At 42.8% G+C, this 139,568-nt stretch overlaps 2 protein-coding genes across 2 annotated transcripts; one reads left to right on the forward strand and one right to left on the reverse strand.

The window, feature by feature from the left end:
* The first annotated feature begins 57,002 nt into the window (after positions 1–57,002).
* On the forward strand, positions 57,003–70,919 carry RIGI (RNA sensor RIG-I). Its single transcript, XM_086480043.1, is given in 14 exon segments — positions 57,003–57,107; positions 57,237–57,375; positions 59,254–59,376; positions 60,149–60,247; positions 61,228–61,372; positions 62,275–62,533; positions 64,333–64,495; positions 64,894–64,995; positions 67,112–67,269; positions 67,590–67,684; positions 67,686–67,723; positions 67,823–67,845; positions 68,649–68,795; positions 70,623–70,919. Coding segments are annotated over 14 exon segments (1,893 nt in total).
* Positions 70,920–74,504: 3,585 nt separating this feature from the next.
* Positions 74,505–113,775, reverse strand: ACO1 (aconitase 1). The gene is made up of 20 exons (XM_086478977.1): positions 113,679–113,775; positions 105,082–105,250; positions 101,926–102,063; positions 94,794–94,863; positions 94,502–94,685; positions 91,604–91,743; positions 90,406–90,577; positions 89,830–89,930; positions 88,672–88,788; positions 87,259–87,418; positions 83,860–83,995; positions 83,289–83,373; positions 82,873–83,029; positions 82,192–82,316; positions 81,323–81,427; positions 80,513–80,655; positions 78,102–78,249; positions 77,576–77,698; positions 76,366–76,551; positions 74,505–75,088 (listed from the first exon to the last, which is right to left on the reverse strand). Exons 1-20 carry the CDS (start codon positions 113,773–113,775, stop codon positions 74,975–74,977), a joined length of 2,670 nt encoding a protein of 889 aa, XP_086335103.1. The 3' UTR covers positions 74,505–74,974.
* Between the last annotated feature and the right edge of the window lie 25,793 nt (positions 113,776–139,568).

The raw sequence follows: 139,568 nt of genomic DNA on the forward strand, positions 1-139,568 counted from the left end.
ACCCCAAGTTCCCACTAATCTCATCTTTCCACAAAAAACATTTTAGCTATATTTCATATGTGGAAGATCACACATTGGTCTGTTTCTCCTCCTGCTGGCTATTAGTTAAATTACTACTAATACTGAGACATCACAGCAGAGGATTAAAACAGTTTCAAAGGAATAGAGGTCTGGTGGTTCAAAGTACAACTGAGAAGTACTGGAATACACCTCCAATGTAGATTTAACAACTTTTTCTTTGCACAAACGGTTAAGACAGAGAGAAAACGACCCAGAGCTTTCTGAACACTTTCTGAACAACTTACTTAAAAGGAAATAATAAAAATAACAATAACAATAACAACAACAACAACAATAATACTGCAGACAAAACACTCCTATCAGAGAATTGAAAGACATTTTGCAGAGTAGCCTTTGTTATTGCAGAAAGGAAAGAGCTTGTTGGTCACAGTAGTCAGGAGACACACTTTTTTATTTCCAGCTGAGCTGCATGTTTCCTGTGTGACCTTGCAACTCCCCTGTACCTCCGCTTCCCGTTTGTAATGTTGGATAATAAATATCTTGGTGAAGCAAGGCTGATACTCTGCTTCCAGAAGCTATTTGCAGCTCCTTGTTCAGGCAGTGCCAGAAAAGTCTGAAGTTTCCTTTAATGACTTGGATGGCTCTGGAGCTGAGGAGAAAGGGCAGGGGATCCTTGCTTGTGCTGTGCAAGAAGGAGCATGTCACTCTCTTTCACTGATGTTTGGGAGTCTGCTTTGGGAGGACTGTGGTCTTTCTGGCTCTCTGGAGTGGTAAAGAAACCCAGAGGTGGGAGAAGGTGTCAAAATTGTCTTCCAGAAGTGGGTGGTGAATGAAGGAAGCAGTCCCCAAGGCACTGAAACCGAAAATTACTGGGTCATTCCCAGACCAGGTTTCTTTTTTAGGCTCTTACCAGCAGACCCTTTTGCCTTTTCCTGGAGGCAGATAAGCATACTGCCTTTATGTCTTGTCCAGTCTGCTTCCCCTGAACTGCATTTTAAAGGATGTCTTGTTGTCCATACATATGATTTTTTTTGTTTATTTTGCTTAGGTATAAACAGCTCACATCTATGTGAAGGCAATGGAAAGCCATCCTCTCAACTTCTTCATCTCACCAGATGTTCTCCCAGCTTCTAACCGGTGCAATGCAGCAGAACTAGTGGAATTCCAGGGATTTCCCAGAAAAGTTTTTCTCAGTCTGAGCCCAGAAAACATCTCCTGCAGCAAGTTTGGCAATCTGTGGAACATGTATCAAAGGCAATACAGTGACAGATTCCAGGTGACACTCAACAGAGAAAAGATGTGGCCAGCATACAGCTGGAGCCAACTGGATGTATGAAAGGCAATGTGTCTCAGACTATTGGGATTTCCTTCCAGAGGACAGCATGTTGTGTGGAGGCTGGTGAGTGCACCCAGCATCCCACTGGGACATGGCTGGGGTGCTTCTTGTGCTCAGCAGTGTGGGGTACCCTGTGGAAGTCCTGAGGCTGAAGGATGGGCACAGCTACTGACTTCTTTAGGGAATGGTAGGGTCTCCTGGACACCTTGGAAGCCGAGGGTGATTCTCACAGTCGGTGCTGTCCCAAGAGAACAAAAGGTCATGGCATTGTAATTAAAACCTAACCCAGCATTCATGTCCACCACCCCTCTATTAGGGTCATGGTTTGTGTTCATGACTTTTTAGGAAGGGCAGGCTGAAAAACTGGGGGAAGATGCCCAGCTCATTTCACAGTGACTCTTAGCTGTTTTAAGCAAGCTGGCAAGGAGAGGATTTTTGGCATTAATTTAGGAGTACAGGAAACAGTTTAAGGAAGATGTAACCTGTAAGTTCCTGTGTTTTTTCCTGTTAAGTAAGGTTCATGTTTAGAAAACAATGAAGCTGAAGTTCTGCTTCACCTATTTTAAAATGTGTTCCTTCCAAAGCGAACAGATCACTTGTCCTGCCAGAGAACTTATCCATGAAACCTGGTGTCCTCCCCCTTTGCCATTCATCCCAGTGCTTCATCATGTCTGCTCTCTGTTGCTTGGACAGCAGTGTTTGTGGAGCCTACATCTTTCTGGAAAAATATGTAGCAAAGCTGAAAGCTGAAGTCTGTGTTGGGACCTCTGCTGCTCCGGGAGACACAATCTCCAAAGAGCTCACACTGACTGTGGAGTAAACTGAGGGTAAAATTTCTCACGAGGAGCATATGGTGCTTTCAGAACCGTGCTTTGGGGCATACCTCTTTCCCTGGTCCCATATGTCCAACCTGTCACGAAATGCTAGCTAAAACCGTTCTGGAAGTTGAGTGGTATTAAACAGTAGCTATGGTATAAATACACACAGCTGCCCATCACCTATGCAGTTATTAAAATGCAGATAGTGAGTTTAAGGGTAGGCAGCACTGGGCAGCACTTGAGTGGAAGGATTTTAGGTGTTTTTGAAAGGTTTCATCCCACAGGATGAACAAGCAAATGCCTGCTTGGGGCTCCAGCCTCTCTGGTATGTGAAACTTGCAAGCCAGTAGAGGTAAAGGGTTGGACTCCCAGCAAGCCTGGGTCAGCTTTTTCAGTAGATACATTTCGGTCAGTCCTGGGAGATAAACAGGAGCCCTTGGCAGATAGTCCACAGAAGGCAACAGCAGAACAGCCCACGCAGGAATACAATGGCAATACTGTTTCCCATAGACTGAAATAATGAATCACAGCTTCCCCTTGCTACTGTCATTCACATAACCTTTAAAATAATTTATAATTAGATTAGTTGCCCTTTGGATAGGTGCACATGGTTTTTTTTTTGAAGGGTTGCTAAGGCAACTGATGATTTCCTTATTTCATCCTGTGCAAGGGGAAATTTTACTTCCTAGTGAGCCTGAACTCGAGACTCAGCGAAAACAGATACTTGTTTATCAGGAGTTTCAGTGCTTCTACAGTTATCAAGCAGAGGACTCTCAACCTGCTTTATGGGGGGTTAATTGCATTATTTCATTTTAATGGTAAAAGAAGAGTTAGCATAACTCACATGAATTGTTTCACCTCAAAGATAAGGGAGTGGAGTTTTTAATTCAAATTTTTAAAAAGCTTTTGACAATTTCATACAAACTTTCACTCAGCCTGTTTGCTTTGCTACATTCTCTCCTGTAGCTAAAAATGCAGTTACTGCAGTGCATACAAAAAAGTGTAAGAGAAGTCTGTGTGGGATGGTAGTGTGCCCCTGCTTGACCTGGCCAGTTCTCTCTTTTGAAGAGCAGAAGCCGAAGTTTTATAAATCAAACAGCTGAGGGCAGAATTATTTCTAGATTTCCCCTCTCCTCTCCCGCTTACACAAACACAGAAGCTCGAGAACAGAGGGAAGCTACAACAGAAGCTAAGTTGCATTTCTCTTAGCTGTGGGAACCCTAATACACACCTTCAAAATAAACAATAAAAATCCCCAGTGCCCTTATCCTCTACCATTCTGTAGCACATGACAAAATGAAGGAAGTTCTCTGGCTTCTGGGGAAAAAAAAATTCAGCGTACTAGATTCAGTGACCAGCTGACTCCATAATCCCTCTGAGCCCCTGCATGCTGTTCAGCAGCAGCCCTCTCCACCCACAGCGTGCATACTGCGAGCAGCTTGCTCCCAGGCTGCCTGCTTGTGATGTAAGCAAATGGACCAAGAGGGGCGGCAACGCCTTGAGGAGGCCAGCAATGGGTAACAGCACCAAGTGCCAGATGGCCTTACACAGGGAATTCCCCTTCTCTTACCGAAACTCTCTTGTGCATCCTGCTTTAGCAAATTTATCCCCAACTGCTCCAGCTTGCACTCAGCAGTGGAATGCAGAAAGTCAGCCCCAGACTTCTCCCTGCTCCCCCTCCAGAGCCCATATTCGCGCAAGGCACCGGCTCTGCTGGCAGCACAGCTAAGAACTCCACTAGCCGCTGCTTTGTGATGTGTTCTTGTGCAGAGGTGTAAAAGAAATTTCTTCAGGAAATATTGGCTGGAGGTTTAAAAGTAATCTGTGATATGATGAGTTAGGGGACAAAGGTGAGTTCATGTTATTATTTAATCTGTCAGATAGTTCAATGCAATTCAAGGTTATTGTAATAAACAGAAATGTTTACCTAACCTTTCTCCATCTGATTCATCATGAACTGTATATATCCTCAGTGACACGGGAATGTATAACTATAACCAAGAAAGAAGCAGATAAGAGCTTTACAGTGTATATTTCTGGTTTTATATAAAACAGCACTTTAAAGGTAGTCATGTCCTGGGATGCAGATCTGTATGTATACTCCACTGACAGTGTGTTGCTCAGATGAGGTTTCACACAGCAACCAAACCCCACAGAAATTCTGCAAACTGTCATCCTGAGAGCTTCCACAGTTAACATTTTAATCTCTCTCTCCTCCCTGCTGTCTTGATAAGCATTTTCTGTAATACTTTTGAGTAAGTGAGACCAATATTGAGAACAAAATGGTTGATACCGTTCTTCCTATTTGACCACTATTTGAGTCACTATGGAGTAAAAGCCTGAGTTCTTCATCAAGAGTAAAGATTTGTGTCAGAAGGTGTCTCAAACTGCTTATGGAGTGTGAAAGTCTACACTGTGCCGGTTCTCAGGTCTAATTTTTTCAGTAAATTGATCTGATTGGTCGTTTTTGAGAAGAATAACTCTATATCAAAAAGATACCATACATTCCAACCAAGGCTTTTCATAAGGAAATGTTATCTATAAGAAAATTTGTCAAGTCAAAATTATTTAGTTTTCTTTTTAGTTGACCATGTAAAAAAACCCTAATTTTTATTTCTAAAAGAAATTTCATTTTAAAATCACTTAGAATCAAATCCATGGTCGATCATTCAGATGTTAAAGATTATTAAGAGTAAATCTATGGTCAAAATCAAAAACTCGTCATGACATTTGGAATTTCTAAATTTCCACTTTTTTTTTTTTTTCTTAATTTTTAACCTTTTGTCCTGACTATGTTTGGGACTTCGTATTCTATGTTGAAAACTATTTGGAGGCAGGAACTATTTCTCTCTTGAGATTTCAAAGGAGGTATGGACTCGATCAGTGCACACAGTAGCAGCAAAAAGCAACCAGAAGAGTGACTCAAAACGACTTGCAAATCCTGAGTTTCTTCCAAGACCTCAACCCTTTTCTTCTGGAGAGTTGCCTCTTTTTATATATATTAACGGCTGGTCAGGAGAACCAAAGCAATTAACTCTTGGGAAGACTGACTCTTGTCAAGTGCACAAGGAACTTTAAGATCTCTATGACCACTTAAAGACACTTGGTCTTATTCTGGCTTCTTCAAGAGTAGTGGCAGCACTCTTTAATTGGCAGAAATCACAGTGTCACCTCTTGGAGCATGGTCGGACTGTGGACAAGTTGTGTCTCCAAAAGCTAAGACCTTTGCTGGACAAGGGTAGGACTTGGGCTGTGTGCAGAGCACATGGGAAGGGGAGGTTGCTCCTGGAAGAAGTGTGATGTTCCCACATTGGCCCAGGTCACTGATTTGGTCTGCTGAAATGCATTGTCAGAGCATGTTTGCAGCAGTTGTTTCCAAGCGGGGAGAGTTATAAGAGGTAACAGTATGAGAAACCGTGGTTAAGCCCACATCTGCCAGTGGCGAAGTAGAAGTTACAACATTGCAAACTAAGAATCATTTCTCTATAGATGCATCTTTTAACTTAGAAAAAAGAATCCAGAAAATCCTTTTAGGAGTAAGTAACAGAAAAAGTTCTTTTTCAGAAATTTGGAGTCCACCTGGAGTACTTGGAGAAATAAATTGTTCAAACAACCTGAAATTTTCAAAAAGCTAATCTTTATGTGGGAATAACTTGGGATTTGAGGTTGCTGAAGTCAGTGAATTTCAGAGTGCCAAAGTGATGAGGCAATTTTTAAATGTGGAAATAACAAATTATAAAGGTGCAAAATAAAAGTAATACTGATTCTTGCACGGCACAACACCCCCTCTGTTTTTTAAAGAATGCTAAGTCTTTATCACCTCAGGTGCTTCATCTCTGAGAAATGATACAAAATTGATGACACTTAAGCATCAATGTTATGTGGGCCTGTACAACCACGGACTTTAAAGTGGATGTTCTCCTTCTTTAAAAACAAAGCAAAATAAAAGAAGTTAAGGACACAGCCATTTACACAGAATTCTACTGGCAGGTCAACACTGAGAAAGGAACTGAAGAGGCAGGATACTTCAGAAAATATAACTGAAGCATGGCATTACCATTGCCTTATGGCATGCGGAAAAAAGTGTATATAGAATACTACACATCTGTTTAATTTCTGCTGTCCTCTCTGATTTCAGTGCTGGTACACTACATAGCAGCAGTTCATCACGTCATAAAAATATACTGAAAAGTTACAAATTGGTGTCAGATTAAAACTTTGTTAATCATTTACCTGCAAAGAATAATTAACATTACAACTATACTATTTACAATACTTTGAAGTGTCCTAGGCACCTAAACACATTCTACTGGAATAAATTACACATAAAATATAGAATGTAAGCCACCTAAATCCAAATTTACATTGCACCCACAGTCCTTTATTATGGCTGTGGTCCTTTCACACAGAAAAAGGAGTTTCCTCTTCTAAGCATTTTCAAATAGCATCTTAAAGGTGTTAGGAATACCATAAGAGTGAAACTATACAGTTCATTTGAATAAACACTTGCTGTGTTCATTTTGTTGTTGACATGCTTTTGGTCAACTGGTTCTCATCCAATAAGGATATATTCATAATGCTGCCATCTCTACAAGGCAGGGACTACCTCTTACCAAGAATATGTAATGGTACCCAGAAAATATGTAGTAACACCAGGAGCAAAGGTAAGTTAATGTTAACCAGGACTGCTACAAGGTTTTGTAACACAAATAATAAGATTACCATGCAGACAGTGATTATGCATCCAGCCATGCACAATCTGAACTCTTGCCAGCTCTGTTTCATTTGTACCTTTACAAGCAAGCGCCTGTTCAAATCCTCTCCTACTTGCTTTTAAGACCTTCCATGAACCAGACATAAGCTATTCCTCAGCTCTTCTCAACATTCAAAATACCATTCTCACTCCAGCAACATCTGTTGCTCTAGACAAGATAGTCTTTCTGGCATGCTGCTATTTCTGCAGAAGACGCTTACTCACCACCCCCTTCCCTCGGCCAGCTAGTTATCATATTGCCTTTGGGTAGGAGGACAAGGATTTTCCAAACCACCTCAGCACACTTTTTGTCCTATAGATTTGCAACGCCTATGGTGTGAGTATGATGAAGCCTCTGGGCAGGTAACAGGGGGATTTCCACAGTAGCTGCCTTTGTACATGCTCTCAGTCATGAAGGGTGTGAATGTCCCACAAAACACCTGATTTGTTCAGATCTTAGTGAACTGGGGAGTGTAGGATAGTCCAGAGTCTTACTTCTGCTGCATTTCACCTGGCAGAGGGTAGAGGGGCTGAAGGGGAGCCTGTTTGTTCAAAAGGAGGATCTATGATGTGGTGCAGGGAACCTCATATATTTAAGTATTTGAGGTGAACATCACAGATAAAAAACTTTCTGACTTTATGTTTTGGTCTTGTCTACAGGTTTTTCAGCCTTAATCTCTGCAGCCAGGACCTTTCTTCTGCAGAGATTCAGGAATTTTCAGCAGAAATCTCTGGAGGGTAGAAGATGTGCGCTTTGCTGCTTGGTGGCACAAGTCTAGGTCAAGATATTGTTCGAGTGAAGAGTGACTGGTGGCTGACAGTGAGGCAGCAAACAGCATGTGGCTCTCTCATCTCTGGTTTTTGAGATCTCATCCCAGAGTCAGCAGCGGCATTTATGCACCAGTATCACATCAGAATGCGCTACCAAAGTCTGCCCTGACTTGATCTTGACCAAAGACTATTGTGTTTTGGAAGACAGTCTCTATGCATTTTCCTCAGCCATGTCTAGCTATTTATGCACTTTAGTTAGTGAAATAAATACAAAAGTAATAAGCATGTAATTAGTGGCCACAACGAATTTATCAGCCTTTATGGATTCATTATTTTCAAGTGGGTGGCCCCCTCTTTCAAAGGCACTAAACGCTTGCTGCTCCCATGTGTGTTGGTGGGACTGAGTACAATTTTGGCCATCGTTAATGAGAAATCTAATATCCATTACCACTGAACAAACTAATGAAGCCTTCCACTGTTAGGTAACACAGTCTGAAAAAACTTCTGAGCAATCTGAAGCTGAGCTATGTGAAGCTAAACAAGAGAGACATTTGCATACAGAAAATCTGCCTCCTGTTAACACTGATTCTTCAGCTATCAACACTGCAACTTTTGACTTTTAGTATCAATTGCAGTCTTTCTCCTGCTTGCATGTTTCATAATTTCTCCTTGGCTAATCTTAGCAGTGCTCCTCTAATCAGACATTGAAGTTAATTAGGAAATGGGATTAGAAAGGGTTCCTAACATGTAGGCATTCATAGAAGACAAAAATTACTCTGAAGCACTGACCACAAGGCTGTGGGTGGCTGCATCCGTTTGTATAATTATTGAGAGACAAATATCCGGAGGCTTCAGTGGAAAAAACCAGTCAGGAGGAGAGAGGAAGTTTAATGTATTTAAAAGATCTGCTAAATCCTCAAAAATTGTGAAGGAATGATCCTCTGAACAGGTAATAAAAGGGGAAATGAAAATAATTTGGGGATTTTTAGTGGTATCCTGTGATTAAGCTTATAAAACATTTATTTTTAGGTAATTTCACTATATATTTTTCTTTATTATATATAAAGAGGTTCTGGCTACCTCTGGGTTCAGAAATTTTGTCTTGCTAGGTCTGGATTTCCTTGATTCTGCCTCTGGGTGCACGAACTTTTAGGAAGGGCAGAAGCTGTAAGACATATTACAGAGCAATCACACTTTACACCTGGGTCCTGGTGTCTTGAATCCCGAGGAAACCCTTTCCCTATGTGTGTAGCTAAGGCATACAACATAAGTCATATGAATGGGCATAAACAGCCAAAGCACCTGTGTTCAGCTGTTCAGTTAAAAATATTTTCCCGTACCCTGTAAATAAAGAAACAATGTTTTCCAGTTCACCATTGAACATCAGCAAGGAGAACCCATGGGTCATTATTGCTAGTCCCACATTTTCGTGTAACACATGAAAATGACAAAGATTACACAAATGTGGAAACTTAAATATTTCATGACTGAATGACATAAATTAATGCTGGAGTGGCCTACAATTTGCATAATATGTGTCTTTTTTCGAAATTAATAAGGTATAATGGCATCTAACCAAAATGAGCACAGGTTTGAGTTGGAGAGTTGTTAAGTAATCTGAATTATTTATATTTATTCTTTATTAGCTGGATTAAAATAGCTCCACACAGTTGTGGAACCTGTCCGTCTGGCACTGCAGAACTGAATGGCAACAGACAACTCCAGGCCCAAACTCTTCCAATGTGTAAATGGATGCTGCCCAGCCTTATGGCTATACAGGTGATTTACTCCCTGGCGGGCTCCGAAGAAGTGGCACTCCTGGGGGCTGATGAAAGCCACGGGCTGAGCTCTTGTAGCCCAAAAAGCCAGAGAACAAATGGAAAATCAGGGTAAAGGATTCATCCAAAAATTATACAAGATTTTAACAGTATGTCCAAGGTTATTGATCATGAGTCATGTATGTAATACTTCTACTTTCTCAGACCTCATCTTAATGAGGAAGCTATATGGTACAAAACTGTGAAAGATGCTTGTGGATAAACAAGCAAGAGTGTCCTGCATCACAGAGATGATAGGTACATTGGGTGAGAAATAACAGAGTAACAGAGAAAAGCAGATAAATAACAGTGTTGGGAAAACTCTCAGAGCAGGAAGCCAGCAAAATTTTATAGTGGGGCTAGAGCTAATAGGACAGACTTGGAGAAAATTGTAAGCCTTATCTGGACTTAGCATTTGGAATGGCCATGGAGATTCAGAGAAAATCATATAGGAGGGATCTCCAGTATTCGAATTAAGACTTAAGGCCCCAACAAGGGAGAGGACAGAGGGCAGGTGACTAATCAAAAACAGAATAAAAGGAGCAATGGCTTGTACATTCTAAGCAGAATAAGCTGAAGATATTGTCTATGATATGGGAGGGGGTAAAGATAACAATGTTTGGGATGAATGTCAGGAACAAGCTGAAAAAGGAAACAAAGCTTAATCTTTCTGGAACAGAGTCTAAGTCAGAGGTGCTTATGGATAGAATCAACAGAATGCAGAACTGATTTTATTGCCCTAGGAGGAGGCAAAAGCACAGGGAGAAAAAAGAAGCTCTAAAGGACAAGTGCCAAAAATTGTACGATTGAAAGGTAAGCCTTTCATGCAAGTTAGGAAGGAGCAACCAGATGTACACAAAGAAAAGACTGAGTCATGGAAACCAAAGTAACCACTCCAAAACCAAAAATCTCTGGCAGGTAATGATTGATAATCAAAGGAAAAAATAAGTTGGAAAGCTCTCCACTCTGAAGTACATAAACAGTATTTAATTGTTGTGAGTAACAGGAAGAAAAATCCCAGGACTCTCTTTAAATCCAAACCAGATTGTAAATCCAAAACATAGGAAGAGGAAAAAAGCATGTACAATATTGTTTCCTAAAGCAGTAAAAACTAGACCCATGAGATACATTGAGTGCATCAAGGCATTTGTTTGAATGAATTGAATTTGAATAATGCATATTACACTTTCTGTTCAGTCTGAGAGCTAGCTAACTAGTTTTTGCTTGACCTTCCTCCCTGCTGTACTTGCTCTCTGGTCACACAGTGTGTCATTCACAGAAATTCTATATATTCCTGTCATGTCTGTACCTGCTTTTGACTACCTTTGTGTCTGTCTGTGTCTGTATTCAATTCTTAATTTCACCCAAGGAAAGCCAGTTGGCAGCAGACAGCCTGAATTCAGCTCAACACATGTATTTTTTGCCCCAAATACAGATGTTCAAGGTGACACACCCTTTGCATACTGGTACTAATGAACAGCTCTTCTGAGAAGCCACAGTGGTGGAAAGAGCATTGAATTTATTTCAGCAACTAGAAACAGACAGGTGTTTGATAAATTAGCTTTCATGCGTGTGGTTAGTCAGGGAAGTGGTTGTCATGGTTAATAGTTGTAATGACTGTCATTTACTCCAGCCTCTTAGACAGAAGCTTGAATTCTGGGGGTTGATTATAGACAAAACAACCTTGCAAATTCAACAAAGCTCAATTTACTAAAGCTCAGGTGCAGTGGAAAGTGGGTGCTGAGGGGAAGGGAGTGTCTGTGACTCTTGGCCATGTGGCAGCATGCCCATCATTGCACCAGCAATAGGTGCCTAGGGCATGGGAAACTACACCTGGAGGAACAGCTCCCACCACATCTCCTGTTCCTCTCCATGCTGGGAGGAGACATTCTAGTTTCAAAGCAGTAATGGAGATAGATGAGGGACTTGATTAGAAGATAATGTGGCAGCTTTTAACACAGGGTGAAAATACTGAGAGAGAAGAAGGAGAAATTAAGGCTAGTCAGAATGCTAGTGGTTGTGGAAGGCCTAGTGCACACTACGGTGAGCCAAGGATCAAACTGTGTAAAGTTTTTCTTTTAATATGTTTGTTTGTGTAAAAAAATGAAGTCCTTTCTCAGTGAGCCTATTCACTCTTAGCAACCTGTAAGTCTTGATTTGGTAGGGAAAGGGTACAGTTTAAGCTGAGTCACAGGCCAGCCATTGCTATGTCCTAGACATGGTCATGTTTAACGACATTCCTTGAAGGCATTCACCTTGTCTGATCACAACAGTAAGTGAGATGATGTAAAATATTGTGTAGTCCAGAATTTAATCAGTGGAGACCCTGATGCTGTTGTGCTGGTTTTATGCCGATCTAAGCAAATACTAAGCCTTGAGTTTTTTTATACCTGCATTTTCTACAGGGCACACACTGCTTCAGTGCAATTACCAAAAGGTAGTTACCAATCAATAACAATAAGATAGACATGCCATGAGAAGAACTCTCAGCACAAATTGTCAAGAAAGGCAGATGTTGATTTTTTTCTGGTAATCTCAGGGATAATACTTTTTCATATATTTTTCTGACGTGTCAAAACATCCAACATATTCCTAGGTCTATTGCTCTGACAGATGTGTGTTTGTAAAATCAGAAAAAGCCCATAAGAAGCTAGACCCATCTCTAAGGATGGACTATGTGACTTAACTGGGCTTTTTTTGCATTGCCCTCAGTTTCCTTTGTGCCTGAATTATGGAGGTTATTCTTTGAGTCTTATTATGAGAGACAAGGGGTAGACCTCCTAATTAATTTGTAATGCTTCTGAAACCACCTATCTTCTGAAATGCATGAGCTATTTCCTGAGATCACGGAAAGAATCTCCTAAAATTGCCCATGTCCCCATCTATTAATGGAAAATGTAGCCACAAGAAAACATTTACTTTGAAAACACCAATTACTAATATCTTCAGATATAGGCATAGAGTCAGATGCTCAGTCAAACCTTACAGTGACTGAATGTTTTTATCGATGTGTGGTTAATTTTAATTTAATGCTTTTTCTTGCATTATTTTCTGGTTCCACCAGAAGCAGAAGATTTGGAAAGTCAGTCATGCAACTGCTGTCTGAGTCTTGAGTTAACCTACTGTTGCAAAATTTATCTGAATCAATGATTTTGTCTGCCTAGAGGAAAACTTCACATCTAGGGGAGTTTCATTCACTGCCAACATCCAAATATTTGGATGGATGCAAAAATCATACAGGGAAAAAAAGAAGAGCCTCAAAAGATGCTTATAAGATAATTATGTGAAGGATGGTGCTTTTGTCACTTAGCAAAAATTGTTAATATTTAGCAATTCTTTGGATGTGTAGAGAGGTATATGATCTGATGACACTGAGCCTTATTTACGCATTTCAAGATTTCTCTTCTTCCTTTGAGCTGAAGAAACATTCATCTGAAGACTAACAATTTGCAGTGATACACAGGAGAGCGTCTTAAAAGTGGATCTCTAGGCTTGTTGCTTGTATCTACATAACTGTTCATGGAACTGCCTAGTGTATAATGCTTTGAAATTGCTTCAAGCACATGACAATACCAATGTGACTCATTCTCATAGATCTCTGCAGATACAGGAACCTTGAAAGAAGGAGGAGGAAGCACAGTCTGCAGACAGTGGAAAACACAAGAAAATGTATTGCCATTCACAAAAAAAAAAAGGCAGGAAAAGTAAGTAGTACGTTTGGCTACTTAGGTGTGTTGTAGGCTTAATGTTAAGATTTTTCAGGTGGAGGAAGTGTTTGGAGACTGGTCAGTACAACCTTTGGCAAGAAGAGTTGGCATTGAGCAGAACTGCAACGAATAGGACTTCTGTGGCAAATATTAAATCAGTAAGGTCAGTTCTGTCTTCATTAGGCTGGTGGGATTGGCCAACTGCGAAAAGAGGAACTTTTGCTACCTCTTGCCACCCACACACTTCCTCATCAGCTTTGAACTTCATAACACAGTCTGTAAAAGACTGCTGTCTTCCCTGGATCTTTGCTGAAAACAACAAGTACACTGTACCCACCACTAAGCTCTGCAAACCCCATGAAGATGTGCTTTGGTCCTGGAGTTGTCTTACCAAACCCCCTCTTCCTCACTGCTCCCTGGCAATGATTTTCTGTGGAGACTTGATGCCTGTCCTCTGTGCAGAAAGTAAACATATAAAACAAATCCTCTCACCTAAAAAAGCAGTTGAGGTGAATGTTCATTGGAAAAATACTCCATCCCTTTGGTGGCTGAGGTCCCTCTGTGCCATCAGGGATGTGGGGAAAGGAAAAGAGCCTCCTGAGACCAGAGGGAGCAGTGGGCTGAGCATGTGCTGGCATGAGATACCACATTGATCATCCGAAAATCGCTGTGAGGAACAGCAGCCTCTACTTCCAACACCATCTGTACCTTTGGTAGACATGGACCCTGTGGATCTCCCACCACACTAGCTTTGTCCAGCATATCATACCTACTCTTTCTGCCTGTAGGGCTACACGCAAGCTTCAGGAAAAATTTTCCTGGGCGATGACTCTTGCCATGCACGTTTTGCAGGATTTGCATGCGCAAACTCAGTTGACCTCTATCTAAAAGCTTTGGTCTTTGCTGGGTCTCACCATGAGCTGTCAGTCAGGAAAACACAATCAGACACGTGTAAGGAGCAGGAGAAGGAGGAAGGAGCCCAGGTCTCCTGTTTTGCTGACACGGGGAATCTGCGGGAAGACTTAGATATGACTGTGGTGTCTCTGAGTGTGCTGTGGAGTAGAAAAGGGAGCTCTGAAATAAGAAAGGTGAAAACCAAATAAAAAGTCCTATCAGCTATGCTGGAGTTAACAGACACATAGCACTGGGAGCAGTTCAGACTTCCCTGTTTAGACTGTGCCCCTTGTCTTTCTCGCTCACTCATGCAAAATGCTGGCAGATGTGAAAGACGGGCAAGACTGCTGGTCCTGTGGGGGTGAAAATAATAACTGTTGAGTTTTACTTGGGTTTCCCCAAGCTAGTTATGGATTCTCTGGGCAGCCCCCAGGCAAGGAAGACAAAGAGGATCTGATGGGGTCTTCACAGCACCGTGTCAGCACTTAGTGTTGAGAAAGCAGCAATGTGATGCTGGATGGCGTCTCTGCAAGGCTCCGGAGTGAGACTTAGGGGGAGTGGGGGTACAGGTTGAGCAGGCTGTGCACATAGTGATTTTCTTATGTGTTATTTACTATTAGTGGTTATGCCCTGTTTGCAACTGGCAGTGGGCAGCCAGCTGAGTGAGTTTTTCTGCCCTCATGAAATGGTGTTATTCTGCAAGCAGGCACCATAAGGCGTGTGAATCATATAATCTCAAATGCTTGGCATCCGCATGAGTCATTGTTTTGCTACCATGTTTTACAATTCCTTCCTGTTTTGCAGTGTCTGAGGCTTTGTTATCCTTGTGACCTGCCCACAGCACTTTGAAAACTAACTAAGGTGCAAATGTAGGAGTTGGTGGGTACAGTATTTTTTGTTTCCTGGGAAATCTCACAATTACAGTCTGTGTCAAAGGAGAACGAAATAGAAGAAGCCCTTTAAGTATCCTGCAGGAATGAATGCTTTGAAAGCACCTTTGGTTGACTCCTTTTTTTTTTTTTTTTTAGATTTTGAGGCATTTTTGATACTAAAATATTTTCTTCTGATATTACCTGCTTTAAGGTTTCTAATCATCTCCTAAATAAACATTGAAAATTTCCTGAAGTGAAAAATCAGATTTTCCTTTATTCAAATGTCACTAGCAAGTTTTGACACTACCAAAACACACTTTAAAAATCCTACCAATATGGGCCCTATTTTGAAATGTGATTTTGACAAAAAACATTATTTCTGTCAAAAGGATTAATCCAAAGATTTTGGGGCTAACTCTTGCTATACAGATGCATATACACAGACATGTGCAAACACAAAAACTTGTCAGAAACCAAAGATAAAATTTCATAACTGAATTTATAACTTTTGGGGGAGGTATTGAAATGCTTTTCCCATTTCATTACCATTCCTTTAAGCTTAAGTCTAATACATTTGACACTTCTGTCAATTACTTAGAAAAAAAATAAGTAAAATGGCCAGTATTTAAAGTTTTCGTAAGACAAATATTGGAGAATTGCTGAACTGTGAAGAGACTGCATTATGCATTTAGCAATCTTATTTAAACAAATATGTGCAACAGTGAATGTTAGCTCAGGGTGAGAACGTAGGCAACATTGTCTAAATGGGAACCAGTTACAAGATATTTGTGGGTGGTATGCAAGTTCCCCCTGTAATGCCAATGCCAAAATAGCTGAATAAATCTGTTCAGAAGTATTAAGTGGAAATGAAGCTTTGGTGTTTTGTTTTGTTTTTTACTTTTTCTGTGTGTGACGTTGATGCAACTTTTTCTGCAATACTAGTAAAGATGTTGGAAAAGTACAGAGAGTTCATGGAGGAGCCACAGGGATGAATAACAGCTTGAAAAACATGTCCCATACTATGAGACTCAAAAGAGCTGGTTTACCAAGGAGGGAGTTAGGAGATGATTTGATCACAGCCTGTCAGCACTCACATAGTAAACAAGCCTTTGACTCTTATCTCTTAAACGTGACAGATGAAAATATCACAGGAACCAGTGAACGACAACCAAAGAAAGGCAAATGAAGGTTAGAAATTAAGTGCAGATTTTCATCAGCGAGGCTAACTAATCATTGGAACAATGCATTAAGAAACGTGGCAGGGTCTTCAGCTGAAATTTTTAATTTGGAATTTTATTACTTAAAAGAAAAAAATCTGCTTTTGTCACATAAAAAATAATGCAGAGAAATTTGATGGTCTATGTTATTTAAGGGGCTAGCCCATATGACAGGAGTTATTCCCTTTGCCCTTGGGCTCTGGACATGCTTGGTCCTTCTTTACTGTCATCTTAATTTGATATGCTTTTCAAAATGAAGGTGTAGTGGATGGTGTTTGTGTTGCTTGGTTTTTTTCAGTGATATATTGTGTTCCATTAAGAAGTGAAGAGGTTGGCTTCAATGGTCTGGAAGGAAAAGTAGTGTAGGTTGCTATTGCCTAGGTAGGGACTAGACATCCAAGCATCAGAGGGTTGGAAAAAGGAATTTCCTAGAGAGTATTGGGAAGAACCTACTGCTACGCAAAAAGTCAATTAGTTGGTTGCAAGCAGCCGTGGACATGAGGGCCTGCCTGCAGAGACACTGGACAGGAAAAGAAATGCCTATAAACCTTTCTATTTCTAGACTGTCTGACCCAGTTGCTTAGAGCTTTCCAAATTAATAAAGTGAAATGTTCTTATTTTAGTTCCATTGAAACTAAACTTTTCTCACTTTAATTGAGTTTTTGGTCTTTTTTAAGGATCTAACTTTGGATGAGGGCCTAGACATATGGCCTTCAAGACTGGCTAAATTAAGATATCCTCACGGCTTATCTTTGTTTAATCCCCCTGCTCCTTCCAAAAGTACTAAAAACTTTTCTATCAGTTTTCTATAGTGTGGTGCTCATGTGACAGGTTAGAAAGTCTGGAATAGGTTCAGACACAAAATTTATTCATCTCTCTCTTTCTCACAGTAATTAGTGAGGACTATTTGTCGGTTTTGTCTACAAGATTATTTGGTGGGGAGCCCTCAGGGACTCCCATTCATGTCTGATCTCCATCTCCCTTAGTGGTGGTTCCCTAAGCTCATCACTCCTACTCTTGTCCTAGTCTCCGTTTAGACTTCTCTCAAGTAGATGACTTCACTTCTTTCAGTCTTTCCTTATCCTTCTAGCCCTCTGATCATCCTCATTCTTCTGTTCTGGATCGCCGGTTTTAATGTATGTAATTGTAGGTATATTTCACCTTTTTTAAGAGAGTGTGCCTGAAGTTCAGCACAAACATAATTTGAAGGTATTATCAGTGGAGCACAAGAAGTTTCTTCCTGGGTCTCTCAAGTTAGGTATCTGATCGTATGTCCCAGTGTGAGTTCTTTGCCTTTCTTGCTGCAATGTAAGATTTTGGCTTGTTTGATTTAGAAACCACCTTCTCCCAGATGCCCTGCAGGGCTACACTCTCCTACCATTTTCCACTCTGCATTTCAGCCATTTGATTGCCATTGTTTGTCTAGAATTTTGGACTTGTCATTACTAAAAATTGAACCCAGTGTCTGCAGACCTTTCCATTACTGTTTAAAAATTACGCTGAACTCTGACCCTGCTCTCCATCACATCTAACCTTGCAGCTCTTATCACACTGATGGTGCAATAAACGCATTCACTATTCCGTCATCTAAGTTGTTAACAAGAATATTGAATACCTGACTGGGACAGACCCCAGGAAAACTTACTCAATACATACATCCTGTTTGATATTTATGACATCATTGCTTGAAGTGTGCTTTTCTAAAATGCTTAGCAACCATCTTAGAACAGTGTAATCTAAACCATGTTCATTTAAGAGAATGTCATACAGGACTGTGTTTCAAAAGTCTTATCTAAACCCAGACCTCTAAAAAACTGAAATGCATAGCAGAGTACACCTAGCATGCTTTTTCTTTATTTCCATGACCTATTGTCCTATTATGTCACACACATACCCCCTTTTGCTTTGATATTAAGTTTTGATATTTACTTCAAATATCCAGAATGATGCAGATTTTGAACTACCAAATGGGACATAGAAACCAGGCAACTAACAGCTGGCCCTGCGACCATGGTTTTTCATTATAAGCAGGTTACGATTTTTATTTCTTAGGAAAACTTTCTTATAGGGAATACTTTGGATGGGAGCTTAACACAGAGTTAAAACTCCAATGTTCGAGTAATAATACTATGCATTTGGAAAATTATTTTCTTCAAGGCCCTTTATAGGTCTTATATAGTAATTGCACCAAAATATGCCTGGATCTACATGGATAAAGGAGAAAGAATATCCCATTATATATTCGAATGGGGTGGAAAGATTTAAAGGCAAGAATGGCGAGAGGAAAAACCCATTAAATCTTCAATGTATGATGTTCTGTGCTCCCTGAATTTGACGTTGACATCCTAGGAGAAGAATGACAAAAAGCTGTATCATTTGCTGCAAATGTAACTGATAGAAGGAGGGGAATAAGCACAGTAAATCTCTGTGGGAGTGACAAAAGCATAAACTGCTGGATGTACTCATTACCCCAGAGAAACTATTGTCATCTGCTTTCCACACACTGATAATAATGGGACTGTGAATTGGATCAACAAAGAAGATGGTTATCATCCTCCTAAAGTGTGAGACCTCCAGCCTCTTGTTCCCACTGTACCCTTGCAATGCTTGCTTTCTATCCACACAGTTTTTCTGTCAACCACCCAGAGCTTCCCAACAACTGTGTATCATCCTACCTCACAGAACACCAATCCCCCTTGCTTGGGATCCCTACTGCTCTGTCCCTATTAGGAAATTCTGCCTATATGAAGGGTGTAGACTGGGTGCTATAGCACCTACCTCTGTCCTCAGTAATGGAGCTGCAATCAGTAAGGGGTTGGCATCTGGGGTTTGGGGACTGCAGCATACACAAATTAACTTTGAATTACTGAAAGTAGTGCACTTGCAGCTACAGAGAACGCAATCCAGGTAGCAAAATTTGAGGTCTTCTACAAGCACACTGGAGTCTTGCTCCGCACTTCTAGGACTGCTGCAAATCTGCAGTGGTAAGAAAAACTTATCTACACAAAGTTATTAACTTATTATTATTATCGTCCTTTATTAACGATGCGCATCGTGCGCACCGGGGACATGGGATCCTTCCCAAAGATGTCCGCCTGCACATTGCAATCAACAAATATTTATATATTAAATCCATACATATTCAGTCTATACAATGCATATTCATTTTCATCCTCTTAATGATTGGTTCTTCTTTTCTTGCTTCTGATGCAAATTAGCGCGCAGCCTCTGTCGCAGTCTTCTATTGTTCTCTTTTGAGTAGGTGGTATAATTTGGGTGGGTGGTCTGTGAGTTGGAGATCTCGACCACTCCTCAAATTGACCATATTTGGTCAAGGAACGTGTCCTTGGCTGTAGGCTCTTGGCTCGTACGTGCTTTGGTCATGATTCAAAGATTATACACAGTGGATACCATCATAAATCCTGTCTTGAAGACATCTTGGACTACAACATACTGTCCTTGTTTCTAACCACTAGCAGTTCATTAGTTAATGAATATCTTAGGTCTGGAATTTTACAGGAGTATGCTAGCAGCACCGGCAATACAGATTTTATTTTATATTTGATCATTTATTTCATTTGAGACTTATTTTCCCCAAATAATCCTACTAATATCCACTAAGTAGAATTCTTGATACTTAAATCAAGATGTGAAAAATAGGGGGATTTCTAAGCAGTATTCTAAAATCCTAAATCTGATTATTTCTGCAACAGGACTAGCTCAGCAGCTCAGAGCTTTGCATGACTTTCATTCACACCTTTGCCTCAAGGCAGGCATTCACTCTTGTAAGCGACATCAATTAAATGTAGTTTAAGAAATTGAGAATACAGGTCTTTTGCTGGCCCCTGGTGTTTGTTGAATCTGAAGTTTACTGTTTTGCAAACCATTCACACTTATCTGCTCTGTTTTGCTTGAGCTTCTGCTGACTCATTTCCATCAAAATCCAAGTCATGGCCTGACAAACGACCCACGTTCAGTGACGCAGATACTTCTGGGATACTCAGCCTTTGCTTTGAGAAAGATGTGACTCAGCATTTCCCCTGCAGTGCTATTTAGGTGTTAAACAGCAGGTGAGCGTCATGGCATGTCTCCAGAGAAGCACTTTGGAAAAGGCCAAATGCCTTTACTAACAGCATCAGCATCAGACTGTACTTTCACTCCTGTATATATCTGCTTTCACCAGACCTTTTTTCTTTGAGGTTTCCCCATAAAGATTCCTATAGAATACAGAGTACTGAGCTCCACACTTCTACTTTGGAGAGAAGATGTTGCCGCAGCTGACGGATTATCTTTACAGTTCCAAGAAGAGAGAATTTCACTGAGCTTTTTAGTATACTTTTGATGTTAGACCAAGAGCTTGACCTGTTGGAAGCTTATTGTGATAAAGGTCTTATAAAGATGCAATAAATTACAGGTCCTGTCCAAAGAACACTGAGAATTTCAGCCCAGTCACCTTTTCTGCTGACAGTCAGTCAAGAGAGGTATCACATGATTGCATCGAAAAGTCAATATTGCACCTTTGTGTGCAAACAACATTTTCACAAGCATTTTGCTCTCAGCTGTGATTGTCAGAAGGGAAGTGTATGGCAAACAGGATACAATCAGGCAGTTCGTAAGATGGGCAAGACTGTCTCACCGGAAGGGTTACAGTGAGGTGAATTTCTCGTTGTTGCTAAAACTTTGTCCAAATATATTTATGTATGCTTAGTTTGGGGCTTTGGCAGGAAGCTTTAATGCAGAAACAGCATGCCCTTCCGTTCTCCGTGTGTTTGAAAGCTCTTTCGGTGTGAGTCATCAGAATCCTGTGGTTTGTGTATCCTGAGAGGAGAAAGGCTCTCTGTGATTATCAGACACCATGAAAAAGTAGTAGTTTGAAAAGAAAATTATAAGGAAGTTCATTATTTCATAGGAAATATCTGCTGATGGCTTTTTTTTCTTCTCCTGTAAGTTTACTGTTTTGTGTGGAGCTCCTGTGAATGTACACAGTCCCATGGTTTTCTGTGGTTTTGCTTCACAGACACATATCATTTTTCAGAAGTGCTGCTGGTGACTAGAAGGGGGCTCTCCTTATGAGCTGAAGAAAATAAGATTTAGAAAATAAGACTACTTGAAACAAGGGAGTAGTCCTGAACGGTTGTCCATGTGCTGAACTGATACGCAGACCTGTGCCACTGCATGAAACTGTTCAGTAGCTGTCAAGGGGCATGTCATCTCACAAGAGATGATGGGAAGATGTCCTCACTTTCTGTTAGTGCCCCAATAACACATAGGCAGGCTAAATAAAATGTGTTTCCCAAAAGCTATGCGGATTTCTTGTGGTGCTTTCTCAAAATTGTTCTCAGCAGTTGCCACTGATTTCTTTGTCTTTATACCCTCCTGAAATCAGGAAGCATTAAAGGTCCCGCCATTGTGTCAGACTGTTGTGATAGAACATGTAAACAAAATGGGCCAAACAGGATGCAGAATTAAAACTAAGGATTTTCAATCTCCTGTTATGTTCAGAGTGAAGCTGTGACTATATGAGATTTCCAACATTTTACAAAACTGTTTCACATATAAGATCAGGAGAACACTCTCACTGACATGTTCGGGCTGTATTTGCCTGAGGGGCCACTCATTGAGTGAACAGAAGTGCCCTTTGAGAAAACTTTTCTTCCTGGCAATGGGAAAAAAAAAAAAAAAGAGGAAAAAAGAGGCATAAAATAACTCCAAGGAACTAATTATCGCTGACTAGTTCAGCAAGCTTGTAAAGCTGAACAACACTTCGGAGAATTGTGGTATGTGAGTTTATTTAGAAAAATTAAACAGTCTTGTAACCTTCTCAATCATTCTCAACCCACAGAAGTAGACCTTCTAAAAATTTAGAGAAAATCCATAGTCTAGGAAGTGCCTGGAACAAGACTTTTGTAATATTTGAAGGTTTAGGCTGAACTTGTTCTTAATGATGCTTTTCCTGTGTTTAAAAGGATTCTTTACAGATAACAACCAACTTGCTGTTTCACTAGAGAATGTATGCATGCACATTTTTCTCCCCTCCCTACACCATTAACAAGATCTTTGTAAAGGAACTCACGACTGCTGCAGTGTTGCAATGGTATGGACCACACCACTGCTCTGTTGTGCCTTGTAAGCAACGCCTATACAGGTATTTGGAGCAACATAACCAAGTCCATGGCATTTAAGTTTGGAGCAAAGCTACATTGTGCTATAACTTTTAAGTAGGAGGCTCTTAGCGTATGAATAAGACCAATAGCCTACCCAGTGTAGTAAAGTGTGTTGTAGTTCGAAATAATAACTGTTTTTCTTTGTGTACTGTGCCTAACAAGAAGCTTATTCTCCACATGACCTTTATCTTGACAGCCACTTTATCAATAGCAATAAGAATGCACATCACTTCTAGAAAATATGATTAGAGATTCTACTGCTCTTAGAAAGAAGATAGGGTTATAAAAGCCTGACGAGTCTTCTTATGGTTGTAGGACATAAGTGAGGTCTCTCAAGTAAAGTAGAATATAATTTCTGTGAACTCCTGGGTGACATCCAAAGTCTTTGGTTAAACAGAATTACAATGAAGAAGAGAGTTGTAGCCAGAAAAGTACTAGTAATAGCAAAGTTAAGTACAGTTGCTGAAATTCTTCTCAGATGAGGTAAAAATGGCAGACTACTGTTTGATTTTCATTTGGTCAGTGTTTCATTTTAATTCTGAACCCAGCAATTTATGGAATATAAACTTAAAAGGTGGTTAATTTGGGAAAAGGCGAAAATTTATATGAAGCTTTAGCCAGGAGGATGGATTTGACCTCTGGATCTTGCATAATTCGGATTCTGTTACAGAGGACTGTACAGATTTCTACAGGATATTGATTAATTCTTAAATTTGATAGAGACTCTCCATAAAACTCCCAAGGCATACACAGAAAACCAGTCATATGCTGTGTGGAGAGTTTTCTTCAGTAATCTTAGGAACTGTAACTAAACACTTAATGTCACACACAGAGCCTGATGCACTTGAAATGTACAGCAACATTTGCAGTGGCTCAGTTGTTCATTGTTCTTCTGAAAAGATGTGGCTCACTTTTGCAGTCCTATAAACTATTTGGAAATACTGTGTCATTGCTAATCATCTCCATCACATGCATTTGTCAGGAATTTGACATGAAGTGGTTTGTAATCTATTTTACATTTTGGAGAATTTTGAAATTATAAGCAAAATGACAGCCCTAGAAAATGAAGGCCTTTGTTATGAGTGTAAAGGACTGTGATTGATCTTGTCATATTTTATTGCCATGTAATTTATTCTGAATCATAAAACACAGAGTTCCTTCCTATTTTGCACAAAGTATTTTTGTACATTCTCTTTACAATATTGAGTGAAATCAGGAGAAAAGTGCAACTGATCGTCACTACACACAATCTGTTTCATTGTAGGGAATTAAATAACAGAATGTCTTGGAAGAATTAGAAAACCTGTTTGTGTGCTGACTTGAGTGAGCAGACACGTTTGATTCAGGTTCAGTAATGGCTGGAGTCGTGATGTTTTATCACAACTGGCCTCCTTGTTGAGAGTCTCAAAGATTAGCAAGAACCACTCCACATCTGGTCCCTTCAAAACAGCTGACATACGATTGTGGGGTTCTTTTCTGTTCCCACCTCTACGAGACTGATATTTTTATGACTTCTTATTCCACCCAGAAATTATATCCATGGAGAACATACTTCTGTTCTGTAAGTTTTCTCCTAGTGGAAAACCTCACAAGGCAAGTTACAGACATCAAGTGTCTTGCTGAAATTGAGGAAATGAGATTTGATGGCGAGCTCTTTCCAATAAGACGTAGCAACCCACCATTTAGAGTTTTATTGTTAGCAGTTGAAAAGTGCCAGTTGATATAGAGCTTCCAGAGAAGTCTTTATAGATGTTTAGAAGGACAGTACATTTTTTTGGTACTTATAATATGCTTACTTTTGCGTACACCATTTCATGATCCCGTAACATACTAAGTCCCATTTCTTTTGGAGGATTTCCTTCACAGTGACATTCCTCCTACCAATGAAGGTGCTTTTCACAACATGCCTTGCAAATGGAAGGTGTTGCTTAAAAACCAAATTTTGTATGTTTTAAAAAATTAACAGCATGTAAGAATAAGAAAATCCCACTAGTTTTGAAAAAATCTCAACCAGAGCAGAAAATCTTCAGGGCATTTTTTTGTTTTGGTTTGGGTTTGGGTTTGTTGGTTTTTTCTTTTTTACCTGGCCATTCACTTCATTACCTTTGCTGGTAGCTCAGAATTCTGCTGGAATGTGGTTAGTGTCACCTTAGCACAATTTTTTTTTTTATTTAGATGGCTATTTTCTTTAATCTATTGGATTTTGGGGTATTAACAGTGACACTACACTTTGAACTCAACAGGATATAAAATAAAAAATAATCCATATAGTTTTTATAAGCATTAAAAGCGATACGCAGCAAGAATAGTGTTATCTAAGCAGGACACCATCCTCAGACATACCTGTCCTTCCATATTTTCTGAACTGGTGTTGCAGCTAAACTTCTGCTTGAAGCCTACTTTTATTTCATGAATTCAAAGAAGTAAAAAATGGTAAAGCTCTTTTTCTTTCTTTCAGAGCAACTTTCTCTGGCTTTTATGACTGCTAGCTCTGGATGTAGAAGATGCATTTAATTTCTGCATTTCTTACTGTTACCTGCTGCCTGGAGATGGTCTGATGTTCCTGTCAATAACTAAAGCAAAATTTCACTGGAAGATTTTTTCATAATTTGCTGATCTCTTTCTTATAACAATTCAGTTGCTGATCTCTTTCTTATAATAATTCAGTTTCATCCATAGAGTGATCTTTAATCTGTCTTTGGCCGTGGTCCTCTGAGTATCCCTCTTAAGCCCCCCTTGGATCTCTGTTAAATACAGATAGCCCTACTACAGTCAGGGCCATTAATACCTCTAACTTGGATTTGGATCATCTGTCCTCCTCATGACCTTCAAATCTTCTTTCTCTTCGCTGGACATACCAAATTCATGACTCCATGGATTCCTTCTCCTGCCTTTTCCCACACTTCCTCCTAGGTTTCTGACCAGTTCCCACAGCAGGAGATATCTCTCTCCTTCACCACATGAATTGTTTCTCCAGGCTCTTCTTCAGCCCTCCCAAAGCACCAGTCTTCCTCTGTAAAAAAACATCACCAACTTGTTCATTTGCTCGTTGGACAGAGTAAGAGCAGGACTTGCAGTTAAGTGCTGCATGAGACCTGCAGTCTCCAGGAAGATGAACGGCACCATGTACACTCTATAAGACCATGGAAAGGAAGCAAGGAAGTTCAGCAAGGTGCAAACTGAGTGTGAGTTGAGAAAGCAAGCCAGCACAACTATTGTGAAGTAAAGTAAACAGTTAAGTTCCCATTTTTACCCTGGGTGTCTGAGTGACAATCAGTTTGCTTTATGATTAAGAATGTTCTTTTCAGGTGTTTGAGAGAAGAATGTGAAATTCAGCAGTAGCAAGATGAATCAGAGTCTGTTGCGGTTAGTTTGTAAATTCCCACTGCATAGTGTAAGATCACAATACCCTGAGACCTGAATTCCTCCACATTGAGAAGGCCCAAAAATGACATCAAGGCAAGCTTATTTCTGCTCATACGAATGTAAATGCCTTGAAATTACGGATCAATTTCCTTGTAAAGAAGGAGGTGAAAGGTTATGTGAGAGAGCACATGGGTCACAGACACTCAAATATACAGTCAGGTGGCTATAAATGTGGATTATTGTGGGCTACTTGGTAAATGGCAGTAGATTTTTGTGGAAGATAAACCTTATGAATAACAAACATGAAAGGGATTTATAAAAAGGATTTGAATTGTATAAAGATGATACCCATTAGATCAGTCACTTGGCTTAAAAATACAGGGCATATGTCCTTTAAACGTATGCACTTTTAACACTAAAATAACATAGCATTTCTATTAATTCTGTGCTAAGTGGTGCAACAGATGACTGAATAAATTTTAGCAGGTTTAAAATCTTAGCACTAACTTAGGTGTTAGTGACCACTACCCCTAGAAGCTTGGAAAAGATAGATGACTTCTATGAAGGTAAGTTCAGACACAGAGACACTCAAGTGAAAAGAATAGAAAAGAAATAATTCATTAAAGACATTTTCAGGAGGGTAGTACAACAAATAAGTTTACCAAATACTGGAAAACTACTTGCAGTGTGTTAGATTAATAAGCCTTGAGTGTCTTTTCTTATGTCCATCTAAAAACGTATAATTTTATCTTTTTTTTTTGTTGTGTGCCAAGGCTCTGAGTTTTGCAGTATAAGAGGAAAGCCTGAGTTAAATGTTCAATAAAAATTAAACCTTAAAGATTCTTTATTCTCTTTGTCCTCAGCTTTTGCTGTTGATTCCACCTTTACAGTCTCTCATTTTCAATGACCAACACCCTCAGGAAAAGAAGGGAGACTTTGCCATTGGAAGATGATGCTAGGTCCAAAAGAATAATTTTGATAGCTGAAGTGAGAACTAGATGTCACTTACATAGTGTGTCCTGTCCTCTAACACCAAGGCTGCAAGTTTTTTGTATATTTTTACCTGAAAGTTATTAGGAACAGGAGTTGCATCTCTGAGCAGCCCAAGACCAACCCTAATGTGAAGGGAGCTGTTTTCCATGTATTTCACACCTCACTCAAGTCCAGACATGGGGCATGTCTGCTTTCCTGGGGGATCCTGATTCAGAGGCTGCTCTCAAAACACACTTGAACATGCGCCTTTGTACAAAAGGGCCTGCATGAGGACAGAGAGGGAAAGGGGAACAATGAGCGTGGCCTCCAGACAGACTAAGAAGGCATATCCTTCTTCCAAAAATTACTCTCCATTTTGTTCCAAATCTGCTTAATGTAGCATAAGAAAATGATAATTGCATCAGGACTGAGACACAGAGTAATTACTGTCCAGTTATGTGCTCTTTATTTTCCACTAGAACTGTTTTGAGGCAGTGTTTTCATTAACATGGTGGAGGCACTAGAAAAACAAGTTACTGCAATATTCCCCTGACTGAAATGTTGTGTCATCTGTCTTTGACCTGTGTTTGGTGTTGGTGAAGCTGAGAAAAACACACTGAACTTTTTTTCACCCATTACATTGGTTTTGCTATTGGCAGTATTTTCTGGCGCAAGTCCTCAAATAGCCACATAACAAATAGTCTTTTGTACGATGCCACACTTCGCTTTCTGATCTGTTCTTGTTTTCACGCCAGCTTGTCTGTAATATATAGGCCTTTTTATTGCTTTTATCAAATACTGTCTGCCTGGCAGCAGTATGAGGCAACAATATCCCCTCCCCTTACCTAGCAACATTTAACCTGCTCAGTAAGGGAAAAGACAATGTTTGCTTGAAACACAGATGCACGTGGCATGGCGGAGGCTCTGTGACACCTCTGCAGGATTCCAGTGGGAACCTGAAGTACATTCAGAACTCATGGTGCTTGAAGTCAGGGAGATGCAGCAAAATCAGTTATCATCTCTTCAGTATATGGATACTTCCATTTAGGTGTGACAAAAAAAATCAGTTGTAATTAGAAACGTCATTCCAGACTAGGGCTGGGTGATTAATTCACTTTCGTCATGCTGACTGAATGGGAGGAACTGCTATCTGAACAAGGAACAGAAATCAACTAAAGTCCGACCGAAGCAGAACTGCTTTCCGCAAAGCAAACAAAGATTTATTTGGGTTCTCCCTCAAACCAAACATTTTGCATATTCCTCACTAACATCTCTTCCTTATTACTAGATTATTTAATCCCATTCTTTTTTTTTTTTCTTCTTAAATTAGGTCCCATTTTAAAAAAAATGCATTTTCAAAACTAAAAGTCTTGTTTTGAAAAAGAGGAACAAATGTGGACTTTTTCCAACTGGAATACATGCTGAAAAGCATATTGTTGTGAAGTTTTAAAAATCTTCATATGCTTTTTTTTAAGATACATTTTGATAAATTTGCTCATGAATTGTGAACAGTTTTTCTCCCTGTGCTATTACTTTTTCCATCGAAGCGACAATTCGCTTGAATGTTTCATCTGGCTCTGTTCCAGCCACTTGCTTGCCGCATGCAAAGCTGAAAGCCACTTAAGCCTTATCTGCGGTTCCTTGTTTCTTGGATGTGGTGCAGAGCAAGAAAAGAGAAATAATATTACCTGAAGAGCCGTGTGTTAGTTATTACTAATTTCCTGCAAAAGGTTAGCCTAAGCTTATCCAACCACTCATACTCGTATACACTATTCCCAGCTCGATTATTAGTGTTCGTGCTACACAGTACTTTAGAAGATGCTCAGACAGTCTGTTGATCTTCAGGGAAACCCCTAGATTTCCTTTCCTATTATTCATGGGAATTTCCCAGTCTGCTGCAGAAAAACAAGGATCAAAGTGTTTTACATGCTGTCAGATGTCTCTAGCTTCTTCATCGCACTTAAAAGCTTAAGCAAGTGAGTGACTATAAATAGAATTATTGAAACAATAGAAGTGGGAGGAACATAAGCATGTTTTACCAATTTTTTTTTTTTTTTTTAAATAGCATTCATAAGACAGCTTAAGGCTTTAGTTTTTACTGTACAACTGGGACTGAGAACAGAAGGAAGTGAGTCCGTAGTTTTATAACCGTACTTTTTCTAGCAAGATAAGTAAGAGAGAGAGAATGAAGTTAGGGAGATGCCTTAAAACAAAATGAATTAGAGATAGGCCTGAGTGTGCTGTTTGAGATCTATCTGTGTAATCCGGCTGTTTAAGGGCAAAGTACTCAACAACACAGGTCTTTCAAGCCAAACTGAGGGCATTGGGCTAGAGTGTGGATTTGTGTCTGCTTTGTTACTTAAATACAGCAGGAGAACAGCCCAGTTTTGCAGTTTGCTCTGGGTTTCAGGAATCACAGGGCTCCCACCTATGCATCTGGAGTGCCTGGCCCTGCCTCCTATAGCTTACTGATCTTAAAAGAAATGACATGTTTATGCGTACAGGCATTTCCCTAAAACGTGATAGAAAAGAATGCTGTACCCAGAGAAGATATTTTCACATGTAGTGGGTAATTGCTAGTTTGTTGTCTAACAGCAACAATGTTGGAAATGCTGACTTTCAATCATTGCCAAAAGATAGTATATCTGTCTTAGATTTGTAAGAAAAAGAAATAGGCATAAACTTTGCCAGAGCATATCTCGCATACTATTAACCAGTCCATGACATCTCTGGATTTCAAATTGTTTACCTATTCAACAGACAGGTATTAGTTACAGTGAGAGTAAATGAATATTTAAATATTTAGAAAAATAAATGTATCAGCATTTTTACAATCCAGCAGGGGTGGGAACTCTTTCAGGCAAATTGTAGGTGTACAATTTATTTGCTCATACATTTAGAACAGAAGTGACATCATCATGAAAGGAGAAGTCCATTTCCCCAACAATGTTTGATGTAAGTGGAACGGGATCTCCAAAAGTAAACGTGTTTGTGGTATTATGCTGTTTTTACTCCCTGCTAACTTCAAACTTTGCCTTTTTTTAAATGAGTCTCATCATATTTTGGTATCAAGTTAAAAACAATAAGTCCTTCATGCATACATAACTGATCATAATAATTATCTTTCAATTTTTCAGCAGTATAAGGATGCCTGGAAAGGGACCCAAAACTCTTGGGGGAAAAATGTAATAATACATAATACTAATTCTTTTTTAATTTTGGCCTTTGGGGTTTTTTAATTCCCTGATCATGAGCATCTGGCTTTGCAGGATAGATTGAGAGCGATGGCCTGACACATGTCTGTCAACAAAGGACGTAAAACCATGGAGGGCATGAATTACTGTGTAGCTTTGAGCCTTTCTGTGTCCTTGTTCCAGACTGCTTGGGACAGAGATGTCTAAGAACTCAAACTACACAGCATGTTTCCAGCCTGTGGAGAGGTACTGGAATGAGCTACCCCAAGAGCCTCTACCCAGAAGTGCTGCAGGAGCAGGGGACTTACTGTTTTGGCTCATTTCCTTTCCCTTCATTCAGACCTTCAGAACTCTGTGCTAATAAAATAATGATGATGCAGGGCTGCCTCTCCATGGTAGCACCCTCTGAGGTTGCTTTGGTGGACAGCAGTGATATTGCCAGACTTGCTGTCTGCTGTGAGGGACTGGAGCTGGGAAAAAGACCTCTCTCTTGCTGTAATGGTAGTTACTCTGTGCACAAATGCCCACAGCTGCGAAATATGCATGCATTCAGATGTTGTTCTAATGCTTAGTCTTCAGAAATTATGGAAACAAAACTCTTTGTTTCTTTGCGTCTAAGTAATACAAATAAAGTGGAGAGAAAGCTCTTAAACTTAAACCAAAGTCTTCATCGAGACCAGTAAACACAAAGTTTAGCAAAGTAAAGCTGTCCAAGCTTGGCAGCTGCCTGATTTGTTAAAAGATGAGCACTAAAATTGTCACAGCATTGCACCTCGTTTCCTGGAAAGACGGGCTCCAGGATATGTCATTTATTGTCATCCAAGTTTTTTGCTTTACACTTTGACCTGATGAACTATATAATAACAGGTTCGGTACCTCTTCCTACCACCTTCCTACCTGTCCCACAGTGGTGAGACGAGGGTTTACCGGGTTAGGTCACACCGGGCGTTTTCCTAATGCCAACGCTAGATGGTGTTCCTAAACCTACCAGGAAAAACCGCTCAGCCTACACTTGGCTTGGAAATCTCAAAAACAGTTAAAAGAGTGGAGTGACATGACTTTGTATATGTGTGTGTGGGTGTGTGTCTGTATATTTTAATCCCCACACACTTTTTATGTGCTTAGTTAATGACGTGTAACAATTTTCTCTGTTAGTCCCTGCTAATAATTATTTTAAGCAGGCGCATGCTTTCCCTTTCCTGTTTTCCCCAAACACCCACACGGAACTGGAGAACAGTTGATTTGAAGACATGTTAATAATATTTCCAGAAGACAGGACAGATGTTAGCAGTTCTGGTCCCAATCAAGTGAGCACTTTCCTTGTAAGAGGCAGCTCTCCTAATGCAACTTGACTCCTTGAAATTCATGGCAGTGTTTGTGTGCATGTATCTTTGCCAGGCTGGCACCTGCATGTCCACAAATGTCTCTCTAATATAATGTTTTCTGCACACCATGCTGAATCTCATGGCAATACACACTTAAGTCTTGATTGTGCTTATGCCTGAGAAAAATATATATAGCTTCATTTGTGAGAGAAAAATCCACAGGCATGTTTGTGTCTGAAAAATTGTATATGGAGGATTTTTCACTCTGGTTTTATAGTGCTTAGGGTGTTGGGGTTTCTTCTGGTGTTCAGCAAGCAGCATGGATATTGCAGGAAGACATGCAGGTTGCAGTGCAGGTAGATGAGGAATATGGACTGAACTTGTACTCTTGCTGTATCTTTTCTGAAGGCGCAGCATCTTTTAAAGAGGAGCCAGTTTAGTCTTAAATGCCTGCAAAAATCCATCCTCTGTAACTCAAGGCACACACCTGGACCTGTAAAATCAACTGGCTGTTTTCCTTGTATAGACAATGAGCTGGAGAAGACAGGCATTTCTGGCAGGTGGTCCTGAGAAGTTTAACTCCTCTGAGTACAAGGGGGAGCCCCAGGTAGAAAAGTTTCCAATTTAGCTGGCATGAAGTAATTCAGTGGATGCATAAACTGAAGTGAAATGACTGCCACTCACCTGATTACTCACCACAGGAAGTATTTGTTATTGATGTTAGGCTTTACTGTCTGCTAGTACATTAGAACTGTAACTGATGTTGCCTTGTGTTCAAGTATTTAAATTTTTTTGCAAGATGTTGTACTTAGAGGTTTTCCTCAAGACTTGCTCTCTGCAAAAGGGACAGTGTGATATAATCTCTTTTCTTCCTATTTAGTTGATTTCTAGAAACAAAATGATCATTTCAAGTTTTCATGCTTGATTTGGAAGGCCTTTTAATATTTAAAATACAGGAGCTGGCAGCCAATGTACTGTGAGCGCTACATCGTCTCACATCTCTTTGCAGCCTGCTATGCCTCTAACACCTCTGCCAAATGGCCCCAAGCACCTCCTGCAACACCCTGCAAACCCTCATCCCAAGGCTGGATCAGCTCAGGATGGAGTTACAAGTCTGGCTGGTTCATCTGGTATCTCTATCTGCTGCCTCCATAGCCCTGAATGGAGTGGTGGGAAGAGATCGATAGAGGTTATAGCACAGACAGGTCCTGAGCAGTGGCTCGCTCTCTCCAGCACAATAGGTGGCACGTCTGCACTTTTCTTTAGCATCTTCATGGGCTTTTCTGTAGTTGTAGTCTTGTCAAATGCAAAGCTCCATCTGCTGACCACCCAGTGGTGGGGCTGGGTGACACCTCCGCATGAGAGGCGAGAGTTGTGCCTCCAGTGCCCATGAAACACAGCAGTCAGTGGACGGGTGTGTTTTGGTTCAGTTTTTGCCCCTGTGCACAGCTTGCACTGGCTGGCATGCTGAGGGATCCCTCTCCTGTTCCCTGCACCATGGCTGTGCTCACCTCTGCTGGGAGCTTGGCCGGGTGGTTAGCTTCCCGACTGCTCCTGGTCACAGTGTGTTTCAGAAGGTGAGCCACGCTGAAGCCAGGGACGGTGCCAGCTGATTTCCCTTCTGCTGCTCCTACAGCCTTGCTCTCTGTGCTCTGGAGTTAAATTCCACCCATGAGCACTACTTGAATGAGATAACTGTTCTGGACCTCAAGGGGAGATGAAGTAACTACTGTAAGAAGAGGCTAATGGGCTGTGCAGCTGCTCCCCCTGACAGCATTCACTGCTGGTGTAGCAACTACAGCTGGTTTATATCTGTAAGGTTAAGGACATGGTGAGCTTTAGGGTTAGATTTTTGGGAAGATAGAAGGTGTGAACCTGGGTGATTTATTTTAGTTTTAGAAGGCAGAAGCAGATCAAGGTTGGGAAAGCAACGTGATTTGATCATAACATACTCGGGATTAGAAGGTGTTGATGTCTTGTTGGAGGAGGTGACTATGCGAAGATGCTGGTACGGACTGTCGGCTGCCTTAGGGAAAGGGAATGTACGAAGGAAAGAGGAGAGCAGGGTCCACTTACATTTCCTACCAAAAAGCTGTTTCCTTATTGCTATCTCTTCCAATTGATTAGGCATTGTAGGGAAACTCTAGGGCTGGGATTACAGTCTGGGTTATTAAAGTGCTCTGAAAAGCAGAGGCAACCCTAATTCAGGACTGTTTCTAGTTAAGATCACTGAGCAATGGTCAGACCTGGGCTGAAATAGCTCACTATGGGTAATCTATTTCTCCTTTGAAAGGGAGGACCATGGGGAGATGCAAGAAAGGGCTGGAAGGTATCCTGGTGATGGTGGTGTGGTGTGGGGAGGGGACCCGTGTCCCTTTTATGGCTCTTAACATATCACCATGCTCCTTCCCTTCTAGAGTTAACAGGTTAGTTGGTGGGTTAAGCATAGGGCAGATTTAGGATTTAGGAATAGGAAAAACATGGAGATATGATAGTGTTTGCAAAGCTGGATCCAGATGATTGGCACCAAAGAAGGTCTTCAGGATATTCTCTGAGGTGGGCCAACTCAGCAGGCCCCCACTGATGCTTTTGTCAAAGCTGAATTTAAGCAAGCATTGGACACGGTTGAGAAAGGTCTGTGCTGTGGTCAAAAGCGGCAAGCAGCCCTATTTAATGCCTGTTCCCTAAAAGAGTTTGCTGGCTACTGTTTCTTTTTGCATTTGGTGGATACAGTTGGGCAAAACTCTTGCGCTTAGAATATGTTAAAGGAGAAAGTATGGAACTAGTGCAGGAGTGTGTCTTTGATGTTGCCAGGATGGTTTGAGGGGTGTTTCTGATCTGCTGTGGCCATTCTTTTGGAGGAAACTGAGTGCAAAACTCTTGCTGTTAGAGGGGTTTCACTGGGAAACAATTTGGAAGTTTCAGTGCTGCACACAATTTCTCTCTTTTTTTTACTTTTCTGCTTATTTCATGGGGCTTATAGACATTATTATGACAGTGGAAATTTAGCACTCTAATTCTAAGCATGTGCAGTAATCGCCTCATTAGGAGTACCACATGTGAAAGATGCATGCACTTGTGAGTCTGAGTTATTATACATTGCACTAAGTTTTTAAGAGGTCTTCAGAAAAGCATAGTAAAAAAATAAAACCAAATATAGTAGGACAAGTAAGGAAAATCATCATTAGGACAATTTTGTTGGACTTCTAGTTGTTTATGTTGTCATACAACATCAATCACCAAGTCTTTCCATTTTTTACTTTCATAAGTCACCAGACCACTTGCAGGTGTTATGTTTGTCATACTTTTGAATAGAGTGGTAGAATTTTATTATTATTTAATAGCGTTATTTAAGCATCAATATGTTGTGACTAGAATTGCTTGAAAAAAGTGGGAATAGTTTGAGTGCCATTTAATTTTTTTTTGGTCTGAATTTGAACCTTTTTTTTTGTTTTTTGGTTTTCACAATTTTGGGTTAACCACAGTAATAAAAAAGAAGAACACTCAATACACTAGTATTAAATTATCAAAGGAACTAAGAACCTATAAAATTTTGAGATGTATGATTGCGTTTTTAAGACCTATGTGTCAGAAGTCTGTTTTGAGATCTCAACATGTGCCCATCTGGTTCTGTATTAGCTGGCAAATCTGGACTTTGGCTCCTTGATCACTCAGCTTAGTTTGAAGAACACACTTCAAAATGGCTGTTTTCCTGGAGTTGCATGGGAATTGAGCTTTACACTGCTCTGAACTACAATGCACATTTTTCAGGCATGCTCTAATGGTTTGGTGTGCTGCCCACAAGCATAAACCGCTACTTGATCCAACCCTAACTCTAATAAAAAACATTTATCCCCATGTTACTTTATCACCTGATGTTGTGACATTTGAAGTGATTAGCTGATTACTCTGGGCTTTGTAATTTGTTCAGAAAAGCTTTTGCAATCACAAGCTGTGCCAAAAGGTTCAGATTTACTGTATTTCAACATTTTCTTCTAGCTGTATTTTCTCATAAGAGTAACAAACTGACTCCTTAATATCATTTCCCACTAAAAACTCAATGATGTACACTCAGCACATTAATAATTCTTTTTATTACAGAATTACAAAGCGAGGGGGTATTTTCCCATGTACAGTTATGTCTTTTTATGACTGAGCAAGAGCTCTGTGCAATGATGTCGTGGATTCAAAGTATTTATGCTGCCTGGAAAATTACTTTCAACATTTTTTAGGGTGGTTTCAAGCATTACATTTGAAGAAGACCCCTGCTTCAGTGCTGTGGGATACATACTCATCAGCAGTGTCAGTGTGAGTAACATTGTATCTTAAACATGAAAATTTTAGAAATATTTTGTTGTTTAATTCACGTTCCCAGTGGAGAGAAGTCCACCACCCACAGGCAGGTGCGTCCTCAGGGAGTGCCTTTGCCAAGTGGCACAGGTGTGCTCCTGGCCCTCATCCCTGGTGACACGTGGGCACGCAGTGCCTGCACTGTGGGAGCAGAATAGCGTGGGAACTGCTGCTTCTTGTTCCCTCCCAGGTCCTTCAGATATTCCATGCTCACAGCCAATTTCTTGGCCTGCTTTCTAGGGGGAAGGCCCTGGCCTAGTAGGTACATTAAAATCAGTTGTGTACAAGGCACTGAGACCAACAGATACCATTGGTTTCCTAGTTTCCATGTCCATAATCCATGACATATCACAGATTTCTGTCCAGCAGAACACTGTGAACATGAATTAAATGATTAGCTATTTCTGAAATGCACCAGCAAGCATCATTGTGTTATCAAGTACAATTCAATGTCGGCAAAAAGAAAATTCCACATGTTTTAATAGACTGGCACTCTGGTTTTCACAGGGAAGTTAGCCTTCGTGCTGTGGCATTTCTGTAAGCCACGTTTTAGTCACTGGGCAGTAGGATCGCATGTGGGAATTCAGGAAACCTGAGAATATACTGAGTACGCTCATTTAATGAGAACCATGCATTTGTGCTTACAGAGAGAAATTTTATCAGAGGATAACAACATGTGGTCTCAGAGCAGTACTCTGCAGTGCTGGTCCTTGCTGAGAGACCCTGGGACTGCTTCTTGGCTTGCGGCTTGGATTGCAGGTCGGGGGTGCATCCACTGGGGTCAGCAGCGTCACATCAGTGGAAACGTAGCCTGAGAGGATAGACAGAGGTTAAAGGACTTGTCAGACCCACGTGAGTCATCCTGTGCTTAGTCCACTGGCTCATTTGCGCTTTCCAGTGTGATTACCTTTACTGTGTTTTTAAGCACAGTATGCTGAGGCAAGAGTTCCTACTTCTGCAGAAATTCTTGGCTCTGAATAAATCACAAAACTTGATGACAGCTCTGGACATACTGAGTTTTTCTCCTTCCACTTTGGAAATAAAACCTCTTACCATCCTGTAATAAATATTGAAGGGAAAAGTTAGATAATCCAGATAATGGCTGAAGGAATAACCAGCCACATTTGATTAGCGTAGCACTCAGTTAAGTTCAGTTTCTGATTCAGGTCAGTTAATAAATGAGCACCTGCTTAACTGGATAAAGTGGCTACTGTTATTTCAAATAATATGATTAATTTTTATTTTCCCTAAGTGTGCTAATGGTTTCTGGCAGGTGTAGGACAATATTGTCCTTTCCCAGGACGGCTCCCCTCAGCACCTGAGTTTGCTGAAGTTTTGAATGTACCATGGGATGAAATGTATTGCATAGGTTGTTGTCGAAGTGGTTTCAACTAAATCAGAGAATGGAAAATGTAAGTGGGAAATTGTACGTGGATTAAAGGAAAAGGAATTAAGAAGACTTAGAAGGAGGATCTGAGGTCGCTTGGCTTGCTCAGCTTGGAGAAGAGAAGGCTGGTGGGTGCCCTCATCACAGCCTACAACTTCCTCAAGGGGGGCAGTGGAGGGTGTGTTATCTCCTCTCTTTGGTGACCAGCAACAGGACACGGGGAAATGGAATGAAGCTACATCAGGGGAAGTTCAGATTGAACATTAGGGAAAGGTTCTTCACCAAGAGGGTGATTGGTCACTGGAACAGGCTCCCCAGGGAAGTGGTCATGGCACCAGGCCTGTCAGAGTTCAAGGAGTGTCTGGATGTCACACGGTTTCGTTTTAGTCAGTACCGTGAGGAGAAGAGAGTTGGACATGGTGATTCTTATGGGTCCCTTCCAGCTTCAGATACTCTATGATTCTAAGAAACAAAAACCTCTTACCATAATCTGCAGATTAGAGTAAGTTTCCTGTAAAAGCTGGTAATATAAACAGATTTCTTTTTTTTACACCACTGTAAGAGGGAAACTGTATTCTGAGACCAAAATATGTATGTGCACACATATTGCACATAATGTAGTTGAACATAATGTAGTGAATTTCACAGTTTAGGGTGTAGTACTGAAATTGAAGGTCCAACGTGTTCTTGATCAGCTTTCTTCCAGTTTTGAATATTTTATGGTAGACTGAGGATGTTTGATCTCAGAAAAAAAAATGGTTTTTGACCTTCACATGGAAGTGAAAAATACTTTTTCCATTTGCATAATGAAGGAAGCTCACTACACTGACAGCTGCAATTTTCTGTTTCCAGCTTCTCATAACAGAAGCTGTACAATTTGTTCTTGCTGTATGTCAAAGCGTGTCCCTCCTGTAAGCCATTGCATTGTAATTACCCAGTTACTCTATTACCGGATATAAGTCAGAAAACAGATCAAGCATAGGGGTTTTCATGAACTCTGCAATCAAGACATTATTGATTTTAAAGTATTTATAAATTAAATATTTAGCAGACAAGGGTTGGATGGCATTTTTTAAATAGGGCTATATAAGAAAGCAATTATGCAGTTAATAACATAATTGCCAATATTCCTCTCTTTTTTGCCTTAGTAGCAATATAAGACATCCTGACTTTTCTAGAACCATTGGTGTTTGAGAAAGCATGTAGTATGCATGCTCAGTGTAAGTGATTTTCATTCATTCACACAAAGATGAACACAAAGAAGGGTCAACCAGGGATGGTTATGTTCATATACATAGACAAACTTACTGACATGAACAGGCTTATTGTGTGAAGTGTTGCTGCCCTTGAAAAGGGTGGCAGAGCTCCCACTGCCTTCTATAACAGCAGCTTTTACCCAGTGAATCCAACCGGATTATCGTGTGAACAACGGTTTGGAGAAAAAAAAACAGTGGCTGTACATGACTGTAGTGGTTGTAGCACTGCAGTACACCTGAAGTCTACGTTTGTTGGCTGAGCATCTGCCTTACCTGTGGTGTCTGTAGGAACTGAGTATCCGCATCAGTGCAGGTGGGCTTCAGTGTGGTGAAAAAACCTGAACTGCAAGAAACTTAGCCTAAATGCACCTATGTGGTAAGCAAGACTGTGTAGAAAGGACAGAGACTGAGAGCTGAAAATATGACAGCCGATATTTTAGGATTTACTGAACAAATTGAGTACGCCACAAGCCACAGGGTTCAGACTGCTCCTTTTTACATCTCTCTGACAGTCTGCACTTTAAGAGCAGATACATAACTTTCTAAATTTGTTTATGTCCTTAGATTGAAAATGTCTCACAATTTTTACTCTAATTCAAATTCTTATTGAAAAAGAAAGAAGGTTATAATATCAAAATATTACAGACAGTTCCTGCCATTGTGCTTTTCCTAGGTGGAAGCTGATAGAAGGGTAATTTCTTTTTTCAGCAGACACATCCAAAGACACCGACTGGTATGTAAGTCCCACTGTGTGAACATACATGTCTTTGAGAAATCAGTGATCAGAGCACCCTCTTTCTAAAGTGAATTGCAGCCAACCATTAGGTTAGCAGTGAATTCTGCCCAGTGTGTTGTTTGAAGCTTGGTTTTGTTGGTCATCTGCAAGTGAGGAGTTATAAATTTGTTTTTACACTTTTGCTCATGCCATGGGTAAAGTTCATTAAGTCTGTCTTGGATGATAATTTTGACTATTTCCTATTCATCACCTCATGCAGGAGGGAGCCTTTTTGGCCAATCAAGCCTATAAACTCTTTAATGCACATTAGTCAGCTGTATATAATTGCTTCTTGCTACCTATGGTACATGTGCTCACTGAATAATCTGAGGAATTCACATGACTATCCTAGAGACTGACTTTCTAGTATGAGCCTTCTAATGAAAAAGTGGACAATAAAATAATTAAGACAATGAAGATTTTGGGTCCTTCAGTTGCTGTCAGTCATAAATGCCTATTATTATTCTATTGCACCACTTTTCAGGATTTAAAAAAAAAATACATTGAACCAACAGCTCCTACAATATTTTCAAGGGGAAGACTGTGGAGTATCAAATGCCTGTTGAAAAACAGGACTGAAATATCATACGTGTTGGTTGACACAGAAGCTTTAGCAGCCTTGTGAAAAATCAATCTAGCCCCCAGGTGGACAGGGTTTTTCAGTGAGCGGCACTGAGCAGCACTGAACAGCACGACTGGCAGCACTCACCAGGTCTGTTCCTTAGATCACAAACATTAACGACAGGGATCAGCTCCTGTGCTCTTCCCTCTCATTTTTTCCATGTTAAAATCCTGGGTTTAGGTATAGTTTCTGTCTCAATGTATCAGGACGCAAAGTGCTTGAGATAAAAATATTGGAATGAAAAATGGTGTTAATTTCACAGAGGACTGCTGGAAGCATTAGAGGAGATTCAATTCTTCTTCAAATGACAGTACCTTGGAGAGTTTCCTGGAGCCAAGAATAAAAGATGGCAACATTTCTCTGTTACAAAGCTACTTAAGAACTGTGATGAATTCCTGACATAAGACAGACAAAGGTAATTTAAATAATCTTTACTTCCATTTCTCTTTCTTTGCTCTGACAAGTGTAAAAATAAGCTCTAGCATAATTTTATTTTCCTCTAGGAGCTTCGCGTGGTGCCTTCCCATGCCATCATGAATGACTACTATGTTCAGGGAACACATTTTTAAAGTGGAGAAAACAATTTTAAATCACAGACATCACGTTTTTCCCAGGAAACATAACACATTGTGCCAAATATCACTTTCAGAGGGCATTAGCTGCTCTTACAGGTTAACCCGAGGGGAGGCTCAATGGGATCAAATGGAGGAGTCACCAAGGAAGGAGAATGATGACGTTTGTCCAAATGCTGTTCTGGAGTCTTGTATTGCCAGAGACCTGTGAGGAGCCTGAAAGCGGAGGCTGCCAGAGAGTCATTAGATACCGTAGTGAAGCACCTAGCCCAGGCACTGCATGTTATTTTGAAGCACACCCATGCGTTCTGCAGTGAGGGCTTGCAGCCTTTTTAATGTATTTCATGTGTCCTCCATCAAAAACTTTACACTTTTCTCCTGCCACAATGGAATCTAACATCTGGTTTCACATGACATTAATTATCATTTAATGTTTACATTTAACTGATTTTTACTAATTAATTCTTCTTTGCTGCTAAGGACAGTCTGAATTTTTTCTTAAACAACGTAGTTTTGCAGATTTTAGGTATGTGACTTGAACAAACCTGCTTTACAGTGCAGGTTTTATGTATTAGCCCTAAACCCAGCCTGCTTTGCAGTGCAGCCTGCTCCAGGGAGGGAACATGCGCTGCAAAGGTGGAGCAGTGCTCCCTCCTCGGAGACAGGAGGGTGGAGTGGTGTTCTCCTTCAGAAACTTTAGTTGGGACGATTGATAAAGGGGGGCTTCAGCTGGAGCGGCTACCCAACCTTCCCTGTCCAAACGGACAAACCCTGCAGAAGAGGTATGGTTCTGGACTTGGGGAGGCCCACTCCCTTATCTATAGTGGACAGAACCCCCCTGGAACCCCCAAAATGTTGTATACAATGCCTGAGTCCTAATTAGCATGGAAAGTGAGAAGAGGAGGGGATAACACGAACAGGACGCACAAATATTAATGCAAAAGGACAATAAAAATGCCAATAATCAAGACACAGGTGTGCACCCACCACCGAAGAACCAACAATCAGACTGGAGCTTCCTTCCTTCCTTCCTTCCTTCCTTCCTTCCTTCCTTCCTTCCTTCCTTCCTTCCTTCCTTCCTTCCTTCCTGCCTGCCTGCCTGCCTGCCTGCCTGCCTGCCTGCCTGCCTGCCTGCCTTCCTTCCTTCCTTCCTTCCTTCCTGCCTGCCTGCCTGCCTGCCTGCCTGCCTGCCTGCCTGCCTTCCTGCCTTCCTTCCTTCCTTCCTGCCTTCCTGCCTTCCTGCCTTCCTGCCTTCCTTCCTTCCTTCCTTCCTTCCTTCCTTCCTTCCTTCCTTCCTTCCTTCCTTCCTTCCTTCCTTCCTTCCTTCCTTCCTTCCTTCCTTCCTTCCTTCCTGCCTTCCTGCCTTCCTGCCTTCCTTCCTGCCTTCCTTCCTTCCTGCCTTCCTGCCTTCCTGCCTTCCTGCCTTCCTTCCTGCCTTCCTTCCTTCCTGCCTTCCTGCCTTCCTTCCTGCCTTCCTTCCTTCCTTCCTTCCTTCCTTCCTTCCTGCCTTCCTTCCTTCCTTCCTTCCTTCCTGCCTTCCTTCCTTCCTTCCTTCCTTCCTTCCTTCCTTCCTTCCTTCCTTCCTTCCTTCCTTCCTGCCTTCCTTCCTTCCTTCCTTCCTTCCTTCCTTCCTTCCTTCCTTCCTTCCTTCCTTCCTTCCTTCCTTCCTTCCTGCCTTCCTTCCTTCCTTCCTTCCTTCCTTCCTTCCTTCCTTCCTGCCTTCCTTCCTTCCTTCCTTCCTTCCTTCCTTCCTTCCTGCCTTCCTTCCTTCCTGCCTTCCTTCCTTCCTTCCTTCCTTCCTTCCTTCCTTCCTTCCTTCCTTCCTTCCTTCCTTCCTTCCTGCCTTCCTTCCTTCCTTCCTTCCTTCCTTCCTTCCTTCCTGCCTTCCTTCCTTCCTGCCTTCCTTCCTTCCTGCCTTCCTTCCTTCCTTCCTTCCTTCCTTCCTTCCTTCCTTCCTTCCTTCCTTCCTGCCTTCCTTCCTTCCTTCCTTCCTTCCTTCCTGCCTTCCTTCCTTCCTTCCTTCCTTCCTTCCTTCCTTCCTTCCTTCCTTCCTTCCTTCCTGCCTTCCTTCCTTCCTTCCTTCCTTCCTTCCTGCCTTCCTTCCTTCCTGCCTTCCTTCCTTCCTGCCTTCCTTCCTTCCTTCCTTCCTTCCTTCCTGCCTTCCTTCCTTCCTTCCTGCCTTCCTTCCTTCCTTCCTTCCTTCCTTCCTGCCTTCCTTCCTTCCTTCCTTCCTTCCTTCCTTCCTTCCTTCCTTCCTGCCTTCCTGCCTTCCTTCCTGCCTTCCTTCCTTCCTTCCTTCCTTCCTTCCTTCCTTCCTTCCTTCCTTCCTTCCTTCCTTCCTTCCTGCCTTCCTTCCTTCCTGCCTTCCTTCCTTCCTGCCTTCCTTCCTTCCTGCCTTCCTTCCTTCCTGCCTTCCTTCCTTCCTGCCTTCCTTCCTTCCTTCCTTCCTTCCTTCCTGCCTTCCTTCCTTCCTTCCTTCCTTCCTTCCTGCCTTCCTTCCTTCCTTCCTGCCTTCCTTCCTTCCTTCCTTCCTTCCTGCCTTCCTTCCTTCCTTCCTTCCTTCCTTCCTTCCTTCCTTCCTTCCTTCCTTCCTTCCTGCCTTCCTGCCTTCCTTCCTGCCTTCCTTCCTTCCTTCCTTCCTTCCTTCCTTCCTGCCTTCCTTCCTGCCTTCCTTCCTTCCTTCCTTCCTTCCTTCCTGCCTTCCTTCCTTCCTGCCTTCCTTCCTTCCTGCCTTCCTTCCTTCCTGCCTTCCTTCCTTCCTGCCTTCCTTCCTTCCTGCCTTCCTTCCTTCCTGCCTTCCTTCCTTCCTTCCTTCCTTCCTTCCTTCCTTCCTTCCTTCCTTCCTTCCTTCCTTCCTTCCTTCCTGCCTTCCTTCCTTCCTTCCTGCCTTCCTTCCTGCCTTCCTGCCTTCCTTCCTGCCTTCCTGCCTTCCTTCCTGCCTTCCTTCCTTCCTGCCTTCCTTCCTTCCTGCCTTCCTTCCTTCCTGCCTTCCTTCCTGCCTTCCTTCCTTCCTGCCTTCCTTCCTTCCTGCCTTCCTTCCTTCCTTCCTTCCTTCCTTCCTTCCTTCCTTCCTTCCTTCCTTCCTTCCTTCCTTCCTTCCTTCCTTCCTTCCTTCCTTCCTTCCTTCCCTGCAGAGGAAAACACCTTTAAAAGGGAGAATACAAAAGATTTACCTACGCAAAACCCACCGAGTGGAACAGGATATTTGCCTATGCAACCATTATTAACTAACTCCTGAAAATGGGCAGTTTTAAAGTCCACCTTAGATTCATTCTGTAGAAATAAAGCTATGCTCAGAAAGCTGCTATTAACTTGACTTTTAGGTCCAGAACAAGTCTTGATCACCAGAGGGAGTTACAACATAACTTATTAGAATATTTCTTAGTTGAGTATACAGTCAATTCAAGTCTTCCACATAAAAACATGAGGGGCTTAACAGATCTAATTCATTTTGTATTGATATTCACAGTTAATGGTTCTTAACGACTCATCATACATAGTATTATGCACTCAAGACCACGGAAGAGCTCTTTTGGGTCGCAGTGCATAAGAAACACTTGCTCCTGTGTGCTTTACTTTTATCAGCATTAGCCAAGGATAGACTAAGCAGGAGTCTGTGCACGTTACCAACAGCCAAGGCCAGTGTGATGAATGGAGGATCCCCAAGGAGCGAGGCGGGGATGCATGTAAGAGCCATGCTGGGAAAAGGGCACTCCCCCGCAGGGACCTTGCCTGCTGCCAATCCCCTTGTCCCTCAGCTGCCTGCTCCTGTGTTTGGAGCCAGTCTAGTCCTTAAATACAGGCATCAGCCCACAAGCAGCCTTTTTGCAAAAGACTACTATGATGGAAAGAAGGCCTCTGAAATTCCTGACTTTTCTTATTAATTCACTCTTGACTTACAGAAGGGAAATGCAATTACCCATGGAAGACCTGCTGCCCCTTGCCCACCCTGTTGCAGCAATCGACATGCTGGTCTGGCTCACACTGCCTGGCGTCAGGTTTGTATGAGAAGCCATGCCGCCGAACACTTTTGCAAAGCTCCCTAGTGAACTTTACAGCTCAGAGGGGGGAAACAACTCTTTAGTCTCTCTCCAGAGGCAAATTGAGGTTTCCGTGTTTTGTGGCACAGGTCTCTAATCATAACCTGAAATGTCAAGTTTCAGCTGCCCTATATGAAGACAGGCAGTGAAACTATGGAAATTAGATCAGGCATACAAATTTAACACTGGTTTTAATGGTTACTTGTAAAATGTTTCAGATAGCAACTTGTGGTTGTCCCTGGCTTACACATGCATTCAACAGGACACTTTCTGAAAGCAGCTGGTCCTCAAATCTCTCTGTCTCAGGAAGGGAGCTGGGGAAGTAAGCAGAAGGAGGAGGACATATGAGCTACATGCCATCATCTCATCACCTTTTCACAAGCTGGCAGTATAGGTATCAAGCCATAGAGCAGGATTCACGGACAGGATATATTCCACCTACGGAAGCAGTAGCATTTGCCCATCTGTCACAAAATCGCTCTCCATGAGAGGTGCAGCACCCAGCTCTGTTCAGAGACCTAGCTGTTACTTCTGACCATGATCTCATGATGCCCCTTCAATAATTGTGCCCTATGGTATTAGAAAACAACCTCTCAAATATACTGATTAGTTAGTCCTGCTTGAGGTCTTCTCTCAGTAAAGCCCATAGGATTTAGAAGAACAGTATTTTCCTTATTTACTCTGAAATAACTCATCTGACCAATTTGCTGAATTAGAAACATTGTTTTTCTGAATAGACAATATAGAAACAGCAAGAAAACAGAAAGGCAATAATTTAGTAAAGGGTATCTCTGAAATAATGGAAATGAAGTTTTGAGTCCTGCAATAAAGACCATATTAGAGGTGAATGAGCAAAATACAAGAAGATCAGGTTACTTCTTTTGGACATGGATATATGAGAACATGTGGTCCTGTTCCTTGTTTGTCATGCTGGGGTATCATTTCATAGCAAGCGAATCACTGTTAGTTACAGGCATTAGTTACTGAAGCTAGTATTTGTACCCTGACAAATGCATCCACCTGATTACATGTGAAAGATGCATTTTTCAGAGCTCTAACTCCTCTTGGTCGACACAAAAGTCACACAACCCAATGCAAATGGCAAAAGACATCTGTAACGCTCATAAATTGTAATTTTGCTACTTGTTGTCTTTATAACCCCAGTGCACACTGATCACATATTAACACCAGCATTATGGTGTGTTGCGCTGTGGGAAAGGAAAGCAGGTCCAACAGTCTGTGAGGCGTGACATTTCTTCCCTTCATGGACTATCGGAAAATTTGGGCTGGCAGGGACAATGGGAGAACTCCAGTCCATCCACCTGCCCAGAGCAGGCTCTGCCATGAGGTCAGACCAGGTTGCTCAAGGCTTTACCATACCAGAGCTCAAAAAGCTACAAGGATGGAGGTGGCCCCAGGACTCGCTCTTGCTGTTTCCTGTCTCTGAAACTCTCCTCAATTCAGATTTTGTATCAGTTGCCACTGATAAAAGGGTTGTCTTCTGCTGACTACTGAGAGAGTTTGTATATGGCTAGGAAAAAAGAGACTGACTGTAAAGTTTACTGATTAGGCAACACATCTTTGAAAATCTAATAAGAACCTAAATGTCGACTAAACACATCACCATTCTATTACTACACAATGACATCACTGCAAGTACTACTGAGTCATAATTCTCTTCCTTGTTATTACTATTAGTATTCATACCCAGCTGTATTACTTTGAAGATAATTTATAGATCAACCACAGAAGCATTGTTTCTGCTTGCACTATTTCACTCCTTAAAAAAGTCTTTTTTAAGGCTGTTTGCAGCACATTGCAGGAACGTTCTTAAGCTAATACCTTTAATTCACTACATAGTAGTTTGGTTTTGGTGTGGAGGAAAAAAATTCCAGCGCCACACTGGACTGGTATGTAACCCACAAGCCCGCTATGCAAAAATGTCAATTTTGTCACATATATCTACTGAAGCAAAATTTAACCTGTGTGTCATAGCAGTAGCAGTTAAATATGGATATTCATTGTGGCAGACAGTCCTCTTACTGAAGACCCAGGGCCATGACACAGGGTAAATAGTCAAATTCCTTAGTGGATACATGAGAGAGGAAAGAAGGGTAATCGGGGAAAAAGTAGAAAAACGTGGCTGTGGCAGAGTGATGAAGAAACATCCAATGCTACTGCTGTCAAGGTGTGTGCTTATTGATGCACTTGGCACAGTTGTGCAACTAGCTATTTTATTAAGATTCTATTTTAAGGAAATGGTGAATCTATAGAGTACCAGTTCAGGCAGAAAAGACACTGCTCTTAAAAGCTCATTGCTGGTTGGGACTGCCAACTGTAGCAAGACTTTTAGTTGTGCTAAACCCAGTGACAAGCCAAGCACCTCAGTGTCAGCAAATGCTTGGCACTAATATTTTCACTCTGAGAAACTCAGCATCTTCACATTCATCATCAGAGTTGACACAAAAATGCTGTACCTAGATGTGGCCTGCAGAAATTACCTGCTTGTTACGATTTTCTTTCCCTTTGGAAAACCAGTAAAATGTGCATTTCTATTAAAGACCTTTTGCAATTGAAGATACAGTAAATAGATCTGAAAAGCATGTGGAGAAATTCTATAGACTGGCACGTGTATGAGTAATGACCAGTAGACATAACTACTTGCAGTGCCCAGTTCCAAACATAGAAAATTGTGTTCCTTTTTGAGGAAAAAAAAATCATTTTAAAGAAAAAGTAATAAGTCATTGTGTAGAAGTGTTATAGACACTTTATATCCTCTACAGAAAACCATTTCTTTCTTCCTTGGTGCCTACGGAGGTGCACCTTTCCATATGTCATTTTGTACCAGTGTTGAATTTAAAGTTCATATTGTCTTTGCCTTTGCTACTCTTCAGTTCAAAATAAAAATAAGTAGCAATTTATTTGCTAGATTTTGGTGGATTTGTACAAAAGTATTTAGGATATAAATAGTTGCTCATACAGCTTCAGAAATCCATGCCTTAGTGTGGTTGTATGAACCTCATATGTATATACTACAACAGAGACGAATTAATAATATCTAATGAACTTGTCAGAAAATGAGGAAAATCAGGAAATGCTGCATTTTCTCATTTTTTTGCTTTTGAGAGGAAGAAAGTGAAACATAACATTTTATACCAAGCTTTTTTTCCTCATCTTTTTAATAGGAAAAAGATATTTGCCATTCGTTTTTCAAAAGGCTTTAGCCATGTCTCAGGTCTCTGCAGTTTGGGGACCTAGGGAGATATGATCAAGTCCACAATCAGTTCTGCTATACGTTGTGATTACTTACACAGCCATTCAAGCCAACTCTCTCCACAGAACATGAAGTCACTTCTCCATATATATCAGGGATGATACTATTTTCTAACAATTAGCTTCTTGGTCACCAGAATGTGGAGAGCTGCTGATGCATAATTAGCAGTCTTGTACAATCTTAAATGTGAATAATGGTTTAGTCATTGCCACCATCCATCTGTAGCTGGGAGACTAAAAATCTAATTCCTAACGATAAGGATTCCTAAGAGGAAGCATGTTTACATTGGGTGGAGACTCCTGACAGCAGGGTGATTTTTGGGGGAGATTTTGGAAGGAAATTTTTAACACTGGACCTTAAAATTTGTTGCTGAAATTTCTTGGAAGAAAGGATGAGATGCTGAAATTTATGTTTTCTCTGTTCGTGGTGAATCTAAATACACGTACCCATTAACCAACGAGAAATCATAAATAGGATGACTGTTTAAAGAACTGGCTTTTTTTATGTGTGTGTGTATATATACATATATATATCTATATATCTCAAGCTATTTGATGAGAAATACCAAGACAACATTTATAAAACTTATCCTATACTTAGGATGTAAACTAAATAATATATATGAATACCCTATGTATCCTAATTTTTCAAAATTACCCTATACTGCAAACTCTACAGGTGCTGTAGTTGCTATCCAATACCTACTTGAGCTAAAGCTGAATATGTAGTTTGGCTTCTAAATCCTGGAAAAATTAAGCAGAGCTTTTGCTTGGTTTATAGATTTGCATTACCATTGTCACAGGCTGCTGAGTCCATCTATGGCCCCTTGGAATGAGCAACCATATTTCATTATGCATTAGCACTGCTGAACAGGTTACTTCTGTGAGGAGGCACAGTGCATTAGAGATAGTAAGTCTGTGAATTTCTATGCTGCTTGTGTGAGCACCTGTATGACCAGGGCAACTCCAGACACCTCAGTGCTCACCTCACTAACCTTCTCTCCTAAGGAATGGTGTTGGGAGACAAGAGTACTATAAAGTCTGAACTGTGTATAGTTTTTCACTTCATATATGATGCACACTTCAGCAGAAGATCACACAGTGTCAATCCTGCTAATATCTTCCTTCAGTGCCGCAGATCTCAAACACAAAAAAGAGCGAGATCTTTTTTGTTTTGACCCAGCTGTGAGGATAATCAGAAGGGGAATTGGCAGAAACAAAGGGAAGATAGATTTCAGTAGTAGTGATACAGCTTCTCAGAGTTTGCTCTGCATGAAGATTGAATCCTTCTTTGCTATTGTTTTTTACAAAATGAGGCACAGAACTTTTCCTGCAGTACAGTACTCTACCCTTCAAAATGCAGATGTTTTGAAAGAACCTAATAGAGTAAATTTGGTAGAGATTTTTGATCACGTTGTTACCTTCAGCTGTGATGAATAATTGTAATTTGTGTGTCACTGATGGTGAAACAAAAGACAAATCTATGGTGAAAAGAAATGCCTACAGCTTTGTTTTATTAGCAACAGAAGGACTATTTAGTTCGACTCTACTGATGCAATTCCACATTTGTAGAGAGAGCGCAAAGTTAATCCCAAAGTCTAAGTCACGTACACCATGTAGCTGCATGGTTGGACACATGAAATTCAGCATTGGGCGAAGTGGCAAGCACTGGGCAGGGGGCAACCGTCACTAGATCGGTATCTGGTGATATGTCAATTGCCCGGAGGAGTGTGAGATGGGGCGGAGGCCTCGTGGTCCCAGTCCCCCATTCTCTTTGCCCTGAACAAAAGGAGCCACTACCTCCCCCCATGCAGGTGTAAATTGACAGACTTTGTGGCATTAACATAAGCAATTAAATTGTTTATAGTTATTCCCACCTGAAGGTATACCAGGGTGATGTAATGTAAAAATTTGAGTATAAATATCACCCCAAAATTGGGACAGGATCAACTCAGAACCATACCAACGACTGGACGGATTGACGAACTCGCTCCTTCTCCATCCCCTCCACTTAGGACGCCGTGTGGGTAATATTATTTACCTCAGCTAACACTGAGAGATACACTTTTCCTCCCTGGGTATATTTCACATTTTCTCCTCAGGTGCATTTCTGTGCTTCCCAGAGTGTATCCTTGATTCTTGTTTGTCGTGACTTTACTGTGTCTTGTTCCACTGTATCCCTGTTACACAGGCTTGTCTATTTGCCAAGTGGCCGGGCCTACAGCAGGCAAGTTGTTATTGTTGGTGGTGTGTACATGTGCATATAGTGTGTGTTGCTGTTGTTCTATTGGTGACAAAACCTGTGTTATACCTGTAGCTTTTAATTTATCACCAGCAATCCAAAAGAACCTGCAAATGTCACTGTAAATAAACGATTACTGTTTGTCTCCCGATTTGCGCCTGTCGCATATTCAGTGCCGGTCACACAAGACCGGGTGGACTTCCCCGTTTTCACAACAATATTCCATTCTCTTACACCTAAGAGCACTTTTTGAACTTTGAAATAATTTGTTTGAGGAACACATTTTGTGGTGGTTTTCTATATTAAATTGACTTAATGACATTATAGGGCTTATTTTCACTGTACAAGTCAGACTTCTCGTGTCCATGAACTGTGGCTCTGGTTTGTCCACCTGGAAAAAGAAGCTACTCAACAACTGGAGTGCTGCAATGGATGGCTATAAGCTCTTCAGAAGGGACAGGCAAGGAAGGAGAAGCAGTGGTGCGGCTTTGTATGTCAGTGAGTGTTTCGATTATGTAAGGGTCAACGATTGTGATGACAAGGTTGAGTGCTTATGGGTAAGGATGAGATGGAAGGTCAACGAGGCAGGTATCCTGCTGGGAGTCTGTTATAGACCACCCAACCAGGATGGAGAGGCAGATGAAGCATTCTACAAGCAGCTTGCAGAAGTCTCATAATCACTAGCCCTTGTTCTCGTGGGGGACTTCAACTTACTGGACATCTGCTGGAAATACAACACAGCAGAGCGGAAACAGTCCAGGAGGTTCCTGGAGTGTGTGGAAGAGAACTTCCTGACACAGCTGGTATGGGAGCCAACCAGGGGAGGCGTCTCGCTCGACCTACTGTTTACAAACAGAGAAGGACTGGTGGGAGATGTGGTGGTTGGTGGCCATCTTGGGCTTATCGACCATGAAATAATAGTGTTCTTGATTCTTGGTGAAATAAGGAGGTGGCTCAGCAAAACCACTACCATGGACTTCCGGAGGGCAGACTTTGGCCTGCTCAGGATACTGGTCGAGAGAGTCCCTTGGGAAACAGTCCTGAAGGGCAAAGGGGTCCAGGAAGGATGGACATGCTTCAAGAAGGAAGTCTTAAAGCTGTAGGAGCAGGCTGTCACCGTGTGCCGTAAGACGAACTGGTGGGGAAGACAGCTGGCCTGGCTGAACAGGGAACTTTTGTTGGAACTCAGGAAAAAAAAAGGAGGGTTTACTACATTTGGAAGAAGGGGTAGGCAACTCAGGAAGAGAACAGGGATCTCATTAGGGTGTGCAGAGAGAAAATCAGAAAGGCAAAAGCCCAGCTAGAACTCAATCTGGCCACTGTCATAAGAGACAATAAAAAATGTTTTTACAAACACATTAACAACAAAAAGAGAGCCAAGGAGAATCTCCATCCTTTCTTGAATGCGGGGAACATTGACACCAAGGATGAGGAAAAGGCTGAGGTCCTTAATGCCTTCTTTGCCTCAGTCTTTAATAGTCACACCAGTTATCCTCAAGTTAATCAGCCCCCTGAGCTGTAAAACAGGTATGGAGAGCAAAATAAGCCCCCCATAATCCAGGTGAAAGCAGTTAATGACCTGCTACACCATCTGGACATTCACAAGTCTATGGGGCTGGATGGGATCCACCAAAAGTACTGAGGGATCTGGTGCAGGAGCTGGCCAAATCACTCTCCATCATTTATCAAAAGTCCTGGTTAACAGGGGAGGTCACAGATGACTGGAGGCTTGCCAATGTGACACCCATCTACAAGAAGGTCTGGAAGGAGGATCCAGGGAACTAGAGGCCTGTCAGCCTGACCTCGGTACCAGGGAAGATTGTGGAGCAGTTCATCTTGAGGGCACTCACATGGCATGTGTAGGACAACCAGGGACTCAGGCGCAGACAGCATGGGTTCACGAAAGGCAGGTCCTGCTTAAACAACCTCATCTCCTATGACAAGGTGACCCACCTAGTCGATGAGGGGAAGGCTGTGGATGTCATCTACCTGGACTTCAGTAAAGCTTTTGACACCACCTCCTACAGCATTCTCCTAGGAAAGCTGGCAGCTCAAGGCCTAGACAGATGCACTCTAAGCTCGGTTAAAAACTGGCTGGACAGCCAAGCACACAGAGTTGTAGTGAAAGGAGTTAAATCCAGCTGGTGACTGGTCATAAGTGGTATCCTCCAGGGATCAGTATTTGGACCAGTTTTGTTCGATATCTTTATCAATGATGTGGACGAAGGGATGAAGGTCACCCTCAGTAAGTTTGCAGACAAAACCAAGCTGTGTGGGAGTGTTGATCTTCTCAAGGGTAGGAAGGCTCTGCAGAGCGATCTGGACAGGCTGGATCGATAGGAGATTTTAACAAGGCCAAGTGCCAGGTCCTGCACTTGGGTCACAACAACCCCATGCAGCGCTACAGGCTTGGGGATGAGTGGCTGGAAAGCTGTCAAACAGAAAAGGACCTGGGGGTGCTGGTTGACAGCCAGCTGAACACGAGCCAGCAGCATGCCCAGGTGGCCAAGAAGGCCAACAGCATCCTGCCCTGTATCAGAAATAGTGTGGCCAGCAGGAGTAGGGAGGTGATCGTGCCCCTGTACTCAGCACTGGTGAGGCTTCACCCTGAATGCTGTGTTCAGTTTTGGGCCCCTCACTACAAGAAGGATGTTGAGGTGCTGGAGTGTGTTCAGAGAAGGGCAATGAAGATGGAGAAGGGTCTGGAGAACAGGTCTTATGAGGAGCAGCTGAGGGAACTGAGATTGTTTAACCTGGAGAAGAGGAGGCTGAGAGAAGCCTTGTTATTCTCTACAACTACCTGAAAGGAGGCTGTAGTGAGGTGGGAGTTGGTCTTTTCTCCCAAGAAACTAACAATGGGACAAGAAGAAACGGCCTCAAGTTGTGCCAGGGGAGGTTTAGATTGGATATTGGGAAAAATTTCTTTACTGAAAGAGTGGTTAGACATTGGAACAGGCTGCCCAGGGAAGTGGTGGAGTCACCATCCCTGGAGGTGTTCAAAAAACATGTAGATGTGGGACTTTGGGACATGGTTTGTGGGCATGGTGGTGGATTGATGGCTGGACTTGATGTTCTTAAAGGTCTTTTCCAACTTAATGGTTCTATGATTCTATCATAGAATCATGGTATCTGAAGAACAAAATTGTATCTTGGGTTGTTCTTTTTTTCTGTTTAATATTCCCACCTCAGTAAAGCTTCAATACATGTGACTGGGGGAGGTATTCTGAAGGTAATCCTGCCCAAAGGCTAAGCTTTTACATCTATTTTTATATATTTGTTCTTCTTCATAAAATCATTCCTTAACTCACTGTCCCTAAATTAGCTCTTTCCTTTATTGTTCATATTTTCCCTTGCCCCATTTTTGTAAATGAACCATGAAAGAACGTTTCTCTCCTTCCTCTCTTGCTTGTGTATGCCAGTGATTCAAACAGCAGGTTCTCCACCTTCTGCTATGACTACACGTTTGTTTAATTAAGCCTTGCAAGGAACAAGGAAGGGAGAGGTCTTTAGGACTAATTCATGCATAAAGGTTGAGGTTTATATAAGGTATATACCTTCTCAATGTAATAGATGGACTGTTTTCTAGACCTTTCATTCTGCTTATCCTGAAGAGAAATGGAATTGATCTGTAGAGCCATCAGTGCTAGTTTCAAATGCAGAAGCAGCTCCTTCCTCTCATTTTGCAATATTCTGGCAGTTAACCCTTGTTCAACCTAACTGAAGGATGCTTCTGCAGAGCTGTGGCCCATCTTTTCCCAGCAAAGCCAGTAACCAAATTCGATAACTGTGTCCATAAAGCACGAAGGATAATGACATGGCAAACAGCCTAGATGGCAGCTGTTCAACACAAGGATTCCCATGTTGTGTCATCTGCAGAGTTGCTCATCACTATAAAACCAAATCACAGTTTATGACAAAATTAGTGTAGAGGTAGGTTGGAGTCAGCTGTAAATCAGAGCCAGCTATAAATCAGTCAGCTACAAAGACCGAAATCTGCAAAAATATTAGGTCATATTCAGGTACCTAACTTCCAGTAGATTTCACCTGAAGACCTCTGAAACATGCAACAGGAATAAATTCATTGTCACCAATGGCTTTAAAGAGACCTGAACATTAAATGCGGAGCGTTTGTGCCACTGTAGTTGGCTAATGTCATATTATTCTTTGTTCTGCAACACCTGAATGCTTGCTAGATGGCTCTTTATTTTTTAAGTGTTATTATCTCTAATACAAGGAAATCAATAAATTCAACAAATTATACTCTGGAACATAGAATCATAGAACGGTTGGGTTGGAAGGGACCTTAAAGATTACCCCCCTCCCATGGGCAGGGACACCTTTCTTTTCAACTGAAGCATGGAGCAACCTTTTTGCAGTGGAAGGCTTGAGTATGCTTTAGGGATGAGGGGTGATCTTTTGAGAAAACTTTCTAAGACGATTCAGTAGATGTTTTTACTTAACTTTCAGATGTTTTAGGAACAACCAGGATTCAGAAACGTAGAAACATGTGCTCCATGGGCACCTGTGGCTGGGCTAAACACCATAGTGTACACCCCCCCCACCTCAAGCTTTGCAGGTCCATACATGGCCTTACACAGTCTACCCAGTAAATGTCATTGGCTTGATATTCCCTTTCCCCAACTTTTCCCCTCTGAAATAAACAACCTACCCCATTCATATTTTGCTCATTTATCCCCATCCTGCTGATTCAGCACCCTTATTTGCTGACTCCACACCCATGCTCAGCGACACCAGTAGATCAGTATTTCCCCTCTTTCAACATCTTTTGTCATTTGTCACCCTCAGGCTCCCCAATAGATTCCTTCCACACCTTTTCTCTGGTAGCTTCTGTCATTACTGCCTTACTACTCCAAGGGCAGCTCAGGGTTGGCCAAACACTTTTTCATCATCTGTTTGCCATGCCTGGTAGTTTCTTTCCTTGTGCTCCCATCTGTTTAACTGGGCGAAGTTAAGGCTTTGGGCCATGTTAAGGCTTTGGGCCCCAAGACCACCTGTGGTACTTTGCTCTTAGCCACGTGGACAATCGCTTGGCACTCTCCAGGTGGTGATCCTGGGGAAAACCTACAGCTGGCAACCTGCAAAAATCTAAAGCTGAGGACCACAGCCACAGGCTCTGCTCTTGACAGCAGCAGAAAAATGTGACTCATGGACCACAGCCACAGCATTCACCCCATCAGCTGCTGGACTGCACTCTAAAGCAGGATTTGGTAGGTCACCTGCGGATCCCTCCAAGCCCTGCAAGTGTCTCAGAGGGAAAACCCGACACTTTTCCTATGGCCTGGCCTAGAAAGATCTCCAAGAAACTGCTCAGCACCATGACTTGCAGCAGCATGAGCAGGTCAAGGCATTCCCAGGACCACGGCTTGTTCTCACACAACACAATGCAGCACCCTCCCAGCCGCTGCAACCCACCACTTGTGCTGCAGCACCCAGACATCGAGTGCAAGAGCAGCATAAAACAGTCACCGTGGACATGAGCATGAGAGGTTCAATGGGCTGCTGCCCAGCTCGCTGCACCACCGTCCTGCAAACATAGAGACAGACACAAGCCTGGGAGAGCTGCCTGCTCTCACCAGCTGCACCTGCAGACTGGTGGGACTGGTCCCCACTCTCTGCAGGACCCAACCTAGAGCCGTCCTGCTCAGTAGGTGCGATCCATTCCTCTTCACAGGTTCTTTTTTTCCCATGCCAGCTTTGTTTAAGAGCTGCATGTCAATCTGCAAGGCTGGAGAAAGAACTGGCAAGGAGCTTGTTTACCTCTTGCTCTCAGGCAAAGCACAGGACTAGGTTTCTTCATGACAGGATGTTTCCTACCCAGCTGCAATACTGATTTTGGAGTCCCTGAACACACTCTCTCTGTGCTAGATGGAGCTTAAGTGCTAAAATCATTTGTTGCTGGTAGAGCGAAAGCTGTAACAGGCACTTGTGAAGTCAGCTGCTGAGCAGGAAAGGCTCTCCTGTGTCTCTTACCGGCCCATCCGATGGCTGTGCTAGGAGCGGAGTGATTAGCCTGAAGGCTGGCACTTCCACCCTGTTACATACAAGGAAATTAAGCCCTAAGGGATCTTCTTACTTGGGCAAAAGTGATCCCTGAGAGGTCAAAGTAGGCTGTTTGCCACATTACGAGGCTGCAAATTAACCAACTTTGCTTATTTTATAGAGGTGAACAGTAGCAGTCAGTGTCCTTCCTTTCCACAATAAATAAGAAGCTGGAAAGTATAATGTCAAATAAAAAATCCAGATGCATTACCAGACCAACTTATTTATTTTGAACCATTTATGTGCTCTTGATGTGTGGATGTGGTGCTTGGGGTTATGGACAGAGTTAAGGGGTAGTGTGGCCTGGGCCTCTGCCTGGAAATACTGATTCTGCAGGTGGTTGGAGGGAGAAGAATAATGTTTGGGGTTCTGGAAGAGAAAGTTCAAGTTCTCGGTTCTGGAAATCTGGGCTCTCCTGGGAGGGCACAAGGCACAATCAAGGGGAAAAATTTAACTTATTTGAATACGAGATTTATGAAGCTGCAAACAGCTGGATGCATTCACTCTATACATTGATGTTTAGAGGGAGGTTTGCAAATGAACTTGTCATGTTTAGCAGCACTTCTAAACTGTGGATACGTTCTGCTCTGCAACCCTCTGCCCCTCTTCGTGAGCCTTACCCTTTGATGCTCTCTTCCGTGCCACAGGGCAGTCCGACAGACCTTCTCGTTTTGATGTTCCCAGCCTACACTAATGCTGGCACCTTAGGGGGCACTTGCTCAGTACTGGTCCTGCCTTGCTGTTGAAAATTATTTTTCAGTCTTTTAGAAACCAGGATACAGCCCATAGACACCCGTTCAGGGTTTTCTGGGGGCAAAGGGAAGAGGGGCTAGAGCGACAGTTTGATACCTATCGCCTCGCTGCGCCCTCCCTCAACCCTGCCAGCCGCAGGCGCCTGGCCGCCGGCTTTCCAGCCGTGTGCGGGCGCACACGCTTGCTCGGGCCGGTGGGTATTTTTTCCCCCCTCGTTTCGTTTTGCGGAGGGGCAGAGGCCGGCGGAAAGCAGCGCGGTGCCTCCGCCGGCGGCCGCTTTCTGTTTCCATCCTCCCTCTGGCCTGAAGTTTCGTTTTCCCGCCCGCTCCCTGCTGGTTCTCCCGCTGCCCGGGCAGGGGGCGGGCTGCGCGCCCCAGCCGCTGCGCACCGGAGCCGGGACCGGGACGGTGGCGGTGCCCAGGAGCGGCGCGAAGCCGGCCTCTCCATGGCGGGGGCGGAGAAGCGGAGCCTGCAGAGCTACAGGCGATACACCGAGAAGAGCCCAAACCCCGTCTACGTCCTGGGCACCACGACGGACTGGCTGCCCGACGGCGAGGGGCCGGCCGCACCTTGCTGCCCCCGCAGCCCCGCACCACGCTCCGCGGCTGCGGAGCTCCCCGCTCCCGGTCGGCGCGCCTGCTCCCCTCCCCCACTCTGTGCCTGCTTCGGGTTTTTGCTGGAGGGGAAGGGGAGAGTCCGCAAGGAGGAGGAGGAGGGGGAGGGGGTGACGGCGGCCGCCGCGCTGTCCCTGGGTGCCGCCTGGCAGCTGGAGGCGGAGGGCTGGCGCCGGGGCTGCCGGGGCTGCCGGTCGGCGGCAGGTCGGTTCCCCCCCCGCAAGCGCGGTTTCCCGCGCGTCTCCCTTTCGCTGCCGGAGCCGCGCCCGCGTTCAGCCGGGCAGAGCGGCCCGGTGCGCCCGGGACGCGGAGGGTCGCTCCGTTACCCTTGGGCTTCTGCAGTCGGGTCTGGTCACATCAGCGGGGAGGCGGTAGGAGAACGTAGGTTGGCGGAGGCTGGAAATAGAAGTCTCGGAAGGCACGAGGAAACTCCCGTGAAGCAGCTGGAATAGTTTTGGTTGTGGAGAAAGTCAATGAAAGATGAAGGGATGCAGAACAAAGCCTCGTTGACAGAAGACTCGTCTGCCTCAGGGCGTTTAGAGAAGAAATAAGACAGCCATTGTTCTCCCCAAGTATAATTAAAGTAAGCTAAATTCTCTGGAAGAAAAAGCTAAATGGGTTTCAGGAGGGGGTGTGTGTGTGTGTGTGTGTGTGTGTGTGTGTCGGTGGTTAACTGGTAGCGTGGGATAACTTCATTACAGGACCGAGTCTTAAATTAGGAACTGATTTTTAAAAATTATTCGGAGGTCTTAAAAGGCTTATGTTTCAAGAAGTAAGTAACCATTAATAGTTGGTTAAATGAGATGGTTGCTCCTCAGTAGCTAGACTACTTGATGTGTGAGGTCCTAATGCAGTTTCCTTTCCAAAATGTAAGAGAAGAGATTACGAAGGCGTAAAATTAACAGGATTTGTCAGTTTTCCTCTATACATGCAGATTCTATCACAGATTCTTATGAGTGATTTATTGGATATCTTGAACCCCAAAATCTCATGCTATAAGCCAGATTTGTTTTCATTTACTCCCTATTAACTACGGATAGTTACACTATCTCAGTGAGCAATTGCTAAAAATTTATCACTTGGATGTAGCCCAGTCTCCCCTTAAAGCAAATACCAGGTCCAGAGCAACTTTCTACTGGCCTATGACAGTCCTAATTTCTGAATTGTAAAAATATCTTCTTTGAAGATGTTGATGCTGTTCAGTTTGGTGTATCTTCAGCAGAAAACTGAAAAAGTTAACCTGCTGACTTGAAGCACTATCCCAAGTACTTATTCACTGGGCCTGAGGCTAGAATTTAGCATTACTTTTGTATTTGGCAGATGCAGAGGTAAGTGGTCGTCAGATTAAAGACATGGTGGTGGTAAGTATCCAGATCTCTCTCCTGCTTCTCCAAAAGAAAATATAAAGTTAGGCAAATTCCTTCTGTTTGCCCACAGTTCCTCTGGGACCCTGATCTGCTTTCTGCCACCTCTGAAGCCTACAAGGCAAATCATACTAGTCCTCTAAATATGATTCCCTGAAACTGTCTGTTCCAGGACAGTATTTTGAGCTGTTTGCTGACTGTCTAGGCTGCAGGTGTCTGCATTGCTTTCAATCAGGAACTGACTTGAATCCAATACGATAAGGATTTTTGAAAGAGCGGGGAGCCAAGGACAGGTAAAGGGCTAGTAAATCAAAGCAAAGGGGACCAAAGGTGTTTGTGAGTCTGAGTAGGGTCCTATGCTCTGGGAAATCCTGTGGAAGAGTATCACCGACTGCACAGATCCAAGGATTGTATGGATCAAAGAAAGGAGGTTGTTAATGGTTGCTTGCACGATGTGACATTGTGTAGCTCTTTTTCCTCTTTGCAAGTCTTAATGCTCTTCTAGCATAGGGTTTTTCACGTTACACATACAAGTGCTATAAAGGAAAATAGTCAATTTATAAAAATTGTTGTAGGTCACCTAGATTTTTTTGTCAGCTACAGGCCAAAATAATTTTAATTTCTCCAGCGTGGCCAAGCAAGTGCTTTTTCAGATTGCTCCTACCTGTTCTAGCTAGAGATTGAATTCACAGTAACAACTTGTTGCTTTTTCTGAAAGGTTGCACTGGACTGGCAGAAGCAATTGAAAACTGGGACTTCAGCAAACCGGAAAAGCTGGAGTTGCACAGACAGCTGTTGAAGAAGATAGAAGCAATAATGCTAGAATTTGCCATTTTCCTAGGCTCCTGAAGGATGCAGATGTGGTGTGCCACACAGGAGGGTACTGAGGAACTAGTACAAATCTCTGATTGGATTTAGCTGTCTTCTCTTTTAATGTTTAAAGGATCTCACACTGGGCATTGCACATGTTAGAGGTTGCCCCTCATTTACCACACTTCTTGTGAAAAGCTGTTCTGTCAGCACATTATCAAAAAGGTCTCCAAACACCAGACTGTTGATGATGCATCTCTTCTCTGACATAACTAATTCACCCATGACATGATACAAGTGAGTTTAGAGCTGAATGTGGCTGCAAAGGATCTGTACAGTCGATGTCACTTCTTGTACGGCAAATTTTGCTCCACTAGTGGTTCCTAGTCCCTATTCCGTAAGTGTAAACCCTCTGACAGGACCGCAGTTTAAGAGAGTATTAACTTCAAAAGTCTGTAAAGCAGAAGGCTAAAAGGAATTGTGTGCATATATTTGGGGGAAAATAAGCCTTTGTGTTTTCTTTCTGAGTTGAGAAAAGACCAGTTGAGGTAAGAGTTGTCAGCCAAGACCATGAAATTCGTTCATTTTAGGAAGCACAGTTGAGTGGTAGCAAAAGCATGCCATCAAACCTACACAGAATTCTTGTCTGGTGTGTATGTCTGTCAGAGAGTGCTCTGTGTAGACTGCAAGGACTCTACCTCTATCATTTTAGATAGAAACTGTATGGGGCACAATGTATCTTATGCATTTCTACTGCAACACTCTTCACAAAAATGTGTTCTCTCTTAGAATGGACCTGTCAGTCTTCACGGTTCATGAACTAAAGAAGGCTTGGAGCTACCAGACCGAACTTGCACAGCCTGATATCAATGGGAAAAACACATTGATATGTTCCCCCACAGGTAAGAAAACATCCATTTCCTAGAAAAATTCTCTTGGTGGAGAGGGCTATGAAGGATAAGGAACGGTAAAGGTTGAGTCAAACCTTTCCAGCTGTTTATTTGAAAGCAGTCTTCCTTGAAGGACTAGATCCAGATCTAACCTGAAATTAATGACCAAGGGCAGCACAGAGACTGAGCAAGACAGACATGTCTCTTGGCACTTCAGTGCTTGTATTCAGATTTTCATGTTCTGACCTCTGCTTTCTCACTCCCTGGTGCGGATTTTTGAGTTAAAATTGCTCACTGATCTTTGCAGATCTTTATGAAATTTGGCTTGCAAGTTGAAGTAAAAATAGGATGAGTTGCCCTGAGACTCCCCTGTCTTCTGTACTGCAATGCCTACATTAAAACAGCACAGGGAACTTCTGCAGTAGCTCAGGACTGAATTAAGAAGATTGAAGTTCCGCAGCAAAAGAGATATCAATCAGCTCTTTCTTTCTACCTGTGTTTTCCATGTTGCTGGTGTGATTCTCCCCTGGGCCCTGGAGAGGCAGGTGGGGTAGCAGAGGCAGGGACACAGAAGAGCTCTGGGTGGCTGCACGGTGAGTCTGAGCGCTCAAGGAAAAGAAATGTGAGAGGAGTAAGGCTGCGTGGGGAAGGATGGAAGCTGAAAGTGTCTGGTGCCTGTACTATAGTCTGCTTTGATGTGGGTGCACACACTAAGAGGAGAAATAGACTCAATGATTTCAAAGAACACAAAGAAAACTGTAAATGGATTTTCCTTTCCAGTGACTGCTACACAGTCTTTACAGAGTGAAATTGTGAGAAAGTGATGATTACCCACCTGAGTAAGCAGCAAGCATGTGTTCAAACCTGTCCCCAGAGAGTCTGGAAGCATAACAGCTCCCTTGTCAGCTCCCCGTTGTTACAGGGCATCCAGATGAGACAGGTTCCTGCTTATAATTACACTAGCGTTTACCTTTCACATTCTTCGTTTAAAGGATCTGGAAAAACTTTTGTGGCATTTCTGATTTGTGACCACCATTTCCAAAACATGCCCTCAGGATGAAAGGCAGAAGTTGTCTTTCTTGCAACCAAAGTGTATGAACAGAAAATGGTATTCAAGCAGCATTTTGAAAGAAGTGGGTAAGTGTAATTCTACCTGGTGGCTTCCTCCACAGAAAATAAACTGCCCTCTAGGTCAGCTGTGGCTAGGGCAAAATTTAATGGGTTTTACTGGTAACAAAAGTACTTGGCATTAACATAAGGATGATGCTTACTGGTAAGAATGGCCAGTTACCAAAGTCAACTTTGTTTGGAGAGTCTGAATTCTGCTTTTGGAGAGTTTAAGCACTGGTTGTGCAGCATCTATGGAAATGGCCAAAGTATACCCATGCTTGCCTCTGGAAAAGGGTGAAGTGTGTTCTCTCTTGAGACTTCTTTCTGTCCTGCTTCCAAAGATGAGGCAGTTCCAGGCAGCAGCAGTGGGATTCCTGTCACTGTTCCCAAATGGCAGTTTCTCTTTTCCAAATGGAAGGACCGAAACGTCTTTGTTTTTTCAGCCTCTAGTCAGAAAATGATAGTCCACCTCTCAGACAGGACTGAAAATTATGGGAGTACTGACAATCTGTAGTTCTGATTTTGAAGGAACTGATTATTCAACATCCACATACGAATCCTTACAGTTATGGGAAAATGAGGCTGCTGGACAGAAAACAGTTCCATGCTGCCAGATGTATACAGAAAAGGGATGAAGGGCAGGATCTCCAAACACAGCTTACATGTGAACCAACAGATCCAGCTTAAATGTACAAGTTCATCACCCCTCAAATCTAATATATTTTAGTTAATGGCAGCTGAAAATCCAGTTGTTTACTTTCAGCAGTTTTTTTCATAGCTCTGTGGGTCGAACTGCTGGCCCCAACAATTTCACATTTTGAACTTAGTCACTACTCTTCAGGCTTGCTGAAAAGTCCAGTCTTCTAGCTTTTTTTTTTCCCTGCAAGACATCCTTTTTCCCCACCATATCTTTTGCCTCTTCTGCCTAGATATTCTGTTCAAGGAATTAGTGGTGAAACAGTTGCAAATGTCTCTGTAGAAAAGGTTGTACAGTCCAGTGACATCATTGTGCTAACACCCCAGATTCTTGTGAATAGCATCAAGGAAGGGATCCTTTGCTGCCTCTCCATCTTCACTCTGATGATATTTGATGAGTGCCACAACACTACGGGTAACCACCCTTACAATGTGTTAGTGACCAAGTACCTGGAACAAAAATTTGACTCCTCTGCAAACCAGCTGCCTCAGGTAAGGCCCAGCCTGTCAGTGGTAGAAACATTGAAAAGTATTCTGCAGTGCAGTCAGCAAAGCCTGAATCTTGCCTTTTGTGTTAATCCAGTTCAAACTCCCATTTGACAATGGCTGCAAATTGAAGTGGTAGCATCTGGAACAATTTTTCTCTCTTCTCAGACACCTCCAGTCTGTTTTCCCATTTTACATTTTCCCTGCAGCTGCCAAGAAGGGCTGATCAAGCATGACAGAAACTGGAGTAGTTGAGAGCAAATAGGGTTGCTGGGCTAGGAAGAAAGCATGTGCCCCAGAACTTAGTAATCTCTTTGTCACCTCTCTATTGCTGTCTTCTGCAATAGTAAAATGGGGCACTGCCTCTGCTGGCAGGAGGTTTTGGTCCAGCTGAGAAGCCATCTCCACTGAATGAATGCAGAGGACAGTTCTGGGGGTGGATTTTCTGTTTCTGTGTATGATGAGCACTGACAAATACAGCTGGTTATGGATTTAAGTGGGTGGATAATTTATTTTCAGTTTGAGTACTCTAAGTACTCAAAGTCCAGTACTCTGGACTTCAGTAAAGCCTTTGACAGTCTCCTACAGCATTCTCCTAGGAAAGCTGGCGGCTCACACCCCAGACAGGTACACGCTAAACTGGGTTAAAAACTGGCTGGATGGCCGAGCACAGAGAGTTTTGGTGAATGGAGTTGGATCCAGCTGGCAGCCAGCCACAAGTGGTGTCCCCCAGCACTCAGTTTTGGGACTGGTCTTGTTTAACATCTTTATTGACAAGCTGGATGAGGGGATTGGGTGCTCCCTTAGTAAGTTTGCAGGTGACACTAAATTGGGTGGGAGTGTTAATCTGCTTGAGGGTAGGAAGGCTCTGCAGAGGGATCTGGACAGGCTGGACTGATGGGCTGAGGTCAGTTGTATGAAGTTTTACAAGGCCAAGTGCCGGGTCCTACACTTGGGTCACAACAACGCCATGCAGCACTACAGCTTGGGGAGGAGTGGCTGGAAAGCTGCTCAACTGAAAAGGACCTGGGGCTGCTGGTCGACAGCTGGCTGAACATGAGACAGCAGTGTGCCCAGGTGGCCAAGAAGGCCACCAGCATCCTGGCCTGTATCAGAAACTCACTACAAGAAGGACGTTGGGGTGCTGGAGCATGTCCAGAGAAGGGCAACGAAGCTGGTGAAGGGTCTAGAGCACAAGTCTTATGAGGAGCGGCTGAGGGAACTGGGGTTGTTTAGCCTGGAGAAGAGAAGGCTGAGGGGAGACCTTATTACTCTCTACAAGTACCTGAAAGGAGGCTGTAGTGAGGTAGGGGTTGGTCTGCTCTCCCAGGTAACAAGTGATAGGACAAAAGGAAATGGCCTCAAGTTGTGCCAGGGGAGGTTTAGATTGGACATTAGGAAAAATTTCTTTACTGAAAGAGTGGTTAGACATTGGAACAGGCTGTGCAGGGAAGTGGTGGAGTCACATCCCTGGAGATGTTCAAAAAATATGTTGATGTAGCACTTTGGGACAGGGTTTAGTGGGCATGGTGGTATTAGGTCAACGGTTGCACTTGATGATCTTAAGAGGTTTTTCCCAATCTAACAATTCTATGATTCTAAGCTTGACTGCCCTGGAGAGGGCATGAGTGGGGATAAGGTTTGGCTCTGAACATTTAGTCCTTGCACTCATGTTTACTTCATCTGCCTGTTTTGTTTCCTTGTTTTTGAAGACAGTGACAACTTTGCGATTGGTTACAGCATCTCCTGTTTTTTTTTCCATTTGTGACAAAGAAGCAACCACTGCTATTTATGTGCATGCTCAGATTGTAGGTTTAACTGCTTCTGTTGGAGTCGGTAACGCCAAGACCATCAAGGAAACGATAGAGCACATCTGTACCCTCTGCTGCTACCTTGGCATAGAGGCCATATCCACTGTCAGAGAGAACAAACAGGATCTGCAGAGATTCACAAACAAGCCAGAAACATGTAAGCACACTTCCTTTTTATTTTCCTGTGAGATTCAAAGCACCATAATTAAGGCAGCTATCCAATTGCCGCTTGGTCAGGTGAAGTTAAAAGCTTAAAACTAGGCTAGAGCTTTGCTTCCCACTGGCTTGAAAGGAGTTTAAGCATGCACTTTGTTGTTGCCCCACAGAAAGGCAGTGTCCATTCGGGCAAATTTTCTCTTCGCTGAGATCCACAATCTCTGTTTTTATTAATTGAAAATTGGGGGCTGTTTCTTTCTGTGCAACTGTAATGCTCATTAACAATAAACATCATTATGATTGCATAGACCACCACATGTAGCATTCTCCTAGACAAGAATTTGTTCTGTGCTGCTGTTTTACTTATTCAGGCCACTGATTTCCGTTTGTTGTCTCTAGATATCTGACAGGTTAAAATACGAGTTCAGAATCACTTTGCAGACATTATCTCAAGTCTGATGTCTGAGACAGAGGTGTTGATGAGGAAGATTTACTCAGTGGGTAAGATATTGTGATATGCCTGTAAAAGGGATACAGTTTTTGATTACATCACTGTGTTTCCTCATGGCTGCTAGAACAGTCACTCTTTTTCCATTTCCTTTCTCCTCCTTACTTTTTACTTGCCTTTAACCAGTGTTTCCTAAGTGAGAGATTATAGGTAGAAGAGTCAACTGTTTTCCTGTTATATGTGATTAGTTTGATAATCATAAATATTGTTTGGATTTCAGCCTGTGTTTCATGCAGCTAAGGATGGTGTGCTTTTGACACTATCAAATAATTTTGAATTTTTAAAGAATCTAAAAAAGAACTACCAAAGGGCTTGTTTTCAAAATGCGATGAACTGAATTTCCTTGATGAGAGATATCTATATGTTCTTATTTAAATATTTCTGCAAATACTTCATGCCTAAATCTGTCTCTGTTAAGGAAAACAAGAAGGGTCTCAGTTATGGTGTTACTCTGAATGTTGTAATTTCTTCCTTTCAGTGCAAGTTTACTTTCACTCTTGCTGTTCCGACACTGCTTTTCTTATTTTCTCTGGCCTTTCTGAGTTGTGCTTAGAGTTTTTGCTAGGCATGCCCTGACCACCTTTTCTGGTCAGCATTTTGTTCTCTTTATACCTCTGGGTACTCCTATTTCCACTGCATATCAGGTCTCCATTATTCCCCATTGAAAAGCATTTAAGGCAATTTTACAGAGGAATACCTGCGGAACGTGAACACCACCAGAGAGAGCATACAGCTGCCTAAGAAAGGAAGCACTTCTCTGTAGGGTTCCAGCCTCAGGAGCTGCAGTGGCATGAAAGGTTTGCAGAGAGGGAGATGTATGGCTGTGAGAAGAGAACAGGCCTCATGGACATGAGGCATAATTCTGCAGCCCTTCAGAAATCAATTGATCTTTTCTGCTTTTGCAGATGTCCTACGTGGTGTCCAGTAAGTGGCTGTTATCACAAATTTGAGAGCTACAGAGGCTACAAAGCAGAGACCCATGGATGGTTATGCTCAGAATCAACCTTGGTCCATCCAGCTCTGAGTTAAAGGATTTTGTCTATGCTTAGAATGGCATCCAGGGTGCCTTAAGCCTGTTTACCTTAGTTCTATACTTTCTAGATTTCCCACACACACACTTTCCAGATACTGGATAGTGAACTGTATTCTGGGGCAGGAAGGGAGAATTAAAAAGAATCATCAAAACAAAAAAAAACCCCGCACCTAACCAAAAAAATAAAACAACCAACAAACCAAACCCCAAGAAACCCTGACAAAGAACCAATACAGTGGGATTCAAAACATGTGCTAAATTAAGTAAACACTTCTGAAGCTTATTTTGGCATCACAGTTCCTCTTGCATGAATGCCATTGGCTTCCCTTCTGTGGACCCTCTGATTACTGAATTTTATGAAGCACTCAGAGTACATATGTGACAAACAGGTACTGACTGGTTCTGCCTCAAGAACAGGCCCTTGGACAACAAGCTTATAAGTACCATGGACTGTTTAGCAAATGAGTACTTAATTATTGAGTAGCTGGTAATTCAAGGAGCAAGGCACATGAGTTTCTTGAATACTGTAGCCTTCTTATAGGGTAAGTAAGCTCTCATTTTATTGCTAAAGACTTCAGATGTGTCTAAGTACACAGATCCCCAGTTGAATTGTACTGGGTTAATTTTAGCCTGACATCTGGGTATAAGTTGAAACACAAGGAGTGAAGAAGACAGAGCCAGACTCTTCTCAGATGGTTCCAAAAGGCAGGACAAGAGGCAGTGGGCACAAACAGAAACACTTAAAACAACAGCAAGAACTTCTTTGCTGTGAGGGTGGTCAAACACTGGAACAGGTTGCCTACAGGAGCTGTGGAGTCTCCATCCTTGGAAGTACTCAAAATCCATTTGAACACGATCCTAAGCAATGGGCTCTACGTGGCCCTGCTTTGAGCAGAGAGTGGGGCTAAAGACCTCCACATGTGCCTTCCAGCCTCAGTGATTCTGTGATTGTATCATACAGTGTTCTTCTGCATAGGCTTTTTAACATTCATGGAAAATGTGTTAGCTTCTAGCTAACTGTTCTGGTTATCTGTTAGTCAAGATGAACAAATGTTTGTTTCCTCCTTCTCTACTAGCAACTATCTCCCAAATCAACAAGAATGATTTTGGAACACAGAAATATGAACAATGGATAGTTACCACTCAGAAGAAATGCAGACTGTTGCAACTGGCAGATAAGGATAAGGAAAGCAGCATTTGTAGAGACCTTTTCATTTGCACTGAACACCTGCAGGTTAAGTGAATATCCTCTTTCCTTCCATACAGAGGTGGAGCCATCCTGTTCCTTCTGATATGGGTATGTTCACCTAGGAGCAGGTTTTGAACCTAATAGTTTTATTTGACACAGGCTAAAGCATGGCGTTTAAGACTTGTGTCTAAAGATACTCACTAAGAACACTATAGTGCAGAGGAGACTTTGTAATGCTTGTATTGTCATGCAAACGGAAGAACAACCCAAGTTTGTAATACTTAATCTGGATAAATAAAATTTGCATTCATCCCCTGTTCCACAGAAAATAAGGCTTAAATGTGTATGTCTCTCTTTCTGAACAGAAGTTCAATGATGCTCTCATCAACAGTGAAGAAGCCTGCATCGAAGACGCTTTAACCTACCCAACTGAATTTTTCACAAACGTCAAAAATGGGCCACGTAGATTTAGAGAAGCAACTGACAGCCAAATTTCAAAGTATTTCACACAGTACCTGTGACAGTTGCAGGGGAGAAAAGGGCTTATGGTAGGATGATCCAAGTGCTTTCTTCAGAGTAAATGCATTTGCTTTTCCAGAAACTTCGCACTTTTCAGAAGACGTGTGTCTGTTAGGGTAGGCAGGGGGGAACTTTCTGGGACTGCAAGCTTCTAGTGCAGGAGCTAAGGAAGAAGTAGTAATTGTAGCTAGATGCTGTAGTAGGTTCTTACATGCCTGACTTGGAGATAAGGGAGCGGTGTCCTTAAGCATGTGCCCCACAAGTACTGGGATGGTCTACAATCATGGATGCTGGCAGCATTAGACAAGGCAACATACACTGCTCAGTGCACTGCCTAGCCTCCTCCTTCCAGATGCTCCTAGGACTCAGCTGTGCAACAAAGGATGTCCAAGGCCCTCTAGGCCTTGTGAAATTTCTTCCCCCACCTCTGAGGCTTGGTTTGTCTCCTCCCGCTTCTTTTCAGAGGATTCTGTTTCTGCATGAGCTGCAGGTTCCCAGCTCCAGGCTCCGGCTATTGCCTCTTTTTCTGCCTGCAATGTCTGTGGTTTCTGGAGCCTTTTTTTCAAACTGTGAGCTTCCCAGAGCAGCAGCGCTACTTCTGCTGTAGGAAGTCTCACATGACTTACTCTTCACAAGGACTTAGTAGCATTATGACCAAAGGGGCCACAGAGGGTAGAGGGAAGGAAGGAACAGATGGCATAATGCTGTCCATCATGTAGCCTTACATTCTTAACCTGACAAATGTACCATGTTCTTTCTTTGGTATGGAGTTACTAGACCAAGGCATGTTTTATTTGCTTTGAAGTAGTAAGTTCCTAAATGTTACCTGTCCTGCATCATGTTTAGACAGACTTTGGGCTTCTTTTAATTTCATTATTATCTTGATTTTTATTTATTTATTAAAGATACATGACCTGCAAATGAAGGAAAAGGTGTTACGAGATTTCAGGAAGAAAGAAACAAGATGTCAGGTAGTGGAAAGGAAAAAAAATCTTCTGTGTGGAAAATGCAAAGCATGTGCCTGCAGTACGGATGACATCAGAGTTATAAAGGTATGTCTCTGTATGGAAGCCTACATCCATGAACACCAGGGAAGTCAGCATTATTGAACTAACAGCATTGTTTATCAGCATATAACGCAGGCTATTTTGTGCAAACTGGAGCAGAAAAAAATTCTGAGTACATTGGTAAACCACAGGACCAGTCACAACTACTTCTGTAGCATGCTGTGATGGTAGCTGATGATGTTCAAGGTATGTAAATATGTGATATGACAGGAATCTCTTCAGTTTTCCTGAACCCCCTTCTGTTAGAAATAGATGAATATTGTGGAAAACCATGTGATCTTCAATGATATAACCTACTAGTGGAACCAATGGATATTTACTTTGCCAATTAGCATAAGATTGGAAGTCTTCCTGCAGTTGAGAGATTTCTCCCACTATTTCTGTTGATTGAAAATCATCCATACAAAGGACTGACATCAGCTTACTGTTTATCTCCCTGGCTTATGGGCCAGTTTTCAATTTTGAAAAGCAAGGCAAACCATGTTTTTAAAAGAGGAGCCCTTTAATTCTTCAGTATTACTTTGTTTTCAATTCTTTAGGTAGTTCATATTGCTTCTATGTATCTCATGGGGACATTTTTATTCTACTGTTTTTGAACTTCAAGAATTTCTCTGTAGGCCCAAGTAGCCAATACTGTACATATGGAAAGTGGTGATCATGAAAGAGACCCTTTTCTGGTCACTTTGAGCCTTTCTACTTCTGAAATTTGATGTTTTGAAGCTTCTTCTATTTGTGCTGCTCTGAAAAGTGCAGTTGTGATGTGATAAGGGGCTTCAGGCCACAGCTGAGCATTACAGAGTGCTTGCCTTCAGGCACTTCCCTTTGTAATCAAGAAAATCTTTTTTTTGTTTGTTTTTACCAGCTGTTTTTTGGAATGTAGATGGCGTTCACTACTTCTCGGCACAGGGAAGGTCCACAGCCGAGGAGTTGGGAATAGTTCCACCTTGTGAAAACCCAGCTACCTTGACAAATAACAAAGGACATCTAACATGCACCGCTGACTGTTACTCCATTTTGTGCTGCTGGCTTATCACCTATACCTGTGCAAATACATCACAGAGTTCAGAAAACTCTTCAAAAAGAGTTTTTGCTTAGTATTCTGCCATTAACTCCTCACAATATCTTAAATAATCCCTACAAACTGAGTTCTGCCATAGTTCAGCCTATATATTTACTGGAAGTTGCATTTCCAGGAGGGACTAGTGTTTTCAGACTCCAGCTCAAATTGTTCTTATGCTTTCAAATTAAGTTGTTAATTTTTTTAATCTTTGATTATTTGGAACTAGGTGATCTTTAAGATCCTTTCCAACCCAAACCATTCTATGATTATATGTGGTATAAACAACCACTGTAACTCCTTTACCTTGTGAGGGTTACTTTTTCTACCACTCCAAAGTAATTGCATCACCCCTCATGGAAAGCTGGGGTCACATAGTTAAAATGCGTGGAAAGAAGGAGTCTGTCTCTGTTTTCTGTTTGTTTTCTGTTGTCTGGATGTCTGTTAGTTTTATGCACAAGGCTCAAATACTGCAACCATGTTTTTTAGAGAAGCTAAGTAAGTTCAAATATGTGTAAGCTGGTGACCGGTGATATGCAGTAATTTTGGTTTTGATAAGCCCAGTCCCAGGTCTTTCTAGTACCTGGTATTTAATGAATGGGGAAAAAAAAAGCAAGGGGGCTGAAAGGTGAGCCTCCTGGATGACAGGAAGCTCCTTACCAGGGAAATGGTATTTGTGAGGGGAAAGGGAATGTCAGGGAAAAATGAGGAATGGTGGTTCTACTATTAAGTGCTTCTGGCATGTGTTGTTTCAGGAATCTCATCACATCCTAGGAGATGCCTTCAAGGAGCATTATATAATAAAGCCTCACGAGAAACCAGTCCAGTTTGATTGTTTTGAGAAAAAAAGCAAGATGCATTTCCAAAATACTAATTGCCATCATGACTGGGGAGTCATTGTGAAGTACAAGGCATTTGATAATCTACCAGTGATCAAAATCAAAAGCTTTGTAGTAGAGAACATTGAAACTGGGACACAAATGGATTTTCAGACATGGAAAAATATTAGTTTTTCTTTGAAGAATTTAGATGTTGGAGAAATGTGCTGCTGAACTCAGCATTTTAATGCACGTATCACCCTACTGCACTAAGCTGAAATAGTGGATGATCTATTTCCATGTATAAAGAATTCTTGTTCTTTATGCTTTCTGATATGCTAGGTCCCTCATCAGCACGTGGCTAGATTAAAAAAAGTATGACCACTAAAAAAAATTTGTTATCTAATTAAATGTTTTGCTAGAAGTTTTAATATAAGCATCAAAAACATGTGCCTAAGCATTTAGGTCTCAATCCTTGCTGCTATAAAGAAGCTGGTCTGACAAAAACTTCAAACAAAGTTGAATGACTAACTGAACATCTAATTTTAGGTGACAGGCCACAACCTCAAGAATTTCTGTGTGAAACAGAATCTTCTTTGTTACCAGTAACTTCCAGTTGGATTGTACCTCCATGTAGACAACACAGCTTATGCATACTGACACTTTAAGCACTACTTTAGCTTTAATGCTCTAGGCATTTTGGTATATTGAAAATTAAGAGAAAATTTCCAGTAACTTTTCTGTGAGGAAGATACTGCACCTTTTAAATCCATCTTTAATAGAGAATGCTTCTGCAACAGTCTGAGAAAACCAATAGGGCTTCACAGAGCCCTCTCAGAGGAGGCATCTTGTGAATTAAAATGGTAGCAGTGTTTTCTTCTATCACTGCACGTTCGTCAAGTTGCTGTTGCTAAAGTTGCAGAATGGACACCTTTCTATGTGTTGCTTAACTGAAGAAGCCCCAAGGGGGACAAGGCAGTGCCCTGTAAGATAGGTGAAGGCTTAATTTAGATGGTGATGAGTAGTTACCCTGGTGTCCTGTCTCATGAATTCACATCTGAAATCTCTCAAGACACTAAGATTAATTCCACAGATTTCCTGTCAGAGCTGACCTAGAATTGGAATAAAGTCTAGGCATAGTGTGTATAGGCATAAATCCCTCCTCCCCACCCATATCCCAGACTTCCCTCAGAAAAACAGAAATTGCTACTGACGAAGGTATGAAACATTGTTAAACTTGTAGACTTTAAAGGCCTTGCTGTTTCTATGTATCTTCGATCAACTTAATCTTCACTATTTCTGGAACCAAGATCAAATATATTTTTGATTCTCTTTATGCATTTGATAGTGTAGTAAGGTATGTATGCAGAAGAATTATGTGTCTGAAACACCTGAAGAAAACAAACTACCTTGAACAGTAAACTAACTCAGAGTCCAAAAATTATTTAAACTACCTAAACCCTAGTCCATGAGACTTGTGGTGCTCTTTTAAACAGTGCTATGTGGCATTAAAAGCAAAACTACTTTTTAAGCACTGCTTCGTGTTCCACCCCAGGTCATGCCCTTTACTGTGAAAGCCGTTTACATGTACAGGAAGCCTGAATCTCAGTCCTTCAGTAACTTACTCTGTGCTCAGTTTTTACCTAGTAAATGCACTGTTCTTATAGCTGCTTCAAAAAAGGAAACACAGAGCAATGGATAAAGGTGATTTACGGTTGGATAATGCCTCCAGTCCAAAAATACTAGCCACAAAGATTTTGAAAAAGACTGGTTTAGCACTTTCAAATTAAAAGTACATGGAAAGCCACAGTCCTTGAGTATCAGTTCACTGGGTGAAAAGGCCATCTACTTTGGGACTCTTGCCATTCAAAATAATGAGTCTTAAGTTTCACAGCTTATAGTAATAACTACTGGGAAGTTAACGGATTTGAGGAGTTTTAGACTATTCCTATTGTTTGAACGCAATGATTGCAGACTAAAAGATCTCTGCAGCTCAGCCCAAGTGAGTGTAACAAAGGTTGATGAGGTAACACATTAATAAGAATGCAATTTGATACAAGTCCACCTTCCGCACTCTACTTGGCCTTGGAGAATATCTGATTTTTTTTTGCAATTGAACTCTAAGTTGCATATTTATTACCAAATAATGCTCAAGATTATAACCATATTAACAGCTTTCTGTTAAGACGTTTCACAGAACAGCTGAGGTTGGGAGGGACCTTTCAAGGTCACCTTGTCACCTACAGCAGTTTGCCCTGGATCACGTCCAGAGAGCATCCAAACGTCTCCAAGGAAGGAGACAGCGCAACCTCTCTGGGCACTCTCTTCCAGTCAGTGCTTGGTCACCCTCACAGTAAAACAGTGTTTTCTGATGTTCGAACGGAACCTCCTGTATTTCAGCTTGCACCCATTGTTTCTTGCCCTGTCATTAGGCATCACTGAAAAGAGCCTAGCTGTATCTTCTTTGTGCCCTCCGTTCAGATATTTGTACACAAACAGTGGAGATGTCCCTGAGCCTTCTCTTCACGAGGCTACACAGTACCAGCTCTCTCAGCTTGTCCTCATATGAGAGATGATCCAGATGCTGCCTCTTGCCAGATTCGCTATAGGTGCTCTGTTTGTTGTTGTGGGAGAATAACGGAAGACTGGTGAGGAGGACTGTAAACGTGCTCGAGTGACTTGCAGCTGGGGTGTCGAAAAACACATATATCACACTAATTGATTTTTAGTTCTGTGTGTTTGACAAGTAGAACATCTGTGTTCAGATAACGTAGGCCTGTGATGGACTCGAAGGCACCTTATCAAACACACCTGAGATTCCTGCCCTGCTGTGGGAAAGATCAAAGCACAGTGGAAAAACATGCCTGAAAACTACCTGTTATAACAGGCGAAAAGCAGCAGGTCTGTTAGCTTTTTGCTTGCTATCAGGACCGAGCTCTGCGGTGCCTGTGTTCCCGCTTACGTGCCTCCACCCAGGTGCTGCTGCGGAGATCCCTGGATTGCGAGGTAACAAGAATAAATTTACTCTTTGCATTTCAAGTATGCGTTGAGGTTGTTCCTGCGTCCTGCCTCTGTCAGCTCACACAGTTGTAATCGAGTGAGAAGAGCATGTTGCAGGTACAGTGCAATCTCTATCCCTCCTTAAGCCTCAGAACTCTTTTGATTGTTTTTTTCCCACATACAGCTGGAGCTGACTGCACTAAAAATACATTAGAAGATCACTTTGAAAGAATTTCTCCACTATGTTAATTGTGGCAGCTGCTCTAAATACAGTCAAGAATTGGTACTATAACCTTGTTTATCTCTGAGTAAGACGGTATTTGTTATCACTGTAAACAGATTCATGTGGTATTGTGCATTGGGCAGTCACTGACTTCAATGTATGCATTACTGTAAACACTGGTTGCTAACTGCCATACAAATTGCTGACAAGGATCTTGAAACTGTGGCAGATTGTCTTCTTGAGGACACAAAACAGAGGGAAGTACATCACAGTGGTATTCTGTTGGGTTACAGAAGACTGCCGGTATTTGTATTATGCAGCTTATTCAAAGAAACAAGACTTAAAATATGAGAAGTCAAGACTTGTATGACTGCTCCTACAGGGACAATGAGAAGAGTTTAAAGTCAAAGCTTTGTTCTGCATCTCGGTGCTGAGGATAACATGACAAAACCCACCAAACTTCTTGAAAATAACTTTAATTTTATCCATTAGAAATAGTATCCCCAATAGGTCCACCTTTCCACAAAGGCTTAGATTTTAAACAACAAAGTTCACATTTTTCAAAATTAATAAACAGCTAAATAATCAATTTCAGTATTAGATTCAGGTTCTGGTCAACTGAATAAGAAAGCAAGTCAATATAAGGTAATTGGTAGGGAAGAAAAATTATTTTTTATACTGTCAGTTAATTTTTGGACCACTGATATGAGCACAGAACTTAACTTCAGAGTCAAACTAAATGGACAAAACATACCAAATCAGCACATGATCTTCAACAGTTCCACAGATTCCAGCAGTATTTTAACGACTTTTGCACTGTATTCTAAGGTAAGGCAAGCCAACCACCACACAAAACAAATAATAAATGCTGTGAACTTTAACTGGGCAAGTGTGTCCAGCTTCCTGATACACAGAATAATTCAGCATTGTAAACACACGTTCTAATACAATCCATGAAAAAACTGTTCACCTTATGGTTCACGCTTTCAAATTCACGATTACCACAGTTTTACTGCGCTCACCAGAAGCAGGCTTGTACCTGGACGGTTTTGCTTAAAGTTTTTGATTAGGATGCCATTTTACGGATCATGTAGTTCAGAATGCCACCATTGTGAAAGTAAGTGAGCTCCACGTCAGTGTCAAATCTCATGATGGCATGAAAGGTTTTCCCAGTATCCAGCTGTTGGGGTCAAAGAAAGTCATTCAAGCAGCAGAACCTTCCACATGTTACATGACATGATAGTAAAATATGGACTATTACGATCATTTTGCTATCTTAAGAAATTGTGATAAAAAGCTAAAGTGAACAGGCACTGGACATCAGTATTTCTTTCCACACTAGAGTACAGCCAGCTGCTTAAGAGGAAAGAGGTTTAAAACAAACCATAATAAACATGGTATGGACTCTGCTTGCATTGCATTTGTGCCTCATTTAGATTTATTGTTGATATAAGCCTAGAGGCCTGAAAGCTGACCATCCTTTCAAGTGGTTATACTAATTCTTGATGATTCTATGTAATCGTTCTTCTGTCTTAGGTACAATAGCAATACTTATTTCATTAGCTTTCTTTGAGGCCTAGTGTTTGGGAATCAGAAAAACACAAAGACAAATGCATAAAGTGGATAGAACCATTGGGTTTTACTGAAGACTCCCCTAATCAGGTACTTCCAGATGAATGCACAATGTTCATCTGTGACTAATAAGCTGACCAGCTCTTTGGGATCTCTATTTTCTCCATCTCAGGGCCGTTAATGAGGCACATGTAAACAACTACTGCTAGAAACTAATCCAGGCAGACCATTTGCATTAAATGAACATGCAATAAGTAGATTGTTTTGCTAACAGCACTAAAAAAGCAGACTTTGATACTATTAGGTTAAGTCAGTCAGTTTTACAGATGTTCCAATCAAGAATAGACCAAATTTTTATTGAGGATGCTAATATTTTCCCAAAAAGGGCATAGGTTTGAAAGCAAAGCTAGACAAAAAGCAGGGCCTGACGTTTAACTAGATTTTATGCTGAGTATGCTGACTTCACTTTGAATGCTGCCGTGTACAATAATCTGTCAGTTGAACTGTCAATGAATTATTTTAATTTTAAATTCATTTAAATAAATTGGTTTATTTAATACTTACAGTTCGCTTTCTATTGTACTTCAAATATTCTATTGTACTTCAAAAATGAGACAGAAAAAATTACAGTGGACTTTGATAGACTGGCCAAAATACAGGACTGCTTTGTGCTAAATAAAAGGGTTTGGGCGTGCTGCTTTTATATCCCATCATAGCAAATCCTTATTAGAGTGACTGTTTTCATCCCCTTCACTATCTTAACTCTTCTCCCTTCTTTGAGTAAGAGAAGCTCATTGCCATATGAAAGCATATTGTTTGAAGAGACAGCTAATTTTAAGCGAAATTACAGTGATTCATAAAATTCAGCCCTTAGGTGTCTCATACCTTAATTTGGATGTTCATCTGCGGTTTTAGTTTTTCAGGAATGATAATTGTGTAACGCTCCCGTCCAGTGAGTCCTAAAGTCCCTGCATCCTCTCCAGGTAAATACTGCAGAGGAATCACTCCCATCCCTACCAGGTTGCTTCGATGAATTCTCTCATAACTTTCAGCAAGCACAGCCTTGACACCCTGGGAAATACACGACAGAGGTATAGTTATCTGCATGGTTCAGGACAGATTTTCTGTGCTAGGAAGGAAACTGGTACATTTGTGGTCCCCTCCATTTCATTTACCAGCTACTGGTAGAGTCAGCAGGTCTGTCTGACAGTGGACTGTCCAGAATGACTTGATTACATGTTAACTTTCAAACAGCTTTAAAAGAAGTTTGATTGTCAAAAAACTACATACGCTTTCTCAGGAATCCTGCATACTACTTTAATATGTTTTACGTAGAGCACCACTAGTCATTTCCATAATTCTTGCTAATTCAGTGTTGCCCTCCTACACTACAAGCTCCAGGATGCAGCTTAATTAATTTCAAAAATTTTACATGTTAATACAGTTAAGACAAAAATAACACCACTGGAAAAAAAAAAATCCAAAAACTTAGACAAACGTAATCTTAAGCACCAACTCTCCTAAAACTTTAATAATACACACACTACTGCCTTCACAAATTCCACACTAAGAAAGCTTGAATCAGTTTGGGCTGGTAAACAGTGTAGGTCAGGACAGACTCAAAGAACAAAACAGGTATTTCACTGTATGTGGATTTCTATTAGGCTCCCGTAACAATACTGCTAAGCATCCCTGAAATCTGCATAGTGAAGCAACGCTAAATTTCATTTTTACTGATAATACTTTTTTCTTACACTTTCTATCTTCACTGCTAAGTGAGCTGAAGGAGATAGCTGGAAGGAGACCCAAGGTTTACTGGGTTATGGTAAGCAGAAGTAAAGAGTCTGACCTTTCTGTTATAGCCTTGAGGATTTCTAGCTGAAGATCAGTCAAGGCTTCCAGTCTGAACAGGATCTATTAAGATTTAAATAGCTTTTGCAACTCTACTGTGGCTCTTGAAGGCGGCTGAGATTTGAAAATAGCTCTTACTAACAAAAGTGAGAATGAGCTGCCCCAGATGTCGGTCATAAGCTAGTCTTCCTGACAAATAAATGCAGTTTAAGGACTGTCCTCCTAGTTTACTGTAGTCACTCACCAAGAGGAATGGTCCTTTAGCTGCCCAGTCTCTGGAACTTCCTGCACCATATTCCTTTCCAGCCAGCACAATCAGAGGATGGCCAGCCTGCCTGTATCTTTCTGCAGCATCAAACACGTCCAGCTGGAAAGAAAATGCCACTTTATACACTTTTGGGGGTGAAAACACAGTTCCAGGGAAACAAGGAAAAAAGTGTCCCCACATACACAGCTGAAGCCCACACCTTCCACCAAGCAGCACGTTAAGGATATTAATCACAGAGTGCTTTGTGGCTTCTAGCCTGATCTTATTCCCAAAACAAACCTGCACCTTCCACTACGACTTCTACTGTGCTTATACTCTCCACTGATATGCCACATTATGTAGGCATGCATGACCTGCTTCCCTAGGTCAGTACAGCTCCTGTCCTCTCATCAGCTTTACTTGAAAGGTACTTAAGTAAATGACCTAAGCTGTAAGAAGGAAAGGCAGTACTAACCCACTCTACTGTCAATGAGCCTCACTTTAGAGCAGCATGGGTACTTACAGTTTCCCCAGAAGGGAAATGGACAGTCTGAGGTCCTTGTTTATCAACAAATTTGTTCACCAAGCGAATGTTTGCAAAAGTTCCTCTGGCCATGACAGCATCATTCCCTCTGCGGGAGCCGTAAGAATTGAACTCTCGAGGAGTCAAGCTATTAACGGAAAAGAAAGAAAAATGGAAACTGTTGGCTTTGGATTGAAGCACTCTGTGCTTTAAAACAAGAAAGTAACAAACCGGTGTTTCTGAGGCAGGTATGTACATAGTTCCCACCATGGCAGTAGCATCCAGCTAGCTGATACTTTTAAGATTTTTTGGAAGGAAAAGAAAAAATTTTAAAAATAGAAGTCTGCCTAAAGCTTGGTCACAGAAAGCAGCTTCTATAGTATTCTCATCCATTGCCCTACAATACTGTATCTGATAGTGTTGCAAGGATATAGTTCATGTTAGGTTAGAAGACACAATAGAGTTCTTTTATTAATAGCTGGCTACTGAAAATCCTCCTTGTTATTTATATTACCCTAGCATCTAGACCAAAGGTAAAGACATCATTGTGCTAAACATCTAAAAGGCAGAGAGGGCCCCTGCTGCAAGTTAGAACTACAGAGGAAGAAGTTCATTTGCAAACAGAGATATAGGAATCAGGGGACATTCCAGCCTAACCAGTAAACAAAAAATGGAATGTGACAAAGTTGGATTGTTTGCATTGGGTTACATCCAAACAGTAGCTATGACACACAACATCTGTTTTGTAAGTGTGTAGGACTATTTAAATTTCAATGTGACTGACAGCAGAGGGCCAAAGAGTCCAGAGCAGTTAGTTTTCAGTAGATCACACTGTTTTAATCAATTTCCTCTCCAGAATTACCAGGTCTATTTAATATATCTATTTTTTATATATGTCAGTGCAGTTCCTCAAAATACCACTGAAATTGTAAGAAGTGCTAAACTAGAGAACAAAAGTATTGTATTATCTACAAAGACTTAACAGGCCACCTCAGCAAGTCCTAGTCTTGCCTTAAGTTGAACCCAGAGTACTAAACTGACAGGCTGGCCATAGAAAAAGACCAACATTTTACAGCCATTTGGACTCCAATCTCAATAGCTTTGCCAGTTTTTGCAGCTGTGCTGTGTCGTGTCCTGGTGTGGGCTAAACCAGAACTAATTCTGTTTTAGTGCTTTTACTTTTCAGTTAAGTCTCCTCTAACTAACGGCACTTTCTGAAACAGCAGCATGTTTTTCCAGACAGTGACTGCTCCTAGCAGTGATAAGGCCTGGTGTTTATAGTTGGTACCAAGGAATGGTGTGCAGAGAGGCCTTTGCTTATACTTGTTCTTACAGCGACCAAGGTCATTGCTGAGTCTTGTGCTCCGTGTTGGGGTGCCGGGAGTGAAAAGGGTCGCAAGTACGTACAAGGTCGCACCTGCAGGGAGGAGCGAACCGGACAGGTGACCCAAAACGGACCAACTGAGTATTCCATCCCATACACGTCATGTTCAGTATAAAGCTGAGGGATCACGAGGGTCAATCTCTCTTCTTCAATGGCCGACATCCAAGGAGGACTCTATCCATTCTTCTGTCTGCGATCCCGATCCGTGCATCCCTGAATCCAGTGCCTGAGTCCAGCTCCTGCAGCCCGTCCCTGTCTGCTGCTGAGTCCAGCCTGGGACTGCCCCAGTGCCAGCCCTGCAGTGTGGTGGTGACGTATTGTCATCAGGGTGGAGGGAGTTGGGTTTGGTATTGGTTTTGTATATATTTGTATATATTTGCATATATTTCATTATTTTCTTATTCTTATCTTTTCTTTTATTGTTATCGTTTCATTAAAGCTGTTTTAGTTTTCTTTTCCAAACCATAAAGCCTCTCTCTCCCTTGTTCTCTCTCTTTTTTCTCTTTTGGGAGGGGAGAGGTGTTAACAGAGAGCGTCTGTCATTCGTTAGTGGCCAGCCCAGACGCCACCCTTAACATGCTGAAACCTAAACTTCTGGATGTTCTGTAGCTCCTGATCGCAATGAAATAGTTGTACATGCTAGAAGAAGTGAGTATAAAACCAATTTTTGGCATTAAGGACCACGATTGTTTTCCTTCAATAGGGAGACAAATCCTAATTCCCTCATTTGTGAATAGACTTACTACAAAAACTAACTTCAAAGTTATCTTCTTCCTCTCTCTCCATACAAAGGTCTTCAGCTCTCCAGCGTAATTGCTGTGCACACTCTACGCAAGTTCTTACGCTTGGCGAGAGCTGCTGAAACAGCAGAGAAAGAAATGCTTTTCTTTGCTCTTTTATATATTCACCAGGCATCCATCAAGGTACACAAGCATATGTGAACAGACAGCAGATATGTGTGCCTGTAACATGGTTGTGGCTCATTTCCTCTTCCCAGTTTATAACAAGAACATGAAGTAGTGCTCACCCTCTGCTGGTCAAATAACGGGCTGCAGGACTATTTCTTGCTATATTCCCAGCTGGAGATATGTGGTCCGTTGTCACAGAATCGCCAAAACTCAACAGGACATAAGCACCTTCTATTGTTTTCGGGGTCTGAAGAGCCAAAGTCTAAACCGTCATAAATACAAAAAAAATCATTAAAATATGACAAAGAATTCCTTTACTTTTCTCAGAAGTGCCAATTGCAAAATAAAGTCTCACTTTTTACACAAGTTAGGAGAAAGAAAACCCAACACTACTAAAAATATTTATGTTCTTGAATAAAACATGATGTCCTCACGGCTATCTGTCAGCAAGTTCATGCATGAATAAAACAGATGAGGCAAAAAAATTAGCTGAGGCCTCCTGTGGTACAAGCATGAACACAGACGAAAATCCAGGATTCCTAGACATCCACATGCATGGAAAATTCCATTTTCTTTAAATGGTACTGAAATAGAAATCTGAACACTAAATTGTTTGGTGCAAAATGCGAGCAGGCAGAACTGTGGGATTTGTTTCCCATCCTTTTCACCCACTTTCTTTGTGACTATTAAAAGTATTTCAGCTTAAAAGGAAAAAGACTTTTCAAAAGCCCTGAATCCTTACGATTTTCAGATTCATTCATACCCTTGTACTAAAATGAATACAATAGTGTCATTCTAGCATTTGAGAACCAAACCTCAATAGGCTGTGATGGATGCTCCCAGGCCCCTTGAAGTGGTTTTGCTTCCCCTTTAATTAGTCAAGGTCACTACACACTTTGGCTTGATTCAAAGGGAAAGCATGCACGTACCAAGCCATCAAAGAAAGGTGGAGACTTGATGTAAGTTGACTTGGGATTCCAAGTATATAGTTTATCTGAAGGAGCATCTAAGGCATTCCAAGATTTGTTTACTGTCTGAAAAACACACAAAAACATCCATTGATTTGGAAGTTTTCAGAAGCAACAGAATTACTTCAGAATGCAGGTAAAATTACAAATTTGATTTCAGTAAAAGCCTTGTGTATTTCTTAAAATACTTCGGGAAATTCTTACAACAATATACACTAGTTTGGGTTTGTTGGGTTTTTTTAATGATTCTATCTATTAAAAGTTAGAAAACCCCCCACTTCATTACAAAAGAAGAGCTGCTCATCCAGTTTCCTAACAATAACCTGTATTATGTACATGGATAACATTTTATAATTCTCAAATGTATTTATCAGTGATCTTGGGAAGTTTTCCTAACACCTTAAGAATATTTTGTTTCAACACCTGAGAGAGGTTTGCTGGAAGACATTACCAAGTACAAGGTTTTTTTCTGATGTGAATGCTTTTAAGTAATGCAAATGAATTTCATGTCAGCTGAAAAAAACCAAACACCTGTGAAGCTGGAATATCTCACTTTCTGTTATCAGCCTGGTTGACTGTTTAAAACACACCGTCTACATGTTACATTAAAAAAATCATTAAGGAGCAATTTTCAGGACATGACTGTCTGTAAGAACCAATTAATTAACCAGAAGCCATTTAAAAAAAAAAAATCTCATTTGAGTACTTGTCAGAACAGGAGTAACAGCAATAGAAGGACAAGGTTCATTTTATCATCAAGACCAGCTTATTTAACACCTTCAGAATAGCACAATACATCAATCAAATTACTGCCCAGGGGATTCATTCACCTCTATTTTTTGGTAGACCTCCTTGAACATCCCGGGAATAACAAACTGACGCTCAACAGCCTGAATCTCATTTCTTGTTGGCCAGATATCTTTCAGGAAAATCTTCTTCCCTGAAGCATTTATTCCTGCAGAAAATGGTATTGTTATGTCCACTGCATGAATTTTCCATTAAGAAAAAAGAAGTTTATCATGGTGTCCTTCAGTTATGTGTTCCTCCTAACCTCATCAATGCTCATGAGACACTTTATTTCAGCTACAAGGTTCTGAGAGAAGAGGGCCTTAAACTTGATAATGCCTGTACATATGCCTTCTTACGTGATTTCCAATGGCCTTCCAGAATAATTTATAGAATAATTCAGGTTGGAAAGGATCTTTCAAGGGTTGTCTAGCTGAACTACCTGCTCAAAGAAAATCTACTAGGTCAGGTTGCTCATGTGAGACTGTCACCCAGATATAACGAAAAAGATGCCCCTGTGGAATTAGCATACTGGTCGGGCTTGGCTTCACCCTTTAGCCATCATACAGGCTCCTTGTTGCTCTGTTTCTTAACAACTGCACACTGTTATCCCAGAGTTACTCAGTCATCTGAAGCATCTCCCTAGGACAAACATTTCTGAAGAGCTTAATTCCAAGCAGTTTAGTTTATAAGCTGTGGAAAGAAGCACCCTGACACTGTCTTACCCAAAGGCTCTTTCTCAAAGTCGATCCGGATAGTTCCTGCAATCGCATAGGCTATTACCAGTGGTGGGGAGGCTAGGTAGTTAGCACGAGTGTTGGGATGGACACGTCCTTCGAAATTCCTATTGCCAGACAACACACCCACTGCTACGAGGTCTCCCTGTAAGAGAGTTTGAGACAAAGGTGGCTGAGGTGCTTGCAGACTCCACACACGCAGCAGGTCTGCAGAGCTGCACTGTTCTGCAACATCAATAACTGGACAGTCAGAAAACTGTCTCCTTCCACACAATCTGAAAGCACTTCCCACAGAAAAGACAATACAAACTGAATTTTGAGTTAGTGCAAGTATAACCCAGCTCAGAGCAGTACAAAACAGAGAATAGCTTGCCTAAATAAGCTGCACAGGAAAAAGGGCATACCTGTGTAATGGCCTCAACAACAGACTCTGGCAGGGGTCCACTATTGCCAATACATGTCATACAGCCATAACCCACCACATCAAACCTAGACAGAGCACAAAAATCACCAGTAAACAAAAATCTATTAGCAGTTGGCTAGAGTTACTTCAGAAGATGTACTGTTTTAACACATGAATTGCTGCCAAAACCAGCGTTTTTGAGAATGCTCAATTTTTATTATTGCAGAGACTGGCCATGCACACAGAATGAAGATCTGGGAAATGTGTTATCTACCAAGATGAACAACAATATAGTGTTATTTATGCTATTTTAAAACCATTAGTCTTGAAAAATAACCTGTTTTCCTGCTTAAAAGCATGAGTCTTCAAGAAGCTACAGCAGGCAACAGGCCTTTTCCCTCGGCACAAAGTCAGCCAGCACAACAGTAATGCATTAATTCATGCAGGATCATGCTGTAGGATACCTGCCACATCTTTTAAGCTGTACTGAGAAACAGTTATTCTATTGCATTGTTTGTTGTCAATGCTTTTAGTTAAGCACCATAGGACAACAGAAAGAAAAGCACTCTTACCCTAGTTGGGAAAGGTAACTCATAACTCCGCTCTCCCTCAGGTAGTAAGTGACAACCCCGCTTCCTGGGGACAGGCTAGTTTTAATGTATGGCTTCACTGTCAAACCAGCTTCAACAGCTTTCTTAGCAAGCAGTCCTGAAAAATGCAAAGGATAGTTGCAGTTTCTCCTGGAAGTAGGACAGTTTGGTCTATCAACAGGTTAACAGAAGTACCATTAAATAACTGGAAAACAGAAAAGGCTCCATTTCAAGCAATGAAATGGTACAGTGAGCCCACTGCACTAATCCCAGAATAACTTGTTAAAGCTCAAGTGCTCTGTTGAACTGCAGATCCAGTCTGCAATTTCTGCTCCACTGCAGAGTTGCTGGAAGTTGCATTCAACAAGATGCACTCACACTGGGGCAGCATGTAGACACAGAAAACTCAGAAAACCATTTGTAAGATAAGCATCTCACAAAAAATGCAATGAAGATTTGTTAACATCCCACTTATGGTGGTCTAGTGACCCAGTCCTGAAATAACTGCCAGCATATGACTTGCTGCCCTCAGAAGCAGATAGCTATGAGAGCACCAACTCTGGCCCTTGTCACAAACAACTGTCTCACAATCTACACATCTTGATGTAGGAGTGCTGTTTTACCACTCCTGGTTTTGTAATGTGTGTAGAGATGTTACAGTGGAGCGTACGTGTTACCAGAAACAAATTTATTCCAAATTCCTTCTTTTTAAATGAATTATCCATACATAGACAAATGTTCAGAGAACAAGCCTCCTGCAGCTGCTTCCGAGGATGGACATAAAAGAAGTAGCAGCTATGCAAACTATGTAAAACTTCACATTCCCATGCCTCATTCTCTCTCTCACACATCAGCTCTGCTTTGATCCAGCATGATCTCCAACAGGAAGATGTCATCAAACCGCTCTGTCTTTGCCAGCTGTTGACAGTTCTGTTAGACATGATCTGGAGACCTCCACTTTTTTAAGGGCTGCATGAAAAAGCCTACAGCAATAGATCTGGAGGCCTAAAGGTAGATACATGAATTTAAAAAAGCAGTTCCATTCCTTAGATTGCTGAGGCTCCTTAGCTGCCAGAGGAAGCTGTGGAAACTGGAGCTGTTGGATACTTTTGAAAATGTGACCATGAACAAATGATCACCCTAGGACCTGAGATCCTGACAGCCTGCTTGAAAGTGTTTGCTTCTGTTTTCCTGACAATACAGGTTGTGAAAAGAATGCAAAGTCAAACTCTAAAAACTGGCAAGGAAATGCCAGAATTTAAGTTGCTTTGAGCAACATTAATTCAACATCTTTGTAAAGTGAGATTAGGCTGTCAAGGCTAGTATAGCACACACTCATTATCCTCACAGACACACCGCCCCTGCACATCATTCAGTGCACAAGGTGTACAGTGGTAGTCTGAAACCACTATTCATATTTTGGATTGCTTTTAGCTTGGTTACTTAGTGTGGGAGCAGTTTATTTACTTTCATTTCAAATCCTACCCTGAAAGCCAAATTATCATGTTTCCTGTAGGTGTCTCGGAGGTTCTCAACACTGTAGTGTATGAACAGCTATTGGAGACTGACAGAACTACTCTTTCCCTCCTTTGACCTCGAGGTCAAAGCGTAAGTGCCACTGTACAGAAAGGTAGCAAAGGGAAGAGTACCCACTAAATCTGAGTGCATATGCTGAGATCTTTAGGATTACCTTCTTCAGGCTGCTGTGCATTAAGTAGTAGTGAACGTGTTCAAAGTAACAACTTTACTTGTACCTAGAGAGCATTCCATACTTTAAACCATAGAGCTATTAAGCCAAGCAGGCTGAAAGATAAGCATCCCCACTGCCAAAGAGGGTTAAAAATGCATGCCATTAGCCTGGGAGCCAAACACTTGATTGAGGAAATTACATCCTAAGCAGGTGGCACAACTTAGGGATACGCACACCTAGAACTACAGAAATAGGACAGAGAGAAGATAGTCTGCCTGGAGGAAACCTACTTCTTGAACATTGAAAGAAAGAAATACAGCTCTATTTCTGCAGTAATGATCAGAATAAACCTGAGGAAAGAAGTACACTGATTTGGCTGTCCTGTCAAGGATAAGTGAACTGGAAGACTGTTCAATTCTGTTCCTGTCAAAGGTGTGAGAAATACTTCAGGTCTCTCCTCCACTTCCCTTTCCAGCCCACATCCTGGTTTATGATGGACTTTGTCCCTTGTTGCTAGGAATTAAGACCTTTTGTGCCTGGGAAGGGGGTAAGTTGCTGGTAGAGTACCCAAAGAAAGATGCTAAACCGAGAACAGGTAATAAATATCACATCAACAAACTAAATACAAAGTGATTGTTGTCAGAGGCTGTCCACAAGCCAAGATCTTTCCAGCACCACATGGGAACAAAGCAGACAAATTACATTACTTCGACCAGTAAGTAATCCTCTCTGGTCAAGGGCCCTTGCATTTCCCACTGCATATCCCTTCTAACCTTTGTAGAAAATAAGCCTGCATCCTACAAACAGTCTGACAGACTAGAAAGCCCTAATGCAGTGATGATCTTTCAGTGACAGACAACACCTATGTATATGCTTGCAGAAGAGAGAAAGAAATATGTCAGCATGTAGCCAAGCAGCTGTGAAAGAGGGATGAACTGAGCTAGTATAGTCTGAACCCTTTGAGCTGACTCTCTTCGTTCATGTTTTGTTGCCAGAAGCACATATTTGGAATGAGAAATTTTCTGCCCAGACTAGCCAGGTTAAAAAAGAACAGCCTCCTGACGTGAAATTTAACACAACCAACTCAGACTAACTGTTCTGTAGTATTTGAATCGTGATAAGCAAGAAAGTGGGGGGAATAAAGCCCACCTCCAACAACTTCTTGGATGCAGCTAATATGTAAATGACAAGGCTTTAAAATATGGCAACCCCTGACAACAAAATTTTCCTCCTCCACTCACCCCCCCACACGCCCTCAGAGTCTCGCTTTAACAACTTGATACACCTCTAGCTAAATGTGCGTTTTGTGCTCTGCTGCGAGATCAGAGCGCTTTCAGAAACCCATAGGCTGTTCTTCACTGTCCCTCTTTCTTGTGGCTCTGACTTTTGATAGCCTCTTCTCAGCCCTATGTAACAGCTTCTGTGCATTTGAACAAATGTCAGAGGTGCTGGTTAATTCAATTCCAGCTTGTCCTGTAGAGAAGACAGCACAGGAAAAATACATTTTCTACAACCCATGTTTCTAGCTACTATTTCCAGAATTCCTTCTGCTATCTTTAGGGACTAAGATCAGCTTTAACACTGCAAATGACAGAAACAGCACAGTGCACGTAGAATTACATCAGCATTGTTTCTGTCTTCAGGACACACAGCCAGAGCCACATAGAAACACATTAAGCAAATAAACTTACCCGCTCCCAACATAACCGAGGGGTTGCTGGTGTTTGTACAGCTTGTAATGGCAGCAATCACTACTGAACCATGAGCAAGCTCAAAGTCACAGCCCTCAAAATTAAATTTGACTATGCTGTTGTGTCGCTCTGGGGCAATTTGGAATCCCTTGAATCCTTGCTGTAATAGGAGAAAGTAAGACAAAAGGATGTGGTTAAATATAAATATTTTGACTGGAAATTAGTATGGCCTGGGAATTTCATGATTGAGAAGCATCTGTCAGTCACATCCATGCTGGCACTTTTAGGTCTGGTGGTAAAGGTTTACATCTCTGGTCAGTCAAAGTTGCAGATAAAAACTATTTTTCTGGGGTCCATCCTATTCTCTGTTTACTGGTGAAAGAGGCAGGCTTTGCAGCAAAATGTATTTGGTTTTTTTCTTCCAGCATGAATATATCCTTCTTCAGATTGCTTGGATGCTTCTTGCTCCCATATGCTCCAGATTCCTGACCGCATATACTCTTGCTACATAATCTAGTCCTGATATTTTAGCCGTAACACATGAGATTTTTAAGCCATGAATATCAAACAGCTCAAACTTACACTAAGAGCTGACTTGAGAGGCAAAAGCCTGACAGTTGAAAAAAAAACAAAGAGCAAGAAGGCACTGTTCACACCATGAAAAATTATGCTTAGACATCTGAAAGCATAAGGTCATTTAATGGAGTTCGGAACATAACAAAACAAGAATTATTGGGAATTGCTGTAGTTTTAAGTTTCTTGATTTACATCACTAGAGTTCTGTACCGCCTTTAAGTATCAGGTAAGGATTCAAACTGATTTTGGAAACTTAAGTGTCTGGGCATCTAATTCAAATTAAAATCCTGCTCTTTTTTCAATGACCATTTTTGACTGGATGATGAAGAAAGAAGTCTTTTTTTTCCTGTCTTTACCACCAACATCAAAGAGTCACAGAGATACATGTAGTTCTGATCTGCTGAATAGATTCAGTACTGAATGCAAAACTATGTTGTGGAGCTCAGGGCATAACCTGCTTGGAAAGCTGAAGAGCTGGGTAATTAGCACAGAGCTCAGTGCAGTAACTCTTGGTCCACTCTACTAACAACACCCGTTGTGGCTAGTTCAGAAATCCTTAGTGTATGTCAAAATCATGTTAGACCTAAGACTGGTCTAAAATCAGAAGGAACTACTACTTCAATAGGACATGAACACCTTCATGTGATAGAAGCATCATCCCAATTTTAAGCTACCGGTTGTTGATGTCATCTTCTAAACTGCATTCAAACATCCATGTTTACTTTTCAATAGGCAAACAAACAAAACACAAGTTAACCTCAGAATGTAGTTCCTGAACACTAGACAACTTTTAGAAGCATGAATTAGTTTGTGTGCCCAAATGTTCCTAGACCCTACCTTGGCTCCCAGACAAGTCTCAAAGTCCTTTTTCATATCTGACACAGCAACTTTGTCCTGAGGTCTTTTCGGTCCACTGCAGCAAGGCACGACAGTATGGAGATCCAGCTCAACAACCTGTTCAGTAAGAGAAACAGAGAGCAGTTCAGCATGGCAGGACAAGCTGAAGCCAGTTAAGCCACAGGTATGCATACCTCAGCTGTTGAATCAAGTATAAGTCTGAACATCTTTAGGTTTGTTTGCAGAAATTATCAAAGACATACGAGAAGGGAAAGATCAGGAGAAAAGGAATAGTTCTACTTTTAGACCCTGCCAGCTCCCAGGTATGGCTCTCAAAAGTACCCAGTTATTGAAAACCCAACGTGTGACTAAAGCAACTAAACAATATAGATGCTTTTGAGAACTATGTCCTTTCACGTACTAGCAGCAGGGTCCTCTTCAGAAAGCAATGATGTGAAGAAATCCTGGCACTGGCATAAACTTAAGCAGACTACTTATCTTGGCCTTGGGGAAAACATTCAGTTTATTATGAAACAGAGATCATATTTTCCTATTCCTCACCCACGTTTCAACTTTGTTTTTATAGTGTGCTGCATCTTTCCATATTTACTAAGGTTTTTGAATAATCATGCAAACCTGAACTTGAGTTATAAGATAAATTTTTACTGTAGAGAAAACCAGGAATATTCTTGAGTTTCCTGGACACAGAGTAAGATCTTTATTTTCTTGCATAGAAAACGGCTTGTGTGGTCTGCAGTTAACCACACAGAGCTTCTAAGTGTCCTGATTCACACAGTAAAATAATTTGCTGAACAGAAGGTAAAACTGGGACAAGGCTTATGTTGACAACATCCATGCTATCTTCATAGCTGGTTTTGTGTCTGGACTGGCCTTCTCAAAACTACATGGATCAAATTGCAGATTCTGCACCAGCTAGAGCTCAACTGAGAGCAAATCTATACCTACGACCAACTTTTCACACCCGGAGAGCCAGCTGACTCATTCCACTGGGGCCTAAGTTAAGACAGCTGTGTGGACCAAGCCAAAGGATAAGGACTCCCTTGACCATTTCTTAGTTTCTGTGAAAAACAGACAATTGTCACATTACAATAGGGCAGGGCAGAAAGCAAGGAGCTAGAAGACAGAGTAGTTTCTAACCTGTGTGAAGTCTGGATCCTGAGAGGAGTTCTTGAAATCTCTTAGCATTCCCACAGCCTCAAGATACTTTCTTGTGCACACAACCTTCTCTTTATCCCGGCCTAAGGTGAAATCCAGATATAGAAAAAACAAAATGCAAATGAAACTGAGGGACTACTATGTGACAGAAAAAGAAAAAAATGCCTAACAGGCTGTTTCACTGTTCACACTGTACACTGCATTACAAGACTCTTTCACCACAAAAATTAGAGACTCACTAGAAACAAAGTGATTGAGCAGACTTAGTGGCTTTCGCAGAACTAAAACTTAGGTTCCTGCTTCTGTCACCTGGACAAGCTAGGTTCAGGCAGAGCTAAGCATGCAGTTAGCTGAGAAACAGTCTAAAACCTCAGCTCTCCCTAAACATGGACCATAAGAGCAAGAAACAGTCCGAATGCGCAAGTATGGGTAAAAAAACCCGCAACATTCAAGCTCAGAAGGGTCCACCTGATTCAGCCCCATTGCCGACTACACCATATTGACCTGGAGTCCTTGTTTTCAATTGCATCTTTAATTCATGGTCTCCTCTACACTTACCAGTTTGTATCAGGTACCCAATGCTAATATCATCCACTGGGAAATACGCAGCTGTTGCTCCGTACTCTGGACACATATTGGCAATGGTGGCTCGGTCAGCAATTGACAGCTGGGCTACACCCGGACCAAAAAACTCCACGAATTTACCCACAACTCCAACTTGGCGAAGGTGCTGTTATAAAAATACAGTGGCTGTGTCATTGATAGATGTCAAATGACCTGAGCATATATGTTACAAAATCCAGCTTTCGACTTCTAAGAAACCCCTTTCAAAAGTTTCTATAGCCATTTGAAACCAGGAACCTCTGGTAAACTAAATCATAAAGATGAGTACACAGAGGTGTAAAATTTCAATAATAAGATACAACACAGGGATGTATTCCTTCTAAACTTGCTCTTCCTCTCATTTAAACTACAATCTATCTTAGAACAACTGTATCTTTCTCAACATCAAGTTCTAAGGAGAGGAGAACAGTGTAGGGTCTTTAGACAGCATCCAGGAAGAAGAGGAAACAGGAAGAACCAACTGAACAAGTACATGAATCGAACTCCAAATGACTGAACCCACACAACAACTGGATGAACTCATAAAAAAAAACCTTGGCTTTCCCCATTTGGAGATTCTCTCTAAAGAGAGCATCCCATGATGAATATGGGTACCAGATTTCTGACCTCCAACAACATTAATGCTGAGCCAGTAATACTCTTAATTTAGTCACAATCCACAGAGTGAATGAATGTATTATGAACACATGACATGTAAGCCAAACATCTGCAAATCAAAGAAATCAGACTGCAGCACTTACTGTCCGTTTTCAGGCTTTACATTGCCTTATTTTAAGTGTGGACTTCAAAAAAGAAAGTCATTGTGTTTCTTTTGAAGAGGTAGAGAAAAAAGATCCTTTTACAAGCACTGTTGTTTCAAAACACATCTGTGCATGAGGATTTGAACAGGCCATGAGATATTAGCTCTCTATTCTGTTTTGTCTGGCTATGGGAAATGGATTTGCCAAGCAAATTTGCAGTTGTTCTTGGGCAGCTGATTCTAAGCCACACAGAGCAATAAAGCTTAAGAACAGTCCAAAATGACTACATGGAAGCACACACAGGGCTTCTAAGCATGCAGTACAGTGGCTCTGTCCTACAGAACACGCGTAGCTTCCAGCACTAACGGCAAAACAGCAGACATGTTCATTACCTTGGTAATGGTGAGCACAATGTCAGTGGATGTTACCAGTGGCTGAGGGTTTCCTAGTAGCTTATAGCCAACCACCTCAGGAAGCACCATGCTGATCGGCTGGCCCAACATCACTGCTTCTGCTTCAATGCCACCAACACCTGTACGCAACAGGAGTATACAATCCAACTATTCAGAGAGATAGTAACTCTGATAGTGTCAGAGATAAACTCATGAAGTACAATTGACTGACAGTTACTCAATCTAAGGTGTGATAGGGGAGAGAAGACAGACAGCCGAAGGGCTTAGCCTTCTGTTAAGAGAGGTACTCCTCATCTTGCTTCAGTTTCTGCAAGGCTGGGCTTTTCAACTTCTATTTCATACTTTCATCCTCACTCCTCAGACATCAGATAGAATATCACATAAATCTAAGTCACTTACTCTGAGGACACCTGGCTTTTACAGTAACAGATATAAAAGTCTTATTTAATGACTTAAACATGCAATGCATAAACAAAGAACAACTGACATGACACTGAACACGGTGTGCTGCGAGTAAAATATACACAGACCATGACTATTGGTCACCAAACAAAAACTTAAAAGCTATTTTGAATGAAGGAAAAATTATTAGAGTCTAGACTGTTCAGCTATAGAAACAACAGAAAAGCTACTTGTTAAGATAGAAATATCTTCTTTAGGTCTATTAAGTTTCAACAAGAATGGGGTGTGTGCACGTGGGAACATTTATGTAACCATGCCTTCAGTATTAGAGGATGCAATTCAAGTGACTACTTCCTTTCGCTTATTTAATCAGGTAAAGTATCAAGATGTCATAGTCATATGCAATCTAAAAAACCTATGATGTTTACTAGCAATTTGGCAGCAGTTTTGTAACTTCTTGCCTGTAGGAAGATCCTCTCATGTACATCTTCCACTTTCAAAACTCCTTTTACTTTTTCTTTAGCTTAATTAATACTGAGCTGGAACAAATTGCCTGTAATAGTTGCTTATGTATGCCAGACCACTACTCCTATCCTTTTTCCCACTTAATCTAATAATGGTTCTGAAAAATAATTTCCAATTTATTTTATGTAAAATGATATACCCATGTTATTTAAAAAGATAATTCTGTGAAAGCTCCGATCATGTGAATTCTTTCACTAGGTACTGAGTCATTTTTAAACAGTCAAGTTAGTCAACATGACTGATGGGCTACCACAGACAGGCATGAAGCAACTTCAGCATTACCAACCACTAGCAAGATATGCTGAATCCAAGAGTGTGCACTCTAAGTACGAATGGTATGGACTATGTCCACACTTTTCAAATTCTAGAGAAAAATAAAGCTAAGTTTACAGACTCTTCGAAGCAGCTACTGGTGTTGTGACATCATCTAAATGACAGCTCCATGTGTAAGGCACAACCAAATATAGAAAAAGACAGACATCTCTTATCCCAAAGATGTCATTGGTTTAAATAAAGTGAACTTGTTTACATTCATATTCCAAGCTAGCAGGAATTCTTCCACCATCAACAGAAAGTCTCAATCAACCAATATTGCTACAGTAGTATAGATGGGGCAGAAAAAACACAATCTGTTACTTCTGTCACATGTGGTACTCAAAATTTGACAAGCATCTCTGTGAACAACTAGCAAATGCTGTTTAAAACCACAATGTCTTCTGTGTTTGCACAGTATCTATTTCAACAGGACTCCTATCACCATATCACAGGAAGATAAAAAGCTCAACTGCAGTTTTTGCTACCATGTGTGGGACGATTGCAAAGACTTTCATTTCATACCAACTTGTTTGTCAATAATTCAAACGCTGCAGTTTGCCACTAAAAAGGCAAAAAAAGGGAATTATTTGTATTTATTTCTGTAACTAGTACTCTGCAGACTACTAGTACTAGAACATACTACATAATGCTGTTTTTCACAGTGGTCTCCCTGGCCATATTTAACTTACTCAGGCTCATCTTTCAGCATCTTCAATCTAACAGAGCATTTGCAGTACTTTTTGATAAGGCAACACTCTGAAAGTAATTAAGTGACTAAGGAACAAATGGATGTTCAGTGATGCGTCAACTCCTTTGCCTTTCCAAATGACTAAAATGCTTCCAGAAATCTAATATTTTCCTTGCCTGCTTCTTTGTGATTTAAATGCAGAATAAAAAAAAAATATATAAAACCACTTCCATACAACACACACACCATAAATCATCTGAGACTGTTCTCAGAACAGGGAGCTTAGTCACAAATCCTTAAATAACTATAAGAGAACTTACCAGGTTCCTTGAATTTGGGGTTAGTCTGTGTACTGTGTCTGGCTGGCAGCCCACATAATGCCGTGGTTTAGATTTGTGACCAAACCAGTGTTGATAACACACCAATGTTTTACCTATTGCTGAGCAGTGCTTGCACAGTATCAATGTCTTTTCTGTTTCTCACTCTGCCCCTCAGCAAGTAGGCTGCGGTTGGCAAGACACTGGGAGGGGACACAGCCAGGACAGCTGATCCAAACTGAACAAAGAGATACTCCACGCCATAAAACACCATGCTCAGCATCAAAACTGGGAGACAGGGGTGGGGGGAACTTTTCCAAAGTAGCCATTGCCCAGGGACTGGCTGGCCTTTGGTGTGCTGGTGGGAGGTGGTGACTGACTGTCTTTGCACTGCTTGCTTTTGTTCCCTTCCCCTCGCACCACCTCCACCCACCTTGACTTTGCAAACTGTCTGTCTCAGCCCATGAGCTTTTTCTCGCATTTGCCCTTCCGATTCTCTTCCCCCATCCTGCTGGCAGCAGGAGTGACTGACTGGGTGGAGGCTAACCTGCCAGCCAGGGTCAACTCACCAGAATCTGAAACACAGCTTAGTCAGCCAAGACACTATTCATAATACACCACTGCACGTACCCCAGCCAAGCACTCCCAAGCCATCTATCATGGTGGTGTGCGAGTCAGTGCCCACCACACTGTCTGGATAGTAGTAGTCGTCCTGATCCATCACCACTCTTGCCAAGTACTCCAGGTTCACTTGGTGGATGATCCCAGAGCCTGGCGGAATAATCCTCATGTTTTTAAAAGCCTGAGAGCCCCACTGAAACAGAAGGGATTGGAGTAAAAAATTATCAATGGACACGTGCACTGGAAGACCTTTTGTTCATTGCACTTTTCTCCACATAAATAGGATTAATTCTTTCGGTACCTTTAAGAATTCAAACCTTTCTTTGTTCCTTTCAAATTCCAGGTCCTGATTTTTTTGCAAGCTGTCTGATCTGCAAGTGAAAATAATCAGCTCTTAGAACCAGAAGTACCCACCTGAAATTTATGTCTAGTCAGATACACCCAAAGGGAACAAGGAAAGGAAAAGAAGAGTTATTAGCTAATGTTAATGCTGATCAATCTCATCTTTTTAATCTCACTGCAGCTGTGAACTGCAGATAACCAATGAAAAGTATTTAAGAAATCTTAAGAGATAATACCTGAAGTCTGGTTCAAATGTAAGCACTAACCTGATTATTATATATGTGGCAGGCCTAAAACTTGTAGTTTGGGAAAAGCTATGCTACATGTTACAGCAATGTGAAGTTTCCAACATCTAAATCAGAAGAGATCAGCAAAGCAGTAAAGGGAAGAGGAAACACAACTGCCCTGCAACTTCAGTTAAAAAGAGGTTATCACTGATGACACAGTGCTGCCTGAAGCCCCTGTGTTTCAAAGCAGACAGGGCTAACAGTTTTTTCACTTGAATCAGCTGTCTAACTTAGGCCTGAAGAGTTTGAAAGAATTGAAGCATAGGGCTTGCTAATGTTCTCTCCATATACACATGAGCCTAACAGAAATAAAATAAGACTGTGACAAAAAGTAATTACTAGCAAAAAACCATCTAAATGCAGTCCTGGATACTACTGATAACATAAAATCAATGTTATTAAAATAATACAGAAAAAGAATCATAATAGGTGATTTTGTTCTACGGTGAAAATGAAATCATACCTTATTCACATAGAAATACAGTGTTTCCCAAAGAGCTTAAAAAATTATGTGATGCAAATTAAAAGAAAAGAGGTTAGGTTTCTATTTAATAAGATTAGTGCTAGAACACCCATTACCCAAGAGACCAGCCTTTAGATGATTACTTCTAATTTTGCATCTGTTTCTGAACTCCTTACTGTTAAGATTAAGAATAGATAACAGCATCTCTATGAAAAAAGTTAAAGGGAGTTAACTTTCAACACATAAGTCAAATTTTTTTGGCCCTTTTTCTCCCCTGCCAACCATGAAATGGCACCAGTGAGAACTTGTATCCATACTAGTCTACAGTTAAAAAAAAGTAGGAAAAAAGTTCTATTTGATGGCAACATTCTTCTATGCAGCAGGCTTCACTTTACATTTCTGCTCAGAAGTACAGTATTTTTATTCTAAAGAAGCCTCTAAATATTGGCACTGAGAGTGCTCTTTATGTTCTTTAATTTCCACATTCTAGGAATTTTCTTCTTTGTAACAGGATAACTTCAACGGCCTACTTCAAAACTACTTCCTATAGAGGACACCAACTACACAGAGCATTTTAGCAGGCAAGGCAGCTGCAGACCAAAAAACTTCACGAGTTTGGAAAACGGAAGGCAACCATCACGAAACATGTAACTGCAGGACCTGCTTGGAAGAATAGTTCACTAGGCCTATGTTACCATGGAAGCTAGAAGGACCCCTGTGCAAAGGGCTTGTACTTCATTGTGGGTCTAGAGAGTGCTCGTCTCTTTGTAGCATGCTGAGGACTGAATAGCATTATGTTTCTTTCCTGTACTTACAAGGGCGTCCTGGTTTGTCTGGGAGAGAATCCCAGCCCAGCCATGCCAGGCAGGCTGTTAGCAGTTTCAAGCCAGCCAGGGCAGCTGACGTGAGTGAGCTACAGGTGTAGCCCATACCCTAATGTCATGGTCATTATAAAGGGGGAAGGTTTGCTGAGGAAGGGGAGTTCCTCTTCTGGCTTCTCCCTGCTCCTGAGGACTGCTCTCCTGTTGATTGTGACTGCTGCATAGTCACTTGGCTGAGTGTAACTGAGTACACCTTTGTTGGTACTGGTGTTGTTTCATTAAATCTGGTTTTCACTTCAAGCCATGGGTCTGCTCTCCTTTTCCCAATTCCCCTCCCTGGCTGGTGAGAGGTCATCAGGTGATAGAGGAACTGTTACAGTTTAGTTCCAGGTACAGGCTAAACATAGACAGTCTATTCGGTGCCCAACATTTGTTTGGGAACCAACCTGAATGGCTCACCCAAGAGAGCTGTAAACCTTTAAGAGCCTCCAAGGGCTGAAGTTTCAACGGATTTTGGCTGAGTCATTACAAGCATTCATTTTCTGGTGTGGCACTTGGTGGAACTCTTGGCTATTTGGTTTAACAGTTGCTGTTGGAGCTATGGGCAGCTTTACTGATGCTTGTTATTAGTTTTCTGCAGCTGATCGCTTCTGGGCGTAGGGATAGACGTGCTGCTTTGTTGGGTACTTTGTTGGTTGGTTATGGCATTATAAATTCTTTTGAAATTACGTCAATTTCTGGATGCAATGGGCAAGGACAAGTGGGAATACCCTTGGGATGTTTCCACCACCATGTCCATATGTCCTAGGTTACAGTGTAACATGTGCCAAAAGGAAAAAAAAAGTATTCTATTACCATCTTCAGAAGCTGTTGAGACCAGGTGGGGCGGTGCTCCCTGCCTCCCCCCCTCTGGACTATCTTCTGTTAATGGGCACAACAATGCCTTATCCCCTGACCCATGGATAACTCGCTCCTGGACTATCTCCTGTTAATGGCCCATCAAGGAACTGCCTCACGACTCCCCATCCCATTGTGAGATGCTCCGCCCGGGGGGAAGGAGCCAAGCAGTCCATGCCAAATAAAAACGGAGATTTCGAACACCCTAGCAGCCTTCTTCCACTGGATTCCCAGAGGAGTTTTTCCCCCAGTGGAGTTCCAGAGGACAAGAGCTACCTACCTATCACTGGACCTTCGGAGGAAGACCAGACTCTTTTACGTGATCGCTGCTTCCACAGAACTACATCCATCGCTTCAGGAGGACTGCAGCCATCATCTTATCGGACTGCTACTGCCACCCTAACAGGGTGTCAGGTTGTATTTCTGACTCTGTCAGCGTAAATCAGTGGGTTGTTTGTTTTTTCCCTGCCTTGTGTTATATATATACATATATTAGTAAAGAACTGCTATCCCTATTCCCCATATCTTTGCTTGAAGGCCCGCTAATTTCAAAATTATAATAATTTGGAGGGAAGGGGGTTGCACTTTCCATTTCAAGGGAGGCTCCTGCCTTCCTCTGCAGACACCTGTCTTTCAAACCAAGACATCATATTATCAGTCCTTTTGTATATCTTTCAGTTCTTATTGTGATTAGAGGAAAATACTGGTATAAAGGAGGGTGCTGTGCAGCTACCTCAGGCCCTGTGGAAAGTGTTGCAGCTACTCAGACCCCAGTGACAGGTGATGCAGCTGACCTAGGGATTCAATCAGTGTGAGTATCGGTTGCCCCTGTAAAGAAGACAAAACATAAGAAAAGAGCAGGTCTTGCAGGGACATCTTGGGCAGAGAAAGAAAAGGTGACAACTCAACCTCTATCCTTTGGCAAACTGAGAGATATCTGTAAGGATTATGGCCAGCATGAAGGAGAGCCACTTGTTAACTGGCTGCTCTGATGCTGGGATAACAGAGCCCATGGTGTGGACTGAAGTGGTAGAGAAGTCAAACATTTGGGACCAATGGCGAGTGAAACTGGTATTGAGAGGTCTTGAAAGAGAGGCACATCCTCTCTCCCTGGAGGTGACAGATTACAGAACAGGGATCCCTTTAGAGATGATGTTGTATACTGCCCAAGCAAGTGGACAATCACCAAAAGAGGTATGAACTACTCGAGAGAAACAGCTGTGTGGGAGCTGAACTCTGACCTGGACAACCCACAGACACTCGCAGATCCCAATTAACTCAGGCTCACTGGACCCATGTGGCGCAAGGGGGTACTGAGCATGCCACCCTCATATGCCAACACATTGGCCTTATTTAGTTGGAAGGACGATGAGGCATCAACGGCAGGTGAAATGGATGACTGGCTGAGACAATACGCCAATAATGCCTCTGCCTTCCCACGGGCTGCTATTTCTACCATAGAACAGACATGAGAAATCCATGGGATTCCTCAGTAAAGTGTTGGAAAGATTGTCCTGGTTAGAGGACAAGTTCCACCCTCTACCTGAACCGACGCGCATCTCAGCTCTCAGGAAGAAGTTTTCCTGTAAGGCCTGCTCAAGAAAAACAGCACACACCTCATGAGGTACCCTGGGGTTCTTCCTGCGGAACCACAGGGAAGACATGAGAAGATTGGACAGAGAACCTACCTTGGTCTCACAGTCACGTATCAACGAGTTACAACGTAAAATGAGCACAGAAAGGGGCCCTGCCAGGAGGAATGCCCCTCCTGTTTCCAGAGGGCAGCCCCGCAGACAGCACAGATGGGCTTCAGATCCTGATTTAAGACATGTGAGTAATGGTGATGAGAGTGTAGTGCACACAAGCTGCTCGTGTGCAAATGCTGACAACGGACACTGCTCAAAACTAGAGGGGTTGGGCCTCCAGCCAGGGGTAGGACAGGGACAACCGTGTATACTGGACTGTGTGGGTTTGGTGGCTTGGCACATTAGAACCACACAACATAAGGCCTTAGTTGAGACAGGTGCACAAGGCACCTTACCACCAAATTACAAAGGAATGGACTCCACTCATATTTCTGGAGTGACAGGAGGATCGCAGGACTTGATGACAGTAGAAACAGAGATGAGTCTGACTGGACATAGGTGGAAGAGGTGTCCTATTGTGACCAGCCCAGATGGCCCATGTATTCTTGGTGTAGACCATCTCAAGAGAGGGCATTTCAAGGACATGAGAGGGTACCAGTGGGTGTTTGGTGTAGTGGCAGAGGAGATGGAGGAAATTAAACCGCTGTCTACCTTGCCTGGTTTATCAGAGGACCCTTCTGTTGCAGGGCTGCTGAGGGTCGAGGAACAAAAAGGTGCCCATTGCCACTATAACAGTGCATCACTGACAATATCATACTAATAGAGACTCCCTGATCCCCATTCATGAGCTGATCCATCAACTGCAAAAGCAAGGTGTGATCAGCAAGGCACTCTCACCCTTTAACAGTCCCATATGACCAGTGCAGAAGTCCAGTGGCTAGTGGAGACTGACAGTGAACTATTGTGCCCTGAATGAAGTCACACCACTGCTGAGTGCTGCTGTCCGGACATGTTAGAACTTCAATATGAACTGGAGTCGAAGGCAGCAAAGTGGTACGCCACTATTGCTATTGCCATTGTATTCTTCTCTATTCCTGTGGCGGTGGAGTGCAGGCCACAGTTTGCTTTCACCTGGAGGGGTGTCCAGTACACCCAGAATTGATTGCCCCAGGGGTGGAAGCACAGTCCCACGATTTGTCATGGACTGATTCAGTCTGCGCTGGAAAAGGGTGGAGCTCCTGAGCACTTGCAACATATTGATGACATCATTGCATGGGGCAACATATCAGAAGAAGTTTTTGAGAAGGGAGAAAATAATTCATAATCTTCTGGAAGCCAGTTTTGCCATCAAAAGAGGGAAAGTCAAGGGACCTGCACAAGAAATCCAGTTTCTGGGAATCAAATGGCAAGATGGGCATCACCAGATCCCAATGGATGTGACTAACAAAATAACAGCTATGTCTCCACCAACTAACAAGGAGACACAAATTTTCTTAGGTTATGTAAGTTTCTGGCAAATGCATATTCCTGGTTACAATCAGGTTGTGAAACCTCTATATTAAGTGACCTGAAAGAGAAACAGTTTCAATGGGGACCCTGAACAACAGGCCTTTTTAACAAATCAAACAAGAAATTGTACATACAGTAGAAAGGGACAAAGTCCCTGTGGTGTGTGAAAGGAATCTATTGGGGAAAACCGTGTGCATATTTCCTGCTTCAGGCAAAGGCAAACCCATTTGTGGGGTTGCTTTCACTTGAGGACCTGGATATACTTGGTAGATAATGATGAAAGATGGTGAAATCCAATGTGTACCCCAAGGGAATTTAACTCTAGATGAGAACACTCAGTGCTGAGCTGTCTTGATGTCAATTGTTATGTAACATCAACAGTGTTCAGTAAGTGTTTTTCAGGCTGACATAGTGGTGATGACTGGAGGTAGCCTCATCAAATGATGTCCAACAACTTCCTTGAGACGAACTTGCAACCCCTGGACATGAACTGCGATGAAGTTCATACCATCTTTCCTGCCCTGAGAGCCTTCTATGATAGATAGAATCCATAGTTTGGGACTGAGTAAATTCAACAAATCCTTCTGGGAAATAACCCAAGAAAAGCGGACTAGTACCTACAGGTATTGGAAAAATGGGAAAGAACATTAGTGACGTGGGCATGATGTAAATGGTACAGACTAAGGGGTGGAATGCTGTCCTGGGAAGGGCAGGGAAGGGGGAAAGATTGCTGAGGAAGCTGAGCTCCTCTGCAATTCCTGTTGCTGTCCTGCTGGGGTTCCTCCTACTCCTCTAGCTTCTCTCTGCTCCTGAGAACTGCTCTCCTGTCAATTGTGATGGCTGTATAGTCATTTCGCCAAGTATAATTTTGTACACCTTTGGTACTGTATTAGTGCTGTTTCATTAAACCTGTTTTCACTTCAACCCACAGGTCTGCTCTCCTTTTCCTGATTTCCCTCCCTCACCGGTGAGGGGTCATTGGGTGACAGAGCAACTGTTATATTTCAGCCCTGGATATAAGATAAACATAGTCAATGGGCCATATTAACCAGTGTCTTGTGCTTTTCCACGTGGAGGCACTGAACTAGCAAACAGTTCCTCAGAGCTAGGCTAATGCATCTCTGGTCTATTATAAAAATAAGGAAGAAAGGAGACATTCTTGCTTGTCCTGTACAAAAAGCCCTACAGGGTCAAAAAAGTGCATGTGGAAAAAAGCTATTAACAATCCAATAATAATGCACTATAATTATGTAAAATTATGATCACCACAGGTCTGGACTGAACCTGTTTCTATTAACATTTGGTCCAGGCTTGTGATGCCGAGAGATGCCTCACATAAAAAAACCCCAAAACTCCACCATCTAATTCACAGCAACTGATGTAACAGTCTAACTTAAACACTTTCTAGAGTCTAAGATATTACAATTCAAGTGCTAAGAATAGCTCCAATGGAGCTACCTTTATTATCAGTAACGGGCTTCAGCTTCCTTACTACCATTAAGAAGTAAGAGCTATTTTGTATCCTTACCGCCTGTTAAAATCAACCTGGATGGAGTGATCTATCACTAGATCGGCAGGACAGATAGGATTGATTCTTTCAGGGTTCCCACCAAGTTTCTTCACAGCATCACGCATCGCAGCAAAGTCAACCACAGCAGGTACCCCCCTAAAACAGAAGAGGAATAGCAAGGTGAAACAATTTGGAATAGAAAAACAACAATAAAACAAACACAATCAAGATCCTGAGATGAAGAAAAGACACCTATTGTCCCATACAAAGCAAACTGCAGCCTTACCCTGAAGTCTTGGGTTCATCACTCTATGGCAGAGACAGTACCCTTGGGAAGACAAAGTCAGAAGAGCAGAAGGGACAGAACTCTATCTATATCCTGAGCTCTGTAAAAATGAAAAACTGAAACCAAAATTCAGCAAGTAACAAAAGCAATTTAACATGCTTGGCTGGGAATCTGGAAACTTAGTTCAAGTCAGCATTCATTTGGGACCTTGAACTGGTTTCTCTTCTTTTGCTCTGTTCCTCTCTCTCACAGAATGGTAGGGGTTGGAAGGGACCTCTGGAGATCACCTAGTCAAACTCCCCTGCTAAAGCAGGTTCGCCTCCTCCCCAGTCTGTTTAAAAAAGGGGGGAGGGGGAAAATGACAATGTCCTTTCTTTGATTCTATGTTTGTTTAGCTGATTTTAAGGCAAGGGTAATCTCTTCCAGGTTTTGCAAAGCACGGGAGAATCTTCTCTATAATTAGGACTGCTTGGTACCTTCCACACTTCAAGTGAAACTGGCAGAGCAGGGCATCATATTTCTTAAATTACAAAGGACATGACTGCAAACCACCTTTGCAGAATAACTGAATTTTCAGAAATGGATTTAACTGCCTTGGCAGATCACTGGACAAACACAAAAGGCAGAAATAAGGTGTACCATTCATCTTTACCAACAAATTCTTGTACTTACCACTGACAAAAGACTTTATATCACAAATGACATTCAAACAGCACATTTTCAGGCTGTAGACCAACATTCACATTTCTGCCTTCTCACATATCTTGTGACAATCCTGCAAGCACTTGAACTCCAGGTGACTCAGGAAAAAATTAACAGGCCTTTTTCTCTATGTTTATATGTCTCATTCATCCAAAATGATTACGCCTTCCTTCCTAAGTGGGGTAGGTAAACTATACAGGGGGTCAGAGTAATGCACATAAGAGTCTTTCATCCATGCTCCTCTTACAACCCAGGTTTAGTCATAAGCAAACAAGGAGTAGTAACCACAAGTTCTGGAACTTCAACATCCACCTTACCTAACAGATCATAGGCGTTTCCATATTTATTTTAACAAAGCTTCTGGTGCTTCTCAGCACATACATTCCCAGCTTCTATAGAGGTATGTCCTACCATGACATTTTTCAATCAGTTGGGGAAAACCCTCTTGCATACCAGCCTATTTGATTTTGCTGACTGCTGAGACAAAAAGAGCTCTCTGTGATGTGCTCATAAGGATCTGGCATCATTCAGTAACCAACCGAGAACACTATGTTTCTGCAAGAGCACTCCAAAGCAGTGAGAGTTTATGTTTTCAAGTCTGATTACAAGGAAGCTATTACAATTTTAAAGCATACCAGAAACAATGCAAGAAGAGAAAAGGCTTTGTAATTCCCTTGAAAATCCTGAGTGTTTACAAAAAAAAAACCAAACCACAACACCAGAAAAAAGGGTCCACATTATCTAATCTTGACATGATTAACTGTTGCTGTTCAGCAGTTTGAAGCAGTTTGTTGTCCCAGGACAAATATATTCCAAGAAAAATAGCAAAAGCTATGTTAAGCTAACTAAGTGGATTAGGGGGACAGCAGGTGTGGCAGCAAGGGAGTGGAAGAATTTTGTCAGCTTACAAATACTGTACAACTGAAAAGGAACACACACAACATTCATCTACAGTCTTAGAAGAATTCAGGATAATTACAGAATGATCAGATCTAGGAAACTCGATAATTCTAATCAAGGACACATGAATGTAATTGTTGTACAGCTTCTGGAAAGTTGCCAAAGCTGCCTTTTCCAAAAGATCCCACTCAGGAGCCTGTTCAAGAGCTTGTTTTTCATGAATGCAGCTGCTCTGCTTACAGGCAAATTTTTAAAGCTCAGCAGGACAGTAGGGAGCAAGAAAGAAGCGTGGTAACAAAGGGAACAACATTTGCTTGAAAGTTTGGCTTCCTCTGCACTCCACACTTTTTAGAATGTTAACAACAGCCAGCAGGTAAAAAATAGCAAGGAAAATGGGACTTCTTTCAACTGAGGCTTTGCCAATTTTTCCTAATGTCTTTAGGAGTTGAGCTGTACCAGGTCTTTAGCACCCGGTCAACGTTTGGAAAAAATGCAACACAGAGGGTACGACAGCTAAGACACTACTGTTCCGAGATATAAAATCAACAGCCAGCTTAGCAGCATAGGGCTTATCACAGATGAACTGAACTCTCTTACAAAGGCAGAGGACAAAGGTACAAAGGACAGTGGACTTGCAAGTCAAATGCTGTATTCAAAATAGAAGTTAACTGTTCCACCCGAAAATTGACTCTCCACATCTACCAGGGACTATTACACGCTGACATACAGAGACTAACCATACTGCAATAACAAGACATTTCTGGGAAAAAGCAGACACCCACTTTTTTCAATAGCAGAGAAGTCTTTAAAAAAAATGTATTTGGAACAATACTGAGTTAGAAGAGGAAAAAAATGATATGGGTTATAAATGAGAATTGAATAGGGTAGAAACTTGAAAGCAAGAGCCCCTGCGTAAACCAAAAAAAAAAACCCAGACACCACCACCACCACACCCCCCCCCCCAAACAACAACAAAACTTCTAAACCCTGAATTCCCTCATTTGGATACAATTTATCCACCCCATTTCCCCCCCCCCCCGCTCTGTTTTGAAGAGTTTCATAAAGATATTTGTTTCTCCATCCCAGAAGCACTTCATTTAACGCTTTTATCATGAGTGTTTGCCTCTCCAAATGTTGTCGGTGGCATGACATCCAGTAAAGCTGAAAAAGGTCTTTCCAAACCTTTCTCTGCTATTCTTTCCCTCAGCTCACCCCTCCACCCCAAGCTAAGCATTGCTGCACTTTCAAGAGCCCCTCTTCCTAGCTTTAGAGAGCATCAGACTCACGTGAAATCTTGCAGAATAACTCTTGCAGGCTTAAATGGCACTTCAACGTTCTTGTGTTGCACCACTTTCCAGTTGAGAATATTCTCAACATCTCCCTTCTTCACTAGGAACTCATCACAGTTACGAATTGCTGCTTCCAAGAGGACTCGAATAGAAAATGGCAGGCGTGCTACATGGGCAAGAGGCAAGAAACAAATTCAGTTTTTACCTTAGGGCACATGTCAGCAAGTGCAGAGTTCCACACCTGGGGCAGAGGGGTCCTCGAGTGCTGTCCCCATATTCTCACAAGGCTTTACCCCAAATTATCAGAAACCCTTTTCTAGCCTCCAGCTTTATCAGGAAGTCAGTGCTAACTAACCTGTTCCACTCAATTCTTTGAGCAAATTTATTATCTCAGTTCCTGTGAGACAGTAGGTATCTTTGCTGAAAGGACTCTTTTCCACAGCAATTCCATCCTCGACAGTAATAGTAGTCTGAAAACATGCTGCACTCACATTGTTTCTCTGCAGTTTCCTCTCACTCTTGCCACTGAACAGTGTCCTATAAATGCACTAGAAAAACATAACTTTCTACCTTCAGAAAGCATAGCTTTGGTGGTCTAGGCAGTCTCTTCTTCTCCAGAGATGGAGAATGAAACTGAACAGCAGTTGAGACTGTGCATCTGCTAATCTTCTTCAAGATAGGAATACTTCTAGAAGATGACACAAAATATTATTACAGTTCTGACAGCTTTACTACAAGCAATAGCAGTGAAGAAAAAAAAAAAAGTTTCTCCGTCCTTCATCCCCTTGTCCACTGTAATAATAGCTGTCTGATTTCCTCTCAATATTTACATTCAAAAATCTCTTGAAAAGTTTATCCCAACTTTCTACACAGGGCCCCCGAGACAAATAAGTTACTTGATCACAGTGAGATCTCATTACTGCTACCATTAAAAAAAAATTAAAAAATTTTAAAAAATCAACTATTATTCAGGACAGTCATTCAGAATCACTTGGGGGGGGGGGTGGTTTTTTTTGTTGGTTTGTTTTGCTGTTGTATTGGGGTTTTTTTCAATCTTCTCCCCCACCACACCTCTCCCCCACCTTGTTCTTCTGTTGCTAAGTTATTCCATTTTTCTGGAATTGCAACCTTTTTTCTTTATAGAATCTGGAGTTCATCACTCTTGGAATCCTGGAGCAGATCAACTGGTAATACCATACATGTATTTGTCTGTTTCTTAAGACTCATCTCCGCTTTTTCACAGACCAAGTCTGACATTAATTGATTTCTCATTTACACACTATCCGAGCCTGCAATGGATATCCATTGCTGACATTCAGAGAAAATGTTCCTCCTCTTGCTTCCTGAATTCTCCTTAATCACCTGTTTCCTTTTTGAAAGAGGAAAAATACCCAACATAGACAGCTCTACGCTATAGATACTCGCTTTCTAAGTCAATGGTGCAGATTGTATGATTTTTACCAGTGCCACATGGAAGATGTCTAAGTACACTCAGGGAGTGTCCTAGGAACTAAAGAAAAAGCCTCCTCAGAAAGGATTTTCTAGCCACTGCTCTCTTTAAAGCTGAACAATCTTTCTGGACGATTCAGTCTGTCCTGGGTTACAGTGTAAAATGTGCCAAAAGAAAAAAATATATTCTATTACCATCTTCAGGAGCTGTTGAGACCAGGTGGGGCGGTGCTCCCTGCCTCCCCCCCCCCCCCCCCTCTGGACTATCTCCTGTTACTGGGCACAACAATGCCTTATCGCCTGACCCATCGGTAACTCGCTCCTGGGCTATCTCCTGTTAATGGCCCATCAAGGAACTGCCTCACGACTCCCCATCCCATTGTGAGATGCTCCGCCCGGGGAGGGGGGGGGAAGGAGCCAAGCAGTCCATGCCAAATAAAAACGGAGATTTTGAACACCCTAGCCGCCTTTCTTCCACTGGATTCCCAGAGGAGCTTTTCCCCCCACCTGAGTTCCAGAGGACGAGAGCTACCTGCCGACCACTGGACCTTCGGAGGAAGACCAGACTCTTTTACCTGATTGCTGCTTCCACAGAACTACACCCATCACTTCAGGAGGACTGCAGCCAGCATCTTATCAGACTGCTACTGCCACCCTAACAGGGTGTCAGGTTGTATTCCTGACTCTGTCAGTGTAAACCAGTGGGTTGTTTGTTTTTTCCCGGCCTTGTGTTATATATATATATATATATATATATATTAGTAAAGAACTGTTATTCCTATTCCCCATATCTTTGCCTGAAGGCCCGTTAATTTCAAAATTATAATAGTTTGGAGGGAAGGGGGTTGCACTCTCCATTTCAAGGGAGGCTCCTGCCTTCCTCCACAGACACCTGTCTTTTTCAAACCAAGACAGATTTTGGCGCCCAACGTGGGGCCCGAGGGCATCGAGAGATAAAAGGAATAACGGTTCTTGTGCGTTGGATATAGATTCCTTGTTAAGTGGCATCATGTGGGCTAGCTTATCCCGGTTCGTGTGGCATGTGGTGGTGGCTGTATTTCTCCCATTTGCAGGCCCTTATCTAAACATGGGTCCTATAACTAAGGCTACCGTGACTGTTATCCAGTTTGTTTTATGGATTAATAAGGTGAGGAATTCATGGCTTATTAACTTCCTCTGGAAGGCGGGCACATGGATTCGGAGCTATCACACACTAACTGTATGCTTTTGGGGTTACTTTAATAATGGTACCTACTGTGAGGAAATGACACCGGGAGAAACTTTCTCCCAACCCCTAACCCAGCTCTTTGGGTCTACTCCACCAGTTTTCGAAGGATTCAGAGCTTTCCTAAGTGCTAATGATATCATACAGTGGCTGGTGTTGCTGATAATCCTGTTTTATTCAGTATTCAGAGATCAGGGGAGATTGGCTTGGATAACTACCCTGACTAGGAATGCTGCTCCAGAATCTGACCCTGCCTCACAGCTCACATCAGAAATGAACCACTCGGATTGGGTGAAGGAGATACGTGAGATGGGCCAGATGCTGAAGGAGTGCATTCTCTCAGCTGCTGGGAATCCCTCCTCCTGCCTTGAAGAGGGAGAGTCTAATGGTGCAGCAGTAGAACCCACAGACGTTACAACCGTCCAGGTTCCAGCTGAAACGCAAGGGCAGTCAGAGCCAGCAGCAGTCGCCCCTGTGGAAACGAGGAAATCTAAGATGAAATCAGACCACTCAGTTAAGAAAGGAGGGCCCTCAGAACCTGCAGGCGAGCCAGTGGTTGAGATAATCACCGAGTCCCTGACGTATGACAGTCTCCGTAATTTGCACAAAGACATCGTACGGCGGGGGCGTGAGGCTTTTACAACCTGGTTACTTCGGGTCTGGGATCTTATGGGTACGGGTGTGCAACTGGATGGCAGTGAGGCAAGGAATTTGGGACCCTTGACTCAGGACTCAGGTGTCAATCTGGTATTTGTAAGGGAGCCGGGGACCCTTTCCCTCTGGGAGCGGCTTTTAATGAGTGTGAGAGAGAGGTTTGTCCACAGAGAGAGAATGCAGGAGCACCATCATAGAATGCGCTGGAAGACCCTTGAGGAAGGGATCCAGCAGCTGAGAGAAGTGGCAGTATTGGAGGTACTCTTTGGGAGGGATGGACAGCATGGTAATGACCCTGACAAAGTCAGGTGCACAGGGCAAATGTTGTGGAATCTGGCAAATCTAGGGCCATCTGAATACTCCACCTTCATTGCAATGATTAATGCAGATAACGACCGAGAGACAGTGGGTTCTGTCACGAGCAAGCTTAGAAATTTTGAAAGCATGATCAATGGCCCAATGCAGGCTAACGTTTCTGCTGTGATTAAGAGCCTACAAGAGGAGATGAGGGAAATAAAGCAGGAGGTGAGGAGGAGCAGTTCCCATTTGGCACCGGTACAAGTCACAGGCCCCAAAGTCGGAGCCCAACGTCCCCCAGCTAGAGGGAGAGGGTACACCCCACGAGCTGAGCTATGGTACTTCCTGCGCAACCATGGGGAAGACATGGGAAGGTGGGATGGGAAACCCACTTCTGTCCTGGCAGCACGGGTGCGTCAACTCAAGGAGGGAAACACTAACCGGGGGAGTAACACTAAAGTGAAGGTAGCCTCAACCTCCCAGGACCGAGCTGCCAGATATTACAGAAGGGAGGATGATCTGACAGATCCCCTTGAAGGAACCTCTAGTATGTATGTCCAGGAAGGGAATGGTAACCAGTGCTAGAGGGGCCCTGCCTCTAGCCAGGGAGAGGCACGGGAAAACCGGATATTTTGGACGGTGTGGATCCGATGGCCTGGCACGTCAGAGCCACAAAAATACAAAGCGTTAGTTGATACTGGTGCGCAGTATACCCTAATGCCATCGGGACATGTGGGGGCAGAACCTGTTTCCATTGCCGGGGTAACGGGGGGATCGCAGCAATTGACTCTGTTGGAAGCCGAGGTGAGCCTTACTGGGAAGGAGTGGCAGAAACATCCGATTGTGACTGGCCCAGAGGCCCCGTGTATTCTGGGCATAGACTTCCTCCGGAACGGCTATTACAAGGACCCAAAAGGTCTCAGGTGGGCATTTGGGATAGCTGCTGTGGAGGCAGAGAGCATTAGGCAATTGAACATCTTGCCCAGACTATCAGAAAACCCATCTGCAGTAGGACTCTTGAAGGTGGAAGAGCAACAAGTGCCAATTGCCACCTCGACAGTGCACCGCCGGCAGTATCGGACGAATCGAGATGCCGTGATCCCCATCCACAAAATGATCCGCGAGCTGGAGAGTCAAGGGGTGGTCAGCAAGACCCACTCACCCTTCAACAGCCCCATTTGGCCTGTGCGCAAGTCTGACGGAGAATGGAGATTGACTGTGGACTATCGTGGCTTGAATGAAGTGACTCCACCGTTGAGCGCTGCCGTGCCGGACATGCTGGAACTCCAGTACGAGCTGGAGTCCAAGGCAGCAAAGTGGTATGCCACTATTGACATTGCCAATGCTTTTTTCTCCATTCCTCTGGCAGCAGAATGTAGGCCTCAGTTTGCCTTCACCTGGAGGGGCATACAGTACACCTGGAACCGACTGCCCCAGGGGTGGAAGCACAGTCCCACCATCTGCCATGGACTGATCCAGGCTGCACTGGAAAAGGGTGAAGCTCCGGAACATCTGCAGTACATCGATGACATCATTGTGTGGGGGAACACAGCAAAGGAAGTATTTGGGAAAGGAGAGAAGATCATCCAGATTCTCCTGGAAGCTGGTTTTGCCATCAAGAAGAGCAAAGTCAAGGGACCTGCCCGAGAGATCCAGTTCCTGGGGGTAAAGTGGCAAGACGGACGGCGTCAGATCCCCACCGAGGTCATCAATAAGATCACTGCGATGTCTCCACCAACCAGCAAGAAGGAAACACAGGCTTTCCTAGGCGCCATAGGCTTTTGGAGAATGCACATTCCTGAGTACAGCCAGATTGTGAGCCCTCTGTACCTGGTTACCCGCAAGAAGAACGATTTCCACTGGGGCCCTGAACAGCAACAAGCTTTTGCCCAAATCAAGCGGGAGATCGCTCATGCGCTAGCCCTTGGCCCAGTCAGGACGGGACCAGAGGTGAGGAACGTGCTCTACTCTGCGGCCGGGAACAATGGTTTGTCCTGGAGCCTTTGGCAGAAGGTGCCTGGAGAGACTCGTGGCCGACCACTGGGATTCTGGAGTCGAAGTTATAGAGGGTCTGAGGCCAACTACACTCCCACAGAGAAGGAAATCCTAGCAGCCTATGAAGGAGTCCAAGCTGCCTCGGAAGTGATTGGCACCGAAGCACAACTCCTCCTGGCACCCCGACTACCGGTGCTGGGGTGGATGTTTAAAGGAAAGGTTCCCTCCACCCACCACGCCACTGACGCCACATGGAGCAAATGGATTGCCCTCATCACACAACGCGCCCGTATTGGAAACCCAAATCGCCCTGGGATTTTGGAGATAATTACGAACTGGCCGGAAGGTGAAGACTTTGGCCTCACTGACGAAGAGGAGCAGGAACAAGTGACGCGGGCTGAAGAAGCTCCACCGTACAACCAACTACCAGCAGAGGAAACACGATATGCTCTTTTCACTGACGGTTCCTGTCGCATCGTAGGGATGAACCGGAAGTGGAAAGCAGCCGTATGGAGCCCCACACGACAGGTCGCACAAGCTACTGAAGGAGAAGGTGGATCAAGTCAACTTGCTGAACTCAAAGCCGTTCAACTAGCCCTGGACATTGCTGAAAGAGAGAAGTGGCCAAAGCTCTACCTTTATACTGATTCGTGGATGGTAGCCAATGCTCTGTGGGGCTGGCTGGAAAGGTGGAAAAAGGCCAACTGGCAGCGTAGGGGAAAACCAGTCTGGGCTGCTGATGAGTGGAAAGATATTGTGACTCGGGTAAAGAAGCTACCTGTGAGGGTCCGTCATGTAGATGCTCACGTCCCCAGGAGTCGGGCTAACGAAGAACATCGTAACAATGAACAGGTAGATCAGGCTGCAAAAATAGAGGTGTCCCAGATAGACTTAGATTGGCAACATAAAGGAGAGTTGTTCTTAGCTCGATGGGCCCATGATGCCTCAGGCCATCAAGGCAGAGAGGCCACTTATAAATGGGCACGGGACCGAGGGGTGGATCTAACCATGAACAGTATCTCCCAGGTTATCCAAGACTGTGAGACCTGCGCTGCGATCAAGCAGGCCAAGCGGGTAAAGCCTCTGTGGTACGGTGGACGATGGTCGAAGTACAGGTATGGGGAAGCCTGGCAAATTGACTACATCACTCTTCCCCAAACCCATCAAGGCAAGCGCTACGTGCTGACCATGGTGGAAGCAACCACTGGGTGGCTGGAGACCTACCCTGTGCCTCATGCTACTGCCCGGAACACCATCTTGGGCCTGGAAAAGCAAGTTCTTTGGAGACATGGCACCCCTGAGAGAATCGAGTCAGACAACGGGACACATTTCAAGAACAGCCTCATAAGCACTTGGGCCAGAGAACATGGAATCGAATGGATATATCATATCCCTTATCATGCACCAGCTGCCGGGAAAGTTGAACGGTGCAACGGGCTACTTAAGACTACCCTAAAAGCACTTGGAGGGGGGACTTTCAAAAATTGGGAACTGAACTTAGCAAAGGCCACCTGGATGGTCAATACCCGAGGGTCCATCAATCGAGCTGGTCCCGCCCAGTCTGGACCCTTGCACACAGTGGACGGAGATAAAGTCCCTGTGGTACACACGAGAGGTATGTTAGGAAAGACTGTTTGGATTAATCCCACATCAGGCAAAGGCACACCCCTCCGTGGGGTTGTTTTTGCTCAAGGACCTGGTTACACTTGGTGGGTAATGCAGAAAAATGGGGAAACCCGTTGTGTACCACAAGGAGACCTAATTTTAAGTGAGAACTCTGTGTAAGGTTTCATTGTGTATATATGTATATATGTATCTGTAAGGGGGCATTGGGTTGGGTATGGTGCAGATGGTAATAGAATAAGGGGTGGATTATGTCCTGGGTTACAGTGTAAAATGTGCCAAAAGAAAAAAATATATTCTATTACCATCTTCAGGAGCTGTTGAGACCAGGTGGGGCGGTGCTCCCTGCCTCCCCCCCCCCCCCCCCTCTGGACTATCTCCTGTTACTGGGCACAACAATGCCTTATCGCCTGACCCATCGGTAACTCGCTCCTGGGCTATCTCCTGTTAATGGCCCATCAAGGAACTGCCTCACGACTCCCCATCCCATTGTGAGATGCTCCGCCCGGGGAGGGGGGGGGAAGGAGCCAAGCAGTCCATGCCAAATAAAAACGGAGATTTTGAACACCCTAGCCGCCTTTCTTCCACTGGATTCCCAGAGGAGCTTTTCCCCCCACCTGAGTTCCAGAGGACGAGAGCTACCTGCCGACCACTGGACCTCCGGAGGAAGACCAGACTCTTTTACCTGATTGCTGCTTCCACAGAACTACACCCATCACTTCAGGAGGACTGCAGCCAGCATCTTATCAGACTGCTACTGCCACCCTAACAGGGTGTCAGGTTGTATTCCTGACTCTGTCAGTGTAAACCAGTGGGTTGTTTGTTTTTTCCCTGCCTTGTGTTATATATATATATATATATATATATATTAGTAAAGAACTGTTATTCCTATTCCCCATATCTTTGCCTGAAGGCCCGTTAATTTCAAAATTATAATAGTTTGGAGGGAAGGGGGTTGCACTCTCCATTTCAAGGGAGGCTCCTGCCTTCCTCCACAGACACCTGTCTTTTTCAAACCAAGACAAGTCATATCAGTCCTTTCCAGCCTTTCACAGTAGCTCAGCAGTATATGAGAAAAACTTGTGCTCTTAGTGTCACCTAGTCCTCCTCATCCACTCAAGAAAAAAAAAAAAAAAAAAAGACTGCTGTGTGCACAGCATGTTGAGAAAATAAGACTGCGATCTGTAGTTCCAAATTTCCAGAATTAGACTTTGCTAGAATTTTGTTTTCAAGAACCAACTTTTGAATTCATAGTTCTCTCCAGAGACCAAATATCATCCAGTGTTGCAATGTCTCTTCAGGTTCTGTTCATCAATGTTAATGAAATGCTTTCCTTATGTTGTCAACATACCGTATCTCACATCTTCCAATTTGCTCAGATTAAAGAACCTCTTCAGAGGCTGTTTAGGGTCCAGTGGCTCCACAATCCATACAAAAGGGTTGGTCATGGTTATTCAAGACCTGTAACGTCCCTAAAACAGAAAAGAAAAACCAAAGCCATTTTCACGACATCTGTCCCACATACAAAGTACACGTCCCACAGTCCCACAATGTATCTGTCCTACATAAAAGGCCTGTACCAGACAAAAAAGGTACCGCACAGTTTTTGTTAGTCATGCTCTCCCCTACAAATCTACTTGTAACAGGTCCTTGGAGATAAAAGGTCTGCAGGAAGATAAACCAGAAAGAAGACAGAGAGAAGAAAGCAACCAAGTTAGAGGTTAGTTTGAGATGGCGAGATAGCAGAAATGGTGACAAAGAAAGGTCCAGGAGGTAAAGTAGCAAGACACTGTAAAAGAAAAAAAAAAAATTTCCAGAATTCTGCCAAACAAAACAATGAAAGTTTCTTGATTAAAAGTTTAATGCCCAGGGAAGGCAGGAAGGAAGACAAATGAACAGACTGCAAACACCAACCCTGCCAAACATATCACCTCTCACATTCCCATCTACAAGTTATTTTCTGAGATTCCTTTTCCCAGCTTTGCAGATACCCATCCCGCACATAAGCCCATCAAGGTTTAGCTGTCAACTTCTTTAAACTCAGCTATTCCTCTTCTAAGCAAACTCTGTCCTTCTACGACTCAGCAAGATCAAAATAAAGTGCTTCTGTCCTCTCCTGGCCAGCTATGCTCCTGATGAGCTTTACTTTCAGCCTTCCAAGCTGAGAACTTTATTTTATGCGTATCCACTTCTCATGGGAAAGCGTAAGGGAAGCTGAAGACAGAAAATGCTGGGATATCCCCTGACAGATGAAGCAGGAGGTCATTATGTTGATATGACCATAATGAGTCCATTGTACTCGGTTCACATATTCTCATCTAAGTATAAACTGCAGCTGTAACATTTCCCATCCAACTCTGTGTCTTGACAAATCACAGCAGCAATTCAAGATGCTATGATACATTATCTACTTGTTTTCTTTGCCAGACACCACCTTCTTCCCCAAAAACAGCTTTTTTAGTTCACAGTATGAGATATTTCAGTACAAACCTGCTTTCATCATTGAGTTACACAAATACATCAAAATGTGGGGTGACCAAGGCCTAAACACATGTTCTTTTCACCTGCCTTGTCACATTGGTATGAACAACTCTGTTACAACCTTGTAAGCCATTTAGAAATCCCCACAAAGAGGTAAAGTACCTAGGAAAAATAAAACTTGCAGCATTGCTGTAGCAAATTTCACAGAGCCAGAGAAGCCCCAGTGATACCAACTACTATTTCCAGACAGTAAACGATAAACCAAGTGGCCACAGCACAGAACTCAAGCTAGAGATCTACCAAAAAAATGCAAGGGAGAAATACTCTGCAGATTGAGCACACCAAAATTTTTTAAGTAATCGTTGCAATAGATACAAATTAACTTGTGATTGCAGCACAGAATATTTATCCACGTTTTGCAGGCACTGAAATGTAAATATGCAAACAGGCTAGCACGCAGGGAGCCGACATCTGCCTGCCTGGGACTGGTGCTGTGCACAGGGTCACATGCACTGACCATGGCAAGTGCCACATGACCACAGTAAGAGGTGATCACACGAACCAAAGGAAGCACTTGATCGTCTGCCTGACAACCTCAAAACAGTTTGCGTGGAGGTCACATCTGAAACAGGATTCCACATAGTGGCCCTCAGGAAGTCAGAAGTACAGATTAAGAGGTTTCTAGTGGTAACAACCACCAGACACCCACACAAACAGTGCATGTCCTGGCCTCAGAAAACAGCAGCAACTCTAGCCCAAGCTATTCTCCCTCTCTAATTATCCACATACATGTTCTTTCATGTTTGTGCAATGCTGGGCATAACCCTAGGACTCCAGGGGTTTCAACTAACCGAAGTACATGAAAATGGTTCAACTGAGGAGTTAAAAAAAAAAAAAAAAAAAAAAAAAGAAAAGAAAAAAAAGAGTAGAATCTCATTACTGGAACTTTCTCAAAGGGTTGCATGTCTTGTATAAAGTGCACCAGATAAACAATAGCTTTATTTTAGCCCCTTCAATGCCCACTAATACAATTATGGGAACGCTGATAACTTGGCTCATGGTAATGCTGATCATCTTTAAATCTACACTCTCTAACTATCAATACACTCTCTAACTATCAATATTGTTTTTCACTCACCTTGTTATCTCAATGCAGTTGCTTAGCACTATGCCACCTAGCTCCTTCTCTTATCAGAGTATACCTTGAATTCACCCACAGACTGCACATCAGCTCACCACAGAAATCAGAGATTTCTGGCTTTTCGCTCTCCCAGCTCCACTTCTCTCTCCCCTAGAAAAGCAAAAGTGCAGAAGGATTCCAACAATGAATACCAGGAGGGGCAAATTTGTTTGGACAAGGTCATAACTTCCCAAATATAAAAAAAGGAACCCGTTTTTTTGCGCATGCCACATTTGGACTTCGGAGTAGAGGATGAACCCCTGGCTGTAACAGCTGTTCTATACTGTCTGTATACCTAGATAAAACACAGAAGGGTTCAAATTTCTTTGGCAACACAAGTTGTACATTGTGATACTCTTAACAAAGCACTTGCACAAGCAAAATCTGAGTACAACAACATTTCTTGCTTCATCTATACTGAGTGGGTCCGAGAACTCAGCTTTTACCATAAGAACTCAGATGTTTACTAGCAACAAAAAAGTAGTGCAAAAATACCCACTGTCTGTACTGTGTGTGAGGACCTCTACGGAAGCCTGAAGACCACACCATTTGAATATCATTACACAGGAGGTATGACAAGCCCAAGAGGACAGAAGGAAAAGGTGTCTGTACCCTCCTCTTTCTTGTCTTCTCTTGAAAGTTCATCAGCTAAATCAAAACCACTCAAAGCACATGAAAGTCTAATGTGGATGTCCATAAAAATGATTAAGTATGCGACTTGAAATCACCTTTTATATTTTTAAAGAACATTCACAGGAGATTTAAACATATGTTGCGCATGTTGATTTCAAACCTTAAGCTGATGTAACTTTCCAGAGTATTCAACATAACCACAGCACTAGTCACATCACACCACCTTCTACTGGAAAAGGACTTCAGTTCAGTAATTGAGGTATTATTTAAAGCATGTTCTTGATTGACTGTGGGTCCTGGACTCTACTTCAGACCAGCTTTAAAAGCAGCAGTGTGACTTGGAACAATTTCAACAGGCTGAAATTTTACTGAAATGAATGGAATTGAGAAAGAAAGCACCCTGATACATCCTGTAGTTCTGCACTTACAGAAATTATCTCATGCAGACCGTTGACAAGGAAAATGAGTGCTGTTTAGCCTCCCATTATACCCAAGAGAGAATCTGAAGACACCAGAGCTGTTCTCGACATCACTTTAACATATTATTCTACTCTCTTTAAAGCTGCAGGAAAGCCTGAAGGTGAAAACGAATACAGCTAATCAGGCTAAAAGCACAATCTCTTTCACATCACTAAAAACAAAACAAAAAAAATTTTAAACATAACTGCTGTTATCTTCATTTGTTGTACCACATCAACACCAGCAATGACACTGTTTTGTGGGCTTTTAGGGATCTCAGGGGAGCCTACTCATCTCTCACTATCCAGAATAAGAGAAAATCTTAGAACACGGAGCACCTTTCTGCTAAAATGCATGCTGACAGTAAATCACATTCTTTCTGTTGTACATGACACGAGTGTTAACAAAAGAATCCCGATTAGTAATGACCACATTTATTACAGAAGGGCCTGAGGACAACACAAGGACACAGATTTATTTCGTTTGACCAGCATAAAGGAAAAAAAGAAAAAAAAAAAAGCCTCTGGATGAGACAACTTCTGTCTAAGCTTCAGGCTATAAAGTAGGAACAGAACAGGCACAGTCATTCAGCATTTTAGTACAGACATATTAACCTCAGTCAGGGAAAGCGAACATGTCTCCACCACTGCCTTTTCTATTCCATCTTCGGGTTCTTATTTGCTGTCTTTCAAATTATGTGAGCGTGCCTATATTATTAACAGGAAGAGCTCATTTTAAGCATCTGTTCATAAAGCTAAACACCTAATAGCTTGACTAAAACAGATTCCAAGTAGCAAAAGCTCTTTTCCTGCAGAGCGAGTAAATTCTCAGCCACCTCTGGGAAGCACACACTCAGCAAAGGAGCAGTTTAATTTGAACATCTACCAGACACTAGAAATTCTGGAAAGGTTACACTCAGCCAAAGCAAAGATGGTATTTTATCAGCCTCCAAGAAAAGGGGGAAGGCTCAGACTTGCCGGTACTTGCAGGAAATACATGAAGAAACTTCCAACTGAAAACTGGGAAAAAAGAGAGGTGAGCTGGCACAACTGCTATGATAAAAGCCCTCACCTGGTGATAATGCAGAAGACATAAGGAACACTCATGGCCTTGCTTGGAAAACACAGTATTTTCCACCCATGCTGAATCTGATCTCAGCACCTTCCATTGCAACTACCATGCCTCCTCCTACTCCACCAAGTTACTTTCCTCAGTTTTGTCCACTCAATTGATTGACATTTTTTGTGTGTATGCGTGTGTATCTGTACTTAGCTGCTAAGTATGACAAGCACCTCTAAACAGCAAAAGCAAGCAACTAAAAAAAATTCTAAGGGGAGCTGCAGCAGAGCAGTAGGCTACTGAGTTGTAAATCCATCAAGACAAGCACACATCTTCTGATATTCCCAAGAATTACGTAGAGCTGAACGGCACTTCTTGAACTGAGGGCTATTGCTCAGTTCCTCAACAGAAAATGAGCCTCTGCAACTTACATAGCTTTTCTCACAGTTTCACATTCTACTCAGCAATAGGCCTTAAATAAAAATGTTGATGACTATTTCCAGTTTACCTTAGGTATAGAATGCTTAGCTATGAATGAAGATCTCTTAGCAGGTCCAGCATGTAGGAACCTCTGTCCTACTGGAATTGCAGCATGCTCTGTGTACACCTACCTTGCTTGAATGAAAATACCCATGTTAAGCATGTTGCCAGAAGTCTGCATTTTTGACACGGAAAGACGATAATTTTAGTCAGGTGTCTGCAGCAGCAAAACTCTGGTAAGTAAATCCATCCATAATTCAAGTCAGTTTAGAAAAAAACTAATACAGACATTTGTGTGGTAGAAAAAAAGATTTAGTTTAAATATCCAAGTTGACTAAGAAAATTTTTTTTTACTCTGGGGAAAAAACCCCACCAAACCACCATAACAAACACGTACAAAAAAACCTGGCAAAAAAATAAAGAAAAAAAAACCAACAAGAAATCCCCACCACAAATGCCCCCAGCATTTGGATAAAGTTCAACACCACTACTAGCCAACCAGAGTCTTGTTTTATAACATATCTAGCTATAATTATTTTTGGATGCACACAGAACAGATGAGTACAACTACTGTTGCAATAAACACAGGTTTCTTGGTTTTATTAAAGGAAACTCTTACTACTTAACACTTACTCTATCTGTGACAGATAAGGCCACTATATAAGAAATACGCAGTGCTGCATTGCTGTAAGCAGTCAGTGATAAGATTTCAGTGCTAACAGAGATTTGAGAAAGAATCTGTGTTTCTCTGTCACACAGAGACATCCATTGTTACATACAGATCCTTAAATAGAAGTCCACTAACAGTTTGATGACCGAGCAACTACCCTGCTGGTATATACTACACCATTGTTACACACTGGAAGAAAATGTATCAATATTTAAAGGAGTTTTTTTTTTAAACACTCTCTAAGCAAAGCTCCAGGGAGTCCCCTTCAACTTGAACACTCAAGAGGAACTCTGTACTGGAACACAAATGGGACTCCAGATTGCAGCCCTACTGCTTTCTCCTGATGCCTAAAACTTTCACTGCAATGCTAAAATACTTATGTATTCAGAGCCATGATGTGCTACACTTCCAGTGCACTGGACAGGTTACTAAGGGCATATTGCATCTGTCTATTTCACATGCTGTTATAGGCGTTCTGACCATTTCACTTTGCTAGCAGTGCTGTACTGCACATATAGGAACTGAAGATTTAGTTCAGAGATCCAAGTGAGCTGGAAGTTTAGATGTGTGCCCAGTTCCAAGATGTGGTTATCAAAATCCTTCAAGTGATCCCTCTGGAAAGACAAATGCAACCTACTCCCTCACTTCAACACAGTTAGTGCTTACTGCTTAAAAGACAGTCAAAACACTTCTCTTGTAAACATCTTACCAGCTTTTGGTGGCCCAGGCAAGCACACATATCCAGTATCCTCAGACAGCCTCTGGAATGCAATCTAGCCTTACAGTTAACAAAATCCAGATCCTAATTAAGCAGGCATAAGTGTTAAGGGAATGCTGTGTCAGCAGGCTCACCACTGAGTGTCCTAGTTAAAAAGCAGAGACTAATTTTCTTTTTGCTGCAGGAAAACGAGCAGTATTATGCCTGAGAATACAGGGAAGCTTATTTGGAGGCTAGAGAACACAGAAAAATTAAGACTTGAAATTTTTTTTCCCTGAAAGAGCAACTCTGAACTTTAACCTACTTTCTACCTCTGTACAAACTTGCTGCTTATTTCTCCTATGTTTGCAGTCTTAGACTGTTCAGTAACAAATATGCAGCATGGACCAGTTTTAACAAAAAAACCTGCTTTCAGTGTTAGTAAAAAAAAAAAAAATCCAGTGTAACACACAGAAACACATTCCCACTGATAAGTTAACACAGAAGCGCTGCAAGAAGTCTGGAATACAGAGCACTGTGTGTACAAAGGTTTGGTCTGAAATTTGATTTCAATTTCAGTAGGCAGGATTAAAAGACAGTATTGGTCTTTTTCAAAACGTTCATGTGAAAAGGGGAAGGAATGCTGCAGAGGTGCATACGAAGGGGAAACAAAATGGGAGTACTGTGAATCAGCCCTCTACTCACGCCACCATCATTGTACCAGCTCTGTCAACTGCTATCTCTGCACCCCTAAAACTCATTTTGTGCAACTTGCCATGTGAACTGTTTCAGAGCTATGAAAGCTATGTAGGCAGAAGGAGTCCTTTCAGGATGAAGAACTGATGGGAAGATTAGTACTGTTGTGAAATAAATCTGGCATTGTGGAGAAAAAGTTCTAATTTTTCATGCCATTTCAAGACAAATCCTGAATTTGTGGTCTGGAAATAATGAAAGATAATTTTCTTACAACAAAAATTGCTGCCTAAAGTCTCAGCAGCTATTCAACTGTTCACGTAGATGAATCCACCTTTCAAAAATCCATGGCTTCAGTCTGTAAGCAGAACAAGTGATAAGATTTCATCAATTCCAAGTAGCTGTTACCAGAGTTTACTGGCCAAGCTCCCTAGGGAGGCAAATTAAGTTTTCATTAAACATTTTTAGTTCAACTGTCTTTTCAGAACAGTTTTCCACAAAAAGGCTAGCAGGGGAAAACAAACACCAACAAACTGAACAAAAAACCCCAACCAAAATTAAACACACTCTCCACAAGCTTCTGGAGTCCTGACCCTAGAATTGTGGGATGTGCCAGTTCCTGCAAGGGAGTGCCAAATACCTAGAGGAAACCTTCTGAACTAACCACTCCCCCCCGCGGCAGCACTGAACGCCAGAACTCTCAAAAATTCTTACCTCCTATTCACACAAGCAGAGTAGAATGAAAATTAAGACTCCTTTTTACCTACTCCCTGTTTCAAAAGAAGGAAAGGGACCACTCTTCAATTCATTTCCTTCCAGTGATCTTAAGTGGATTGTTACTCCAGGGAGGGAGAAAATTTCCAGCTATTACGTGGTGAAATCCTACAGTGAGAGTCTATGTTGGAAAACACCAGCAAAAGAGATTTGCTGCAATTCTTACTATTTAAATATTAATAACATTTCTTCTGTGGTTTTCTGCAATTATTGTTTCAGCTCTTCCATCATTACTGTAAAAACTTCACTCAATAATATCAAAGTGGGAGCATACTATCCTTTGGCTAAAAGGAACCAGAGAGAAAGAAAGGTGCCGAATTACAAATGTGCTATGACAAAAAATGCAATTTGAAAGCCCTACAGTCTTCAATTCAGCAGTAGTATGGCATGATATACTCTGCAAAGCACTGCTAAGTGATCAGACTCCTTCATACACCAAAAACCCCTCCAGGAATTTCCTCTATCTTACAAAGTCCAGGATGAATAAAGTGTTGACAATTTTCCGAATAACTCTCACACACGCACACCACAGATCCTGGAGGGCACCAAGAGTCAGCTGCACTTCCTACTCTATGCACATTAAATTCCTCTTACTTTCTTTGAAGAAGTAACAATCCCCAGAAGTTTATTAGGACATTCTGATGGAGCACAATCGCTTTTAAGCAAAGAAATACTAAATAAACATTCCAGTGTTAATATTTCTTCAGGGTGGTCTTCCTTTACATCTGTATTGTGGATTGATAATGAGCCAGTCTGAACAATAGCAACAGCACGGAGTGCTCAGAGATATTAATTCAATTCCAATTGTTTTGAGAGAGAATCCTCTGTTTTAGACGAAGTTTCCTGCTGATACTAAAGAACACTGAAGTCCAGACCTCTCCGTCTTTCCTCCGCCCCCACACCTACACTAGCTTTAGACGTCGAAACCAAGTATCAAAGTACAACCTCTAGTTAAAAAATAAGAAGGAACTGTGGTGGTGTTATGAAATATGGCAATGTGCTGAACACATTGATACACAGGGACTAATCCGAGCATATGCCTAATCCAGATTCTGAAAGTGGGCATCTCCATGGCCACAGTCCTCAGCCAGGTTTGACTAGAAGGCAAATACCTGCATCTGTGCTACAACCTCCATGATTGTTACTGGATGGAGCACCTGCACCTGCTGTCTGTGCCATGAACGCAGAACAGATGACTTTGTTACCCAAAACAAACAAAAACCCTATTAAAACCTGTCACTTTTTCTTAATATAGGCTTCACCTTCCAATGCTTTTCTTACGTCCCTTCTCCATCTTACCTACTTATGTTGCAGTTTTATCGGGTTTTTTGCAACACAGAAGGGTTGCTGCGTCCTTGATACGTACACCATGCGCTACCCTCTACTACTTAGATACTAATGAAACGGCAATAGACAAGGCTGGAGCTGTTCCAGCCGGAAAAGTAATGAAAAAGCTTTGCCTAGATCAGGATAGGGCAGCACAACTTCTCTTCTATTCCTGCTCTTCTCCTCTAGCTAAATCTATACTTCTTTCTCAGCTCTGCAAAAGCTGACCCCTGTACCTGGTGCGAGCAAGTTTAAAGCCGGGTCTCGGAACGACCAGATTCCAGCCAGCCGGGGCCCGGCCAGCCGATCCGCTCCCCGCCTCCTTGCGAGGCGGCGGGGGCGCCGCACAGATTGCTGCTGCTCGGAGACGGTGTCACGAAGCCGCCCGCGGTGCTGCTCTGCCTGAGCCGCCCTCCCCCCGCAGCGGCGAGCCGCTCCAGCTCCCTCCTCCAGCCCAACCCCGGCAGCCGGGGCCGGCCAGCTCTGCTGCCGCCGCCGGCAGGCGGCAGGATCCTCCGTCCCGCCGCGGGGCAGGCCTGGCCTGCCTTGCCGCCGATCCCCGCTCTCCTCCCGGGCCCACAGCCGCCTCAGCTCTCCCCCACGGGGCGCCTCTCAACCCCCCACCTTCCCCCGCGGCCGGCAGGGCCCGGCGCCACCGGGGAGAGCGGGTGCCCCGGTGGGGGAAGCGGCTCCAAGGCGTCCGAGCCGCCGCCAGCGAAGCAGGGCAGCCGTGCCCCGCCGGGGCGCGCACTCACCGGGGACCGAGGAGGAACAGACCGCCGCCGTTAGCCGTCAGGGGCCGCCGAGCGCAGGGAGGGAAGCGGTGGGGGCGGGCTAGCTCCGCCCCGCCACCCTCAAGGCCGGCCGCGGCGGCATGGCGGCCAGGCGCTCGGAGAGGGGAGGCGGGAGGCGGGGGGGGGGGGGGGCTGGCATGCAGCCAGCCGGATAGCCATGTCGGTGGAGGCGCGGAGCGGGCCGGCCTCCCCTTTGCTGCCCCGCAGCCCTGGCCCGGGCTCGCCCCTCACGGAGCCTCTGCCTTTCGCGGGCGTCAGCTCGCCTCGGGGGGGGTCGAGGCGATAGATGGAGCAATGTTCGGTGTGGAGGTCAGGGGCGGGCAGGGTGGTGGCACCGGGGCCGAGGCCGGATCCGGTCAGGCCTCTGCTGCGGGCCGAGCCATCGCAGTGAGGGTCACTGTAAAACAGGCAGCGGGGCGCGGGCCGTGGTGTGCCTTGCTTGTGCCATGAGTGCTCCCGTGGGAGCTCCCTGCCTGCATGGTCCATGCCTGCGTGCCTGCTCGGGCTTCGGAGGGGCTCCGAGAGTCCCATCCCTGAGGCCAGGACCTGGAAACGATGACTGAACGGGTCTCGATGGGGACACTGCCTGAGGGGCAGGACTGCATCCTCATGGCAGTGCCATAGGAGCGGGACCTCAGGTTGCCTCTCAGGGCCTGTGGGAGAACTCACTGGCCTGGCTGTTGGCAAAAACAGCCTGTTACTTATAAACTGGTCAAGATCAATATCATGACGCCAATATTGAAGAACAGAGTACAGGGCGTCCTAGAGGACCTGATTAACATCACCCCACATAGCTGAGTGCTACGGGGTGTTTTTCAGTGGCCAGTGTGCCCACAGTAGAACAGCGTATGGTTTGAGCATGAATAAAGTTAATTAAAAAGCATGTAATTCTAGGAAAATCATTAGATAAGTAGGAAAGGTGAGTTGCATGGAAAGAGTGTGGATGTGTCTTACAAGTCTGAAGAAGGTCTTCAAGAGCAGTGGCTAGAAGACTTGCTAACCACTGACACTCAGACATGTAAGAAAAGAAGACCAGTAATGTTTTGGGTTTTTTCCCTGAAGAAAGCTCAGGGTAAGAGCAAACAGGACTACTTTCTGGCTTTACCACAGAGGAGCAGGTTTCAGATGTTGCGTTAAGAGTAAGGATGTGATGTTTGCCTGTCAGAGCCCTCTCAGGGACTTTCACTGAGGCAGTTTCACAAAGTTGCAAATACAGGTAGTTTATTAAAGTGACAGATATAACAGGTGTGGAATTGCCATTGATAAATGCACGTGCTGCCATAGCGCTAATGTACTATGATAATGCTGGCCAAGTTTTCCCGAGTATTCTTCACCAGGGGCCAAGGTGCAATTCTTACCAAGAAGGCGTCCCTATCTTGGGTGGAGGAAGAGGAGCACAGCCTGTTGACCGTCTCTGCTAGATCTTCAGTCCCTTCCTCCCAATTTTTACCCCTTATTCTCCTCTTTGTATTCTCTAATTCTCCGTTTCCCCTCCCACAGGTTACGTATAGCATGATTTAGGTGTATAGTTGAGTGACATAGTCATATATGTACAGAATTGGGCAGGGGTGTTAACTGTAATATTAATTTCCTAGATAATTAAGCAACAGTTTCGTTCCAGGGCAGCGTAGCCTTCAGAGTTTTGTGCTGAGACAGTTTTTCTGAACTCTAGCCAAAACAGAGCCTCTTTCAGCTGTTATCTCCCTTCGCAAGGTCTGTAGAAGGGAGAAGAGATACCAGAAATCTTATCCTTTTGCTGTTTTTTGCCAGATAAGCAGGTTGCTCAGCTCTCATCCTGGCTCTGTCCAGGGCATAATGACCTTACAAGCCTGGCATTTCTCCACATCAGGTGAGCAAGCTGATGCGGAAAGTGAAAATGGAAGTGCTTTGCTGTTCTCAGAAAGAAGGATGAAACCTAGAAAATGCCCAAGATGCCTCTTCTGGTTGGTTGTGGGTTGGGTTCCTGCACACCAACCTGTGCTTGCAGGTCCTTCTGCCTGTATACCATCCAACTGGAACTTGCAGACCAGGGAAAATGAGTGGTAGGGTCCAGCAAACTAGATACATTGTGTAGGTTAATTTTTTTTAACTAAATACTGAAATCCTGGCTTTGGCTACTGTTTTTATTGGTGCAGTTAGGACTTCTAGGGCCCCTCTGTAGTTAAACCTAGCATTCTCTGACTTGATACCTCTAAATGTCCTGTCATCTACAAAGTACAGTGTTTTTGAGTTATCGTTCAAAATCTTTTCCAGGTCAGCCTCTTTTTTGTTCAGCATAAATATCTCGTGGAGAAATTCACATGTACTAAGTTCTCTTTTTAGAACTGAATGAGTTTTTAGAACATAAGATTTGCTTTAACAAATGGTTAACTTGGACATGAAACTGGACATTCATTTGCAATGTTCTTTTCAAACCTTTGGCCAGAAACGTTCACAAGACTGAGTTTGTCAGAACAAAGTCATATTTGTAGTTTAGCAGGAGAAGGCCCATGTTTTCTTCAGCGCACCAAAAAGTAGTAGGTGACTCTGGTGATATGCGAAGCCAGAAAAAAAACCTGTTAGTGCTTTCCTTAGAGCTTTAGATGTTTCATTAATTGATAGAATTTTTTATTTTTGTATGTTTAGTTAATAGTAATAAAAACATTTCAGTATGTTCCTCTTGGTGAGATGAAGTCCTGCAATAACTCTTTGAGTCACTTCCTTCTGAAAAAAGGATTGTGATTTTTTTGTTGTTGTTGTTTCTAACAGAACAGACTTCTAAGGCCCATGTGCGTCACTGAGTTTTGAATTGTGAATAAAGGCCTTCATACCTAGATACCAAAGCCATTGCTGAAAAATCTGATTGACCTAAAATCTCTCAGGCGAAGAGCAAAGACTAGTGAAATAGCAGGTCAGCTATTCCCTGGAAATGGGAAATCCATTCGTCAGCTCTGACTTCTCCCAAGTGAGTATCTGCAGGGTTTGTATTTTCTGTTCTTTGTGGAGGTGAGGCCCCAAGGTTCGGGGGTGGGAGGGAAGATTTCTTACTAGGGAAAGAGTAGCATCTGCTGCTTATAGGTAAGGACACAGAAGCCATGATGGGATTGGAAGGCAGGCTGTTCATTCAAGGGTTTATGGTAATGCTGTCTGAAGGTTATTGCTTGCGCTTGCAGCACCAGTATTTGAGGCTGTCATTCCTCTTGGCAGGGCTGAGTTTACAATAATGCGGCTTATTTAGCAGACAGTTGAAAGTTTGTGGGTTTATCTCTCTCCCAATACTGCTAGGAGGTGAGTGCTACTTCAGATCTATTGTTCATAAGAAAGGTGTTTACTGAAATGGATTTAGTTTTAATACCCTATTGCAAGGATGTTCAATAGTTTTCTTGGAAATCATGCATTGCACTGAATCGGGTTAAAGGAAGTGATTTTTCAGTCCTTGCACCAAGGATGGACACAAATAAGAGTGACAATGCCTTTCATGTTGCAGTCATGAGTGTCCCAGTGCTTGTGACTTCCTGTGTTTTAGGGGTTTTTATTAACTTATTTCACAACAGATGAGGAACTGTGTGTCAGTCCTTTGTCCTTTCTGCCTTACTGGGGAAGTCAGTTTACCAGAGGCTTGGCCTTCCTCAGATTCCTTCTAGACTGTTCTTTGAGGTTATTCACCAAGCAGTGTCCTACAAGTCCAGGGAGTGTATCATATCTCTTCAATCCCTAGGTGACTTCACTGTTGTGCCTCTAAACATATTTCACTCATTCTGATCCTACCAAGAGTTACAAATACTTGGGATTCCCAAGGAGCAGCTTTCATTCATTACAGCCAATAAAGCCTTAACGTACAGCAGTTAGTAGACTTCTGTGTTGTGGTAATCCTCCATGAAGTCTTAGCTGATCACTGAGGTTGCTGCAATCAGTCTCAAACTGGGCTAGGACTGGGGTGAGGAGGAGACGATAAACTAGATCTGTCAGCCTAGAGGACCCAGAGCTCTTTGCCCTTTGAAGTAGCCATCCCAAAGAAGCGTCCCTCAGTAGCACAAACTGCAGGTGTCCTCCTGCTTCTTCAGGCTGTCTGATAATGAAATCACCTGATGAAGTTTGCTCTGGAGCGCTGTGAGCCCATAAGCAGCACCTAAGGGTACATTATGTAACACATAATGTTCTGCAAAGCATGATATGAATTAATATTTTCAAATTAATTCAGCACTCAGTAAAAGCTTTTCACTCCAGGAAGCCATCTGTGAATGAGTTGGGGAACTGGTGAGGTGGTAGCATGCAACTTATGGCCTACAGCTTGTCCTGAGTACAGGAAAATAAATTTGTTTGGCAGTTCACAAAGGAGTTCATGCTCAGATTTCATTGTCTGTCATATACACCCAGCTGGTTTAAGCTGTTCAAATTGCCACTGTGCAACAGTAGTAGAAGTCTGAAAAAAGAGAATCTAGCGTCTCTCGAAGACCAGTTAGAAATACCAGAGTGAGTTCTGGTTATTTAAATAAGTGAGGGCCTGCAGCTTCTCTATAATTATGTGATTGTGCACCCTCTAAAGGAAATTCTGTGGTCAGCATATTTTAATAAATATATTATAATTTGCTTCTGGTCGTAGCATTGATTTACTTAAATGCCTTTCTTTAAATAAATCTTCATATAATTGCAGTAGTGCTTATTGAACGTCATAGTTCAGCTTCAGTACCTAAGCAAGGATGTACGTTCTGCCATCTACTGGTTCGATGGGGTTTCGCGGAGACTTTGTGTCATTCACTACCAGTAAGAGGGCATTGACTTGGGAGTTCGGATCCTGATTTTGCTCCTGGGTCGAAATTCAGGCGGGTGTACTGTCAAGGAACAAGAAACTGCTGCAGAATAGAAGTCCACCACACGAACTGAGGAAAAGGGACTTGAGAACGGGATTATGTACCCAAAATCAAAGCATAAACTGATGCTGAGACAAGTAAAACTGCTGTCACTTGACTGTCAGCACTGTGCCTTCATCACCAGGCTACATAACGCTTTTGCAGAATTTCTTCAGAAGTGGAGAATCTCTGATCAGCTTATAGTCACTTTACTGAGCATCAGAAAGAAAAATTATGTGCACCATAGAAGTGGGAGGGCAGTTCCTGTCCCTATTGAAAGTAATGATACAACTTGCCGTAAATGCAGAAGTCTTTGCTGTCCACCAGTGTATTTTCCTGTATAGCTGGAATGGTGTAGAGGATTTTAACCTCGACTGGATTCTCAGGCATGCTCACCCTAAAACAACCCATATTCAAAATAGTCTTTGAACTGCTGGTGTATACACAATGCACAATACCCTTGCACACAGGCTAGATCTGTGCTGTTCTTAGTTTGTATCGCAGTTGCACTAACACTTCCTACTGAGCTCAGGACTGACAGAAAATGTTATTCATCTGATACAGCTGAACAGAGATGAAGGGTATTGAATTAGTAAACTAATGCAGAAAGTTCGTGCAAGAAACAAACTCCTCAGCCCAGGCTGCTATACTATGTATCACGTGGCCAGTCTAAGCTACCTGTTCTCAATTTGCAGCTGTACCAACTTGCACCCAGTCACTAACCCCTACCTCAGAGGCATCTGGTTCCTACTACGTGCTCACTCTTGCGCATTTGGTGACTGGTAAGTGTACAGCCTTGAGCGTTCACTACAGCACTATCCTTCCATTCCCTGTGCTGGCTAGTAATAGTAGTTGACCTGAGATCCAGAACTTTGTTTAGCCACTTCCTATGGGGCCTGTTCCAGTGAGTTCTCTCACTTCTAAGAAGTAAGTCGATTGTGAATTTCTTTATTGTAGCTCATAATTCAGGAGTTACTCCACTTAGATAGCAGGGAGATTTCTTACACTGGGAAGGAGAAACAGTAATACTGTCTTTGCTTTAATGTATATTTTTGCTGCAATGTGGGAGCAACTTCATGGTCAAAATTCTGGCATTGATAATGATGTGTACATACAAGCACATTCTGGGTTAGGGCTAACTGGTATTTAAGAACAACTTACAAGAGCTGCATAATTGTGCAGATATAGCTGAAGTCATGCGCTGTTTTCACAAGTGAATAAAGACAAACATACATACAAAATATCCTATGCCTTTTCCTCTTAAGAAACAAAGGTTTTCAAGCATGACTTACTCCCAAAGTCAGAGAGAAGAGGGAACATTTGTAACCTACCTTTAGCAATGCAGCTAAAGTGCGGTGTCCAGTCTTAAACACTCTATTAATCCAGGTTGGTGGAGGCCTAGATGTTTCATTAAATGTGTCTTTCTGCAGCTCCAGATAGAGGAAAACAATTGCATATTCTGCCCTTCTGAGTTCTGTGAAGTATTTTGTGAATTAAGATGTGAAGAAAATTGTCATTGTTAAGCTGACTTAGGTGTAACTGAGATAATTTTTACAAACAGAGGTGACGGCCAAACCTCAAATTTCAGAATAATTTCTGCTTTGCAGGGAAGCATTAATATAAAATCTAAATTTGTTCAATGCACTAAATATCACTGCTGCAGTGTTCTGAATCAACTGTGACAGAAGTTTCAAAGCTGTCTGTAGGGGGTTGACCCTGGCTGGATGCCAAGTGCCCACCAAAGCCCTCACTTTGGGCTCACAAATCACTCCCCTCCTCAGCTGGACAGAGGAGAGAAAAATATAACAAAAAGCTCATGGGTCGAGATAAAGACAGGGAGAGATCACTCCGCAATTACTGTCATGGGCAAAACAGATTTGACTTGGGAAATTAACTTAATTTATTACTGGTCAAATCAGAGAATGGTAGTGAGAAATAAAACCAAATCTTAAAAAACACTTTCCACCCACTCCTCCCTTCTTTCCGGGCTCCACTCATGATTTCTCTACCTTCTCCCCCACCAGCAGCACAGAGGGACAGGGAATGGGAGTTGGCGTCAGTTCATCACACATTGTTTCTGCTGCTTCTTCCTCCTTGGGGGCAGGACTCCTCACGCTCTTGCCCTGCTCCAGCTTGGGATCCCTCCCACAGGAGACAGTCCTCCATGAACTTCTCCAATATGAGTCCTTTCCATGGGCTATAATTCTTCGTGAACTGCTCCAGCGTGGGTCACCTCCATGGGGTGCAGTCCTTCAGGAACAAACTGCTCCAGCGTGGGTGCCCCACAGGGTCACAAGTCCTGCCAGCAAACCTGCTCCAGTGTGGGCTTTTCTGTCTCCACAGGTCCTGCCAGGAGCCTGCTCCAGCCTGGGCTTCCCATGGGGTCAGAGCCTCCTTTGGGCATCCACCTGCTCCAACGTGGAGTCCTCCATGGGTTGTAGGCAGATATCTGCTCCACTGTTAACCTCCATGGGCTGCAGGGGGACAGCCTGCCTCACCATGGTCTTCACCACAGGTTGCAGGGCAATCTCTGTTCCAGTGCACGTAGCATCTCCTCCCCCTCCTTCTTCACTGACTTTGGTGTCTGCAGAGTTGTTCCTCTCACATGTTCTCACTCCTCTCTCTGGCTGCAATTGCTCTTACACAGCAACTTTTTTGCCTTTCTTAAACACATTATCACAGAGGCGCCACCACCATCGCCGATGGGCTCGGCCTTGGCCAGTGGTGGGTCTGTCTTAAAGCCAGCTGGCATTGGCTGTATTGGACATAGCAGCTTCTCACAGAAGCCACCCATGTAGCCCCCACCCCAGTACCAAAACCTTGCCATGCAAACTGGTTAAACTGTCACTGATAGAAATTATCTAAAAGCAGTTTCACATAAAGTAGAACACAGGGGTGATTTCAGAACTGTTGTGGTCATTTGCAGTCAAATTAAGATAGTTTTGAAGTGAATTGCAGTAAGATTGTTTAGAAAAATAAACATCATGTAATGATCCTCCAAATGAAGAGTGTGAGAACAAATCACAAGGAATGCTTTGAGAATAAAAGCAGGTTAGAAAAAGAGGAAACTGGGCCAAATGCATTGACATTCAAGATAGACATTGTTAGTAAAATGGGTGGGAAACCATTCATAAGTAAATGACACTATTATCATAAAAATAGGGTTTAACTCCTGGATGAATTCTACAAGGGTTAATATACTAGCCATAAATGACGGAAAAGGCTGCAAGTAATTCGTTCAGCAAATATTGAACTATTTTTGCGCTGGCTGAAAACTCGAAGCCTGGAGTTCAGCTAGGTCAGATCCACACTGCTGTAGCTGCTCAGCTTTTAGTAGAGCTGTTCTGACTTAGAACAACTGAGACATACTGTCACTTTTCACTTTTATAGACTGCTCAAACAGCACTTGAGCCCTGCAGTGAGGGACCTAAAGTGCAAAACTTACTGTAAGCCTCTGGGAGGTGTACAGTGCCTGGGCTCTAAATCATGAGGCAAAGAGCTGTCTTTCCCACTGCCTCCGCACACCAGCAGTGGTCAGACAGCACTTCAGTAAGTAGAAAGGGCAGTGTTCTTCTTCCTGTGTCCCTGGTTGCTAATTTCTGAGGGGAAAAAACATCTGAACATGTCTTACTACCTTAGCGAAGGCTCTGCATTAACATGTGCCCTATGGAGTCCATGTGGATAATAATTGCACTTAAATGGAGAAGTTAAAAGTCTTGCTGTAATAACAAATACAAGCTACTGCATTACTAACGAAAGATACAAGAACAGCAGCAGGGAATATTTCACTTGCCTTACTGACGTTTATCTATGTGCATACTTAATCCACCTGCTGACATTGATTTCAGTTCTTATTTGCAAAATACCATTTTTACACTCAGACACCTCATTCAGTCATGGTAGAAGGTTGTGCCAAACTTTTCCTTCTAGATCTCAGAGGAGAAGCAGAGCCAGGTTCAGTGCAAAAGCTGAGAGCCGAGCTCACTGTTATTTTCTGCATCCTGTTTATATGGAGATGGAGGAGAACAAGCAATAGTCTGGAAATAAATCTCACTAATCTCTCTAAAGTATGGGGGGTGATAGCAAAACTCATTTTCAATCTGAAATTCATCATTTTCCAGCTGTCTGTTTTTCTCTCCTATTATTATCCATTTCCACATTCGTGTCGGAAGAACTTCTGATGTAAGTTCCAATAATTTCTCCAAAGTGTGAGATGGGAACTTTCTTCTGGTCCTTTCAAATTAACTATTTGACACCTGTATCAAAAGCAAACAATATAGCAGTAAAGAAAGCTGGCACATTATAGAAGGCAATAGAGAATGTGCTGATTGAAAAGAAGTCTGTATTTTATACTGCCTGTACATACTTGTTTTGCTCAAAGAGCATTGAAGATGCAGAGAAAAGCGGTAGAAATTCGTCTGCTGCAGCCTAATGGTAGGCTATGTTTGTCCATCACATTTCACTTGTGCCTGAACATGACTGATTAACTGTTCTTAACTCCTTTTCAATGAAAAGTTGGATATTGCCTATTTTTTCCCCAAATGTTTGTACTAGTACTTTGCTTTTTGATTTTGCAATTTTCCTGCAGAAAGTTAGCATTCTGAATAAAAACAGCAGTCACAAGTCAAGAATCTTCCACTAAGTTTCTTCCACCAAGGGTTCCTGACCAGACCAGATCACTTATGATATGGCACGGTCAGGGTGGATGTTTCTCTGACATGTTTTCCTCTGAGGAGGAGTAGGATCATAAGGGTATACCCTGACTCCTAGCAAAAGTGGGAGCATGGAGCTAAACTCCATCTCACAGCAGGCACTGCAATACTGTTTTTTTAAAAAGGTGTCTTTTTTGCCCCTTTGCAAACAGTCCAAATCTTTCCACACACTAAGCCTTCATTAAGATCTACTTCAGTGGTTGCACTAACCAACAGGACACCCACTGAACATAGCAGCTGCGGATAACACAGTGAGGAAGGCAGAGGTTGGTGTTTCTTTTTATCCTGTTTCTTAGCACAACATTTAGATGCCACGAGAGTGGGTAATCCTCTACTACTGCTCTGTGTGCAAATAGTACATCCATTGTTGATCTCTCTTTCAGTGAAAAGACTGCCTCATCCACCACAGACCTTAATCAAAAGCTGTGGTTGTGCCAAGAGCAATCTACCCAAAGGGATCTACTATTAAATGTTAGTTTGAATGCTACCAGGCTTTCAATGCTTCATTTCCACCAGTAAAATCCCATTCACTTTTTTTTTTTTTTTTAATGCAGTTATCTTAACTGACCACAACCACTGAAAAGCTATTTACTATACACTGATGAGATACTTTGGTCATGGTCCCTATGCAAGCAGCTCCTGAACAGCCAGATTTAATTCTGTGGTGCTTTGAATATATACCAAGGCTAAGCCTTTTTTTAAATGTCCTCCTCCTAAAAGCATTTAGTATTGGCCTGATGCAGCTCTTGTTGTAATTTTGCCTTTTGGGAGATTTTGTAAATGCGTTGTTTAGAAGGTAATGACTCAAAGGGGCTATGCCACACTAGAGTCCCATCTGGACGACCTTGTTCCACACTAAAAATTACACTGGCAGAACTTAATTTAGTCCATTTGCAAACAAAACTTACTTAGGCTGCAGAACCCTAGTTCTGGAGTAAGCATTCACATGAAAGTTAATGGAAGAGTATCTGCTGTGCTTTAACATTACAACCCATTACTTCACATTCTCTTTCCTCTGGCTACACACAAATGGCAAGCCATCCTAAAATCCCATCCTGAAGCCTGCCTTCTCGACCTGAACGTAATGCTAGCACACTGGAAGGAAGTGTTGAAGGCTGATTTTTGCATATGAAACTAATTTAGGTTTAAATTGCAAAACCTCAGGAAGTACTTCATCTGTCTTTGATCTTTGAAACTCAAACGAATAATTTTGATGATGCATTCAAGTATTTGCTGGCAAATTGAACCTCAAGCTTTCAGAAGTAAATATAAATGACTTCCTATTCCAGTATTGTGAGTAAGCAACTGGGAATACAAGAGCCTTCCAGGAATATGTAATAATCTGCTTCAATAAATAAATAAATAAATAAATAAATAAATAAATAGAGAAGATAGTTACTGTACTTGTTCAGTGAAGAATGGACTGTAGCATACATACTTTGGAATGTGATCATTTCAAAAAAAGGTTAGGAAAAAAGCAAGAGGGCTTAATTTTCAAGAAAAACATTTTACTTTTGTGTGTGGATTAAACCTCTCTGTAGACACCTTTCATTTAGAAAAAAGTAACTAAACATACAGAGCAACCTAACAGTTACTGATGTTAGTCGGGCCTGACTCTCAACAAATCCCAAGCACCTGCAATGGCACTGTCTGTGTATTGAATTATTTTTGGGGTTGAGTCCAGCTTCACAGAATCATAGAATCATTTTGGTTGGAAAAGACCTTTAAGATCATCAGGTCCAACCATTAACCTAGCACTACCAAGCCCACCACTAAACCATGTCCCTAAGCACCACATCTATACGTCTTTTGAACACCTCCAGGGATGGTGACTCCACCACCTCCCTGGGCAGCCTGTTCCAATATCTAACCACTCTTTCAGTAAAGAAATTTTTCCTAATATCCAATTGAAACCTCCCCTGGTGCAGCTTGAGGCCATTACTTCTTGTCCTGTCATTAGTTACTTGGGAGAAGAGACCAACACCGGCCTCACTACAACCTCCTTTCAGGTATTTGTAGAGAGCAATAAGGTCTTCTCTCAGCCTCCTCTTCTCCAGGCTAAACAACCCCAGTTCCCTCAGCTGCTCCTCATAACACTTGTTCTCCAGACCCCTCACCAGCTTTATTGCCCTTCTCTGGACATACTCCAGCACCTCAATGTCTTTCCTGTACTGTGGCGCCCAAAACTGAACACAGTACTCAAGGTGTGGTCTCACCAATGCCAAGTACAGGGGCACAATCACCTCCCTACTCCTGCTGGCCACACTATTTCTGATACAGGGCAGGATGCTGTTGGCCTTCTTGGCCACCTGGGCACACTGCTGGCTCATGTTCAGCCAGCTGTCAACCAGCACCCCCTGGTCCTTTTCTGCTGGGCAGCTTTCCAGCCACTCATCCCCAAGCCTGTAGCGCTGCATGGGGTTGTTGTGACCCAAGTGCAGGACCCGGCACTTGGCCTTGTTGAACTTCATACAACTGATCTCAGCCCATCAATCCAGCCTGTCCAGATCCCTCTGCAGAGCCTTCCTACCCTTGAGCAGACCAAGGATCCCACTTAATTTCGTGTCATCTGCAAACTTGCTGAGGGTGCACTCGATCCCCTTACCTAGGTCATCGATAAAGATACTAAACAAGACCAGTCCCAATACTGAGCCCTGGGGAACACCACTTGTGACTGGTCGCCAACTGGATTTAGCTCCACTTACCATGGCCTTCCTGAAATGCTCAAGCAGAACTGATTCTCTCATCAGCTAGGCAGCATTCATGGAAGGGGAGGAGGCTGACAAGAAGCCTGGGAGTCCACCACAGCCAGATGTCTTGCCAGGAGCAGCACCTTGGGCCATTGGAGTGGTTCATAAGAAAATTCCTGAGCTGAAAGGCAAGGGCTCTATTTTGGTGGTCTCTGAGGGAAAGCCAGACTGGACAACAGTGCTTAAACTTTCACAATGCCAGTGGTCTGTTGTAGGAAACGGCGAGGTTCATGGCTTTTCTGTCCTGTAACCAACCTTGCACCAACTGGCACCTGTGGGTGGGTCCCTGGGTTGGGGCTGTCCAGACCACCTCTCAGCTTCTCTCCTACGGGTTGCTTTCAGGCCCATCACAGCTTTGGTGGTGGAGGCACTGGTGCCTGTCCCCATGCTGTGATTCACAGGTGCAGGATCCCTCTTAACTTAGCTGTGGACTGCATTTTGATGTTGGATGCTAATTTCCTCTGGCTCCTGGGGAAATTAAGGACCTCTCCCTCTGCAGGGATAAGTGCTACTGCCACGTTGCCTTCACTGCCTGTCTCTCTGGGATGTCACGCTGTTGCCCAAGCTGCCCTGCAGTCCTTGAAAGTTTCTGTTTTACATCCATGACTGCCTGCTCGTCCTGTCCAGTTATGTCACAGAGCACACAAGCAGGTTTTTAATAGTTTTACTTGCAGCATGGATTGGAAAATTCACCTCTTCCCAAAATCTTGAACTGAATTACACATTGTAAAGTTTTGTCTGCATAACAAGGTGATAGAGCAGGTCAGCAGCCCTGCTGGGAGAAAGGGGGGAACTACTGTAACACCGAAGCTGGATATAGCTTTGAGGTTGCCCCTGCTCTGAGCTCCAGAGACCCCTCCTATCCTGCATTATTCAATGAAATAAACACCTACGAAACCAGTGCTTGCAGCAGCATTCACAGTATGTAACTTTCCATGAATCAAACTTGCACTGCACTCAGCAGAGCCCATATTAGTTACAGACTTACACAGAGGAGAAGAAGGAAATGTAATGGTAACTGGGGGGAGCAAACAGGGACTTTGCACTTAACAGACCAATTTGTTGTTCACAGATAAAGACAGGCTTCTGTTCCTGCTTGTGTTTTCCTCATTATGCAGCACAGCAGCTCCAAGTCAGTGGTTTCCTGGTCATGGGCTGTTAGCTCCTGTTCAGCTGGACCAGAGGAGAGCAGTGATCAGGCTGGCAAGGGAAGCTGGCCTGTAGCACAGCAGTAACATGACAAGGGACACCAAGGGGGCACAGAAATACTGCTGGAGGCTAAGCAGGACAGCTGGAGCCATCATGATAGCACACCTCCTAGCACCAGCCCAAATGGTTGTTGGATAAGGGAAAAGCAACTGACAGCATCTACCTGGACTTGTGCAAAGTATTTGACACTGTCCCACACAACATCCTTGTCTCTAATTGGCAAGATATGAATTTGATGGGTGCATCAGGAACTGGCTGGATGATCACACTCAAAGAGTCATGGTCAACATCTCAATGTCCAAGTGGAGACAAGTGATGAGCAGCATTCCTCAAGGGTCAGTACTGGGACCGGTGCTGTTTGGCATCTTTGTCAGCAACATGGACAGTGGCATTGAGTGCACTCTCAGCAAGTTTGCCAATGACAGCAAGCTGCGTGGTGCAGTCAATGTGCTGGAGGGAAGGGAGGTTGTCCAGAGGGACCTTGACAGGCTGGAGAGGTGCGCCCATGCAAAGCTCATGAAGCTCAACAAGGCCAAGTGCAAGGTCCTTCACCTAGGTCAGGGCAATTCCAAACACAAGTACAGGCTGGGCAATGGGTGGATAGAGAACAGCCCTGTGGAAAAGGACCTGGGGGTGCTGGTAGATGAAAAACTGAGTATGAGCCAGCAATGTATGCTTGCAGCCCAGAAAGCCAATTGCATCCTGGGCTGCATCAAAAGCAGCATGGCCAGCAGGTTGAGGGAGGTTATTCTCAAGCAGGTCCAGACGAAGATGATCAGGGGGCTGGAGCACCTCCCCTATGAGGACAGGCTGAGAGAGTTGGGGTTGTTCAGCCTGGAGAAGAGAAGGCTCCAGGCAGACCTTAGATAAGCCTTCCAGTACTTATAGGGGGCCTGCAGGAAAGGTGGGGACGGACTCTTTGTCAGGCAGTGCAGTGATAGGGTGAGGGGTAACTGTTTCAAACTGAAAGACGGAAGATTTAGATGAGATACTAGGAAGAAGTTCTTCCCTGTGAGGATGGTGAGACACTGGAACAGGTTTCCCAGAGAAGCTGTGGCTGCCCCCTCCCTGGCAGTGTTCAAGGCCAGACTGGATGGGGCTGGGAGCAACCTGGTCTAGTGGAAGGTGACCCTGCCCATGGCAGGGGGATTGGAACTAGGTGGTCTTTAAGGTCCCTTCCAACACGAATTATTCTATATGATTCTGTGATTCTAAATTACTTTGTTATCAGAGTAACCTATTAATCCAAACAGGAAAGAATACAGGAAAGCTCAGTTAGTAACTCAGGTTAAGCTGGTCAAATCCTTACAGTTATTTTAGTTAATAAGAGGCCTATTGTTAATGGCTGGCTGGAGCTTTCCCAAATGCAACTATATCGCAACTTTTATTTTGTGATATAAGTACAACGGAAGAATACTAAGTACCAAGACAGCCCAAGTTACATTTACCACACAAACACAGTTATTTTTATCCATCTGGATAATAATTACTTCAACATATGCACCTTTTTATTAAAATCAGCTGTGGTGGTTTGACCCTGGCCAGATGCCAGGCACCCACCAAAGCTGCTCTATCACTCTCCGCCTCTTAAACTGGACAGGGGAGAGAAAAAAAAATATACCAACAGGCTTGTGGGGTCGAGATAAGGACAGGGAGATCATTCAGCATTTACCATCATGGGAAGAACAGAGTCGACTTGAGAGAAATGTAATTTATTACAAATTAACTCATAGAGGAGTAATGAGAAATAAAACCAAATCATAAAACACCTTCCCCCCACCCCTCCCTTCTTTCTCGGGCTTAACTTTGTTCCAAGTTTCTCTCCCTCCTCCTCCCCGAGCAGCGCAGGGGAACAGGGAATGGGGGTTAGGGTCAGTTCATCACACTGTTGTTTTCTGCCGCTGCTTCCTCCTCAGGGGGAGGACTCCTCACGGGTTTCCCCTGCTCCAATGTGGGGTCCCTCTCACAGGAGATAGTCCTCCATGACATCTCCAACGTGAGTCTTCCCACAGGTTCAATCCTTCATGAACTGCTCCAGCGTGGGTCTCCTCCATGGGGTGCAGTCCTTCAGGAACCGACTGCTGCAGTGTGAGCCCCCCTCACGGGGTCACTAGCAGCAAACTGGCTCCAGCGTGGGCTTCTCTCTCTCCATGGGCCACAGGTCCTGCCAGGAGCCTGCTCCGGTGCAGGCTTCCCACGGGTCACAGCTTCCTTCAGGGATCCACCTACTCCAGCGTGGGGGCCCTCCACGGGGTGTAGGCAGTCATCTGCTCCACCGCCCGTGGGCTGCAGGGGCACAGCCTGCCTCACCGTGGTCTTCACCACAGGCCGCAGGGGAATCGCTGCTCCGGCGCCTGGAGCATCTCCTCCCCTTCCTTCTTCACTGACCTTGGTGTCTGCAGGATGTTTCTCTCACATCTTCTCACTTGCTGCAATTACTGCTGTGCAACAACTTTTTTTTCCTTTCTGAAACACGTTATCACAGAGGCACAACC

This window comes from Leptosomus discolor, chromosome Z, assembly GCF_034619465.1.
Source record: "Leptosomus discolor isolate bLepDis1 chromosome Z, bLepDis1.hap2, whole genome shotgun sequence".
Taxonomy (NCBI): Eukaryota; Metazoa; Chordata; class Aves; order Leptosomiformes; family Leptosomidae; genus Leptosomus; species Leptosomus discolor.

Excerpts from the sequence above, each read along its gene's own strand:
- ACO1 (XM_086478977.1), bottom strand. The coding sequence starts at position 113,775 with ATGACCAACCCTTTTGTATGGATTGTGGAGCCACTGGACCCTAAACAG. Across the intron at positions 90,578-91,603 it reads TTGTGCTCACCATTACCAAG|CACCTTCGCCAAGTTGGAGT; the intron begins GTAATGAACATG and ends TTTTTATAACAG. Across the intron at positions 89,931-90,405 it reads TGGGTACCTGATACAAACTG|GCCGGGATAAAGAGAAGGTT; the intron begins GTAAGTGTAGAG and ends ATTTCACCTTAG.